This window comes from Camellia sinensis, chromosome 1 (genome assembly GCF_055761805.1).
Source record: "Camellia sinensis isolate YWXY chromosome 1, ASM5576180v1, whole genome shotgun sequence".
In the NCBI taxonomy this organism is placed as follows: domain Eukaryota; kingdom Viridiplantae; phylum Streptophyta; class Magnoliopsida; order Ericales; family Theaceae; genus Camellia; species Camellia sinensis.
Window position 1 is genome coordinate 13,622,401 of NC_138961.1, and position 118,318 is coordinate 13,740,718.

At 36.4% G+C, this 118,318-nt stretch overlaps 3 protein-coding genes, 2 long non-coding RNA genes and 1 pseudogene across 6 annotated transcripts; 4 read left to right on the forward strand and 2 right to left on the reverse strand.

Annotated features, from left to right (window-relative positions):
• The first annotated feature begins 9,627 nt into the window (after positions 1-9,627).
• Positions 9,628-39,303, forward strand: LOC114288875 (uncharacterized). Of its 2 annotated transcripts, XM_082871975.1 has the most exons (4): positions 9,628-10,681; positions 10,789-12,067; positions 15,872-15,962; positions 37,983-39,303. In XM_082871975.1, exons 2-4 carry the CDS (start codon positions 12,029-12,031, stop codon positions 39,107-39,109), a joined length of 1,257 nt encoding a protein of 418 aa, XP_082728101.1. In that variant the 5' UTR covers positions 9,628-10,681; positions 10,789-12,028; the 3' UTR covers positions 39,110-39,303. The 2 variants fall into 2 exon arrangements, with proteins under 2 accessions (XP_082728101.1, XP_028088297.2); XM_028232496.2 differs by having other exon boundaries at positions 9,628-12,067.
• Positions 39,304-58,625: 19,322 nt separating this feature from the next.
• On the forward strand, positions 58,626-60,917 carry LOC114288874 (transcription factor SRM1). The gene is made up of 2 exons (XM_028232495.2): positions 58,626-59,149; positions 60,402-60,917. The coding sequence occupies exons 1-2, from the start codon at positions 58,764-58,766 to the stop codon at positions 60,664-60,666; spliced, it is 651 nt and encodes a 216-aa protein (XP_028088296.1). The 5' UTR covers positions 58,626-58,763; the 3' UTR covers positions 60,667-60,917.
• A 4,272-nt stretch (positions 60,918-65,189) lies between these two features.
• LOC114288896 (germin-like protein 9-3) lies at positions 65,190-66,358 on the forward strand. The gene has a single exon (XM_028232518.2). The coding sequence runs from the start codon at positions 65,412-65,414 to the stop codon at positions 66,033-66,035; it is 624 nt and encodes a 207-aa protein (XP_028088319.1). The 5' UTR covers positions 65,190-65,411; the 3' UTR covers positions 66,036-66,358.
• A 1,941-nt stretch (positions 66,359-68,299) lies between these two features.
• LOC114288903 (germin-like protein 9-3) lies at positions 68,300-69,318 on the forward strand (annotated as a pseudogene).
• A 5,617-nt stretch (positions 69,319-74,935) lies between these two features.
• LOC145791575 (uncharacterized) lies at positions 74,936-76,938 on the reverse strand. Its single transcript, XR_014331164.1, has 2 exons — positions 76,666-76,938; positions 74,936-75,419 (listed from the first exon to the last, which is right to left on the reverse strand). It is a non-coding gene; the product is annotated as an uncharacterized LOC145791575 (long non-coding RNA).
• Positions 76,939-107,605: 30,667 nt separating this feature from the next.
• LOC145789549 (uncharacterized) lies at positions 107,606-108,458 on the reverse strand. Its single transcript, XR_014327602.1, has 2 exons — positions 108,346-108,458; positions 107,606-107,746 (listed from the first exon to the last, which is right to left on the reverse strand). It is a non-coding gene; the product is annotated as an uncharacterized LOC145789549 (long non-coding RNA).
• Between the last annotated feature and the right edge of the window lie 9,860 nt (positions 108,459-118,318).

The following is a 118,318-nucleotide window of genomic DNA, read 5'->3' on the forward strand; positions in this document are numbered from 1 at the left end:
AACTATTTTAGCCTGTGTTTGACAAGTGGGTTTGCAGGTTTTTTTGATTATTTTAGTCACAAAAAACAAAATAGGCTATTTTAGCCATAACAAACAAAACATCACATCCAACCCATAATCATTACATTCTTATCTGACAAAAAAACTCAAAAAAGTCAAAAAACCAAAAAGTCTTTCCCAAACCAAGCTTTTAAGCCCAGACTAAAATAGAAAAAAAAGTCAAAAAGTCAAAAAGCCAACCCACTTCCCAAACGGAGGCTTAGAAAGATAGTTAAAAGTCATCTTTCAATTTTTAACTCATTTTAAATTATATCATCTTTTTATTTTTTTAATTTAAAAAAAATAAAAAAATTAACTTTTAATCATCTTTTTAAAATAATCCTTTTTAGTGTTTCTAATGGTGTTTAACGTGTTCATTAGAGTTTGACTATGGTTTTTTTTTTTAATCAAAAAAGTCTGTCTTTTTGTCTCCCAATTATTATTATTATTATGATACTCTTATGGGCGATTTTGAGAAGTGGGTTAAAAGTTACTTTTTAACTTTTAACCCACTTCCCTCTTTCATAAATAATTAAAAAAAATTAAAAAATAACTTTTAACCATTTTTCAAAACACCTCAATTTTACGTCACAATAGGACAAATATTGTTGAATCTTGTGTTTGATTTTAAAGTCTGATTTATTCAATTTTAAAGTTTTATGATTTTTTACAAAAATTGATCGTTAGTGTGATAGAGAGCTTTAAAAGTGAAGTTTTAAATTGAGCTCTATTTACGTAATAATAAAAAAAAAAATTATAACATCATATCAATTAGGGGATCTCACCTAATAAAACTTTTTTAGAACACTTGGTTTAAAACTCCATACATTGTTAAAAAAAATAATTATTGGTCTGCACTACATGTACCTTTTTGTTTAGCAAAATTTTAATTTTAATTTTAATTTATTTTTTAATTTTTTATAGATCAATGTAAGTCTTTAAAAATTAATTGTAAATTTTAAAAGTATTAATAATTAAAATAATATTTTTTCATAAATAATAATAATTTTATAAAATTATCACTGAATGGTAATTTATTCTTTTTAGATCAATGACAGTCTTTACAAATTAATTACAAATAAATAGTAAATTTTAAAAATATTAATAATTAAAATTAATTTATTTTTATAAATATGTAATAATTTTATGAAATTATCATTGAATAGTAATTTTTTCTTTATTTTTCTTTCATTTTGATTTTTTTTTTCAATTTTGAATCAAATTTTTGTATTTACTGTTTTTTATCTGTCTTGATTAGATAATTTTAAAAATCACTAAAAGATAAAGATAAGTCAAATTAAAAAAATCCAAAAAAATGTATGGATACTGTTCAAGGATCTGCTCAGTTGGCTATCTTATCCTTGGTTCTCTTTTAACTACTTTTGCTTCCTTTTACCTTTTTATTTTATTTTATTATCTTTTATTATTTTTAATTTGGGAAGGAATGGATAGAAATGTCAGCAAAAGCTCTTTGGTGGTAGTAGTAAGACAGTTGCTCCCAAATTGTGGTCAGACCTGCTGTGATGGAGAGTCTGCAGCTACACCTGGGCTGTGGTATGGGCACAATCTTATCAGTCCATAACCCAATCAAAAAAAAATTAAAATTGAAGAAATTGCATTTTAGTATCCTTGAAAAAAATAATTACATTTTCATATGTTAGAATAAGTCTGATGCGTGTATACGTTCTGTTTGGTAAAACTTATTTTTAATTTATTTTAATTTTTCGCTTAATTTAAACTATTTTGATGTGATTAATTCAGTTTAACAATATAGCTTATAGTTTTTTAAAAGTCAAAAATCAACTTATTTTTTGAGTGGGGGAGGAAAAACTTAATTTATAAGTCAAAAATCAGCTTGGGTATGTTTGGTTTGTATTTGGGAGATGAGTTTTAGAAAAAAAAAATTAAAAAATTGTTTGGTTTGAGTTTTCTCAAAAAATTTTCAAAATCACTTTCTCTCTCTTACACATCAATCAATCACTTTTTCTCTCTCCTCTCTCATTCTCAATCACTTTTTATCTCACACACATCTATTCAAAATTTTCCAAAATATCAAATCATTTCAAACTCCCAAAAAAACAACTCTCCCAAAATATATAATCAAAAAAATCAAAAAAATTTCTAAACTCTCTCTTTAAATTTTTTTTCAAAAATAACTCTCTCAAAAACAAACCAAACAAGCCCCTTATGTTTATAGCTATAAGCTATAAGCTGTTAGGTTATAAATTATAATCACTTTCCCACAGCTCTACCAAACGGGGCCATGGTAGGTGATGTTTGGGAAGTTTGTGTGGTGGTTTTTTTTTTTTTTACTAAAAGATAATTTTTTTACAAAATAAAAAAAAATAAATCCAAACAAAATATCACATATAACCATAAAAAAACTCAACTATCTTTTCAAACACTAAGGGTATGTTTGGTTTGTGTTTGAGAGATGTGTTTTAAAAATAAAAAGTACGAAAAGTTGTTTGGTTTGGTTTTTTTCAAAAGATGTTTTGGAAAATTATTTTGAGAGAGAGTTTTGGAAAAAGTGATTGATTTGATGTGTGTGAGAGAGAGATTTGTTTGGAAAACTTGTTTGATTTACAAGTTTTGAGAAATTTTTTTAGAAAAATTTGTTTGGTTTGATTACTTTTAAAAACTTATTTATAGAAAAAATTTCTCAAAATTTTTTCAGAAATACAAACCAAACGAACCCTAAAATTTTTTTCTCCAATAAAATCCTACAACTAAAAAAACTTATATAAAAACTCATTTCCTAAACACCCACTATATGTTAGTGCTTAATGTAAACTTGTTTTTGTGTAAAAGTTATATCAAATAACATTTTTATTTATAATGTAATTATTTTGTGATTATTATAATTTACCCATCAAAATACTAATTATTTCCCATATTAAGAGGGTGTTTGGCACTTAGTTAACATAATAAAAAATCATTATAAATTATACCATCACTCCCTAATTTTTTTAAAAGTTAAAAACTAATTAAGATGTTTACTTTCCAAATGAACTCTTTCAAAAATTTCATTATCATAATGTATCAAAAAAGACTTGATAATTACATGGTCGTCAAAATAAAAGGTTGATAAAAATGACAAAACTCTTTTGATGAGTACATGTATAGGGATTGTGTGAGTGTATTTTTTTAATTAAAATTGTCGAAAAAATAAATTAAATTATCACATTATTCTTTTTAATTTTTTTTTATATATTCTTTTGTAAAAAATTAAAAAAATTACCTAAAATAATTAATTTCTAATCAAGTTCATAGTAACGTGAATTTTTTGACTCGTGTGATAATTTTTATTTATTTTGATCATTTGCTGTCTCTAATAAAGGTTATTTTGGAAAGTTAGTTAAAAATTGATTTTTAAATTTTTTATGAAAATATATATATAAAAAAATAATATAATTTAAAATAAATTAGACTTTTCACTTCTAGCCAAATTTTTAAATTGAGCCTAAATAAACAAAAATGTTTCAGATCCCCACGGGGTGACCCCCAAGACCCTAGTGGGGTCTGATTGGCGGTGATTTTTTTTTTTTTTTTTCCTTTCAATAACCAACCTTGACGCATGTGTGGGGGTGGTGGGGTGGGAAAAAGTGGTGGTCTCAATTACGTTTGCTAAATAAATATAAAAAACCAAGTATGGGTCCCTCATTTTGAGAACCCTAATGCTGCGTATGCTAGTTGTGAGCAAGGATCCTCTCCTTATCTTCTCTACTTCACTTCTTCCTTGCAATGGTCAAAATTCATTTTAAGAGAATTCAATGGTGTAGATCATTCCAAAAAAATTAAATATTTAAATTTTTATTTTTTTTTAATAAATTGATCTGATCCGTTAGATTTTTTTAAGATGAATCTTGACTATTACAAAGAGAGAGTGAAGTAGAGAAGGTAAGGAGAGAATCCTTGCTCGCTAGTTGCCTCTTCTTTTCTGGAACTTTTGCATGGTGATTTTTTATTTTGATTTGATTTGGCTCTTAGGTCTGTTTTAGATAAAAAAAAATACATATATATTTTTTAATTTATTAACTTATTTAAGTTATATTAAATTTTCATTTTTTTATAATTTATTTCGTAATAAGTAAAAAGTTAAAAAATAAGTCGTATCTAAAATAAGTTGGTGGTTAGATTTAAACTTTTTTTTGGTGATTTTTTTTTTAATTTAAAATTTTTCATGTATTTGAATTCTATTCAATTAATTGAATTAAAAAAGTAAAATTAAAAAAGAGGGGATTTTTTTTAAGGTCTTTAGTATCAAGATTTTATAGCATAAAGACAATTAACATTTTCATAATGTTTAAGGTTTATCAACATTGACCGAGAGAAAATTCGATTTAGAGAATTTTTTTAGACAAATCACAGAGAAAATTTCAAATTTCTCTAGACACATCATAGAGAAAATTTTCTCTGTGATGCCAAATTTTTCTGGACAAATCACAGAGAAAATTCCAAATTTCTCTGGACACACCACATAGAAATTTTACACACCACCCACACCAAATTTCTCTGGACAAAAATTATCTCATTAGCATTTCATCAAATACCTTCTTTGCTAAATTCATGTCCCCAGAATTAATTGTCCTTTATATAATATGCTATTCATTCTGATGCACTAATTGATCAGAGAGTTTTTATGAGTAACAATCACCTGTTTTAATTTTTAATTTGATAGAGAGTCGTTCCAGGAACTTCGCAATGCTTTCTCTTTTAATTTGATAGAGAGGTGATGTGATAGAAAAAAAGATAAAAAGATAGATTATTTTTGGGTTGCCAAACTTGGCCTTATTCTCATTGTTCTCATCAAATGAAAGAAGCAATGAGAAGGCTAAACAGTCATCAAGAGAGAGAGAGAGAGTTTAGAGTGTGCGAGAGAGAGAGAAATGAGATTTGATTTGCGACACTAGATTTCTCTGTGATACATGAGTGTGGAGTTGAGGAACCTTAGACATCATAAAATAATATTGTGGATCTCTTTTATTATTAAAAATAGGAGAGAGACTTTAGACTAATTTTTTCAAAAAAAATTAAATTATTTTGAAAATGTTCAAAATGACATTTTAAAAAAATTATCATAATTTTATTAAAAAATTACTATAAAAAAAAAAACATTTTTCCTTGTATGCTAAATAATGTCGGTCACCGCAATCTCTACTTAGAGAGATTATTTAATAATACTCCATATCATAAGTATGGATTTGAGATGAAAAAATAAAAATAAAAAAAAGAAAAAAATTAAGCAATTTAAATTTATAATTCAAAAATAAATTTACCATAGTGCTTATATAACATATTAGAGTATTTCCAACATTTTTTTTTATCAAATTTAAATTTGATGAAAAAAAATTAGTTTTAGTGCTCCAACCATAACATCAAACAATATCAAATTAACGATGTTTTAAAATTTTCATCAAATTGAGGATGTGAGCATTTTATTAAATTTGTAAGTAATTATTGGGTCGGATGTCCTTCTGGACGTTCTCTCAGACAGCCTCGTTCTTAAAAAATTATCTTGCAGGTTGTAGTCAAATTACACCAACTAGTTGATCGGCTAGACATCTGTCCGGACGTCTTTCCGGTCGACTAATATTTTGATAAAAATTTAATTTTTTTTACTAAAGCACGCGATATTAAATAAAATTTTTGTTTAAATTTTTACTTAAATTTAATAAATAATAATAAAAAAAACGTTAGAGATGCTTTTCGCAAGAACATCTTTACTTTGACAAGCCATGCCTTTGGCTGAAAGTAGATCATTCTCTGGATAATTGTACCTTGGCTTGACAACAATCAATATTGCTTTGGTGATATAGATTCCATTTCGAACTCCCTAGTCAAGAGGGGATGGATTCCAAGCAAACCTCACTTAAAAAAATTATGTAAGATTATATATATATATATATATATTAAATTTAAATTTAACAAAAAAATTTTAATTTTTGTACTCCAATTATAACATCAAATTAATATTTGAGGATGTCTTAAGCTTTTTATCAAATTGAAAATGCCTAGAGCATTTTATTAAATTTATAAGTGACCGTTAAAACGGACGTTTTCCTGAATAATTTCTTCCTTACAAAATTGTCCTTCAAATTGTAGTCATTTTACTTTTACATCAAACCGTATGACCGGCTGAACATCCGTTCGGTTGTCTTTTTGATCGACTAGTGCTTTGATGAAAATTTAATTTTTTTTTGGTTAAAATGTGCAATATTAGATAATTTTTTTACTCAAATTTAATAAATAAAAAAGAATAAAACGTTGAAGATGTTCTAAAAAATTTAAAAAAATGCGAGGATTTCATAATTTTAAATTATTATTTTTTTATGTACATTTGGCAAATGCGTGGTATTATTACAACATTCAATTTTTCAAAATACTATATTATATATCAGCAATGGTAGAGGGCCCAAATTTTGTGGCTCAAATGTGGCTCAAATGGCCAAAACGACGTCGTTTTGAGTACAAAACAACATCAAAATGGCCAAAACGACGTCGTTTTGGCCATTTGAGCCACATTTGAGCCACAGAATTAGGGCCCCCAAACATTTTTCATTATATATATATATAAAATTATTGAAAGTGATTTGAGTTATAGAGAGAATTGAACACTCTTGACTATAAGACAAGTTTATGCCATGGTGTGGATACAAAAATGTCGCTCTCTCTGTCTTACCCCCAAATCTAATAAAATAAAATATAATAATAATGTCTATTCTACCTAGTTATGGTGAACTCACTTCGTAATAAGCAAATTAAATGAGCTAAATAGTTGATTGTTTAAGTGTGATTTGTTAATTTTAAGGAGTTTCAAAATTTGTTTAAATTTAATTTGTTAAATTTTTGATCCGATCTCAAACAAATTTTTATTGAGCCGAATTTGTGTAGTTTGATATTTTATATAATTTTAGATCTATTAAACCGAGGTGAATGACCAATTGATTATTGAAATTTAATTAAAAAATCTTAACAAGTTCTAAAATGTGTTTAAGTTTGACTCATTTATTTAACAAATCAAACTCAAACAATCTTTTAACAAACCAAACACGAATTGAACTCGACCAATTTGGTTCTTTTATCACTCCTACATGCTGAGGAATCAAAACCAAAACGAGTTATTGTTTGTTTCGTATTGCTTTAGAATAAGAAAGTTTGTTTTCCTATTTTTCTTAAATCACCTCTTAAATTTGGTAAACTAACATAAATTATTGAGATTGTGACCCCTTTTATTTTTGAATTATGTTTGATTTCAATTTTTTGAATTTAATTTTTTTAAAATTTAATTTTTAATTTTTTGTTTTTTTTTTAATTTTTTGTTTTTTTTGTAATATTTTAAGTAATATTTTAACTTTTTAGATACATTTAATATAAATACAATTAAAAATTATAATATTTATGATTTTTTTAAAATTCAATATATATAAAATTCAGTATATTTTTGTATTCTTGTGTATTTATCAATTTTTTAAAAATATTTTTTTCAAATTTATTGCCTATTAGGTATTTTTAGGTTACGTGTGTCTAAAAAGTAAAAAAAATGCTTGAAATATTTAAAAATTTACTAAATAAAAAAAAAAATCCAATTAAATTCAAAAAATTAAAATCAAAACTATGTGTCATAAAAGTGGAAATGAAAGCAACCAAATCATAGTTAGGTATAGGTTTGGCAGTGGAAATAGAATAATGAGACGCAACAAAGTTTTAATAGGTATTTGATAAAACATTAACTAAAAAGTTGGTAACACAAAGTTGGTAACACTAATAGTATAGCACCTAGATTTGGAAAATCATTTTGAATAATATTAGGAATCATGAAAAAAAATATCATGAAATGTTTCATGAAGATTTTTCATCTCTTAATTAGTGTGTGGTGTTTTCTTACATGTATAATCTAACGGTGAAAAATTTTTCATAATAATTTTCATGATATTTTCAGTATTGGTTGGCTTGCGCATGGTAAGTCCCACTCACCCGTCAATGCTAAACACAAATTAATGCATGACTTGAATTTTTGCAGTGAGTAGCATTTCTACATAAATATTAACAAAAATAATATACATTGTGTTCATAATAAATTTCAAGGTCTAACTTAATTTAAATACACGTAAAAATATTAATAACCATATAAATTTGAGAAAACACATAACATACCTAACAATGAATATGTTAAACTATCATTTTTAATCTTTCTTAAATTAAAGAGCTACCAACTTACCTAACAAAACATGACTGATCAACACTTGTACACTCAATACAGTTTTAGTTTGTTATACGTCTTTCTATTATTGCACGTGACACGGTGTCCATAAACCAAAATTGATTTTATTAAACATTGGTGAGATGTTTAAAGGCCTTTTAACCTAAACAAAAATTCTCAAAGCTTTAGCAAGTGATTTGATCATTCTTTAACTTCTTAATAGACAAAGCGAACAATCTAATCATACTTTATAGATTTGTTTATCATTTCAATTAACAAAATATCTAATGGTTTAGAACACGAGTCTACTTGCTAGGTTTCCGAGGGCAATTTTATTATGCTTCTAATTACATTTGGTCACCCATTCAAACTACACAAGAAAGTGGGGTTGTGTGGAAATTATATTAAACAAACAAGCATGTTTATATTATCGTAATTGATAATGTTGGGGGACTTAGGATGTTAGGTATGAAAGTATTATTGATAAGTCTTTCTTTATTGACTATTGGTCTTAATGAATTGGTTTCATATCCCATCCAACTCAAAAAGCCCATGCCCTTTTTTAGAAGCTATTTGTCTTTGGCACACATTTGAGGACACTTTCTCTCCTTTTTCTTTTTCTCTTTATATATTTTTATTTTTTTATATATGATATATAAGAAAAAAGCAACATAGCGTTACTTTATTTTTGTTTTATTTTTATTTTTGCAAATAAGCATAAAAAGGAGAAAATAACTGCAAAATATAAGCGTGCAAGTAATCTCATGTTTTGGTGCAAAAAGAAAACTGTGACTTCACTTGAACCAAAATATAAACTCCACTTGTAATTTTGCCAATGAAAATTTTATGGGTCAATGATGGGCCAGACCCATAGGTTTTGATTAGTCAATCGGTCGGGCTTGGGCCAGGCCACCTATTGGGCTCAGGCCTATTATACATTTTTAAAGTTGAAGACCTACCCATGGACTGAAAAACATGGGTTTGTGTACTTTGGGATAGGCTTGACCCATATTGGGGTAATTGGGCTTTTAATTAAAGCTCCTTCTGTTAAATTAAAAAATCATTTACAAAATAATACAAAATTAGTGCATCACAACCATTAAAATTGTATGTTAAATCATAAAAAATAACAAAAATTAACTTTATTTATTAAAATATAAAATTACATCTATTAAAATTATGTTATTAAATTATATGTATTTTTAGTTTTGTGAAAATGTATGGGCCTTAGGATAGGCATATGAGTTGGCGTTTGGATTAGACTTTTAATCCAAAACCCAATAGGCCAGGCCAGTTGTAAAGGTTTAACCTGGGCCTGAAAAAAGTCCAAAAGGAGAGCCCATGGGCTTTGTTCTTACAAAGGGCTTAGGTACGTAAGGCAGAATGAAATTCTAGTCGTTGATATCTCGGACAAGATCATCGGATCCTCCGAGATGACTTTTCCGGCGAATACGAACTTCCGGCGTCGCCACCGCCACCGCAAGTTACCCAAAACTCTTCCATTCGACTCTTTGTCAATTTCTCGTATCAATTTGACCACAATCGAGTTTAGGGCTTTGTTCTAAACAGTAATATTGTTTCTGGGTTTTGTTGAACTTTGAAACCATCTTTGTTTAATCACCCAATTGAGTCTCATAGATTAAATTTTATTTTATTTTAAATTTTTTTATTGATTACTGCTTTTGAATCAAATTGTTCAATCTTATTTGGGTATGTGTGAAATTTTTTAGTTTTGAAATTCTGTTCTTGTTTGTATGTGACTCTGTTTGTCTCTATAAGCTGTTGTGTTTGTTGGGTATTTAAAATTTGTTGAGAGATTTATTTGGATGGTGCCTTCACATACCTGTAATAGTTCAAGATTATTTATTTATAATTTTGTTACTATCAAATTCTATGAGGATATATAATCATAATCCCCTGGAGGGGGTTCTTTTGGATTTCATTCTGCAGTTTCCAATGTCATTTGTGGTGGTTTTCTTTGGATACGCGGGTGCATCACAAAGTTTCCTATTGAAGAAAAGCATTTTATAACCAACTTTTAAATTTTGAAATGGAATGGTACTTTTGAATAATTCATAATTTGCAATTTCTCTTTATAGCAGCATCATAGCATTTTATAACCAACTTTTTATTCCTATAGTTTCTTTCGATTACCATAACCAATCAGTTGTTTTGAATTGAATTATGTAGATGAGTTAGTAGTCTTTGTAGGGTAGTGCTGGAACATGTTATCTGGTGTAGGAGTTTTGAGGTGGATTGGGTCTGAGGAGAGGCAATTCTAGTGATTGAGAGAGTGGTAGTTGAGAGAAGAAGTATGTCGTGTTGGGATTTTCCATGCTTTGAAGATCGCAGTACTGTGCTTATTGTGATTACTATTTATATTACTTCTCACATGCCAGAGAGTGCCGATGACAACTTCTATGGAAGTGTCATGGTCAGGTAAAAAATTTGAAAAAGATAGCTGCCTTGATAAAGAAAATACATAAATTACCATTTTCGGTAGTAAGTTTCAGCTGTGATAGAGATTATGTCAAGAATCTGTCCAGGTTACTAAAACGGGCTGAAATGACTTAAATGGCATCAACTAAGAGGAAGATGACACGGGGTGAGACCAGTTCTAGACCAGACCACTGGTCCCAAAACTTAAGCTGTTAGGAAGGTGCCACTTTGCTCTAAGCGACAGCTCTTTGTGGAGGTAAAGTAATTATATCATGTTCCATGTGATCCTTTTCATGATATATTATCTTCATATGAAAAATAAAGTTAGGTTAAAGTGCATTCAGCTAGCATGGTATACGCACAAACCGCTTTAGGGTTTTTGTCATCAATTGATTGTTGGAGATACAGAAGCCACAGCTAGTATTAAAGATAATTCTGAAATGTTTGCTTAGTTAAATATAGTTTAATGTGAATTAATTTTTCCATTCCTGATAAATTTAGCATACTCATCAATATAGTAGTAGCTTGTTATAGTATATCAAAATAAAGCACTATATCTCAATGTAATTGTCTCACTTAAGAATTAATTTTGCATTGATGTAATGAAAACTAGAATTATTTTTTCAGCCGTTGCAAAAGAACCAAACTGTTACTATGCTCTTGAGCTTAGCTTGCCAACATGATCATTCAAGAATCTATCATCAAAGAAAGGAACTGAGATTACTTTTTTGACATTGTTTTATATACTTTAATGTTGGCCAGAGTTGTGAATATTAAGGGATGGCAATAGATCAGGGATTTTGGGGTTTTACGCGTGAATTCTTGATTTTAAAGTCAACTCCTTTAGTGATACAATTTCGTACTTTACCCTACCCCTGACAATTTTGACCTATCTACCCTATACTATCTTACTTTATCAATGTTCTTCCAAACCTATTTTATTAGAATTGGATTTGATCGAATACAATCGGGTTGGGAAATTTTGCCCCGCTTTAGAGATGATTAGGAAGATGGGACCTTTGTCTAGGCCATACACTTGTGTACGTGGGAATGGTTCAATTCATATTGAAATAAAGACGGAGATTATCAGAATCCAATTCAAATTAATAGCTAGTCAGTTTCTCGTAATATCGATACAGAGGATAACGGCCGTTACTTTCTGTGGGAGGCTTTTTTTCGGACTACCTTTTCTTTTTCTACTTCTTTATATGTTTTCCTTTTCAGTTCTGACCTGGGCTACCCTTCTGCCTTCCCATCTTTTGCTTAGATTGGTAAAAGCTGCAATTTTTCTTCAAGAGTCTTGTACTTTCTAATTTTTTTTCTTTTACTGTTGTTTCCCTTCTTGCGATGGAAATGTTGGCTGATTTCTTCAAGCGTGCATGGAAGGTAAAAACCTAAAGCCCTAATTTTTCATAATTTAAGTCAGAGTCTAAAGGTATGTACTTTATGTTTTTTCTTTGTCCTATCTTCGATCAAGTGATGAGGGTCTCTTTCTCTTCGACTGTAGACAGCGGTAAAATTGAGTTCCTATTTGTGAAAGAATACTTACATTTAATTGTATAATCTATCTTTCTATCTATCTATCTATAGACATAAAACGGGTGAGAATTGGCTTGATTTTCAAAGGGAGAGGTTGCCAGATTTTTAGCGCATGTTGTTAGAATTCTCTGAACAATGGCTATTTTTAGGGGTTTTATTGTGGAATTAAAGCCCAAATTCTAGGGAAATGGGTGCTGGGGTTGATTAGGAGTCAACAAGTTAGGGTTTTGGGTGCTGGGTTGATTAGGAGTCAACAAGTTAGGGTTTTGGGCTGAAAGAATACTGGGCTATGAAGCACATAGAGGAATTCTATAATAGACCCATAAATTAACCATCAATTCTATTAATTTCACAATGTTAATCCATGTTAATCAAGCTATTTTCATATTATAAAGAAGGAATTAAGTTAAAAAGGATGCAGAATTGGAGATAAATGCATAAGATTTTCGCTCATCACACTTTCTTTTCTCTTTTGCATGTGATCTCTTTAGGGCTTTGATCTTCGATTCTATGCTTTGATTGCTTTTGTTTTTCTTCTACTCTGGCTTTCTACCCTTTGTAGGTCCAGCCTCCAAGTCGTATATCCACCAATAATGCTTAGCTGAGTCCCTAGTCGCCGTTCTAGTGTTGCCATAAAAACACTGATACCTTAACAATTTACGTTTTGGAACGCACATTCCGATTACATGCTGCACTTTCATTCCAAAATGATAAATTTAGCAATTCATGGCGATCCCAAAATTTTTTTTTTTCCAATATATTTTCTTTTATCAAATTTAATGAACTAAAATCTGAGACGAGTGAAGTTTTGATATGACAAAACGTCAAAAATGGACCATAATGTTGCTACATGATCAATTAGGGGGAAAAAAACCTATATTTTACTAGATGTCTACCCCTATTGTACCACAATTTAAAGGATGTAGCGTATTGCATTCCCATTCCCGTTCCATGAACTGGAATGATCCACGTTCCAAGTAACATAGCCTGCTCCCATCCTAGGTTACCATGATGTTACCAAGACTTGGAGTGCCACTTGGCAGAGGCTGCGTGGGCGAGCCATGACTGCAACAAGCAGCCTGTTAGTATTGCCTTGGCTCCACCAGGGGATGGTCTAAAAAGTTATTTGGTTTCTTGCAGCTTTACCACCACATTTCCCTTAAAGTCCCTATTAGTCATCACCAACACTTGCAACATTTATGATGCTGATCAGCATAAGCATCAGCATCTGTATTGAATTTGAAATAATGTGCTTAGGAGTTGGATAAAGCTCTGCTTTCTTCTAGCCACTTTCCTTGTGTCACAAGGATTGTCAAAAGGAATTGAGATATTTGAAATGTTTGGTGGAAGCTGTATTTGTGGTTCTCTGTGATTCCATTCCACTCCTCTAATTTAAAGCACTAGACATTGCTAGCTCACTAGAAGAACTAGCTTGTTGATGCAGCAATTCCATCAACGACAGCTAAATTAGCACTGGCTAGAATCATTTTTCCAAATACCCTTTCACTTGCAGCCATCAATTCAAGAATGAGGAGTGCCTAAGTTGCTCACTCTTTTTCCGTACTTGTTATGCTACCAAACATCAGAAAATAATGCATGCAATAGTTTCAATCACCACGACTAATATGCGTCTTCCGAGAAATCATGTTTCCTTCAACTGCCAATATGTTCGAATGGTACTGCCTCCAAAGGAATTATTTGATTTCCTCAACTCTGCACCCTTCCTCTTTTGTAGATTTTGAGCCCTCTCTGCTAGTTCCAGTCTTTTTCTGTACACTTATTCTTCTTTTGTCTAGGATCCTTTTGCAAGCTGATCTTCTGATCCTTTTGCAACCTCTCTTAGAGTCCTCCAGTGTTACTAACGTGAACATATTTTACTTTATCCACTTCATATGGCAGAAAACATCTGATGTTGAGAGCAAATTTTGGTGCAAGTGAAAAATTTGCTAGTCTGGATCTTTACTTGCGGGGCAGTTTCAAAAACAAAACATGCTTCATGTTCACCATTATCCCATGAAGTCTTGCCCAACACAGCTGCCTTCCTCATTTTTGCACCTTTTCTCCTAGCTGATATTAGTGGTTCCTCAATTTAATATTGACTTAGAGAGCTGCAACATTTTTAGAGCATTTTTGAGTCACATATCAATTCCTGTTGTCTTCCCTCCCCCTTTACAAGTAGAGACCTGAAACAGAGAATGAAATATCTCCACTTCCCCTCAGCAAAGTCTAACTGCCATACTAGTTTAAGTATATTCATCTGACAGTGCCAGGAAAACGATATTTACGCTTTGCTGATCAAAAACTAATTTCTGTTGTCATTGTTTTGGAGCTGTAATTATCCATCTTTTTTCCTGATAGGTAAGTTGATAATGCAGCTGCTATTTTAACTGATGGCTATTTAGTTTTTTGTTGAGGAAGCATATTTTTGTCTGTCTTGCATCTTGATACTATCATCATCATGTGGGTGTTCTATTTTAGTTATTTCTAATGTACACCTCACAGTAAGTTCTTTCTGAGTGTTGTCCCATTAGTAGTTTGTTGTATTACTGGTTGGGAAATTATATTCTGCCTAGTGTCACCTTCTTCAATTTCAGTATTATAATGCTAATGGTGTGTTTTTTCATGATTAGTAGGTGTCCTAAGTAATGTTTCCTTGGTTTGCTGCTGAGGTTGGGATGAAGTATGGCTGTCTTTGCATAGGAAGGGAAGCTTATTAGGATAGGGCCTGTTTTGTTTTGTCATTGTTGTTGGGTTTGGCTGAGTCTCACTTTTGTTTTTTTTTTTTTTCTTTTTCCTTTGGCCTTTGTTTTTTGTGGGTTGGCTTCTCACCAACTTGGTATAGTGCTAGAAAATGATTGGGCTTGCATTTCGGTGCCAACATAGTTGGGATGGTTATGCTTTGCTTTGATACTCTTTGCACTTTGCCTCCCCTTATTGATGTTGGTTGTAGTATTTGTATGCTTTTGCTTCATCAATATAGTTTTTTTCTTTTGCTGATAAAAATAAAATAAAATAAAATCTTTGTTGCGCTGACTTCACTGGCTGCAACAACATTTTGGGGTTTTCAATTTTGGTTTGGTCCAGATAAATTGTTGTGCACGTTTGTTCTACATGATGCTAAAGAAAGACACTAAATAAGGGAAGTGGTTATAGTGTAACATTTGAAACATCTAAAAATAAAGGGTGATATCTAAATTAATAAAAATAATCAGACACATGTTAGAGCCCATTTGGATTTCATGTTGAACAAAATTTGACATACCCATGTTAGATTCAATAAGGGGGAGAGAGATACTTTGAGAAATAATAGTAGTAAAGAGGACTTTCATAGATATGCAAACTTTTTTTAAAATTAGTTTTTGGAGCTTCTATATGGAAACAACGTTCAGGGTTTCTATCCAGGTCAGTGCCTCAATAAATTTATCTCAGATGTTATATGTGGTTGGCATGTTGACAATTTTCATTTGCTTGACTTAGCAAATTTAGGATGGTTCCTTAACTTGATTTGCACATTCAGGTGCAATTTCAGAGGCTATCATCTATCTTTTAGTTACATTCGTGTCCTTGATTTTCTTTGCAAAATTCATTTATTCTTGTTTCAGTTTGATTGATATGTTTCCTATAGTTGATGTGTTCATTTTATTGACTCAGGTGGTTGCGGCGATAGCCAAGGTCTTTTGTGAATTTCTCTGCAGAAGATGCAATCCATCTGCTTACATTAGCCACCATCATTATGTCCCAGGTAAACACCAAAATTCTCATTATATTAATTGTGCCTGGCAATGGAACCTGTCTCTTGTGCTCACATTCTTCTTTCTCCTTTCTCATCTTCTCTTGGGAGTGCCAATCCTTGCCCTAGTGTCTTTGCTTTCTGATACCATTCTGATATTACAAGTGAAACCAATCCCTCCAATGATCATTCTGTGAGAATATATTGTGTATATATGGCATTGTGTGTATATATGGCATTGTGTATATTAGGAATAGGCACGTATAATGCAAGATTGTTGTGTTGTGTATATATGGCATTGTGTATATTAGGAATTAGGCACGTATTAGGCAAGATTGTTGTATTTCTTTTTTTCAGTCATGGATTTAGGGCTATACAATGTAAACAAACAAATTGAATATACAGACTTTATTCAAAAATCTTACATGGTATTAGAGCCGTGTTCGAAAACCTAAGGTTGCGATCAGTCTTTGCGAACCCTAGCACCGTCGCCTCTTTCAGCCGTCGTCGCCGCTTTTCAGCCGCCGTCATTGTCGCTTCAGCAGTCGTCGTCACCTCTCACGTCATCACCTCTCTCAGTCTGCTTCAGCATCACGATTGATTCGCGATCTATCTCCCTCTCTGGTTCTCTTTGGTTCCGCTATAGTTCATTGGTTTGTCTTGCTGCGCTGTGTGTGTGTGTGTGTGTCTCTCTCTTTGTGTGTGAGATCGTGTCTGTGAGATCATGAAATATCCTTTCACATGGATTGTAGAGATCCAACGAAGAAATGAACTCTGTCCTTGTATATTTGCAATGATGAGCATGATCGGTGCCACCCAACCGGGGTTGCCTACCGATGACACTCCGATAGTAAAGTTAGTCATTTGATTAAAAGAATGAATTTATTAAAATGAAGAGTCTTTGTGTGCTGTGTGGAGCAGAGTGAGATGAGGCCTACCCCCTCTTCTGGGATGCCCCCTTTATATAGATGGGGAGGTGTGATATTTGTTTGGGCTAGACCCATTGTAGGCCTTGTTTGAGTTAACCCTAATCAGCTAATATATATTTTTTTCTGGCTACCATAATTGCCCCAAAATTTTTATTGTCTACGGTAGAAGGAATGAGAGTTTTTATCGCCGAGTTATGTTGTTCAAATAGATGTTAGATCTCGTGACAAATAATACATTTGAAAATGAGTAACATGAATGAATGACTGGATGAATGCATGTATGTATGGATGAATGTACAAATATATGTATAACTATATGTATATAAGGGAGAGGGGTGAGTTCCAAACAAACTATATCATAAGTGAGTCTACATCAGATATCTCTGTAACGATGGGCCACGGTATTATAACCCCCGGGCGAGGGTGTAGGCCGCGGTATTATAACCTCCGGATAAGTGTTACGACCCAAACTCGCCCCTAAAAGTTTGGTCCATGACCGGCCTGTACATAGGCCTCAAAACAAAATTTCACGAATATTTACTCAACTACGGGGCCTTAAGCGGAAGCAAATACTAACATAAGGATAACGCCCATTGAACTTGTGCATACATGAAGACTTAGATTAATTTAAACATTTAAATACACTTTCATATTTACATATATAATCACAGAATTTATATAGATCTCACACACTTACATAAGACTAATGAATTACATAACTCTCCAATACAAAATTAAAGCCTTGACGCGGAGGCGTAACCCGGGTGGCTTGACAGAGAGGTGGACCTCAATACAACTCTAATGTCGATCACCAATGGCTCACCTACATAAATATATATAAAAATGGAGTGAGCAAGGCTCAGTGAATAATAGTAATGTAAGGAGGTTAGTTAAATGAGTATAGTCTTGGAGAATATAAATATACATATATCAAACCATACACAGGTCTTATCCATGACCATATTTCAAAATAGCCTCAGGCCCACATGTAATACAGAACGGCCTCGGGCCCATGTATGATACGAAACGGCCTTAGGCCCAACACAACGACAACTGTCCAGAGCAATATAGGCAAGATGGAACATCGGCATGTCTCCATCTCCCTTGGCATTAGAGCCATTAGTCATGTATGATTCATATCATTATAGGGTAGATGGAACATCGGCATGTCTCCATCTCCCTCGGCCTTAGGGCCGTGAGTCATAAACAATTCACATCATAACGGCCTCGGGCCCACTTTTATTAATAGGAACAAAACGACCTTAAGTCCTTATCAATGCCATCGTTCAATCATATCCATTAATTCAATCAAAGCACGATGACAGTAGTATATGCCATTCACAAACTACGATATATAAATCATGATCACAAGAAGTAAGTAAAACATATCGTTACACTAATATTACTCACAGTGATGGGCTTCCGGTAGCAATGGGACGATGTCCTCGTCTTGACCTACAAACACAATACACAAAGCATAATATGAGAATATAACCGATCCCTTACTTGTTCTCTTTGATCAATTAGTTATGTTGGTTCTAAACTCATTGGTCTTCAATGAATCCTAATTCAGGTCAAGGAAGATAGGAAGAAATGAAAGGAGATTGGGTTAGATGAGAAAATGGCATGAAATGGTTGGATAGAAAGTGAACAACATTCACTAATTTGAGCATATCTATTTGTGTACTTAGAATTTGGGAGTGAGACCACTACCATTGGAAACTAGACTTCCGAGGCTTGAATTTAGGCTCAAGAATCACTTAAAACGGAGTCCGGATGCAAGAGATATGCTTATTTGAAGTTGGCTGAAACAGAGCTGTCTCGCACCTGCGGGAAACAGGGCCGCACATGCGAGGATTGAGCCGCACGTGCGGGACAAGGTGCTTTTATTTCAGAATCATTTTTGGGTGCTGGAATGGACTGCCCCACGTGCGGGAAGCCCCGCCGCACCTGCGGCTCTGGGCAAATTCTGCTATCCGAAAATGTTTGTTGGCTCTAATACTTGTTCTTTCCATTTCTAAGCTTGGTTTCAACTCTAATCACCCAAAAACATGTAAAATTACCCCACAACATGATAAACTAACATCATTCAAGTGTAATTCCATTTCAAACAGATCAATCTTTGCCTCAAATTCAAGATCAATGCTTTATCTTTCATAATCTTTAAAGTTCTCCAAACACAACCCACAAACACACTTGATTCTTGCATAATCTTGTTCTATGGACAATCTAGATTTCATTTCATATGGTATTCATAAGGTTAAGCTCCAATCATAAACAAATTCATAGGACCCAAGTTCTAATTTCTTAAATTGAGCTCAATTCAATACATACATAAAACCCTAAGCCAAATGGGTTTCAAATCTTCCAATATCATTATGATTTCATGAAATTGATGCATTAATCCTAAAGATTCAAGATAGATTTCTATACCTTAGCTCAATCTTTGCCTTTCTCTTAGCTCTCTTCAATTTCCCAAGCTTCCATGGTTGATCTTCTTCCTCTCTCTTCAATTTATCTTCAAACCTCCATGAATATTGAGCTCTCTCTCTCTTAGAGAAGCTTTGTCTCTCCTTCTCTCTCTCTCACGGTTCTCTTCCTCTCTGTTAGAATTTACCATCACCTACCACCACTACCACCTCACCTACTCCACTAAACCTAACCCACTACACCACTATCACCATCCACTACACACCATCCACTACACCTACATCTATATAAGGAACCATTTGTAATAGACAGAATATGAATCAACATACATCAATCAATAATACTTCAATTTTAACATGGTATCAGAGCTGGTTTAGCACCTAGTATTTTTCGTTTCACCGGCGGGCGGCAACCTCACCTTAGCCGTCCGCCGGACCTCAACCTCGTCCGCTAAGATTTTTTTTTACACATACCTCGCCAAAGCAAAGCCTCCGTGCCCTCCGCAAGAAGAACACTCACATCGTCATCTACCTCCTCGGCTTCTTCGGCATCGACTTCGTTATTCTCCAAGCCGACCGCCGACCTCGTTATTCTCCAAGCCGACCGCCGCCCGACTTTCAGATCCGCAAGTTCACCTGTTTGACGCGGTCGCTAAGCACAACCAAACCAAAGATTGCTGGCTCCTTATAGCTGGCAAGGTGTATGCTGTCCCTCCATTCATGGATGCTCATCCCGGAGGTGATGAAGTTTTGCTATCTGCAACTGGCAAAGCAATTCAAAAGCTCCAATGCCTCACTGGAAGACCAATCAGTGAACTCATGTCTTATCCGTACAAATACAGGTGGCAGAACCCATTGTTTCGCATGCTGCAAGGTTCCTAACAAGTGGTCTAACTTTTTCTTTTTTTATTATTATTATTATTCTTATTATATCCAATAATCTCTCCTCCGTTTGATTTCAAACTCCATTATTTTTATTTATTTATTTTCTCCAAACCACTTTCCTTATTTCCCTCATCTTTCATTTTTGATTTCAAATATATTTGTATTATTTCTTTCTTTATTTTTCTTTCACCTTATTTTTAATCTTTTTCCAATTCCATTCATACCATCTAGCTTTGCACACCAAACCATATTTTATTCATCTCAGGGATCAACCCCGATCACAATTTTACACAAAAAAAAAAAAAACAAAACAAAAAAAAAAACAAAACAAAATACAAACAAACAACTACATTCACAGGCGGGATTTTTTCTTCTCTACTCTGCTGCCAGTCTTTTCTTCTTGCCTCCGTCCTGGGCGGCCCTTGACGGTGTTGCCTCCGTGTTTCCCGTTCCACTGGGCACGATCACTCCACCCTGCTCCTCCACTACAGCATATGGCGGCCCTCCAAATCGGAACATCACGGTGGCCTTCCGCTTCAACTCCTTGTTTTCCGCCTTTAGCACACTTATCTCTGCTCGCACATCCTTATACATGCGTTGGAGCAGAGCCAGCTGGGAGTTTAACTGTTGCACCTCATTTGTCCTGCTCTGCAGCCGGTGCGACAAGTTTGTGACCGCAGTCATGGTTTCCACACATGACTTCAGAGTGTACTGATTGGCCTCAATATCAGTTTGCACCGCCATTTTTTGCTCCACCGACCGCATCGGAAAGTTCAACAGAGTAAACACAGAGGTGTTTGGTTGAGGTTCACTGGCCACCGCACCAGTTATTTCTCTTGTGGACTCGTTAAGGTCTGGAAAGAGAGTGAGCAGACCACGGGAAGATGAAGCCATTTTCTGGGCAACAGAGTGTTACAGAATATCTCTCGCAACAGAGTGTTACAGACTCTCTCAGGAATCTCTCTCAGAAAACGAAGAGTTTTTCAGAGTGTTACAGAATATCTCTCGCAACAGAGTGTCTCTCTCAGGAATCTCTCTCAGAAAACGAAGCGTTTTTCAGAGTTTTTCTAGCAGGTTTTTTTGTCTCTGCTTCCAAGCCTCAGCCTCAGTTTATAAAGACCCTGACGAAGAGGCAGACACGCGCATCATGCGCCTCTCGGTGCTCGCCGACAACTTGGGCGCGCCTTTTGATGGCACGTTTTTTGATGGCACGCCTTTTTATGAATTGGGCACACCTTTTGAGGGTGCGACTTTTTAAGGGTCCGACAAGACTCTGTAAACTGTCCCGACATAGATTCCGGTTAGTTTCTACAAGGGTCCGACAAGACTCTGTAAACTGTCCCGACATTGATTCCGGTTAGTTTCTACAAGGGTCCGACAAGACTCTGTAAACTGTCCCGACATTGATTCCGGTTAGTTTCTACAAGGGTCCAGCAAGACTCCGTAAACTGTCACAACAACTGTCACAACATTGTCTGCTACAACGGTCCGACATGACCCCATAAACTGTCTTCTACATCGGTCTGACACTGCCATCCAGTGTTCTCTACACCGTTATGACACCACCATACAGTGTCCTCTACAACGTTATGACACCCCCATACAGTGTCCTCTACAACGTTATGACACCACCATACAGTGTCTTCACCAACGGTCTGACACGACCATACAGTGTCTCCTATCCTTTTTTTTTATGTATTTTCTTGTTTTGTTCCTCTCTTCAAACTCAAGTTGGTTAGTTTCTATCCTCCTTGAGTTTGCGGGGGGCTGTTAGAATTTACCATCACCTACCACCACTACCACCTCACCTACTCCACTAAACCTAACCCACTACACCACTACCACCTCACCTACTCCACTAAACCTAACCCACTACACCACTATCACCATCCACTACACACCATCCACTACACCTACATCTATATAAGGAACCATTTGTAATAGACAGAATATGAATCAACATACATCAATCAATAATACTTCAATTTTAACACTCTCCCTTAGATATTTTTGGACTCCAATTGATGAGTTCAACAACTCATATCATATGTATATATATATATAAAAGCTTATCACAAATAAGGAGAGCCAAACGCGCCCTTACGAATAGTACGAAATCAAATTTCAATTAAACTTCTCATATGACTCTAAAAATTATGTGATCATAGCTATGTACTCCGTTCTGGTTTCTGAAGCCTCTAAGGCCTTCAATTTGCAGTGCAAAGTTAACCACCTAACGAATCAGACGAAATAAATTTCCAATTAACTTTCCCAAATAGCTCTAAAAATTCCCATTAACATATTCAAGTACTCAATTTTTATTTTTGAACCCATGAAGTCGGTAATTTCAGTTTCAAGGGCGTAACTCAACAGATAATTCCTCAATTCATATAGATATAATCACATTAAAGCACATTAACCCATAGGTAAACAAAGATAATGCCTTATATGCATTTTGGGGTCGTTACAGTAAGGGTGTAGGCCGCGGTATTATAACCCCTGGGCAAGGGTGTAGGCCGCCGTATTGTAACCCTCGGGCGAGGGTGGAGTGTATTGCCAAGTGTGAAAATCGCTTCAAAATATGGACTTCTGTGTCGAGCTAGAGATATTTCTATGTGCCGAGTACGGAGAGCTCCAAAATATGGAGGCGTTTGTTGGTGTTTGGCGGCTATCAATTGTAGACATTGCAAGGATAATAATCCGTGTCAATGATTGCCTGTACCAAATAATACAGATATATCAGCCACAAAAAAGTGGAAAGCTGTAAAAGCCGCAAAAATATGAGAAGAATTACCGAGCGTGTAGCTGAATGTGTAGTATGAGTTTATTGCCCCAAAACTGTTGCTTGCTTGGAGCTGTGTGAAAAGGAGCGGGAATTTGTAACTCAAGTAATTGTCTTTGTAATGCTTGTACCAAGTGGGCCCAGTATGCATGCATAGTAGAGGTGCCGAGATGATAAACGGTTGATATGCCCTAAGTGGAAAGCGGAAAATGGATTAAGATGTCTCAGTTGGCAATAAATGACCAAGGTAACGAAATAAATGATCGGGAAGGACGGAGGATTTTTTTCTAGCCCCATGATCATGCTGCTGAAATTGTATGCCAATCAGATATGATGTGATTGTGGAGCAATCTTGTAACGCCCGAACGTTCCAGGTCGTTGATCCTAGTAATAGGTGCGAAAGGTGCGAAATTGGTAGAATTGGACTCCAATGTGACTCCGGAATTGATGTTGATACTCGGCCAACTAGATTATTGGGGGAATGGATGACATAAAGTTCGACCGAGACAATGGGTTGCTGAGAACAGTAGTGACCCAGTTGTAGGTGTATGAATGATGCATAAGTTTTTGCGCAGTAGGTTTTGATGCGGCTGAACAGAGATTGAATTGCCAAGTTGTCGAATTGAAAGGGCTGAGTGAGTGGAGTTCGGCGATGAGCGTTAGCCAATTAAATTGTACCATCACCACATTGAACTGTCATGGAATTTAGTTGGAAAATTGCTTCCATTGTCGTGAACATGTAACATTGGATCGCCATTGCCCCATTGCTTGCGAATGACGTTAGTTATTTGGAAGAAATTCAGATTGGACGTTGGCCAACATTGCCGAGAAGTAAGCTGAGAACAAAGTATAGTTGCCCCATTCCTTTCGAATGACAACGGTTATTCGGAAGGAATTTGATATAGACTTGAGCCAAAATTGCCGGATGATGCGGGTTGTTGTAGTGGCGGGAAGACGCCAAAGTTGTTGAATTCGGCATTAATCAAATGACAGGCTTGGTGGCAAAAGTGTTGTTTGAGCTGCGATATATGGCACTGCATATAAAATCTACAAATTTTGGGTATGAAATTTGCAGACTCAGACCATACAGATGTGTTCAGAATGCTCCATATAGTTGGAAACGACTATAGGATTGCTGTACTCAGACTCATGATGTAGTTATAGCCAAAATGATTCTGAAGGCTCAGATCGGTGGAGACTGGTGGTCTGCGATTCACCGGATAATTGCTTTTCTATTGCAAAAAATAAAAGAAAATTAGTGTTGCTGGCAAGAATTGAACCCGCGCTCTCGTGATAAAGGATTAACATTGAACCACTCTGCCATGACATGCCTTGTGTCCATATTTTGTACATTATATATTTGAACTTAATTGTTCGGTTATTACAGGATGTAACTTAGCTGCAATCCATCGAATAATTTCTTACGTTTTGCCAACTCTTGGGTCGTCTACTTTGGCAAAATATATGATTTTCTGGGCAAATTTCAATTGGCTCGTATGACTTCATTTTAGCTCTGATTTCGATGCGGTTTGCTATGTTGAACTTGTCTCAATGAGTATTTCACACTGGTATGCTCAAAATTAGATTGTTACAACTGCAAAAATTTCATCGTAACATGACGCCTTCAATCACCGTGACAAATATGCCGAGATGTTAGTGTTATGCCGAGACGGTAGCGCCAAGGAAGGTGGATGCACTCTTGGGAATGAGATCATAAGATTTTTGCCGAAAATGTGGTATTTTTGTTTCGAGAAGATGACAAATGTTGTGGAGTATGTTTCCAAGATGACCCTAAAGAGACTTAAATTTTGTTCTTGGCATCGCGGTTGTAGCCGACATGATGATATACACGCATTCTTGATTATCATTGCCTATTAGCTTGATGACAACGTCATGGCGCTGAGAGTCGGAGAACAAATTGCACTGTGCGAATGTGACAATCGGCTGATAATTCCATTTCTAGAGATAAGTCTTGCTAGATGGCGACATTGCCGAATGGATAGGATGCGTGAGTGCCAGTTCTACATGCGCTTGGCGGTGCATGTTCGGTGTTATCTTCTCGGCATTGTTGTTCAGAAGGGCGTCGTACATGGTTTGAGTGCCGAATTAATAAATGGGGACAGGTCATTGGAATGGCCGGTTAATGCGGAATGGTTGTCGAGTAGTGCAAAGGTCCATATGTGGTCATGTTGAGTAGCCTTCTGCAACGTTCGCTGCGACTAGATTGGGGTGCCGACATGCCGAGTTGTGTTGTAACAATGGGTAGCTTGGGGTGTAGTGATGCCGAGAAAGGTGGAAGAGCTGCTGAATAGCTCCATTGTTGGTTTGCCGAACAACCTTTGTTGGAATACTTGTGATTCTAATGTCAACATAGTTGTTGGCAAGACTTCTTTACGCATGCAACTTCTTCAGTTTTGCCAAGATTTTGGTCGGCATCAAGATGAGCCGTTCATGACAAATGCATTCCTATGTATACACATATATAGAGAGAAAGAGAGAGATTGCCTCAAATTAGCACAAATTAGGAAGTAAAAATCTTAATTTTTTTTTTATAATAACTCATGGCACTGTTTATGTCAGTTTCGTCTAGAGAGAGAAACAGGGAAGACTAACTTTTGTTTTTAACATAGGTACACATCTACGTTAGCAATCAACTGCAAGGTAAGTGTTGAGAAACAAAGAATAAATAAATAAATGGTAGACCATATGAATTTGGCCAAGCAATCTCGTTTGTAATGTCGAAAAGATGCTGTTACCGAGAAAAGTGTGAAACTCATTTTTAGAGCGAGAACATGAAAATGCTATAGTAAATTTAACTAATATGTGCCGGCTACTCTTTCAGAGAGAATGCCAAGATAGATATTAAACAAGAGTTTGGACCAAATCTATGAGCATAAATATATACATATATATCTGTATATATACGTATATGCATATAGACAGCAAGATTGAACTTCAAAGATAACTTTAAACAAAGAGGAAAAAGGCAGGATTAACCGTGGGTCTTGTTTCTAGTAACCGGGTAAGGATGATTTGAGTATCTTGAGTGTGGTGTTTATTATCTCCTTTGTTGAATTCTTGCAGACGATTCCCACAGACGGCGCCAATTGTGAGACCATGAAATATCTTCTCATATGGATTGTAGAGATCCAATGAAGAGATGAACTTTGTTCCTGTATATCTGCAATGATGAGCATGATCGGCGCCACCCAACCGGGGTTGCCTGCCGGAGACACTTCGATAGTGAAGTTAGTCATTTGATTGAAAGAATGAATGTATAAAAATGAAGAGTGTTTGTGTGCTGTGTGGAGTAGAGAGAGATGAGGCCTACCCCCTCTTCTAGATGCCCCCCTTTATATAGATGGGGGGTGTGATATTTGTTTGGGCTGGATTCATTGTAGGCCTTATTTGAGTTAACCCCAATAAGCTGATATATATTTTTTTCTGGCTCCCATAGTGTCTTTAAGCACTGTTTTTTGGTGTTAAAACTTAGTTATAGTTTGGCCCCTTTGGTTTATTACAATGACGGACACCAAAATTCAAGCAATCAGATGCAAACTCACTGGTGCCAATTATGTTTATTGGGCCAGTGTTATGATAATTTCCTTCTTGGTCAAAAAAATAGGGCTATGTTTCTAGTTCTATTCCTCGTCCATCGAATCCGAAACAAGAAGGATATCTAACTTCTTGTGATACTTGGGAGTGTGATAATGTCCAAATTTTGACCTGGTTTCATAATTCTGTGGATGACCGTATTGGAATGATGTTTTCTAAATACAGTACCGCCAAGGAGGTGTGGGACTATTTATTGGGTGTGTATTAGTAGTCCAACTTTGCCAAGCGGTATGAGTTGGAAACAACCGTTTAGAGTGCTCGTCAGTGGGATCAATCTATTCAGGAGATGACAGGTTTCTAAGATTAGTTGGCTCTCATGGACTAGACGCTTATGTTGAGTTTCGGGGGCAAGGTCGTTTAGTGCAGTTCTTAACAGCTCACTCCCCTCAGTATGAAGCTATTCGTGGTGGCATCCTTCATCGGTTTCCTCTCCCCTCTGTGGATGCTATTGCTCGTGAGCTTCTCTCCGAGGAAACCCGCCTTAAAACGGTCAGTCAGACTTTGCCTCCATCTCTCTTCTTGGCTCCTACTCAGCCTTCTCTGTTGTCAGCCTCACCATCTTATCAGCTTCAGGGCCATGCGAAGTCCAAGAAGTGGCTACTAGCTTCTGATGAGTGTGCTTTTTGCCATCAGAAGGGCCATTGGAAGAATAATTGTCCCAAGAAGGGCCGTCAGTCTGCACAGTCGTCTCAGTCACATTTCCGAGGTCCTACTCCAAGTACTTTTCGCCCTCCTGCTGCTTATACTGCATCTTCTCCGGCTTCTGATTCTGACTTGGCTTCCATAAGTGCCCAGATTGCCCAACTTCAGCATCTCTGGTCTATCTCTCAGTCATCTTCCTTTGCCTCTGCTCTCACCTCTCTACATTCAGGTTTGATTGGGTCTTCTTCAGATATTCCTTTGTCTGGCTTTTTGATTCTGGTGCCTCTCATCATATGACTCCTCACATTTCCTTACTCCAAAACTGTATCCCCCCTCCTGTTCCTATTATTATTAATACTGCTAATGGGTCTGGTATGTCTGTCCTATCTATTGGGTTTGTTTTACCCTCTGCCTTGTCTGCTGTTAGTATTTCCTCTGTTCTTTATGTTTCTCAACTGTCTGTTAGCTTGCTTTCTATTGGTCAGCTTGATGTTTCTAGTTTTGATGTTATTTTTTTTCTTCTGTCTGTTATGTGCAAGATCGGGTGTCCAAGAAGCAGATTGGGGCCAGCCGTAAAGTTGGAGATCTCTATGTGGTGGAAAGCCTACATCTTCCTCTGTCTACCTCCCCTGTTGCACTTTCATCTTTTCAATTAGATTCTCAGTCGAGTCAGTTTTATTTATGGCATTCTCGCTTAGGTCATTTGTCTGTTGACAGCTCGCGGTCTTTAGCTCAGTCAAGATTGTTAGGTAAAGTTTCTCCTAGTCAAATTAATGAGTGTCGAGGATATAAACTTGCTAAAATGACAGCTTTATCTTTTAATAATAGTACTTCTATTTCTGTTTTCCCTTTTTCTCTTGTCCATACTGATGTCTGGGGACATTCTCTTGCTCTTACTAAAGGGGGTTCTGCGTACTGTGTCATTTGTTGATGATTGTACCCGCTATACCTGGGTTTATCTTATGGCTCATAAATCTGGTTTCTACCAGATCTATCGTACCTTTCAGTCTATGATCACTACACAGTTTGGGGCAACAATTAAAATACTTCGGTCTGACTTGGGTAGGGAATACTTTAAAACTAAATTCTGTGAGTATTTGGCTAAATTGGGCACTGTTCACCAAACCTCCTGTACTGATACCCCTGCCCAAAATGGTCGTGCTAAGCGTAAACACCGTCATCTCCTTGAGACAGCTCGATCTCTTCTTCTCTCTGCCTCTGTTCCAGCACCATTCTGGGGCGAGGCAGTTCTTACCACTTCTTTCCTCCTTAATCGCGTGCCGACTCCCCTACTCTCCGGTCACTTCCCTAATAAGACTCTGTATTTCCAACCTCCCAATTATTCCCTCCTACGTGCCTTTGGGTCTGCTTGTTTTGTCCTTCTTCCCCGTAAAGATCGGACCAAACTCAGTGCCCGGTCTGTCTTGTGTGTCTTTTCGGGCTACAGTCTTACTTAGAAAGGCTACCACTGTTACGACTCTGTCTCTCGTCGCCTCTATGTCTCCCGTCATGTTGCATTTCTTGAATGTCTGTCTTACTTTTAGTTTCCCCCTCTCATTGCTCTCATTTCCACAGAGGATTTGGTTCACATTGACCAATATCCTTCTGCGGTCCCATCAGATGAGTATATCGCCACTGTTCCTCCTGAGGCCATTCCTACTTCTCCGTCTACGTCACCTATGGCTCTTTCTCTTTCGGCTGTTTCTTCCCTTCCATTGTTGGTTTATTCTCGTTGCAAGGCTCCCCCACCACCAGTTGTCTCTACTCCTATTGTTGTTCCTTCTGCTTTTGACAACTCTGATCCTGCTGCACACTGCTATCCTCGTGAGTGTCGTCCTCCAAACAAGTTGGGTTGGTCTAATACATGTTTTTCTGCTTCTTGTCGTACTTTTTTGTTTGTTATTCACTCTTTTTCAGAACCTTAGTCTTACAAGGAGGCTTGTCAGGATCCTCATTGGGTTCAAGTTATGGAGATCCTGACCAGTTCGACCGGTTTCGAATGCTAAAGAAAATGAGATTCAAGCTCGTTGGTGACAAGGACAAAGAGTACGTTCATCATGGGATAGAAGTTGTGGACCGGTTCTTCCCAGTTGATGTTTGGACAGACTACAAAGATACGCTGTTGGGAAATGTTGGAAGTATTCAGAAGGGTGCCATATATTTAGTGGCTGCCACTGTTAGTGGAAAAGAATGCAAAATTACTTTAAGGAGTCAAATGTACTTTAAGACGGTTTAGAATTATAATTTATGCTTTTTTATTTGTAATGTTCGGGTTTTGAATGGAGGTGGACGATATAAAAAAGTGTTGTTGAAGGTGTTTCGGCAAATGATTTTAGAGGCCCATCCGCCCAATCTTCCTCTACCTCGAAGGACCCTCAAGAACAGGCAAAACCGCCTGGGCCAGAAGAAGCCTCGGACGACACAATTACTTCTCCGGCAGAATAAGCTTCAAGGAGTACGATCAAGACGCCGTTTATAACGTCATAGACGACATCAAATACTCGGCAGTCCCTACTGAATTAATGAAGAATTTAGTAGGTTGCCAGAGAGACTTCCATGTATTTGTTAAATTCCAACTAGATCTCACTATTAGAGGAGGAATTTCATGTATTATATTAACTAATGAGGACAGTAGTTGGTTAGATGTAATGTCTCAAAAAATGAAAGAGTGGTTTGATGCTAATGTAACCACTGTCATGATTAATGAAAAATTTTATTAGTTTTATTTGTGAAACCACTTAAAGTTTTATTTACTTACTATATTTCCCTTATCATCAACTATTACATTTTGAGTCACATCACTATTTTTTACACTGATGATTATATTTCGTAAAATATTAAAAAATTCAGCGGGGTCCATAACGACTGATCCTCTACAATCAACTTCATCTTTGCTAACACCAACCTTCGAAATCGACGGACCAGGATCAACATCACTAGTATCATCACCACCTCTGCGTTCATGAATAACTGAACCACTTTCTCCAAAACCTCATAACAACAAATCTCTTCGCCTCTCCGGTAAACCCATAGACTTAGTCTGTGTCAGAATCGGAATGGGCTTCATTGGAGGACAATGCCAAACGTCAACATTATCATTAGTATATTATTTAGATAACACAACAATAGAGGGGGCCCTCATTTGCGAATCTTCTGGCATGTCACTCGTAGAATACTTCAGATACCCCTTCATTTTACAATATGTAATCTCCCTTTTAATAGTCGAATTTTCAAGTCGATACTTCACCATCCATGGCACCTATTTGTCGTTAATTGAACAATAACCATTCCCATAATAGACTAACTCGCATTGACAATCCACCGGGAAAATAAACTACGCCTGCAAACTGTCATTACCATCTAACCTCCGATCATAAATATTTATTCTAACCAACCCACTGGCATTAGGTGTGCAAAGAGGTGAATATTTTATCAATATTTTATTAACCTTAATACTTTTTTGTTTGTATCTTAACCTCAATTGAGAAAATAAATTAGGCAACGCAAGTTCAATACTACTGAAATCACTTGTTGAAACACCTTCAATAACACCAGTTTTTATATCGTCCACCTCCATTCAAAACCTGAACATTATAAATAAAAAAACGTAAATTATAATTCTAAACAGTCTTAAAGTACATTTGACTCCTTAAAGTAATTTTGCATTCTTTTCCACTAACAGTGGCGGCCACTAAATATATGGCACCTTTTTGAATACTTCTAACATTTTCCAACAGTGTATCTTTGTAGTCCGTCCAAATATCAACTGGGAAGAACCGGTCCACAACTTCTATCCCGTGACGAACGTACTCTTTGTCCTTGCCACCAACGAGCTTGAATCTCATTTTCTTTAGTGTCCAAAACCGGTCGGACTGGTCAGGATCAACAATCCAGGTCTCAGGATTACCCTCGCCAACTCCAATAAATATCTTGTCAGGTGTGGGGACGAAATCTGGCGGACTATTATCACTTATGAAGAAAGACAAAACGTGGTGGACCACAGTTTCGTCTTTAGCATCTTGTCCCAATTGAACATTCCCAATTAGGTAAATTACATTGACACCTCCTAAGGTTTATGTTTATTATAGTTCCCTTCCTCATCTTTTAGAAATTACATCCCTCTCCCTGAGGTTTAAAGTTTCATTACAGATTGCCCCCTGAGGTTTGAAGTTTCATAACAGTTCCCCCTCTCACCATAATGATCATCATACATAAAATTAAATTAACAGGGGAGTCAGTGTAATTTCCCAAATGTGAGGGGGGGAACTGTAATAAACATAAATCTCAAGGGGTGTCAGTGTGATTTATCCTTCCCAATTAATTTTATACCTTTAACTACAATCTTGTCTGATTGGCGGTCACATCTCTTATTACCCAGCTTAATATCATTAAGCAATCTCGCCACACCTTTATTATCAAATTTGACGTCCCTTAATTGTTCATCGTACAACTGCAACTTCCTTACTCCCCTTCTAGTCTTCTTAATATATTGGGAAATATTCTGAACGTACCATCGGCGAACATACGCCGCCTTAAAAGGTGCACGACCACGGTAACTCCGCTTATATCCGCTGGCCGCCGGTGTCCTTGACCTCCGACACGCAGGGGGGGTCCGATACTGGCTGCTTCCTATTCCTTCCATTTTTTATAAAACACTCCAAATCTTTTATCCTAAAAATTTTGCAGATTCTCTTACCTCTGCTAACCCTTTTGTTTAGACACCTTAGCTTTGATATATTTGCCCTCTGCTCCTCATACACCGGAACAAACTTCACCGGAGCTGACCGCCGGCTCTCTTCCCACAGTCCTATTTGTCATGTCAAAAAGCGATCTACACACATTTGAGTGAACTGCCTGTAATTCTTGGGATACTCTTCTAAGAAGTACAACATTGTATACCAAATAAATCAAAAAAAAAGACAAAGAAAAGGAGGGACGAAACAAGGTACCAGAAAACAACTTCACCACAATAGCTATCCTACTGCAAAAGCATATTCCTCTCTGCCATAAAATATTTTCTGGTACCAAATATATAGCAAAAATGGCCCACATGTAAGGATGAAGTTTCTCCATTCAAAATAATTCAAACACATTTATTTTCCCGCCTTTGCTTTATGTTTATCATTCTGTAAAAATATTTGCTTTACAGCCACGCAAACCACCAGAAAAGCGACACGTGTATAGCACTATCTGGCAAAGGAATCAAAAGTACTCACACCAAGGCCTGAGTGTGACTTCCTTTTAACCACATCCATACACGTGTCCATAAGTACATCAATGGACAGCTCAAATCAGCGGGAGGGGGGGCGCTAGTAATATTAATACAACGCCCTCCCAGTCACACCGCTCACACCATTCAACCAGGTTTTTTAACTAATAGGGAGGCCTTATATGGCTAGTGTGAGTTCACTATTTACTACAACAAAATGCCTCGCCAAGCCTCTTTCTGTTTTTATGCCACGAATGTTTTCCTCACCTACCCACAATGCCCATGCCCAAAAGACAACTCTTAGAACTCCTCTAATCCCTTCTCCAACTAGTCTGTTCGCAAGAGAGCTCCACGAAGATAGAAACCGTCACTTCCATGCCATGGTTCAATGCACGAAGAAGATCCAAACCTCCAACTCGAGATTTTTCGATCTCATTGGAACCAACGGCAAAATCTATCATCCAAATATAGAAAAACTCCACTAGCCAACAGCAAGTCGACAATATATATAGAAAGGGGGCAAGTTCGTTGAATGGGGAGAATTTTCATCTAAGGGGAAAGTCCTTCGAAAAATAGAGACGAACTCTGGAGAGGAATACTTGCAGAAGTAGAAACGGAGGAACAATTCTTTGCACTCTGTAAAGAAAGATGTCCCACCGATTACGTAACAAAATACCCCCAATTAAAAACATTTTCGAGAGATCATTACAAAAGACAGAGGCTCCCATATACTAGCCCCTTTAATTCATTTCCTTTCTTAAATGAAGAAGTAAAAAAATGGGCAGAAAATAATATTTTGTTTGTAAGTCGAAATTTCGTTCAATACGAGTTATGTCAAAATTGTTGTCTCTCCGTTTGGAGGGAAGACGATTTCCTTAGATTAGGGATACACAAAAATAATATCAACCATTTATATACTGACGAAGAACTCTCCTCCTCATCTGATAACAGGAACCAGAACAGAAGCCCATCCGCCCAGTCTCCCTCTACCTCGAAGGACCCTCAAGAACAGGCAAAACCGCCTGGGCCAGAAGCCTCGGACGACACAATTACTTTTCCGGCAGAATAAGCTTCAAGGACTACGATTAAGACGCCGTCCATAACGTCATAGACGACATCAAATACTCGACAGTCCCGACCGAATTAATGAAGAATTTAGTAGGTTGCCAGAGAGACTTTCATGTATTTGTTAAATTCCAACCAGATCTCACTATTAGATGAGGAATTCCATGTATTATATTAACTAATGGGGACAGTAATTGGTTAGATACAATGTCCCCAAAAATAAGAGAATGGTTTGATGTTAATGTAACCACTGCCATGATTAATGAAAAATTTTATTAGTTTTATTTATGAAACCACTTAAAGTTTTATTTACTTACTACATTTCCCTTATCATCAACTATTACATCTTGAGTCACATCACTATTTTTTATACTGATGATTACATTTCGTAAAGCATTAAAAAATTCAGCGGGGTCCATAACGACTGATCCTTTACGATCAACTTTCTCTTTACTAACACCAACCTCCGAAATCGACGGACCAGGATCAACATCACTAGTATCATCACCACCTCTGCGTACATCAATCTCGGACAAACTCAGACGACCTCTGCGCTCATGAATAACTGAACCACTTTCCCCAAAACCTCCTAATAACAAATATCTTTGCCTCTCCAGTAAACCCATAGACTTAGTCCGTGTCAGAATCGGAATGGGTTTCGTTGGAGGACAATGCCAAACATCAACATTATTATTAGTATATTTTTTAGATAACACAACAATAGAGGGGGCCCTCATTTGAGAATCTTTTGGCATATCAAAAATAATATCAAAATTGTTGTCTCTCCGTTTGGAGGGAAGACGACTTCCTTAGATTAGGGATACACAAAAATAATATCAACCATTTATATATTGACAAAGAACTCTCCTCCTTATCTGATAACAGGAACCAGGACAGAGGCCCATCCGTCCAGTCTCCCTCTACCTCGAAGGACCCTCAAGAACAGGCAAAACCGCCTGGGCCAGAAGCTTCGGACGACACAATTACTTCTCCGGCAGAATAAGCTTCAAGGACTACGATCAAGACGCTGACTATAACGTCATAGACGACATCAAATACTCGACAGTCCCTACCAAATTAATGAAGAATTTAGTAGGTTGCCAGAGAGACTTCTATGTATTTGTTAAATTCCAACCAGATCTCACTATTAGAGGAGGAATTCCATGTATTATATTAACTAATGGGGATAGTAGTTGGTTAGATGCAATGTCCCAAAAAATGAGAGAGTGGTTTGATGTTAATGTAACTACTGTCATGATTAATGAAAATTTTTATTAGTTTTATTTATGAAACCACTTAAAGTTTTATTTACTTACTACATTTCCCTTATCATCAACTATTACATCTTGAGTCACATCACTATTTTTTACATTGATGATTACATTTCGTAAAAAATTAGAAAATTCAGCGGAGTCCATAACGACTGATCCTCTACGATCAACTTCATCTTTGCTAACACCAACCTTCGAAATCGACCGACCAGGATCAACATCACTAGTATCATCACCATCTTTGCGTACATCAATCTTGAACAAACTCAGACGATCTCTGCGTTCATGAATAACTGAACCATTTTTCCTAAAACCTCATCTGCTTTACATAACACTAGTACTTGGGAGTTGGTTCCTTTGCCTGTTGGTAAGAATCTGGTTGGTTGCAAATGGGTCTACAAAGTCAAGACTCATTCTGATGGTTCTCTTGAGCGCTACAAAGCTCGTCTAGTTGCCAAAGGTTTCTCACAGGAGTGTGGTATTGATTATGAGGAGACCTTCGCTCTTGTTGCCAAGATGACTACTGTCCGTACTTTGATCTCTGCTGTTGTTGTTCATTCTTGGCCTCTTTATTAGATGGATGTTAAGAATGCTTTTCTCAATGGCCATCTCACTGAGAAGGTTTACATGCATCCTCCCCCTGCCCTTCACCATTCCTTTGGACAAGTTTGTCGCCTTCGGCGTGCTCTGTATGGTTTAAAGCAATTTCCTCGTGCTTGGTATGATCGTTTTCAGACTGCTGTTACTGAGCTTGGGTTTCATTCTTGTACCGAGGACTCTGCTTTATTTCTTCTCCGCACCTCTGCTGGATTTGTTGCGTTGTTACTGTTTGTGGATGATATGATCATCACTGGTTCTGACTTTTCTGTTATATCTGAGATTAAGCAGTATCTTTTCCACACCTTTGAAATGAAGGATTTGGGCCTATTGCGGTATTTCCTTGGTATTGAGGTTGCTTCTTCTCCCAAGGGCTACTTTCTCTCTCAGGCCAAGTATGCCAATGAGGTTATTCATCGTGCTAATTTTATTGACACTAAGATTTTTGATATCGCAATTGAGTTTAATGTAAAGTTTAACACTACTGATGGTGTTCTTCTGGACGATCCTACTCTATATCGAGAGCTCGTGGGTTGCTTATTAATGGTTACTCGTCCTGATCTTGCCTATGCTGTTCATGTGGTTAGCCAGTTTGTCTCTGCTCCTCGCTCCACACATTCCACCTTGGTTCAGATTCTTCACTATCTCCAAGGTACTATATTTCAAGGTTTACTGTTATTCTCTATTTCCTCTCTGGATTTAGTGGCCTATACTGATTCTGATTGGGCCGTGATGTTACTGATCGCAAATCCATGTCTGGTTTTTGTATGTTTCTTGGCGATTCCTTGATCTCTTGGAAAAGTAAGAAACAAACTGTTGTTGCTCGCTTTACTACCGAAGTTGAGTATCATGCTATGGCTCATGCTACTGCTGAAGTTATCTGGCTTCGTTGTCTTCTCTCTGACTTGGGCGTTCCTCAATCTTCTCCGACCTCTCTCTATTGTGACAATCGCAGTACTATTCAGATTGCTCACAATACTGTCTTCCATTAACGGACCAAACACATTGAGATTGATTGTCACTTTGTTCGACAACATCTGCAGTCTGGCTCTATCTCGCTTCCTTTTGTCTCCTCGGCTTTGCAACTTGCGGACTTCTTTACCAAGACTCACACTACCGCTCGGTTTCAGTTTCTTCTTAGCAAGCTTTTAGTGTTTTCTGCTAAAACACCTTGAGTTTGAGTGGGGGTGTGAGAATATATTGTGTATATTAGGAATTAGGCACGTATTAGGCAAGATTGTTGTATTGTGTATATATGGCATTGTGTGTATATATGGCATTGTGTATATTAGGAATTAGGCATGTATTAGGCAAGAGTATTGTATTTCCTTTTTTTAGTCATAGATTTGGGGCTATATAATGTAAACAAACAAATTGAAAATACAGACTTTATTCACAAATCTTACACATTCGACCATGGCACATGAAAAAATCCAAAACCATCTGAAGTTACTATTATGAGTACTTTAGTTTTAGAACACCAAAACTTTGGTTCTTTATGCATTATTGTGGCCTCAAAACCATATGCATTTCTTATATCCATGGAAACCATAAAACTCTACAATAAGACAAATCATAATCAGTCCTAAATGAGGAGCTTTTTGCACTGCCTACATCAGTTATTGGTAACAGAGCTCATATGAGGGTTCTTCACATTTCCGACAAGACTCTGTAAACTGTCCCGACATTGATTCCGGTTAGTTTCTACAAGGGTCCAGCAAGACTCCGTAAACTGTCACAACATTGTCTTCTATAACGGTCCGACATGACCCCATAAACTGTCTTCTACAACGGTCCGACATGACCCCATAAACTGTCTTCTACAACGGTCCGACATGACCCCATAAACTGTCTTTTACAAACGGTCCGACATGACCCCATAAACTGTTTTTCTACAACGGTCCGACATGACCCCATATACTGTCTTCTACAGCGGTCTGACACCGCCATCCAGTGTCCTCTACACCATTATGACACCACCATACAGTGTCCTCTACAACGTTATGACACCACCATTCAGTGTCTTCACCAACGGTCTGACACGACCATACAGTGTCTCCTATCCTTTTTTATTTTTATGTATTTTCTTGTTTTGTTACTCTCTCCAAACTCAAGTTGGTTAGTTTCTCTCCTCCTTGAGTTTGCGGGGGGCTGTTAGAATTTCCCATCTTTACCTTCACCTACTCCACTACACACTCCACTTCACCTACCTCCACTTCACCACACACTCCACTTCACCTAACCCACTATCACCTCCACTACACCTACTACCACATTTTCTTCTATATATAGATTGTATAGGAATTGTAATTTATCAATCTTGTAATCAATAAATCAATAATATACATCAATTTATTTTACAGTCCCACTTCCATTTCGTTCTAAATTTGGCCTACTTATTATCATTTTAGCATGTTTAACTTTATAAATTTACTTCATGCCACTGGTGCATTAATCAAGCTGCATTGTGTGTGGCCAAACAATCTTCATTGACTTGCCTTGTTTTATCTTCAGTATCTGTAGATGCCATATTTATATTTTGAGTAATACTTTTTGTGACATTGCTATGACAAGATTGGCTTCATGGTTTTTCTTTGTGCTAATCCAGAGAAAGAAATTTATCTTTCCGAAGAATTAGAGATATTGGTGGACAATCAAATTGAAGAGCGACGCAACACCATAACAAGTCTTCCTGAAGAACTGATCATTAACATCCTTTCAAGGCTTCCTGCTCAATTGCTTCACGAATCTGTGAGGTCTGTCTGCATGCGTTGGGAATATTTAGTTAATGATCCTTTTTTCATTGAGGCACACCTCCGACAAGCAAAGACGGGTATTTTCATTGAAGTTATCAGTTCTCCCGCGAATTTCTATTTCTTTGAGACAAAAGGTGGCGAGTTCAGTTTCAGTTTGACTTATTACAAACATGAATTTCCTGGAAGAATGATAGCCAGTTATGATGGTATTGCTTTGTTTATTGACCTAATCGATATTACAATTTTGTATGTCATGAATCCTGTTACCATGGAAAAAACAAGGCTTCCTTCTCTTGACGAGCCTCCGAATCCTCTGTACTATTCTAGCTGTATTGCACGTGGTCGTTCTACCAGGCAATACAAAGTAGTTCATTCCTATGAAGATCTCAGTAGAGAATACCATTGGGTTGTGTTGACAATTGGTATTGATAATTCGTGGAGAAGAATCAGTAGTGAGCAGACATTTATGCGTGGAGATATGGAGTTGGACAATTTTCCGGTTTCTGTTAGTGGGGTGATTTATTGGACCGACTATGATTTTGAAGAAGAGGATGGAATCGTTTACTTTCCTGCGATGGACGTGGATGATGAAACTATTCGCAAAGTCCCTATTCCACCAAGTGGATCGATAGAGCCTTGTGCTTATACGAAGATGGGAAATTATCTATCTGGTTTTGTAACAGCTCCACTCAGTTTGCAATTTGAAATATATGTTTTGAAAGACTGGCTCAGGGGAGAATGGGATAAAGTCTATGAGATCAACATCGATGCTCCTCGGGGCCTGTATTTCTACTTTCCTATTGGATGGCTGAACGATGATGAAATGCTTGTTTTAGAGGGCTTGACAATGGAGGGTGATATTTATATGGCTTATGATGTCAAGAAAAACGAGACCCGTGTTTTGGACTTAAGCATCTGTGGTCCTCGCTTCTACTCTCATGTTCACACCAACACCCTAGTTTCATATAGGATGCCGTGATGGTTCCTTGAGGTAAGTCCTTTCTTTTTTAGTGTGTGACAGTTATCGGATTGTGTTTGTGTTTCTTGTTATGACAAAAACTTCATTTGCCCCTTTGTTTTCCGTTATCGTTTGTCGTGCAAACTTGTTCTGAGATGTTGGGATTTTGATAGTTATATGACAATATGCTTATATTTGAGACTGGATTTTATAAAGCTTGGCTAGCTTTATTTGCATTGTCAATTTTTGGGCAACAATTGGTTGCATGAGTTGGCCTAAGCTATTATCTATATGATCTGTTGTGTTGTTCGCATCACCGTTCCTCTTTAAGAGGTGAAAAGGTTATTTTTGAAATTTTATTTTAAAAATGTGTTCTCAGCTGAATGAGATCATGGTAAACTTCATCAATTTGTAGGGATTGAAGCTCAATGTTTCATGGAGATCGCGTCACATTTTTTTATTTATTGCAACTATATTTTGATGTTGAATTTGGTATCTGATGGCAAATTTGCATTCAGAGTTGTGGATCCTGTTCACGTGTGAAGTTTAATGTGTCCATCATTAGGCCGAAAAGCTCGTGGCCCAGCCGATGCCCACCTGACTTGCTAGGCTTTTACCTGATTCGGGTCCTTATCTCGAGCGAGCTGGGTCAACTTAAATAAGGCTTGGGTTGGGCTGGGCATGTGCACAAGGGTTGAAGTCAGGCCCAGTCTATTGGCCCGTTAGAGGTAGTCTCCGGCTTAGCTTGTGAGCCTAGCAAAAAATAAGAGAAAATAAGAACGGAAAGAAAGCCCAAAAGGGACCCGAATCATGGACAGTGTCATATATAAATGGACATACAGCCTTTTTTTTTTTTTTTGGGAAAAACTTATTTAAAGCTTAAAAAGCAAATAATCTGAAAAACTGGTTTTTTATTTTTATTTTTATTTTTTATATCAAGTACTTTAACTTCTTAAAATATTATTGCTTAAACTAAATAAATTGCAAATTAATTTTGTCAAATAAAAATTTCAATGAAAAATTGGCACTCACAAGAAGAATGAAAATAGAGCAATTTTATCCATTGCTGTCAACGATAGTGATATGATTATGTCATGTGAATGTCATGAATTCACAGTTATTGATTTGTATGGAGTCCACGTAAATCCTATACAGATTTGTGATTAAAATGAGTTTGGAACATTGTTTCAATGAACACAATATTCAATCCTGTGTCACCATTTGGAAATGAGGTTATTATGCATAACTCTACTGGCTGTTTTGGTAAGATGGCTTTTAGCCACTTTTTTAGGTTAGTAGCAGAAGTTAAAAATTAGTTTTTTTGGTCTTTTTTTTGCATTTGAGAAGTTGGGTTTTAACCAACGGTGAAATTATAATTCTATCTCTTATGAATTAAAATGTGTTACATGAGTAAAATTATAAATATTTTAAATAAATGGGGATAGTTTAGTTATTTTATTATGATTTGATATATAAATAAATATTAATAAAAAAGGTCAAATGTAATTTTTTATCAACTTCTTAAATCATTTATCTAAAACAGTCAAAAGCTTAATTAAAAATTAAAAAATTATTTTTTACCATCTTTTCAAAATAAGCCACTATATTTCCATGTAATTATGCTTAAAGGTAATCACTATTGCATAGAAAAACCCAAAAGTCATTTAACATGTTTTTTATTATATGCTTTTCAAAAACATGTGGTTTTACTTCTATTGTAATTTTTTAATCAAAGGTGATCATATAATACACAAACAAACTCAAATCCAATTGGCTGAAACACTGAAAAGCCAAGCAAGAGCAAGAGATATCAAAGGCCTCAACCCTTTACCAGGCTCCGCTATGCGTGACCGCATCAGATTTCTGCTCTGGAAACGTGACGAGTCAAAATAACCTTATCCAAAACTTTGTTGGCGGCTCTATTTTCCTAATTGGGGTACACGCGTCGGTCAAAATATTGGCCACGTGGGTAGAAAACTTAAAGTAGGAAACTTCCCATGCTGGTTCGATACATTTTCTAGAAAAAGAAAATATTTGTTGGGGGCGGCTTTTCCATAATAGAGATATTTTTGAGTGATTTTTTTTGAATGATTGAAATTCAATTTTATAAAAGTTGTATTTTAAAAAATGAGTTAAAAATTACTTCATAACTTTTAATTTATTTTTTTTTCTCATAAAAAATTAAAAAAAAAAGTTAAAAAGTAATTTTTAACCATCTTTCTAAAATATCTCATAATAATGTGGGTGTTTAGGAAGTGAGTTTTTTTGTAAGTTTTTTTAGTTGTAGGATAATATTGGAGAAATTTTTTTTTGTGTTTGGGAAGATAGTTGAGTTTTTTTGTGGTTAGATGTGATATTTGTGAGAGAAAAAGTAAAATAATTATGGGGTTTGATGTGATATTTTGTTTGGATTTTTTATTTTTTTTATTTTTGTAAAACATTTGTCTTGTAGTGAAAAAAAAATAAAAAAAAAAACCCCTAAAAACTAGGTTCCCAAACACCCCCATTGGGTGGAGAGTATAATAGTATTAATAATAATTTTAAGAACAACAATGATACATCCCACTAATTTGGAAGCACTAATGGACCACTAATGAGGTGGAAATTCAAAAAAAAAAAAAGAAAAAAAAAAACTTAAGGCCAAAATATCACATCAGTCAGTGGGACCCACTCTCTGGAACTCCTTTAGTGCTCCCAATTTAGAACTCCCAAACATTTTTCTTTTAAGAAATATCTCAATCAAGGATGGATTTGGGCATCATTTGACACATTATTTTAGTAATTTTTTGACTTTATACGAAAAGATATATAGAAAAGTAAACAGAGTGATATGACAATTTATATTGACCTTTTGACTAAAACAAAAGGTTGTCAAATGAAACCTTAGAGGGGGAACAGAGAGAGCCATCAGGCCCTTACAATGTGAGTGTTTGGGAAGTTGTTATTTTAATAGGTTTTTTAAGTTTTTGATTATTTTAAGAGGTTAAAATTTTTGTGTGGGGATATATTTTCTGAGCACCAACACGTGGCCAAGGTGACGCCGAGGTGCCAGCCGAGGTGCCATGTGTCGTGGTCTTAACGCCGAGATGATCTCGGCTAAGCCGAGGTTATCTCCGAAGATATCGGAATCTGGGATAAGTAGATAAGGGACAAGAGTCCTAGATTAAGGAAGGACTTCAGTCTGAATAAGGATAAAGTTCTTAAGGAGTTTATCTTTATCTATTGAAGAGTCCATGATAAGCACTGAGCAGAAGTCCATTGAAGCTAGGCTTCTATTGGGACTAAGATTGAGTTAACTATAAAAGAGAGGCACCCCTATGAGTTTAAAGTATGTAATTTATATTCTGAATAGTGAGTTAAGCACTTGATTTATCTTTGAGAGATAACTGACTTGATCGTCGGAGTGGCCCCGAGTGGACGAACCACCACCGGAATCTCTTCTTTCTGTTACAGGTCAATCAGGCGCCATTTATTCTGCTAGTACTCTCCAGCTGAATACTGAGTTGACAGTGTGGTCAGAAATTCACTCATACAATTTGGCGCCGTCTGTGGGAAAGAAAGGAGAATAGATGGCCAGCGACGGACAGAAGGATAAGGTTGGGGGCGAAATCCCTACTGGGAACGATAAACACGTTGACCCAAACGTGGAGGAAGATGGTTGCAATGAAGAGACTCAGAACCAAAATCACGGTAAGGAAGACGTCGACCAGGAGGGTAACGTACCACAGAAGTCGGACCGAAGCAGGTATTACAATGAGAACGACCTCCAGGTATGGAATGATAGATGCCTGCGAAGGGACGAAGAGGTAAAAGAGATGGCAAACAAATTGGCTGACTTGCAATCGGTCGTCAATTTTATGATGCAAAACAACGTCATGCAGCCATCATTCCCGCTGCAGGACACGTCGGTTCCAGCGGCCAATGCCCAGAAGGGAGAGCAGAAAACAATATCTATAGCCCCCCAGCACACCAGGAGCAAAAGACACTCTCATTGGCCTTCAAGGGAGGTCGGGCGAGGAGAGTTGAGGAGGGAAGAATTTCGAAGGACACATCGCACCAAGGAGGCAGACCCTAAAGAACATCGGCATGTTCAAAGGCAGGCACTGTACTTCGACACAACTCATGAAGAAAGGTCGAAGAGGGCTCACAATGAAGCTGAAAGTAGTGCACCAAAAAGATTGAAATCAGGAGATAGCCGAGCTCCTGGGCGGACAAAGGAAGACTTGAGAGATTACCTCAAGAAGAAGCAACAAGATGCCGAGGTAACCTCTCCTGTTAAGCCGAAAACACCATTTTCGGCAGAGTTTGACAAATTTGAGGCCCTAAAAAGATTCAGCATGCCGAGGTTCCATATATACGACGGAAAGTCAGACCCCAACTTTCACGTCGGATTATACCTGAACTCGATGGCACTATACACTGGGAACGAGCCGTTACTCTGCAAGATGTTCCCCTCATCATTCGAGGAGATTGCATCAGATTGGTTTCACAAATTGCCAAAGGGAAGTGTGAAGACCTGGGAAGGCCTGGCTGAGATGTTTGTGGCCAGGTTCGTGACCAAAAAACTACAGCCATTAAGGGTAGATGCTTTGATGGCTTTGAGAATCAGCAAGGATGAAGGCCTTAGGGCCTACGCAAAAAGGTACCGTGAGGTGTTCAACCGAATACCCGAGTGCAACCAAGAGGTGACGGTCGTATCTTTCAAGAACGGCCTAAAAGATAATTGTCCACTACGAAAGTCTTTGGCAAAGACATTGCCAAAAAGCATAGAAGAGCTCATGGCCAGAATTGAGAAGTATGCTAGAGCCGAGGAAGACACATCGGGAACTAAAGAGACAAAGCAAGAGAAAGGAAACGGCTCGCCAAAGCGAGGCCGAGGTAACAATGGATCCAACAAGCAATAGATAGGACTGAGGGCTGCACAGGCAGTCATAACTGTGTTCCGAATCCCAATTCACAAAGTCTTGAATAAAATCCGATCCCAGCCCTATTTCAGAACGCCAGCTAGGATGCCAGGAGAATTCATGGGAAGAAGCCTTGGTAAGCATTGTGCTTACCATAATGAGGATGGGCACCTGACTCAGGGTTGCAGAGCCCTGAAGACACACCTAGAAGACCTGGTGAGGCAAGGCTACTTGAGGGACCTTATAGATGAGGCCAGGACAAGGGAAGAGCAGGCAAGATTGCCTCAAGCACTAGCAGCTCCACCCCTCCAGCACAACAACCGCAGGCTGGAGGACCTCAGGTAATTAATGCAATTCACTCGAAGGTCAACGAAAACGAAATACGGGGGGAGACCTAGAAGGTAAAGCACTTGCAGCACGTGCACCAGGTCGGGGAGAAACGACATCGGGCTGATGAGTACTAGGGACCAGTAGTGTTCTTTACTGAAGCTGACCTTGAGATGGTACAACATCCACATAACGATACCTTGGTAGTATCCCTCCAAGTTGGGGAGTGCCAAGTGAAGCGCATCCTGATTGACCAAGGCAGCTCTTGCGACATCATGTATGTCAGATGTTACAAGGAGCTTGGCCTTCACCTAGACGATATGGAGCAATCCAATGGCTCAATGGTCGGGTTCAATGGAACGCTGACATGGCCACTGGGAGCAACAAGCTTGGAGGTACAGGCTGGCACCAGGAAGATAAAGACAGAGTTCACCATAATCGACACACCCTCCCCTTACAATGCTATCTTGGGAAGGCCATGGTTGCATGCAATGAGGGATGTTCCCTCAACATTGCATCAACTATTGCGGTTCCCAACAGAGCATGGGATAGAGGAGGTCAGAAGAGATCAGCTACAAACAAAAAACTGCTCCATGGCAGCAATGAAATCTACTTGCAGCATACGAGAGCCAGAAATGACAGAGATCGAAGACGATGACGTGAAGGTCCTAGATGACGTCGGCAAGGAGCTAGCAGAGAAGAGTGAAGAAGCATTGAAGAAAATCCTCGTCTAGTAGGGAGATGACGAACACTTCTTCCTTCTCGGCTCGAGCTTAGCCGAAGAAGAGGAAAAAGAGTTGGGGACCTTCTTGAGAGAAAACATTGAGGTGTTTGCCTGGACGCCTTACGAAATGCATGGCATTGACCCCGAGGTCACTTGCCATAAACTGAACGTAGACAGGTTAGCCAAACCTGTAATCCAACGAGCAAGAAGATCTACATTGATGCACGTTGAAGCAGTGGAAGAGGAAGTAGACTGGCTTCTGGAAGCTAAAGCCATTCGAGAGGTAGATTACCCGACATGGCTATCAAATACAGTGGTGGTAAAGAAAAAGAACGGTAAATGGAGTGTTTGCGTGGACTTTACCAGCCTAAACAAGGCCTGTCCCAAAGACAGTTTTTCTTTACCCAAGATCGACCAACTGGTGGATGCCACTTCAGGGCATGGAAGGATGAGCTTCCTGGATGCCTATAGGGGATACCATCAGATAGCCATGTACCCTCCAGATGAAGAGAAGACTGCGTTTATCACCCCAAAAGGGCTGTATTGCTACCGAGTGATGCCTTTTGGGTTGAAAAACGCAGGAGCAACTTACCAAAGATTGGTAACCAAGATGTTCAGGCACCTGATTGGCCGAACAGTGGAAGTTTATATCGATGATATGGTCGTGAAGACCAAGGAACCTGAAGGTCATTTAGCCGACCTAAAAGAAGTCTTTAACATCCTTAAAACATATCGGCTCCGACTTAATGCGTCAAAGTGTGCATTTGAAGTCTGATCTGGTAAGTTCTTGGGATACCTGGTTACCAGAAAGGGCATTGAGGCCAGCCCAGATCAGATCAAGGCCATCCTAGAGTTGAAGAGCTTGAAGTAAACAAAACAGGTGCAGATGCTGACTGAAAGGGCTGCAGCCCTGAATAGGTTCATAAGCAAAAGCTCAGACAAGTGCAAACCTTTTTTCAACTTAGTGAAGAAAGCCACAGACTTCTTATGGACCGAGGAGTGTGAAGCCGCTTTAGCCGACTTAAAAAAGTATTTGACCACAGCTCGAGTTCTTTCAAATCCAGAACCTGGAGAGGAACTGTTCCTGTACTTGGTAGTTTCGGAACATGGGGTAAGCGCAGTGGTAATCCGAGAAGAAAAAGGGGAACAAAGGGTTGTTTACTACATGAGCAAAACCCTGGCTGACGCAGAAACCAGGTACTTAACCTTAGAGAAGTTGGCGCTGGCTTTAGTAATGGCTTCAAAGAAGCTGAACCATTACTTTCAAGCCCATAAAATTATGGTGCTAACTGAACACTCTTTGAAGTCCTTGTTGCAGCAAGAAGATCTGACAGGCAGAATAGCCAGATGAGCAGTGGCCTTGGGCCAGTATGACCTGGAATTCAGACCTAGAACAGCAATCAAAGGCCAAGTTTTGGCCGACTTCGTGGCCGAGTTCACACCAGAATCCATCGTACATCGGGCTCCGTTGAGCCGAGGTGAACGATGTCCAAACAAGCAAGGAGGAGTCCAGCCGAGGGCAACGGAACAAAGGATGGAGGAAAAACTAAGACCCTGCAGCATTTACATCGGCGACTCCTTTCGACTGTTTGTCGACGGGAGTTTAAACCGACAAGGAGCGGGGGCAAAAGTAGTATTGGTATCTTCAGATGGACAGATATTAGAACAGTCCATTCGTTTGGGGTTCAAGGCCTCAAACAATGAAGCAGAGTATGAAGCACTGATTGCAGGGCTGAAACTGGCAGTAACAGTAGAAGCAGATGAGGTAATAGTCTTCTGTAACTCTCAGCTTATAGTCAACCAGACAACAAGCGAGTTCACAACCCGAGATGAACGTATGTCGGTATATGCAAAGGAAGTAGGCAGGTTGGTGGCCTTGTTTCAGAATTGCTTATTACAGCAGGTTAACCGAGATGACAACAGTCACGGTGATGCCCTGGCCAACCTGGCTAGTGCAATACAACCTGGAAAGGCAAGGACAATAATGGTCGACTACTTGTCGGGCCCAAGCATCGAACCACTAACCACAGAGCGTGAAGCATTGTGTGTGAACATGGGACCAAGCTGGATGGACGCAATAATAACATTTCTGAAAGAAGAAAAACTGCCAAGTGATCACAAAGAGGCACACAAGATCAGATCGAAGTCGGCAAGATTCAGTCTGACAGCAGAGGGTCATCTTTACAAAAGATCCTTCATTGGACCCCTTTTGAGGTGTGTACATCCTCTACAAGTTGAAGATTTTCTGTACGAAATACATGAAGGAATATGCGGAAGCCACGCAGGGGGCAGATCACTCACCCATAGGGCCATTACCCAAGGGTATTGGTGGCCCTACATGCAGAAAGATGCAGAAGCCTATGTCAAGAAGTGTGAAAAGTGCCAAAGGTTTGCACCACTGATACACCAACCAACAGCAGAACTGAACCCAGTATCCAGTCCTTAGCCGTTTGCCCAATGGGGCATGGATCTTGTTGGAAAATTGCCCCAAGCAACTGGGCAAAGGAAGTACCTGCTGGTAGCAACAGATTACTTCACCAAATGGATAGAATCTGAACCCCTTGCCAAGATCTGAGATATGGACGTGAAGAACTTCATATAGAAAAACATCATCACCAGATTTGGGATTCCAAGAGCAATAGTTGCCGACAATGGAACACAATTTGACAGTAAGCTAATCAAGAGCTTATGTGCAAAATTCAAGATCAAGAATTATTTTTCAACCCCAAGCTTTCCTCAAAGCAATGGACAAGCAGAAGCATCCAACAAAGTTATCTTGGATGGGATAAAGAAGAGGCTGTAGGCAGCAAAAGGAAAGTGTGTAGACGAACTGCCAAGTGTATTCTGGGCATATCGGACTACACCGAGAAGATCAACTGGGGAATCCCCATTTGCCATGGCTTATGGCACAGAAGCAGTCATTCCTCTAGAAGTTAGCATCCCAGGAATCAGAACCCAAGGAGTAGAGAATGGGACCAATGAGGTATTATTAGCCTGAGATCTGGATCTGATAGAAAAAAGAAAGGAGAAAGCTGCAATTCAGCTAGCGGCCTACCAGTAGCAGCTTGCCAGGGCTTACAATAAGAAGGTCAACCCAAGGGAGTTTCAAATCGGCGACCTCATCTTGAGAAAGGTTGTTGGCAACAAGAAGGATCCCAGAGAGGGCATGCTTGGCCCAAATTGAGAGGGACCCTATAGAATCATCTCGGTACTTGGCAATGGGGCATATTGGCTTGAAGATAATGAGGGTAAAGAGTTGCCAAGGCCTTGGAATACTTGCAATCTGAAATTTTTCTATCATTAGATTATGATGTTCTTTGTTATTAGTCGAAGTAACAAATAAAATTCTAGCTTGATTTTTCACACTTGTGACTGATAAGATAGTTGATAATGTTTCTAGAATACATGCATAATGAGAACTCAAGTGGAACTTAAGTTCACATTAGGGGGCAGAAAATTAGAAAATGGTTCTTGGCAAGATAGAATATACAAGCTAAAATTAGTTTAACACTTGTTGAAATTTGTAAAAATTTACAAGTTGAAATTAAACTAAGGTTATGTCTAACACTTGTTGAAATTTGTGAAAAATTTACAAGTTGAAGTTAGGCCGAGGTCATGTTTAACACTTGTTGAAATTTGTAAAAAATTTACAAGTTGAAGTTAGGCCGAGATCATGTTTAACAATTGTTGAAATTTGTGAGAAATTTACAAGTTGAAGTTAAACTAAGGTTATGTCTAACACTTGTTGAAATTTGTGAAAAATTTACAAGTTGAAGTTAGATCGAGATCATGTTTAACACTTGTTGAAATTTGTGAGAAATTTACAATTTGAAGTTAAACTAAGGTTATATCTAACATTTGTTGAAATTTGTGAAAAATTTACATGTTGAAGTTAGACCAAGATCATATTTAACATTTGTTGAAATTTGTGAGAAATTTACAAGTTGAAGTTAAACTAAGGTTATGTCTAACACTTGTTGAAATTTGTGAAAAATTTATAAGTTGAAGTTAAACCGAGATCATGACAAACACTTGTTGAAATTTATGAAAAATTTACGAGTAAAAACCAAGGTTGTATTAAAGTGAGCACTTATTTACTTGCCGATGTAAACCGTCAGTATGTATAACCGAGGTATCTAACCCTGAGAATATTACACAGTTCAGGTGTACATTAAAGATATGTAGAAATATTCTAAGTATAGGAGCATACAAGCATTGGAAAGAGAGAGTTATATTTATATTCAAAAGAAGGCACATCGGCCACATGAAGTACTTGTATTGTTCCAAAAAAAGAAAAAGTACAAAGTACAGAACAAAGAAAAAGAAACATCAAATCAAGATTCTTCAGCACCACTAGCAGGTTGGGTCTGAAGCTCGGGAGACTGCTGAGAAGACATGTCGGCCACCTTTTCAACTGCTAGCTCGGCGTCTATTTCCTGGAGGGTTTGGTCGAGGCTCTTATCGGCAACAGGCGCGTCCAACGTTGCCTTCTCAAGAGTAGCTTCTTTGGGAACCTCCTCACCCTCCTCATCTTGAGTCAAGTCTAGGACTTGCTCATTTTGAGCAAGGGACTTGGCCCCAACAGCTTCCTTTGACTTCCTCACCAAAACTTCCTCCTCAGACTTAGAATCGTTGTTGGATTGGCTTGGAGTTGGGGGGAATGGCAGAGGAAGGACGTTGGTGTTCCTAAGGGGGGAGTCATCGGGGATTTCAAGCTTTTTCAGTAAAGTCATCCAACCAAGGGTGAAACCCTTGTTGCATGCTTGCTTTACCTGTTTCTCGTAATCCGCCGTGGCATCGGCCACCCCCTCATTGTATCCCTTCTCATCGGCGGCCTTGAGCTCGGCGTCTTTGGTGGCCAAGGCGTCTTGGAGTTCCTTTTGGGCCTTGGCTGTCTTATCCTCGGCCTCTTTCTTCTGGGCCTCAAGGACCTTGTTTATGGCCTCAGCAGCATCTGCTTTTTCTTTGGCGTCGTCTTTGGCTTTGACAGGGGCCTCGGTCTGATCTGCTAGAGTCTTCATTTTTTACTGCAAGTTTTTGTTGGTCTGCTGCAGACTAGTAGCCTCCCTAGTCTTATCGGCCAACGCCTTCTTTGTCTCAAAAGATTGCATTGAGAAGGAATGGACGTGCTGGATTGCCTGAAGAAAAATGGATAGAGCAGAAGTTATTAGAAAATTTTCTAAGTATCAAAAAGAAAGAAAAGTACCAAGTGTGAAGACTTACTTGGACAAAATGCTGGAGCATTAGAGCAAAATTTTCATACTCGCTCATCTCGGCATTTCGGTCAAGGTCGCCAGGAAGAAGCAGAGCGGTACTAAGAGCGACACCGACATTAACGTCGTCAGCACTATCGCCAACTTTGACCGGCCTATCCTCCAAAGTAATGGATGGAGCCCAGGGGGTATCATATTTCATGGAACCCGAGGTTGTTGCAGATTTGGACCTCGGCCTCTTTGACAGAGTGGGTTCGGATGGTTGGGCCTCGGCGGGCCTCTTCTCGGCAGCAGAAGGGGCTTTCTTGCTCGAAGCCAATTTGGAAATTGGCAAGGTGTCCTCAATATCAACCTGAGTCACCGTTGCCTTTGGCTAAGCCTTCTTTATCCGTTTTTGTTTCGGCTTTGGCTGAGTTAGTGCTGGTTGAGCATCAACTAAGTCAGAAATATTGGCCAAAAGATCCTTAGCAACTGTTTTTTGGCGGCCCATCTTAACAGCAAAAGCAGTTCGGCGTAGTCGATGGCGCTGACACAGAGGGATCAGATATGGAGCCGAGGTTGACGGTTGCTCTACTGGATCAGAGGTCAATCCTTGATCTGACCGAGATGTGGAAGCAGCCTGAGGAGATGTGGCAGAATGTGGAGATTGACTCTTCTTCTTCTTCTTTGGAACGTCGGGAAGAACCGACTTATAGGTAGGAATGAAATTGAGCAGCAGGGCGGCTCTGCGCTTATAGACTGGGAAATCCAAAAGCTTCTTCAAGTCTTTGCTGGGGAAGAAAGACTGGCGAAAGCCCTTTGGTGGCTGAGGGAGAAGTGCAAAAAGAATAGCACGGACATTAGAACAAAGTATTGAAGACTTTAAAAAACAAGTAAGTATAAACACTGGGCTCTTACCATTACCCTCTATAAAAACTGTTCAAGGAAGAGGGTAGAGGTGGAGGTCCTCATCTGGAGCAAACTCCCAATTCCCCGAGGTAATGAAGTAATCATCCCTAGCTCCCTTGTTGGAGTCTGGGAGATCGGCCACGATTTTATACTCTGTTGACCTCGGCTTGAGGTAATAAATGTAATATTTCTCTTTCAGTGAAAAGTCGCACATAGTATAACAGTATTGGATGTCGACTAAGGTAACCCTAGCATTCTCTTGTCGGGCTAAGGCTATTATACCGTTGATGACTCGGTAGGAATTAATGGCGAGCTGCATTGGGTTCAACTTATAGTAATGGAGGACTTCTCGAAAAAGGATGTTGAGTAGGAGCCTAAGTCCACACTCGACAAAAGCTACAACAGGGAAGGATATAGAATCAGTTGTAGGCATGATGGAGTCATCCTCCCTAGCCAACCTCAGATGAATGTCGGCCGGGATGTCAAACTCCCGTCTAATGTATTCTAACTTGGTCGGGGTGTCTACCCTATGCTTCCGCATGCCCATAACGTCGGCTTAGATTGGAGGAGTTAAATTTCAGAAAGAAGGGGTTTTATAAGGGTTGTAAGGGACCTCAGCAAAAACCTAAAATGTGAGTTATGGTAAGAATTTGTGGGATCGTTTCAGTTCTTCTTAGAATTTAAAGGTTCTATAAACAAGTCCCAAACCTAGATCTATGAAAACAAAGATTGGAGGCAAGAATATGGAAAAAAAACACAGCAAACAGAAACAAGAACAATGATTCAGAGTCAAGAATAAGGGTGAATCATCAAGAATACTGTAACAGAGTGTGTGCCAGGGTGCAAGGCCAAGAACAGTGGCAGAATGAACAAGTATGAGGATATTATGTGTGTTAAAGAACAGTTTGGGTAAAAAGCAAAATCATGAGAAAAATATGCTCACAATACATGGTTGGACTCAATAAGACAAATGAGAACAACATGGCGATTACAGTATACAGATAAAACAGTTTAAAGAGGAGTAATAGTCAAAACGAGGGAACAGTGACTTACAATGGAAAATTTAGAGTCGTCGAGATCAGACGGTGGCAGCAACCAGAAAGGTGCAGCAAAAATCCTCGCCGGAGGAGAGTACGAAAGTAGTTGCAGAAAGCTTCGTGGGAGCAACTATGGCAGACTTAGGAAGTAAAGTTAGAGAGAGAGTTGAGAGTTTGAGAATGAGAATGCAAAAGTGAAGAGACAAAGAGAGAGAAATTGATTTTGATCAAAATGTGGAGAATGGCGGCAAAACACCATCAATGAGCCTAGAACGACGTATTGATCAGACGGCACACGTAGGCGCGAGATGACTTACGGGCATGTATCAAGTACGGTCCAGTAGGAGACAAACGCCAGGAAAATCTCGGCTAGATAAACTCGAACAAGCTTGGTTAAAAATTCTGAAACCTTGATGAGATAAGATAGGAAGACCTAGTTTTGTGAAGCCGATGTATTATGACCTCGGTAAAAGGATGATATAGCGAGACGGCCAACGTGCTATATGACATGACGATATAGGTTCCATCACTTCAGGATGCCGAGGTAATAGAACCTAGGGGCAGATGTTGGGATATATTTTTTGAGCACCAACATGTGGCCAAGGTGACGTCGACGTGCCACGTGTCGTGGTCTTAATGCCGAGATGATCTCGGCTAAGTCGAGATTATCTCTGAAGATATCGGAATCCGGAATAAGCGGATAAGGAACAAGAGTCCTAGATTGAGGAAGGACTTCAGTCTGGATAAGGATAAAGCTCTTAGGGAGTTTATCTTTATCTATTGAAGAGTTCAGGATAAGCACTGAGCAGAAGTCCATTGAAGCTAGGCTTCTATTGGGACTAAGATTGAGTTAACTATAAAAGAGAGGCACCCCCATGGGTGTAAGGTATGTAATTTATATTCTGAACAGTGAGTTAAGTACTTAATTTATTTTTGAGAGATAACTGACTTGATCGTCAGAGTGCCCCCGGGTGGACGAATCACTGCCGGAATCTCTTCCTTCTGTTACAGGTCAATCAGGCGCCATTTATTCTGCCAGTACTCTCCAGCTGAATACTAAGTTGGCAGTGTAGTCAGAAATTCACTCACACAAATTTTTATATTTGGAAAGATAGTTTGGTTTTTTTTGTAGTTGGATGTGACATTTGTAAGAGAAAAAGTGAAATGATTATGAATTTGATATGATATTTTATCTAGATTTTTTTTTTTTGATTTTTTAACCAATTTTGTCTTGTAGGGTTTTTTTTTTTTTTTTAAAAAAAAACACTTCCCAAACACCATCAACTTCAAACACTTCTGTTAATATAATAATATTAATTGTAATTATGTATAAATTATAGAAGTTTGCGCCCTTAAATAGTTTTTTTAATAAAATTTAAGTGGTTATTTTCTCTAGATTTGTTTTTTTTTTTAAATTTAAGTAGTTGCTCCATCATATCTATAACTATTGGATCAAAAGAAAAAAATTAAAACAATTAGACAAAATATGCTAAAATTAATAATATTTATAACTGCGATTGATAACAAGTCCTATTTCCAGATAATAAAACAAGGAATTAGGTAGTTATTTGATCATGTTCATTAAGGAAGGCGTTATACAAGATTTTAAAATTGATTCTATTATAGATACTTTTAATGACATGAAAGAGCGTTAAGCACAACTCAAGATACTTCACTATTAAATAGATTGTTTTATAAGTGTTATATTTTTTAATGTGAATAAAAAAAAATGCTTATTTATATATATTTTCACCTTATTTTTACTTTTTATATATATATATATATATATATATATCGGAGAAAATTGATATTGCAATTCATATTTTTTATTTAAAATATTTATTAGTATATATATTTTTGGCCATCTCTATGAAAATTTTAAGTTCATTCCTAATCTTATCTATATTAAGAATTACTCAAAAATCACTCTACGAAAAGAATTTAGACTTTAAGCTGACAGCCTCATATATGTCACCACCAGACCTTTATAAACAAAAATCTCTGTTTCAAATAATTTTTGATTACCACCGAGGGTGGTGGCCGTGGAGGCTAGGTTCAACTCTTGTGGGATGTGAAAAATCTTAAATTTTTCAGAGGCTCGTTTCGGCGATCTCATGTTGTACTCTGATTGAAATTTGTCCGTAACTGGGGCGGTTGATGAGCTCCACCGGTGCTTCAGTGGTGAGTCCCTTCCTATGAATTGGGTTAAATCAGGCTGGCAATCGGCTACCCCGGGGCCTGGGCCTACGGATGTAGTGATGACACCTCAGAACATCCTTTTTTCCAGTTCAAAAAAAAAAAAAAAATTAATTTTTGATTTTTTTGAAAAAATAAAAATAATCAATTTGCTTGTTTTCATTTTTCAAAAAATACTTTTTAGAAAATTCTATTTTCTTATTTTTCGTATTTTTTTTATTTTTACTGATTTTTTTTAATATTTCAAGCAATTTTTTACTTTTTAGACACACCTAACATAAATATACCTAAAAAGTAAAAAAATTGTAAAAAAAAAATTTACTAAATACCAAAAATACAAAAAAATTGAAGAATTCAGTATATTTTTTGTATTTTTTTGTATTTATTAATTTTTAAAAATATTTTTTCTTAAATTTTTTACTTTTTAGATACATCTAATTAAGGTGCATCTTAAAAAGTAAAAAAAATGTTTAAAATTAAAAAAATATTCACTAAAAACAAAAGAATAAGAAAACCAAAAAACTAAATTTTCAAAAAACTTAATTCAGAAAACTCAAACCAAACACATTGAATTTGATTAAAAAAATAGAATAATATTTCATGTAAAAAAATGTAAAATTATACAAAAATAATGAAAATTTTTATTTCTTATTTTTTAAATAAATAAATAATTTTTTTTTTCAAAAAAATTTAGAAAACATATTTAAAAATCAAACCAAATAGAAGGTTTAAACCAAAAAAGGGGGAAAAAAAAATGAAAAACAATTGATTGATGGTTTCTTGATTGAAAAAAAAAAGGCAGTGGCTTGCCTCCAGTCCACCATCTGGACTGGAGGGTCCAATCCGGCCCATTGAGTCGATTTTGGGCTCATTTTTTTATAATTCAAACTGTTCATGTTTCAAGAGTTGTTGGGTTTATTATTTCTGTAAAAAATCATATCAATCGGATAACAAATATTATGCATTCGGATCACTTTCTTATGAACTATTAATTTTTTAACCGTTTATTTTTTTTAGACAAGTGATTCGAATACACAGTATCCGTTATTTGAAAAAAAAATTCAAATGAAAATAATTTTTTGAAAAAAAGTTATAAAAAATACAAACTAAAAAACAGGCAACCAATTTGAAAATGAAAATGCTGCGAGGTTTTATCTAATAGAAATACATTGAAATAATATTTTAGTAATTGAATTTAACACTTAGGGGTTGTTTGGTAATGACTTTTTTAGTTGACTTTTTGATTTTTTTGACTTTTTTAGCTTGAGATTTTTTTATATGTTTGATTTTCTTGTTTGGCCTTTTGGATTTGGAATAGCAAATTTTTTTTGTCCTTTTGTGACTTTTGATTTATTTTTTTTGTCTTTTTGTAATTTTTTTAATCTGAGATGAAAACCAAACCGGGGCTTAAAATTAGGTAGAAATTAGCAAAATGTCTCACCACATGCCTTAATTTTTCATTAGATTATACTTCACTAAATTAAGGGTTTTATTTTGTCTTACAACAGGGAAAAAGTTTGAATTTCATAAAGGGTTAATTACACCGAGACTATATTAATCATTAACGAATATTATTTTATTTCTCTCATCTATGAATTCACATATTTTGATACTCTTAATTATAAAAATATATTACTTTCATCCTCCTTAGTCTGCCTCTAAATAGAATGTATTTGCAGAATTTTTATAGTTGAGAGGAACAATATGTGCAAATTCATAAATGATGAATGAATAATAGTCGAAAGAATTTAAATGTAATTAACCTTCTATAAATTACCCTCCAAATTTGCTGAGAAACAAGTCATTATTTTTCATTTTAAAACTAACTTTTTAAAACAGTAGTAAACAGAAGTGTTCCTATGTTTGGTAAATTAAAAAACATAAACACTTTATTTGAAGATTTGAAAAATAGTAAATTAAATTGACTTTTTAAGAAGGGTCTGGCTTTGGTCCAGTCCGTCATCGGACTGGACTGTGCTGTTGGGCCTATGGGGCCCAACACGGGTCCCGTTTTGAAAATTTGAACCGTTCAATGTGTAGAACTCGTCGAGTACTCTATGCCTGTGAAAAATCACATTGATCGGATATCGATAGCTATGTGATCAAATCAGTTTTGTATAAAAAAATGGACGGTGAATAAATTAACGGTTGATAAAAAACTATGTTGATCACATAGCTATCGATATCCGATCAACGTGATTTTTCATAAACATATAGTACTCGACGAGTTCTACACATTGAACGGTTCAAATTTTCAAAACGAGATCCATAGTGAATCTTTACGGATCTAACAGTACAATCTAATTCGATGATGGACTGGACGAAAGCCAGAACCTTTTAAGAAAGTAGTGAACAAAAGTGTTCCTATGTTGGGTAAATCAAAATAATAAAAAAAGGAAACAGTTTATTTGAAAAATACTAAAAAAAAGAGCCTGGCCCTTCGCGGAGTGCCGTATTTCCAATAAAAGCAAAAACGTGCTCCAATTGACTTATACTAAATAAAGTAAAAAAAATCAAAATAACAAAAACAAACAAAAACAAAATAAAAATGCTTTTTCAAACCAGAAAAAAACAAACAACTCATCACCCCACCTCCTGCCTTCCGCATTGACTTTTTTTAATTGAATTTTTTATGTTGGAATTTTTTTTAGCCTTGTTTAGTTTGATATTTTTGATTTTTTTTAACTGTTAGAAGAAAAAAATTATAATGATTATAATTTGAATATAATATTTTATCTTATTAATTTATATAATTAATTTTTTTAATATTTTTTTAGTCAAAAATCTAAAACTAAACGAAACTTTACGGTGTGTTTGGTAACGTTTACGTTTTCAGTTTATATTTACAAAAATTTTATAAACTGATTTTTGTTTATTTTTAAAAAAACATAAACTACAAACGCGTTTGGTAATTGACAAAATGTTTAAAAAAATTTAAAAATATATAAAAAAAAGTGAGAAATGACAATGGTGGCAAGTGGCAGCGGAAGACGGTGGTGAAAAGTGGTGACGGTGGGTGGTGGGTAGTTGGTGGCGAGTGAGTGGGTGGTGGTAGGTGGGTGGGTGACGGTGGCGGGTGGTGGTTGGTAGCGAGTGGGTGGCGGTGGTGGTGACGGGTGGTGGTGGATGGTAGCGGGTAGGTGACGCGTAGTGGTGGTGCGTGGGTGGGTGACGGTGGCGGGTGGTCAGTGGTAGCGAGTGAGTGGTGGTGGTGGCGGGTGGTGGGTGGTGGTGGCGGGTGATGGTGGGTGGGTGATGGGTGACGGTGGCGGGTGGGTGGATGACGGTAGCGGGTGGTGGGTGGTAGCGAGTGAGTGGCGGTGGTAGTGGTGGCAGCGCGTGGTGGCAGGTGGGTGGCAGATGGCAGATGGTGGCAGGTAGGTAGTGGGTGGTGGTGGTGGTGGGTGGTAGGTGGTAGCGAGTGGGTGGTGGTGGTAGCAGGTACGTGTTGGGTGGGTAGCGGGTGATGGTGGTGGTGGGTGGTTGGTGGTGGCAGGTAGATGGTGAGTGGTGACGGCAAGTAGGTGGCGGGTGGTGGTGGTGGTGGTGGTGGCGACGAAGGGTGGATGGTGGTGGCGAGTGGGTGATAGGTAGGTGGTGGGTGGTGGCGGGTGGTGGCAGGTGAGTGGTGAGTGGTGGTGATAGGTGGTGGTGATGGTGGGAGTGGGTGGTGGGTGGTGGTGGCGGAAGATGGTAGTGGAAAATGGTGACGGGTGGTGATTAGTGTTGGGTGGTAAAAAAAAAAAAAACTGAAAACTCAAAATGAAAACACATTTTCTGTGTTTTCTTTTTTTGACCAAATTTATAAACTGAGACCACTGATTTATAAATCAAAAATTTTACCAAACAAGTTTTTATTTAAGTTTTTAAAATTTTTGTAAATATAAACAGAAAACTGAAAACGTAAGTGTTACCAAACAGCACCTTAGTGTTTTTGAAGCATCATCTATTTATATTGTATTTTTTTATATTCCTTAATCATTAGCACAAAATTATAAATTATATATTTTTTTATCAATTACAACACTTAAAAATATGTGTTTTGAGAAGTTGATAAAAAATTAATTTTTAACTTTTTAATTTTTTTGACAAAAAATTAGATTCTTTTGGATAAAAAAGTCGAGTTTTTTAACAAAAAAAAAATCGACTTTTTTAACTAAAAAAATTAAAAAATTAATTTTTTACCAATATTATCAAAATATTTCATAATTATATTTCAAGAGCACCTAATAATTACTCCACCTCCTTATATATCCAGCTCATCACTCGCTCTCTCTCATACCCAAAACCTCCTCACTAAACTAAACCCAACTTTTTAGAGGGAGAAAATCTAGAGAGAACCCAAAAATAAATAATTAAATAAACAAAGATTCATTCTATTCAACGATGTTTGGCGATCCTAATGATTATCAGTGGTCGATGAATTGCAATTCCTCGGCGATTCCGTCGACGTGGACGAGGCACGAGGACAAGGTCTTCGAAGACGCACTAGTTTTGTTCCCCGAGGAGGTGGCTGATCGGTGGGAGAAAATCGCCGATCAAATTCCTGGGAAGTCGCCGGAGGAGGTGAGGGCCCACTACGAAGCGCTGGTTCACGACGTGAACGAGATTGAGTCGGGCCGAGTCGAGTTGCCGAGTTACTCTGACGAGTCGTCGCTCGGGTGGGAGACCGAGTCGAAGGCGAGTCAGATCTCGTTTGGGTCGGCGGCGAAGACGAAGCACGGCGAGGTCGAGAGGAAGAAAGGAACTCCATGGACAGAAGAAGAACACAGGTACATTTTCTGGGTTATTTAGAATATTTTCTTGGCTACCAAACAGAGTGTTTTCTTGGGGCCCAAACAGAGCTTCTAGTTATGTATACGAGTTTCCTGATTGAATTGGTTTTTTTTTTTTTGTTTTTTTTTTATTTTGTGTTTTATTAAGAACTACCCAAAATTGGATGATGACGAATATGCTGATTGGCTTTGGGTTTAAGAAAAAGTAAGGTTGGTTTGGTTGCTGAGAAAACGAGGGAATTGTAGAAGAAAACGAAATTTAAAGATTCTGTTTTTTTTTTTTTCTTTTTTCTTTTATATGTATATTGTATTATGTAAGTATGTTTTTTTGTTTACATATATTGATTGCATTCAGATGGGCTCTCTTAGAATTTGTGTTGTTTTCAATTTTAGAAGGTTTTTTTTTTTTTTTCCTCTCTCTCTCTCTCTCTGTAACAAAGAAAACAAAAACAGAGCAGATAATTTTCTTGGCAAAAAGTATGTGACATAATTCAGAATTTTCCCGAGAAATTTATGTGCCTTCTGGTTTTAGAACCAGGGTTCAGAAACTGCATACCTACAACCAATACCAAACATGTCATTAATTTATTTTGATCGCGTGCATTTTCTCAGTTCCCAAACAGGGGAAACAGAGTTTCACACCATGATGGATGGCTACTTCGAAAATGCTGTACTCGTATCGGTACTTACTGGCAAATGGTACCTTGTATGGTACTTCTACACATGAAATACGTATCTAAATTTTTTCTTTTTAATTTTTCTCGTAACCCAATGTACCTAATATATACCAAACCTATAATTTAATTATAGGTTGGATCTTAACAAATTAAATCATTTAATTAATTTTTACATTACTCTAAATTAAAAATAAATATTTTTTTACAAGCGTATCAAACCGTACCTGTATCTTACTTTTTTTGAATTTTACGTACCCGTATTGTACCAGTACTCGTACCCGTACCTATACCGTGCTTCATAGGTTTCACATCTTCAGATCAAGGATTTGATGTTTTACGCAATTGGAAACAGAACACTTTCTATACACATTTGGGATTCTAATTAACCAAATGCAGCAAAACTTTAATGCTAAAACATTGTTTATGTTCTTGATACACATCACATATTTTACTACGAATATGATTACATTAAAAAATCTCTATGCGCATCATATACTACTGCTCAAGCAGCAGTGATCTATAGGTTGATTTTCTAGTTTTGGAAAATTGACTTGTTTTCGTGCTTGTCGCAGGCTATTTCTAGTTGGTCTCCAGACTTACGGCAAAGGAGACTGGAGGAGCATTTCAAGAAACATGGTGGTGACTCGAACACCTACGCAAGTGGCTAGCCACGCTCAAAAATTCTTTCTTCGCCAGAACTTGGTGAAGAAGGATAGGAAAAGGTCAAGCATCCACGATATCACCACCGCTCCAGATATCCATCCAATTCCTTTGTCGTCTCATTTCCCCGATCAAGGAGGCTCAATGGGGTATCAAAACTTCAACTATCCCATGTAAATGTCCGCACACAATTGTATATTGAACGATTCCTTGAATTGACTAGCCAAACTGTAAAGTACTGTTCTTTATTAGGAGATTAGCAAGTAAATATTAGAAGAAAAGTTTTGATTTTCGAGTAAGTTAATGATGTATAGAAATTGTGTTGGTGGGGGACACTGTTTGTGTCAAGCATATGGAGATTTAGGTTTAGGCCTTGTTTGTCATGTATTAAAAAAGTTAAAAAGTTAAAAAGTCACTATTTTATTTAAGTCACATCATCTAATTTAAGTCACATCACTTCTCTATCATATCACTTCAAACCAACCCAAATCAAACCCAACTCATATTTCATAAAAAGTCAAAAAGTACACTTATTTAGAACATTTCAAACCAGGCCTTAACACAACATTAATCCAAAAATGCATTTCTTTTAGAGCTTACTAATGATATATAATTGTGTTCTGATTTCTTATATTATCTCATTTACAAGTGTCAGTGATTGTGTCTTCTTGATTTCTATAAATTTGTACTGCTATTTTAGGGAAAAGGTAAGGTGCACTCTTGCTTTCTAGGTTGTTGTGGATAAAGCCAGGGTTTTAGATTTGTTTAAGGTGTTTGATTGTGACGGCTTACCAATTTTCTTAGTGAGAATTTCTAAGATTTTCATGAGAAAATTTCAAGCCACGTGACATCAAAAACAGTTTCGAGTTGGCAAGGTTAAACCAGGTAGTTGTGAATAATGAAAATTTGTGTGTTTGGAAAGGAAAGCAAATCACCAAATTGATTTCTCTTGAGTACCCCATTGATGCTGTTACCCTGTCTCATTCACACCCCTGTTCAGTTGAATCTGTTTTACCCATCTACCAAAGTTTTACTTCTACTGGTTTTGGCGCATAGTAATGAGCATAACGGTCCTATTATTCTGATGGAGAGAACCTATAATTAGCTTTTTGGGACCGATTCATGAAACAATGAACAACAAGCAGCGATCTGGGAGAAATTATTCAATGCTCCTGGAGTAATGCTCTATTCCATTTACAATTTAGACAATTTACACTTTGCCTCCTAAAACTCTAACACAAAAGTGATTGATCCCATGATTTAGACCAATAACTCCTCATTTGGAACACTACCTAGACTTGCTCTAGGAGCATTGAATAATTTCTCACGATCTAGACATCACCGTAGACTTCATAGTTGAACAATAACTATATGCAGTGCACACACCTATCAATTTTGCATGTTCTTTTGCAAAGTAGATTACTAAATGTGTAATTGCATCAACAGAACAGCCCCAGAGAGGTCCCTCTAACAAACAATAATCGAAAACACTGGAATCTATCTATTTCACAATCCATAGGGTTTTCTAGAAATCTGTCAAAGTTCTATGAGTCTGGTGTGAATTGATTTGTTCTGTGTTAGTTCTCATTCAGTCTGATCATTTACAGGTGTAGAAAATTTAGTACTCATAGTAGAATTATACTAGCTTTGTCGCAGTTTTAAGACACCACCTAAAACGATTGTTAGTCGCTTTGATTTTTCAATGAAACAAAGTTCATCTCTTGTTCTCTTCTGCCTCAGCAGCCGGGCTAGATGTGAGATGATCTTGAATCGTTTTCATAACCACCATTCATCACCAATCACATTTCACATCCCACTTCAAACTTTTCGATTCCTTAATAGCCTCTTCTAGAAGGCATTCAAGCTTCAGAGGCAGGTGAGTTGGGGAGTTTGATTGCTGGGATGGGATCGAATCCTACTCGAAGCACTCCACCATAAATAAGAGTCTTCAAGTTGGATAGGCAGCAGAGGTAGGAACAATGGTGAGTAGCCATTGAAGACATTATTTTAGTTCTAGACCAAAGTAGGAATGTGAATTACAAGGTCTTCCCTTGATTGCTGCAATAGAGCATCATCAACCACCTTAGAAACTATGAAAATGCTATGTACGCAGAAAAAATGTCCAGAATTTGAATCTATGGTCTACATTTAAACTTGGTGTTTATGAGCCACATCCAAAATGAATCTGATCCATATATTTCAGGAATCTGATCCATATATTTCAAAGGGTATGGCTTCTGTCCAGTCCGGGATCGGACTGGACCGTGCTGTTGGGCCCGTGGGGGGCCCACCACATGTCCCGTTTTGATAATTTAAACCGTTGAATGTGTAGAACTCGTCGAGTACTATATGCCTGTAAAAAATCACGTTGATCGGATATCGATAGCTATATGATCAAATCAGTTTCGTATTAAAAAAATTGGACGGTGAACAAATTAACGGCTGACAAAAAACTGTTTTGATCACATAGCTATCGATATCCGATCAACTTGATTTTTTATAAGCATATAGTACTCGACGAGTTCTACACATTGAACGGTTTAGATTATCAAAACGGGACCCGTGGTGGGCCCTCACGGGCCCAACAGCACGGTCCAGTCTGATCCCGGATTGGACAGAAGTCATACCCTATTTGAAATTTTGAACATTTTTTAGAGTAACTAAAGAGAGGTAGTCCTGTAACAAACAAATTTTGGATGGGAAACACTAGTACGCCATTTGTTTTAAACAACATATAAAAAGGGGTGTAACGACTGGTCTCATATTGAAAGGTTCCACGGGCAATTTTGGGTATATATGACACTATTAAAGTTGTATTTATGATTGGCTTTTTGAGTGACTTTTTTATTGATTTTTTTTTTTTAATTTTCAAAAAAACTCTACACTTTTAAGTTCTACTCAACTATAAATCATAAAAGAAAAAAAGAAAAGAAAAAAAAAAAAATCAGTAATGGTATCATTTGTGCAGGCATTTTGAGTGGCATCCCTAGGAATTGTATTTAGGAACTGTCTTAACAACAAATCCATTTTACTAGTGACAAAGACAACATTCTTAAAGATGACAATATTGTTGAAGATATTCGAATATAAATTTTCTTGTTCTAATTTGTTAAAGAGAATTGGTTGTTTTAGACACCCTTTTACCAGCTTATATAAAATTGACTTTTTCCCTACTATTATAATAAGTGTATAGGTCACAATTTCATCATGTTTTTATCCAATAATTAATTCTGTTTTTATCCAACATTATTTGTAGCCAGCAGGGATGGAATCAGACTTTTGTCTTCCGGAGGGCCAAAACTTAAATAAAAATATGAGTAATGTTAGAGATTCACAATTTATTCACAATTATATAACAATGAATTGGGCATTATATGGTTGAATTTGTGACCAAAAAAAAAAATTAACATGTAATTTGCAATCAAAAGACAAGTCCAAAAGAAAAAAGAAAAAACAAAACTTAAAATTAAAAGAAGAGAGAAAAATAAAAATATAAGAATAAATAAAATTACAAAGACAAAAGAAAGAGAAGTGCACATGAATTACTTTAAAGTAAGGCCAAGTTTGACAACTCTTAAAAAATTCAAAAATTCAAAAAGTCACTATCCTATTTAAATCACATCATCTTATTTAAATCACATCACCTCTCTAACAAATCACTTCAAATCCAATCCAAACCCAACCCATATTTTATAAAAAGTCAAAAAGTACACTTATTTAATCTTCCTAAACTTGACCTAAAAAAATAGAATAAAGAAGAGTTGGGGGCCAATACACATCGCATAGGAAATAGCAGTAAAAAAAGAAAAAAAGAATACATAAGTAGTCAAGCCAAAAGCGGAGCGGCCACGACCCTTGACAGTCTCCACATAGGTCCGTCCCTGGCAGCCAGACAACACCTTTACCAAGTCAAAATTGTTTATTAATTAATGAATTCATAAGTTATGATGTCCTATGAAGTATGAAGTTTTTATGTTTTAATTACACTTTACTTTTTAAAAAAAAAGCTATTATTCAATATTATTTTATTTTCTTAATTAAAAAATATTACACTTTACCATCTTGAATCTCGATTTGTATTAATATGAACCTTTTGACAATGATCTATTATATAAATAGATAGAAAATTAACATGAACCTTGTACATGATATCTCATATATTATGCAAAGCCTAAGATGGCCTTCTTTTCTTCTATCGATGACAACAACAATAGCAGCCATTGTATAGACGTCAGTAGGTAAAAGGAGGGAATGAGAGAAAGAAAAGAAAGGGAATGAGAATAATAAGGTCATTTTAGGTAATATTGCCTAATATTTGAGATGTTCTGGCAAGTTAATTTTCAAATTTTCATCTATTTATGTAACGGATCTGTAACAGAAAGTTCACATTGATACAAATTGATAGCTCAAGGTGGCGAAATGTAACATTTTTTTAGTTGAGAGAGTAAAGTGATATTGAGTAATACTTTAAGGGATGAAAATGTAATTTGCCAAAGTTTTTGCTACATTTTATAACGGTTTGATTCTCACAATTGGTAGAAGAATAAAAATAACCAAAAAAAGAAAAGAAAAAAAGAATGTGGATATTTGACAAAGTGCAAATAATGAAATCCTCTTTGTGAAGTCCAAAGAAGGTTTTAAAATATTCATTCTCAAACATGTTATATATGCTTGATCTAATTTTAAATTTTCTCAACCATATTTTATGTGCTTGATCAATCATAAACTCTACCATAATTGACAGCTAGCTGTTTACAGCTCCTATATTTTGTACATGGCCTCATCAACTCAGCCAAGATAGAAGAAAACACAATGCAAACATAGTGAATTTCAACACTACCCCACCAAGAAACACCTATAAATGCATGCTTACACCAACCAAACATTACTTACAAAACAATTAATCTTTCACCTTATCAACTATGGCCCAAAACTTCACTAGACTCATTCCATTTCTTCTTCTGGCTTTTGTCTTGACCGCCTTTAAGACAATATCTGCAGGTGACCCTGATATTCTTTCAGACTTCATTGTCCCTCAAAATGTAAGTGATATTGATGGAAAATTCTTCACCTACACTGGAATGAGGGGCGTTTTTGACAAATACCCCACAAACTTCACGGTGATAAAAGCTAGCATGGCAGAGTTCCCTGCTCTAAATGGTCAAAGCGTGTCCTACGCGGTGCTCTTTTACCCTGCAGGTTCCGTTAACCCTCCTCACACTCACCCTCGTGCTGCTGAGCTTCTTTTCCTCGTTGATGGGACTCTTGAGGTGGGCTTTGTCGACACTAAAAATGTTCTTTATAACCAAACGCTCCAAATTGGGGATATGTTTGTGTTCCCAAAAGGGCTTGTTCACTTTCAGTATAATCGAAACCACAATAAGTCAGCCTTGGCGATATCTGCTTTTGGAAGTGCAAGTGCTGGGACAGTTTCAGTGCCAGTGTCTGTGTTTGGTACTGACATTGATGATGAAATACTTGCAAAGGCATTCAAGACTGACATTGATACTGTCAAGAAGATTAAGGCGGGGTTTCCCAAGCCATGAAGATGTTGAAAAGCTATATAACTTAGCTATTTTATGATTCCTTTGTTGATTTCTTGAGATTGGCTTTTGGTTTTTGTGTTTGAAAACAAATAAGTGCACTGAGAGCTTCTATTTACACCAATTAAATTTCTGATTACACCCTTTTTTTTTTTTTTTCTTTTTTTTATGGATTATAACACTTGTACTCTATGAGTATAAAAAGAAATTAACGGGGTGTAATTTGGAGCTCCATAAGTGCACCTTTTTCACGTTTGTGTAGGTCTTTACTTATGTAATCTTCCGATCAATAAGTATCAATCTAAGAATTGTTCTTTTTACTTCAATTTTTTTTTGGGTATAAATATTTCAATTGAAAAGATGGCTTGGCACGGTTTTCTATTAGCATTCTCGAAGCGTAACTTTCAGTCATGAAGACAACCTTTGTAGAAATGAAAATAAGATTGTGTACATATTGTCTTTCTCATAACTTACTTTAGATGTAGGCTCATGCACCAAATTGTCATTTTTACAGAAGCTTCAATTTTCACATCCCACAAGAATAAACAAATAAAAAATTACCAATTGGATTGTTAAGATTAATTACAAATGTTGTAAGAATTACATTATGGTTGTGAGGATCCCAATTTGGATACTATAACTCCAGTTTGGCCAAACAATTTGACGAAATCGCGCTCACATCTAAAATTTTGTAAAACTTGTAATGATCGTAGTTGCAAAATCATTTGGAGCCCCCCTCAAATTTTAGAAATTATACTTTTACCCCTAATAAAAAAAATAATTTAATCCTTTCAATTATATTCTTAAAATTTATATCCTTTACACTTTTTTTTCCAAAAAAATTGTTTAATTTTTCATTTTAAATGTTTAATTATGCTAATTTTTTTAATATAAATTTTATAGTAGAAAAATGTTATGAGTCACCGATTTTTGTGTCTATTTTATATTACTTCTAATATGAATACTTATAATTAGTTTATTTGTTTAGAGATAATTATTACATAATCCATGGCAACTAATAATATATTACCATGGAATTTAATGATTTAAAGTTGCAAAGAAAAACAAGTGATATATAGCAATCTCTCTCTCTCTCTCTTCTATTCCTGTCTACATCTCTTTTTTATGTGTGTAACTTGATATAATTTTGTTTTTTTATATTTAATGAGGCGTGTGATTATTTTTTGAACTATGTGATTGTTCTATATAAAATCAAATTAAAAAAAAAAAATTGATTATGATTGATTAACTCGATCTTATACGAAAATATAACTTTTACATTCTAGTAATTTTTATTCTTACCACAAAACTTGTGTTAAGTTGGATTGTGATTTTTGTTAAGATTTCAACGCAATAGTGCCCCCTTCAAAATCTTGACTTCGCCATTGTTTGAAAGGTCATAAATTAATTGTTCAAGGTAGCAAAATGTAAATTTTTGGATAAATTATGTAAATGGTCCATGTAGTTTCAATTTGGTTCATGTTGTTTTAATTTACTTGATTTTGTCCCTTAATTTAACGGATTGTGTCATATTGGTCCAATAAATAACGGCCGTTAGGTTTGGTGGATAGAAAGTTGTCACATGCTCAAACGATATGTCAATTTAGTCTTCGTAGTTTACATGATGTGTCAATTTGGTTCTTATTGTTTTAATTTGCTCGATTTTGATAAGGACCAAATTGACACATAGTGTAAACTACATGGCCAAATTGACATATCATTTGAGTTTTCATTCACCAAACCTAACAGTGGTCATTTATTGGACTAATATGACACAATTCGTTAAATTAAAAGGCAAAATCGAACAAATTAAAATAACAAGAACTAAATTGACGCGTTGTGTAAACTATAAGGATCATTTGCATAATTTACCCAAAAATTTTTTTGTTAAGTGAAGTGATACTAAGTGATAGTTTAAGTGAGATCGTTTAATTTGCCCAAGTTTTTATTACCTTCCATAATGTCTAATTTTCATGATTGGTTGAAGAATGAAAATAATCAAAAAAGAAAACAAAGTACAGATAACGAAATCCTCTTTGTGAAGTCCAAAAAACGTTTTAAAATATTCATTCTCAAATATGTTGTATATGCTTGATCACATTTTAAATTTTCTCAACCATATTTTATATGCTTGATCAATCGTAAACTCTACCATCATTGACAGCTAGCTGTTTACACCTCCTATATTTTGTACATGGCCTCATCAACTCAGCCAATATAGAAGAAAACACAAAGCAAACATAGTGAATTTCAACACCACCCTCCACGAAACGCCTATAAATGCATGCTTAAACCTTATATCCATTCACAACAATTTTCTCACCAACCGAATATCACTTAAAAATATTATTCTTTCACCATATCAACAATGGCTCAAAACTTCCCTAGACTCATTCCCTTTTTACTTCTGGCTTTTGCCTTAACCGCCCTTAAGACAACATTGGCAGGCGACCCTGACATTCTTTCAGACTTCATTGTCCCTCAAAATGTAAGCCATGTTGATGGTACACTGGAATGAGAGGTGTTTTTGACAAATACCCTGCAAATTTCACGGTGACAAAAGATAGTATGGCAGAGTTCCCTGCTCTAAACGGTCAAAGCGTGTCCTACGCGGTGCTCTTTTACCCTGCAGGGTCTATTAACCCTCCTCATACGCACCCTCGTGCTGCTGAGCTTCTTTTCCTCGTTGATGGGACACTTGAAGTGGGCTTTGTCGACACTAAAAACGTGCTTTATAACCAAACACTCCAAATTGGGGACATGTTTGTGTTCCCAAAAGGGCTTATTCACTTTCAGTATTTCAGTATAATCGAAACCACAATAAGTCAGCCTTGGCGATATCTGCTTTTGGAAGTGCAAGTGCTGGCATAGTTTCAGTACCAGTGTCGGTGTTTGGTACTGACATTGATGATGAAATACTTGCAAAGGCATTCAAGACTGACATTGATACTGTCAAGAAGATCAAGGCAAGGTTTCCGAAGCCATGAAAATGTTGAAAAAGCTATATAACTTAGCTATCTTATGATTCCTTTGTTGATTTCTTGAGATTGGCTTTTGGTTTTTGTGTTTGAAAACAAATAAGTGCACTGAGAGCTTCTATTTACACTAATTAAATTTCTGATTACACCCTTTTTGTATGGACTATAACACTAGTACTCTATGGGTGTAAACAGAAATTAACTTCGTGTAATTAGGAGCTCCCTACGTGCACCTTTATCATATTTGTGCAGGTCTTCATTTCTGTAATTTTTATCAATAAATATTAATCTAAGAATGGTTTTTTTTATTTGATTTTTTTTTTTGTTGGTAAAATTTAGAATTTGACCTTACTACAAATATTTCAATCGAAAAGGTGGCTTGGCATGGTTTACTGTTAGCATCCTCGAGGTGCAAGTTTAAGTCACACACACAGCCTTTCTAGAAATGAAAATAAGATTGTGTATGTATTATCTTCCTCATAACCTCCTGCTTTAGATGTAGCCTGATACACCAAGTTGCCATTTTTACAGAAGCTTCAACTTTCATATTCCACAAGCATACTTAATAATAATAATAAAATCAGTTGGGTTGTTAAAATTAATTACAAATGTTGTAAGAATTACATCATGGTTATCAGGATCTCAATTCAGATCATATGACTCCAATTTGGCCAAACAACCTGATTAAATTGCACTAACATCTAAAATTTTGTAAAACATATAGTGGTTATGGTCGTAGTTGCAAAATCATGTGAAATTGCACTATGATCTTGAATCTACAATTTATTTATTTATTATTGTTTATTTCTCATATTAATTTTGACTAAAACCTCTCTCCAATTATGAACAATTTCATTTAAAAACTAGAAAAAAAATGTGAAAAATTCTCTTTATATATAACATAAGATTTCACTAAATAAAATTGCACACCCAATAATGGTACATAATAATGTAGGATCCAACAATTATAATATATTGATTTCGGGTTCTTTCATGAGATCGTCGTGATTGTCCTCGAGTCTCATAAAGAGTTTGATTGATCGAGCCAAGTCGGATCGTGACACAAAAGAGGGCTATTAGGGGTGAGTATTCGTCAGGTCAAGTCAATACTACATAATAAAGAATTTTGTATTTGTTCAAACTTGGCCGACACTAACATTGGGCCACCATATTTGCTCGAGCCCAGCCTAAAAAATAATTATAATTGCCAAGCTCACTCATCGGGTCATAGGTTAATTTTTTTGAAAAAATATTCTATAATTAAATTCAATCACACATTATATTTCTTAAATAAATATATTGACATCATTATATTTCTTACCACAAAAGTGCGTTTTAATAAAATCAACAAAAATAAAATTTAAATCCCCCAAAAATATATATATATATATTTTAATAGATTATAATTAATTAATTAATTAATTATCGGGTGGAGCTAGATTAGGTTGAAAGTATAAATCCCAAGCCTAGTTCATTGATATATCGGGCTGAAAATATTGGTCCAGTCCAATCCTATAATTTCACAAAAAGCGAAAAGTAAAAAAAATAAAATAATGAAGGTATAAGATTTATTTACATATTCTAATGCATAAATTATTTATACCTTCATTATTTTAAAATTATATTTTTATTCTCCACTTTTTTGATATTCCCCCTCAGAGTTATAAGGAGAACTATTTATAAATTACCATATATCAAAAGAGCATTACTATTCAAATTCAAAAGTTAGACTCACTTTTCAAGTTCATGTGGTAATCAATTAAGATATCTAAGACAACTCTCTCTCTCTCTCTCTCTCTCTCTCTCTCTCTCATATCTTCCGAAATCATCAACTAATCATATCATTTACACATCATTGAATATAGAAACTGGGTTTAGAAATTGAGCTTATATATCATTTTTCATACTAAAATATCTCTCATATAACACTTAGTAGTGGTCATTAGCCCGGCCAATCCGCCTTTTAAACAAAAAAAAAATGATAATTGGATCAATCTTTTCAAAGTCTAAAATATAATTTTATATCTAAAGTGTCCAAATTTATATGCCTTTTTTATTGTCTAGTGAGAGGGAATAAAAATAACTACCAGAATTATGTGGGTCCCGCCACTGCTACGTGGCATAATTATAAATTATTATGTGTATGATAGTTATCAAATTCTTATCAAACACTGCATTAGTGTTTTATGTTGTGCAAAACTCATTAAGATATGAAATCTTATCGATATAAAAGTCCTCATCAATAAGAGATTGTTTGGGATAGGACTTCTGTAACATTCAAACTACTAGCTAAGAAAGTCACTAGATATTATAAATAGGCAACACCTTCATGGGTTGAGGTACACAATTTCTCTCTATGAATTAGTCCATTAAATAATTCGATAATATCGGAGGACTAACTTAGGCGTTGGAGGGCCCCCAGCTACGGTTGGAGGGGTTTTTGTCTTGTAGAACGATCGCGTGCTAGTGCTGATCATCTTCTTCGTTGGATTTCTTTATCAACAAGTACGTGATTTTTCTTTGCTCGTACAATTGGCGCCGTCTGTGGGAACGAAATAATTCAATGAAGAAGATTGAACCATTTACAATGATCATGCAATTCGTTATTCCAATTGATGATCATGCAATTCGTGATTTCATTTACGTGATCTGGCGCTAAGATCATCAAAAACAAAATAGGTGTAATGTTTTTGCATTGGTGTTGGCGTGCATCAAGATTTATTAGGTGGATCCATTTGAATAATGTATTGTAGATAAAGCAATTCTTTTTAGCCGTATGTATAGCGATCCATTGCGGTGTGCCAATCACATCATATTATTGGAGCACGATAGGGTTCTTTCTTCAATAATACCATTAACTAAATGAACAAGCATGGGTGCAACAAGATCGAAAGATTAACAACTTGAAGACCTAGCTTGGTACTCTAATTCAAGACGGAAGTCATCCTCTCTGTGCAGAAAAGACTGGAACGAAGCCCTATGAATTTGGAATTATTAGCTTCACGAAAAATGAACAGATAAGTTGCAACTTAAATTGGTTATGCAACTTTTCTATACTTGCACTTGGAATAAGGTCCTAAGAGGAGTCCATGTGATCAATTTCAAGAAATCAATAGAATATTGAATTCAAATTTACTCAGCGTAAGCCGATATGGACAAAATCTTGCAATGACAAACAGTGCACGGAATTTATATACTATTATTCCGATCATGGAGATATGGAAGATCAATTATATAGGATTTTTACTATGTACGGCGTATGGATTTTATGCATTATCATGTTGGACATGGAGTTTTTATTATCAATTATTATGCTACGCAGCATAGATTTTATACATTATGTCGGATTTTTATTATATGTGGAACATAGATCTTATGCATTATATCGGATTTTTATTATCTACGACATATGGATTTTATGCATTATCATGCTAGACATGGAGGTATTATTATCAATTATTATGCTACGAAGCATAGATTTTATACATTATGTCAGATTTTTATATGTGGAGCATCAACTTTTTGTATTATTATTCCGTGTTGGAAGGAGACCGTTATTTGGTCAAGTATGCTAAGATAGAGTTTGTGCTTTATGGATCATGGGGGCAATGTGAATTACGCTTCCCTTTGGTTACAAATTTTATCTCTTTGCCAAACTGGTTTGGACAAGAGATAAGTTGGCATGTTTGACCAACTTGAAAAATCTTTGTCGAGCAAACTAGATTGGCAGGTTTGACCAACTTGAAAAATCTTTATCGAGTGGGTTTTGCTTGGTGAAGTAGATTGACAGGTTTGACCAATTTGAAAATCTTGGTCGAACAAAGTAGGTTGGCAGGTTTGACCAACTTAAAAAATCTTTGTCGAGCAGGTTTTGCTTGGTGAAGTAGATTGGCAAGTTTGATTAATTTTGAAAATCTTTGTCGAGTAAAGTGGGTTGGTAGGTTTGACCAACTTGAAAAATCTTTATCAAGCGGGTTTTGCTTGGCGAAGTAGGTTGGCAGGTTTAACCAATTTGGAAATCTTTATCGAGTTGGTTTTGCTTGGCAAAGTGGATTAGTAGGTTTGACCAACTTTGAAAATTTTTACAGAGTAGGTTGGTGGTTTGTTCAACAGTGGGATTCCTTGCCGAGCAAGTTTTGCTTGCCAATAAGCAAGTTGGATTTTGGTAGTTCCTAACAAAATTAGGCATTCTTGGAATAAATTCTAACAAGGTTATGCATTTTCAGAATAAATCCTAACGAGGTTAGGTATTCTTGTAATAAGTTCTAACAAGGCATTTTCGGAATAAGTCTTAAACGAGGTTAGGCATTCTTGAAATAAGTCCTAGGAAGGTTAGGCATTTTCGGAATAAGTCCTAACAAGGTTATGCATTTTCGGAATAAATCCTAACAAGGTTAGGTATTCTTGGAATAAATCCTAACAAGACATTTTCGGAATAAGTCCTAACGAGATTAGGCATTCTTGGAATAAGTCCTAGCAAGGCTAGGCATTTTCGGAATAAGTCCTAATAAAGTTATGTATTTTGGAATAAACCCTAGCACCCATGTATGGTTTTAGCTAGGCATTATTACACGGCTATTTTTATCAGAACAACAGAAAGCTTCCACTCCTTCACTGGGTTCAAAAAGAATGAAAGCTTGGGGGCAATTGAGAGAGAATAAAAATAATTACAGGAATTATGTGGGTCCCGCCACTGCCACGTGGCATAATTATAAATTATCATGTGTATACCAGTTATCAAATTCTTATCAAACATTGCATTCGTGTTTTATATTGTGCAAAACTCATCAGGATATGAAATCTTATCGGTATAGAAGTCCTCATAGGACTTCTGAAACATTCAAACTACTTACTAAGTAAGTCACTAGATATAATAAATAGGTAACACCCTCATGGGTTGAGTGTCACGACCTAAACCTTCCCCTATAGGTTTAACATCGTAACCGGCCAGTAATCCCGGGATTACCGAAGGCCTCTGAGACATATTAACATAATATTAGGAGCTAGCGGAAGCAAATAACAAATATATAACATCCATTGAGCTATGCAGACTCATATGAGACAGGAAAATTTGAAACTTTTTATATACATATTCACACATCGTTCTTACGTCATCATATATATACAGATTAGACAAAAAGGGACTTAGCCCTATTTATATAATAAACAAAGACTTGTTTAACCAAACAAGAAAAAAAACTTGGACTTTAAGTACTTAGCCATAACCACTAGACATATCTGGAACCTCCACGGGAGGCACATAGGTTGGCTGACAAAACAGAGTCCAAGCAGAAGTTCTAGGCCTGGTCACGCGACTGATCACCTACATACATAAATAATACAGTGAGCTAGAGCCCAATGAATAATAACAAAGTAAAGAGTTTTAATAAACGATGTCCATCATAGAGTCTTATGCATATTCAGATTTCAGTCAGAAACAGATTCATATTCAAATCACATACAGAAATCAAAGGTCATACTTGTCAGTTCCATAAAGGAACCTCTGGCCGGGTACAGAATACTTGTCAGTTCCATAAAGGAACCGCTGGACTGAGAGCGAATAACTTGTCAGTTCCATAAAGGAACCTCCAGCCGGGTACAGATAACTTGTCAGTTCCGTAAGGAACCTTCGGACTGGGAACAGATAACTTGTCAGTTCCATAAAGGAACCTCCAGCCGGGTATAGATAACTTGTTAGTTCTGTAAGGAACCTCTGATACCGGGAATTTGTAACATACTCGAATCATAGCATAATGTCACTTGTAACATACTTTAATCATAGCATGACGTCGGTTGTAACATTCTTGAATCATAGCGTAACGTCGCTTGTAACATACTTGAATCATAGCATAATGTCATAAATGCTTGTTATTGTTAGACAATCATTCATAGTATAAGACATGGCATTCCATTCAACAGATCTTATTTCATATACCGAAAATAATTTAACTTGAACGTAGCTTTACTAAGTTATTACTCACAGTGTTCTGGTACTTGATTCATCCCTGCATTTGATCCTACATAATTCATAACACATTGGGTCATATTACAATTCATTCCGTTCTTTAACTTGTTTAACATTCTTAGGCTCCTTTCACGTTCTTTAATTCATTTACAATGTTTAATGCATGTCTAAGAGTGCTTTGAAGTGAAAGAGAACGGAAAACGAAGCATAAAACATCTTTTCAAAATTTCTGAACCAGGGCCCTACGCTTGAGTGTAGCTTCGGCCGCTTGAGCGGACCCCTTTGGTTTGCAAAAGTACTGGTTGCTTGCAAATTACGCTTGAAGGAGACTTTTGACGCTCGAGCGAGGAGTCTAGTAAAACAGAATACGCTTCAGCAGGACTCTAAACGCTTGAGCGGACATGTCGAATTCAAGGTTTTTCCAAATTATGTTTGAGCTTCAAACTTGGATCCAACCAATGTAATTAATATCATAAGACTTATATATAACTTTCAACATGAATATAAGGGCCAATTTTACAAGATTTGAATCTCAAATTTACATAAATCCATCTCATAAACTTGAATCATATCAAACTCACTTTATAACTTCAAAGCCTATGCAAATTAATTTTCAACTTAAATATAGGCTTCTATCCACCCAAAAACTTAAATATAGGCTTCATTTTCAACTTAAATAGTACAATTGATGATCAACTTCATGAAATTCAACATTATCATGGTTGCATGTGCCAAATAGCTTTCAATTCATTATGAAATGCATGTTTGTGCTCAAATATGCAAACTCATGACAATCCCTTACATGCATGTACACACAAACTTCAAATTCATCAAATTCAACTCAATTCATGTTCTTCATATCAAGCCCAATTCCAAACTCACAAATTCAAAAACTTGAATTGAGCTTTCAAAATAATTTCAAAACTTGGGTTCATACATGGCTTGTCTAAAACATACAAACTCTTAAATAATTAAGAAAATATGATCAATTTTAAATCATTTACGTCAAAACTTCTTTAATTTATAAATTAAGCTCATTGTTCGTAAACCCATAAATTTCCAAAGCTTAATTCTCATTTCATCAAAACATGAAATCCATTATTAGAAATCTATGATGCATGTACAATTAAAATATTAAAACTTGTAAAACTTGTTCATGCATGTAGAAATTAGACTCAATTCATGCATGATATTCCAAAATCAAATCCAAAATAATTAATTTCCAAATTAATTTTCATAAATTTGAACATAGCTTCAATTTCTCATTTTCTTTTTAATTACATAAAATTGACTTCAAGTTCTTTCTAATTAAGATCAAAACTAAATAATTTTAATTAGAATAGCTCTAATTTGGATTATTGTTAATTTTCTTCATATTAGACCCAAATTCAAATCCATAAACCTTTTAAACATGAATTAAAATCTCAAAACCTTGAATTTCTACAATGCATATTTAATTAGAGTATTAAACTTATAGAATTTGCCCATGCATGTAACAATGAGGCTTAATTTTATGCAAGACTACATCATCAACCCAAAATAATTAATTTGCATAACCATGAACCTACCTTAATTTCTTCATCTTTGTTTTTTTCTAATTTCTTCCAAATTATATGAAACTGAACCCAAACTCATCTTTAATTCAAGTGTAATACAAAGATTCTACAAAATTCAAGCTTGAAATCCTTACCTTTAATCTTCAATTTGGTGAATACTTCTTCAATCCTTCACTTTCTTAGTTTTTCTTTCTTTAGCTCTCTGCCTCATCTTCAATTCTTAGCACAAAAGTGGGTTTCTCTCTCTACATTCTTGAGATCTCCAATTACCATTCTCTTGCTTCCTCTCTTTTCCCTTTTTGCTTTAGCAGGTTATGCATTCACTCACACGCGCACACACACACACCTCACTTCTTGACCTCAACATAGCACACGTGCACCCTCCCTTGATTTCCAACACATCACATACACAGATTTCTCAATACACCCACACCCATTTTCACCCCAATACTAATTTAGTCCATAATTCAATTTATGTCTAGGAATAATTTAATTAAGCATCACTTAATCTTAATAAATTTTAATTAACACAAAATTAATTAATTATAACTAATCTCAAATCCCACATAATTTAATTAGTCTAATTGACTTCCATTAGAACCTAATTAAATATATTTAAATTTATCAATCCAAATTAGATTTTTAATCAAACTTCCAAAAGGCCCTAAACATCAAATTAAACTTATTTCCATCATCAATTTTGGTTCCTCAAATCATTAAGGTCTTCAATTTCGGATTAAATTTCAAAATTTTCGCCAATAAATTACACGCTCAATTGAATACCTCACAAATAAATTTAATTCACCAATTCTCAGAACTTAATTGACTCTAACTCGGACCCAATTAATCAAGTCTCAATTTCACAAATCTGAATCGAATATTTAATTATATTCCCATATTGTTCGATACTCGAAATTAAAATAATTAAATTCACCATTTGTACTTTCTTGAGCCATCTAGGCTTTCAATTTCTAACTCCAAAAATTAATCCTCAATAGAATCATATATGAATTAATCTCCATAATTTTCGTAAATCCCAAACTAAATTAGAATAATTAGCAATTAAAATTTAAATCTCTTTACTTAATTAAGCATTGATCAATATACGTGGTGGGGTCGTCACATTGAGGTACGCAATTTCTCTTTATGAATTAGTTCATTAAATAATTCGATAATATCAGAGGATTGACTTGGGCATCGGAGGGCCCCCGGCTACGGCTGGAGGGGTTTTTGTCTTACAGAACGATTGCGTGGTGGTACTGATTATCTTCTTCGTTGGATTTCTTATCAACAAGTACGTGATTTTTCTTTGTCCGTACACCTAGAAAATGAAAGCTAAGAAACTAGGTAGTCAAATTATTGAGTATTTCTAATTAATGATGTAATAAAAAAATTTATATGCATTTTGTTTGTGGGATTAAATATAGAGAGATTAAGGCTTGGAAAAATATGTGGGTCTAACTTAAATTTTAAGATATATTTGAAATTTGGACAAAATTATTAATGAAATAATATAAACTAGTCAAAATCACAAGATCAATTAACTGTTTTCAAATGCAGAGCTTCTACCGAACACGAAAAGCGGTCATGAATTTTGTTCACCAATTTTTTTTTAAAAAATAAAAACATAATGAGTGGGTGACAAATTTCGTTGCCTGTGTTCGTTGTCTCTAGATTTACTTTATTTTATATTTAAGGTTGTGAAGTACTGATCCCAATCATAAGAGACAAAATAAACAGGGAATTACTTGTGAACAAGATTTTGAAAACCGATTTGATTGGTTGATCCATCTTCTAGTTCAATTTCCGCCGATTCAATTGGCAACTCATTAAACCACCCGTCTTAGCAATCCAGTGGGTTTGAAAGAAGCCATTCTAAAATATTATGACGGATAAAGGATTTGAACCTCCGACAATGCTAGGTAGCTCAAATTTTTGTGGCTCAAATGGCTCAAATCTGTCAAAACGACGTCGTTTTGACAGATTTTGAGTGTAAAACGACGTCGTTTTGACAGATTTGAGCCATTTGAGCCACAAAAATTTGAGCTACCAAACATTTTCCTTTGAACCTCTAACTTTCAGAATCAGTTATTCTTGGTAACTCGAAAGATTGAGCCACAATTTGGCTCAAATCTTAGTTGGACATTCATCTCATCAAAGTAAAGTCACCTTAACAATCCTTGTCATCAATAACTTTTATAAAATTATAAATTGACTAAAAAATTAGAACTTAGAATTAGTAATTATATGCTTTTAATAACAACACTTAGAACTGAAATAAAAGATAGTCTAGATTATATTTCTGAATTAGAGAGTGAGTTAAATAGATTAAATTTTTTTTTAACTATTATCTCTGGACAATCTATAATAAATTATAGCCAAAGAATTGCTAGTATAAAAAATAAAATATTTTTAGAAAAGGAAAGTGTAAATTATCAACAAAAATTATTACAGGAGTTAATATTAAATTAGATCTAACAAAAAAGCAAAAAAGCAAAAAAAAATTTGTAAATTGGTATCAGAGCCCGATTTCTCAGCCTTGCCAATAATTCTTGCATGAGTATTAAATATAGTGAAGAAGTAGAATCTGATAATTTAAATAACAATACTTCTTTACAAATAATAATAGAACAAAACAATACCTTAATTAGGCTATTAAAAGAAATTAACGAAAAACTTAGAGCGAATCAATTATAACAAACGAAATTAGACATTTTGTACAAGATCCGGAAAAACAAGTAGCATTTTTTGAAGAAAAACGAAAAGAATTGGACTTAAATCACCATCCATATAAAGGAAATAATTCGGAAGAGCCCTTTGAATTAATTTTACCTGCAAAACAAAAAGATAATAGAGTTAAGTAACTATAACTTAAAACAGTTAGAAGAAATGGTTGAAAAAGAAAATGATGATGAGATAAAATACAAAATAATATTACAAATAGATGAACTATTAGATATGGCAAATGAAGAAATAAATAATGAAAGAATAGAATTAGAAGAAGACAACTATAAACAATTAGGATTAATCGGCTTGGGAGAAATGGAACATATTTCCCTTGAAGAATTAGAACAAGTAATGGGAAATAATGACACAGAAAAAAAAAAAGAAAATAATGTATTAAAAAATTTCGAAGACATAGAAAAAGATAATGCCTTAGAAGAATAAACTAGTAACATTAATGATATGGATATGACTGTAGTAAAACAAGAAAGAAGTAGCTCGCCTATCCCACCTAATCCAAATTATCTAGATTTTAGAAATTTTAGCAGACAACAGCTAGAAAATGATACCAGAAATTATGAATATAGAAAAAGAACGAGACATTATAGTTATCTAAATAGAGGGTCTTTTGCTAGAGGAATATCAAATTATGCTGATTTTACCCCTAGGAATGAAGTATTCTTATGGGAGGTACCATTAAAGCCAATAATTAATACAGGGTATTTATTAGATATTGATTGTGCTACAAATACAAGTGAGGTAATAAAATAATAGAAGAAAGGTATGCACCATGTCTTAAATATCCATAGCAGCAGTTGAAGGGCACAAAATTTTATAAATTATATTGAATATAGCCTTACAGGTATAGTAGCAAGCTGGTATGACAATCTAAGAGAAAGTAACAAAGAAAAATTAACAACAGAAACTACCCTGGAAGGTATGTTAAACATATTCATAAAATATATTGAAGAAGAATTCGTAGGAAAAGAGTGGGATGAAGATAAAAGAAAAAGAGAATGGGTCAGGAAATTAAGTGTAACGCCCTCAAAATAACAACAATAAACCCATCAGATAAGACATGCATTTACATATAAACTAACCACACTCTTTTATTCATTAGAGCTCCACTACATAAGTATTACATGTTAACATCATAACAAAATGCCCTACAGGCTTACAGCTTTCCAAGTTAACACTTGGTTACAACAAAAGAGTACTAACTCGTTTACACATTAAGCCCTTGGCTTGAAGTTACATGTAATACATCAAAAGTAAAACAACTACACTATGTCCGCCTCAAGCCTCCCAAGCTATGTCCTTGGAGGTGGCATGCTTCCTGTACCTGAAAATGATATTCCCATATAGGGTGAGCCACAGCCCAGTAGAAATACACTAAACCAACCATGGACAATGACTAAAACATTAGCAATTGATAGTTGGTCAACACTGATACAATCACATAAATTACATATTTATGTCAACGACTTACAAGTCCCAATTACTTTTCATTTTCCCTTTTTCAACAGATAAGCATGCTAGCTCTATCATCATTTCCACAGATATGTATAAAAACAATATCTCACATTCAGATAAGCATAAAAGCTATATCCACATTCTCAACAGATATGTATATCAACAATATCCACAGATAAGCATACAAGCTGTATCCACACTCTACAACAGATATGTATATCAACAATATCCACAGATAAGCATACAAGCTGTATCCACACTTCACAAAGATAAGCATATGAGCTCTATCTTCACTTCTCTAGACAAGCATATGAGCTCTGTCTACGGAGTTCATCCCCTATCTCCTCCCAATACCTATCCGGTTTAGAGGTACATCCCCTATCTTCCCCTAAACCGCGGAGTACATCCCCTATCTCCTCCTCTACACACAACGTATATAAACACATTGGTTCTATATACAATCACACAATACATACAATTAATGTATTCTATCACCCATCAAGTTCCATGACACATTTCATTGATTAGTTTCAGTTTACCTAATCATCATGCATTGTCTACAACAATCACGACTATCCTCCACCGATAGCCCAAAGCAGTTATTTCTAAACAGAAAATAAATGCACAATGGATATTCAATCAACATTTCATTTCTTCATTCTTCTCAATTAATTATCCCAATTAATTAAACAATGTAATTAGGTCAATTCCCATAATTAACATTTCAACCCTTAGGTCCCATTTTCATCAATGATTCAACAATCATTCCATTTTTCTTCATGCCAACATGCATCTAGGGTTATTATGAATAAAACCCCAACTTTTGTAAAATTACACAAAAGCCCCAAACTTTCACAGAATTTCCAAACCAAGCCCAACATCTCAAAATACCAAAATTTAAAGACAAAACCCATAGAGAGGAGTAGGATATCCCTACCTCAAATTCGGAGTCCCAAAGGAGAAGACGACAAAACCCAACGTGCTCCAAAACCCGAGATTTTCAGATTAAAATGAAGCCCTCGACGATCAACAACTTTTTTGTAAAGGCCAAAGGTGAGTAAATCACTCCTACTAGATCAAAACCTAGAGAGAAGGTAGAGTCTAGAGTGAGAGGCTCAACAATGGTGATTTTGGAAAAGTAAGAGAGAGAAGAGAAAGTGAAAAAGTGATTTGAAAAGTCACAATTTCGGGACTTTAACCCAGGTCTCCGCTCGAGCGTAAAACACCCCGCTCGAGCGTCCACTCACAGACTTCCGCTCGAGCGGCCAACCTCCCGCTCGAGCGCAGAATGCACTCGCCCAGCACTTTTGCAGAACCAGGCCTCCGCTCGAGCTCCCAACCCTACGCTCGAGCATACAACACTGCACAAAAAATACTGGATAGGTGTATTCCCCGCTCGAGCGCCAACACCTCCGCTCGAGCGTACAGGCCAAAAATCTGGGCAACTAGTTTTGGTTTCTAAACTCAACCAACCTGAAACAAATCCGCCCAACACATCCTATAACTCAAATACGAAGTAAAAGGATGTAAACAAAATAATAAACAACTACCAACATCCACGGACACATGTCCGGATCACGGTATAACAAGGGTAAACCCGGGATCGCTATATTAAGTAACATAGAAATATGTACTATGGAATATATAGAAAATTATATATGTGAATACTCCTATTATTCTTATCAAATGGGTAAAAATAAAATTTATTTAGCCATGTTTTTTCATAAATTACCATATCCTATAAATGTTAATATAGAAGAAAAATATGAAAAATGGTTAAAAAAATTAGGAGATGCCACAAGTGATGTCTTGGGTCATAAAATTAAATATCTAAGAGAATGGGTAGAGTAATAATGCTTGAAAATAAAGCAAAGAAGAAAAATGAAAAAATAATATTTACATTGCTGGCAAACATCTAATTCATGGGGATGTGAGCCTTTAAGAAGAAAAACATATAATAAGAAAAACAAAACATTTTATAAAACAAAAAGTCTTAATAAGCAAAGAGAAGAAAAATATAAAAGAAAATATTATAAAAAAAAACCTTATAATTTCAACAAAAGAACAAGGTTTTTTAGAAAAAAAAAAAAATTATTGTCCAAAAGGAAAAAAGACCTGTAAATGTTGGGCATGTAGAGAAATAGGCCACATTGCTAATCAATGTAGAAATAAAAAGAATAATAAAATAATAGAAGCCTTAGGAAGTCTGGACTATGTGGAATTAGAAGAAGAAAAAGAAGAAGCTTTAGAAATAGCTTTAGAGGATAATAAAGGAATAATAGAATTAATTGAAGAAGAAATAGAAATAGAAGACAAAAGCTATAGCGACACCGAGAAAGAGTCAAATTTTATGATGACAGAAGAAACAAGTATAGAAAATTTGAGAGGAGAACAATTTGTCATAGAAAACTCTCAAGAGAAAAAAATAGAAAAAGATTGGATATTACCAATAATATGAAAGGACAAAATATATCAAAAATTAATATTCAAATTAAAAAGTAAATATATATGTGAAAGGATGGAAGGAAATATTGAAATTAAGGATTGTGAATATGAGGTAGGAGAAATAAATTTAATAAATTATGAAAATATATTAAAAAATAATAAATATAATAAATTTAAATATATGCATATAGGGAGTGTACAAATACAAATAACACCGTTATTTGACAAAGGACGAAATATAGATATTATAGCGATCCCGGTTGTCCCTTTACAATTCTGTTGTGTTCCGGACTTGGTTCCGTGAAGTTGGTAGTTGTATCTATCTTGTGTCGTCCTTTAATTCCACTTAAATGAGTTTTAGGATGTTTTGGGCAGGGTTGTTACAGGTTGGTTAGGCCTTGGTTTCAAATCCTTGTTGCCCAGTTTTTAGGCGGTCCGCTCGAGCGGGTCTTCTTGCGCTCGAGCGGGGATTGCACACCTCCAGTAATTCGTGTTCCTGCAAAACTTCTGCAGATGGGATTTTTACGCTCGAGCGGGTTTGTTGGCGCTCGAGCGGATAGTACTTTCTGGGTATAAGTTCTGGGAGGGGGAAATCTACGCTCGAGCGGACTGGTTTTCGCGCTCGAGCGGAAGTGCTTTATTCTTGTGTCTTGGCGCTCGAGCGGGCCTTATTGCGCTCGAGCGTGTTCAGATTTTCGTTCTTGGCACTCGAGCGTTGTGTTCTCCGCTCGAGCGGGTCATGCGTATATGAGTTATCCGCTGGGTGATTTTAAATCACTTTTTACTTTCCTTTCTCTCTCCTACTTTTTCTAAAAACCATTTTGAGAGCTCCTCTCTCTAAAACTTGGACTTCTCTCTAGGTATTGATCTAGTAGGAGTGATTTCCTCACATTTGGCCTTTACAAAAAGGATGTTGATCGTTGAGGGCGTCGTTTTGATCCGAAAATCTTGGTCTTTGGAGCACTTTGGTTTTGGTCTCTTCTCCATTCGAGCTCTAACTTCGAGGTAGGGATAACCTACTCCTCACTATGGGCTTTGTCTTTAAATTTTAGTATTTTGAGAAGTTGGGGTTGGTTTGGGTAATTTGTGAAAGTTTGGGGCTTTTGTGTAAATTCATAAAAGTTGGGGTTTTAGCTATATAAAACCTAGATGCATGTTTGGCATGGAAAAGTGAAATTAATGTGAAAACATTAATGAAAATGAAACCTAAGGGTTGTAATGTTAATTATGGAAAATGCCCTAATTACACTGGTTAATTAATTTGCACAATTAATTATGGGAGATGAGGGATTGATTTGGAAAGATGTGGGATTAAAGGGTGTAGTTGGATTATTTATCGCTCACCGAGTCGAAATGTTGATTATATATCCATTGTTACATTTATTTTCTGTATAGAAATAACTGCTTTAGGCTATCGGTGGAGGATAGTCTTGATTGTTGTAGACAATGCATGATGATTAGGCTAACTGAAACTAATCACTGAAATGGGTCATTGAGTATGACGGTTGAAAGAATACATTAAATTTATGTATTGTGTGATGATGTGTATAATTATTATTTATATGCATGGTGTTGTATTGGAGGAGATAGGGGATGTACTCCACGGTTTAGGGGAAGATAGGGGATGGACCTCTAAATCGGATGTTGTTAGGAGGAGATAGGGGATGGACTCCATAGATAGAGCTCATATGCTTATCTAGTAATGTGTTGACAGAGCTCATATGTTTGTCATTGGAAGTGTGATAGTGCTCTTATGCATATTTGTGGAAGTGATGATATAGCTTGTATGCTTATCTGTTGGTGTGTGATATAGCTTGTATGCTTATCTGTTGGTGTGTGATATAGCTAGTATGCTTATCTACTATGAAATGGGGAAGTGCTTAATATGAGTTACTGTCTCATATGAGTTGTTTGGCCAGGTTCTGAGCCATGGTTATAAATTGAGAATTGAAAAGAATTGGAAAATGGATTGTAACATGGACTTGTATGTCATGAAACTATAAAGCGTGTTAAGGAAAAGTATCAGTGTTGACCATCTATCAACTGCTAATCTTTTAGTCATTGTCCATATTTGGTTTAGTGTATTTCTACGGGGCTGTGGCTCACCCTATATGGGAATATCATTTTCAGGTACAGGTTGCATGCCACCTCCAAGGACGTAGCTTGGGAGGCTAGAGGCGGGCAAACTTTTTGTTGTTTAGTTTCTTTGATGTATTACATGTATATTCAAGCCAAGGGCTTAATGTGTAAATGAGTTAGCACTCTTTTGTTGTAACTAAGTGTTAGCTTGGAAAGCTGTAAGCCTTTAGGGCATTTGTTTTGTCGTTAACATGTAATACTTTTTAATAATGGAACTCTGATGAATAGAAGAATGTGAAGCTTTTATATATCAATGCATGTCTATATTGGTGGGTTTAATTTTTATTATTTTGAGGGCGTTACAACTTGGTATCAGAGCGTACCGTGTTCGAATACTTTGGGTACGTGGGAAGTGATTAGGATCACAATGGGCTTGTCTCGCTTGATAGAGACTTAGATGTAGTGTCATATGCTATGTGCTTAATTGATAACATGCTTATGTGACTATGTAGGTATGGGATTTAGTTTCTAGGATGTTGATTGGATCCTTGGGTTTCTGTGAGTCTTGTTGGAAAGGCACTTGATCAATGCTGTTTCTAACCAGAACTCTAGTAACGCCTCGGGACTATCATTATCCAGAAATGAAATTCGTAAGTGCTTATGTGTTTATGTGCTTACGTGGAATGAATTACGGTTGTCCATGCATTAGGACGTGAGTGTTTAGTTTTGGCACATTTGTGAATGTGCTAACGTTCTGTATTACCTTTATTAGGATGTCAGGACAAGGAAGAGGTGCTAGGCGTGGTAGGCCTGCGAGGCAGGAAGCACCTTTACCGGATGATATTCCGGCAGTACAGGAGGGAGTTAGTCAGGCCAATGTGGCCGAGCCAGCGGGTCAGCAGGCTATGAGTGCCTTGGCCCGAGAGATAGCTGGAGCTTTGGGTATTCTCAGAGCAGGGAATCAGACAGCAGAGGCAGGGCCTTCTTTCTTGAAGAGGGAGTTCTTCCGGTCTAATCCGGACGAGTTTGTTGGAGATCCGAAGGAACCACTGAAGGCTGACGAGTGGTTAGAACAAATGAGTAAGACGTTCGAGATGCTTGGCATCGAGGACGGAGCATTGAAAGTGACCTTGACATCCTTCCAGCTAAAGGGAGATGCGGGTCAATGGTGGAAATACGAGAAGGCTCGTGTTGGTGGTACATGGGAGGCGTTTGTGAATGCTTTCCAGGAAAGGTTCTTATCTGCAGTTGCTAGGGAGAAGCTGAGGGATCAGTTTAGCTGGCTTAATCAGCAGGGTATGTCCGTGGCAGAGTTTGAGGCCACTTTTACTAGTTTGTCCAGGTTTGCACCTGAGTTGGTGGCATCCGAAGAACGCCGTTGCTATGAGTTTGAGCGGAAGTTGAGGTGGGGCCTCAAGTTGAGGGTTGGTGGGTCTTACATCCAAGAGTATAGACATTTAGTGGATGCTGCAGCTCATATGGAGCTTATGATGCAGGAGGAGGACGAGGAGAAACATAGAGGCTCCAAGAGGGGCCAGGAGGGTCAGGGTGATGGTAGGAGACAGAGGGGTTATAACCCTCAGCAGTCTCAGGGTGGAGTTGCTAGATCGACCTTTCCGGTGCCGAGTGCAGGCTCTGGGAGAGGTAGTCAGGGAGGCTTGACTTGTTTTGCGTGTGGCCAGCTGGGTTAAAAGTCTTCGGTTTGCCCGCAGAAGGGGGGGTCAGCGAGCTGCTTCCTCTTCAGCTAGACCTCAGGGCCAGAGTTAGGGCAGGGGCCAGCCCTTGTCTTGCTATCAGTGTGGTCAGCCTGGGCACCTGAAGAGGTATTGCCCGTAGTTGAGTGCTACTTCAAGAGCGTCTGGTTCTAGGCAGACGCAGAGTTATCACCCAGCTCAGTCTGTGCAGGCCTCGAGAGCCAATCCGGGAGCTTCGTCATCCCAGTCAGTGCAGCAGTCGTATGCTCCGAAGGGTGAGCAGGTGGATCAGGGGCCTACGGGGCGCGTGTATGCTGTTACCGCGTAGGATCTAGTACCGGCTCCATCAGTAGTGAGAGGTACTTTTCTGTTTTGCAACTCGGTTGCTAATGTGTTGATTGACACAGGTGCATCTCATTCTTTTGTATCTGCTGCATTTGCATCTGTTTTGGAATTGGAGTTGGCACAGTTAGCATCTCCTATTTGTGTGGTATCGCCTATTGGTGGTGAGTTGATCTTGAAACAAGGTGTTAGAGGTTGTGATATAGAGGTCGCCGACCATAGGCTTCCTTTTCCTTTTGTTGTCATGCCCATGAAGGGTTTTGATGTTATTTTGGGTATGGACTGGCTATCGTTATAGCGGGCTGTTATCGATTGCTACCGTCAGAGGGTTACGTTATGTACCTTGAGCGGGGAGTGGTTCCATTTCTTGGAAGACCGGGTTGGTAGTGTTTTGCCACCGGGGTATGATTCGCGAGGACGGAGTGAGCTTAGTGGTCTACTTGCTAGCTAGAGTGGTGAGTGTGGTGAGACCCAGCTTGTGTTGCCGAGGGTGGTTTGTGAGTATTCGGATGTCTTTCCCGAAGACCTTGTTAATTTGCCACCGCACCGAGAGATAAAGTTCTCTATTGACCTAGTGCCCGGCACGGCGCCGATTTCCATGGCACCTTATCGTTTTGCTCCAGCAGAATTGGTTGAGTTGAAAGTTCAGCTCTAAGAATTGCTAGATAAGGGCTTTGTTCACCCTAGTATTTCACCGTGGGGAGCACCGGCCCTCTTTGCTAAAAACAAAGATGGTGCCTTGAGATTGTGTATCGACTACCGAAAGTTGAATCGGGCTACGGTCAAGAATAAGTACCCTATGCCCCGTATAGATGATCTGTTTGACCAGTTGAAGGGTTCCCGTTGTTTCTCTAAGATAGACTTGAGATCGGGTTACCACCAGTTGAGGGTCAGGGAGGAGGATATTCCTAAGACGACATTCCGTACGCGGTATAGCCATTATGAGTTTTTGGTGATGCCATTCGGGCTTACCAATGCATCGGCAGTCTTTATGGACTTGGTGAACCGGATCTTCCGGGAATTCTTAGATCGATTTGTAGTCGTTTTTGTGGACGACATTCTTATCTACTCACCTTCAGAGGAGGAGCATGAGGAACACTTGAGAGTGGTGCTTGAGTTGTTTAGAGTCCATAGGCTGTATGCCAAGTTTGGGAAGTGTGAGTTCTGGCTGAGGGAAGTCAAATTCTTAGGTCGTGTGGTATCTGGAAAAGGGGTGTCCGTTGATGCATCCAAGGTTGAGGTAGTGCAGGATTGGGCACAGCCTAAGAATGTGTTTGAGATCCGTAGTTTTCTGGGATTAGCTGGGTATTACCGTCGGTTTGTGAAGGATTTCTCCAGGTTAGCTTCGCCGTTGACTAGACTGACTCGGAAGGGGGTCAAATTTGTGTGGAATGAGACTTGTGAAAAGTCGTTCCAAGAGTTGAAGGTTAGATTGACCACCGCTCCGGTTTTGATTATTCCGGAGAGAGGGTTGGGTTACGCAGTTTATTGTGATGCCTCACGAGAGGGTTTGGGTTGTGTGTTGATGCAAGAGGGGAAAGTGGTAGCGTATGGCTCACGTCAGTTGAAAATTCACGAGAAGAATTACCCTACACACGACCTAGAGTTGGCGGCAGTGATCTTTGCCTTGAAGATTTGGAGGCACTAACTTTATGGTGAGAGGTTCGAGGTATTCTCGGACCACAAGAGTTTGAAGTATCTGTTTACATAGAGAGACTTGAATTTGAGGCAGAGGAGATGGATGGAGTTCATTGAGGACTATGATTTTGAGTTGCACTATCACCCGGGAAGGGCCAATGTTGTGGCCGATGCCCTCAGTAGAAAATCTATTAGTGATGTAGCTTGTATAGCCATTCGAGAATGGGAGATGTTGGGTGCACTTGGCGAGTTTGATTTGCATTTGGGCGAATCTGTAGAGGCTGCGGCCTTGTTTTTTGTTGTTGCACAACCTACACTTGTGACCCGAGTGTTAGAGGCACAGAGAAGTGACTTTGAGGTAGAGTCCCTCCGAGAGAAGATCTCAAATGGAAAAGCTGAGAAGGGTTTAACGGTGTATCCCGACCTGAGTGTGAGATACCGAGACCGTCTGTGTGTGCCAAAGTCTTGCCGAGAGGAAGTACTTCGAGAATTTCATCATTCACGTTTTGCGGTGCATCCCGGAGGTACTAAGATGTATCGGGATTTGGGTGGCCAGTTCTGGTGGCGGGGTATGAAGAGAGATGTGGCTGTTTTCGTATCGAAGTGCCTTACTTGCCAGCAAATGAAGGCCGAGCATCAGAGGCCAGCGGGTTTGTTGCAACCCTTGCCTATTGCCGAGTAGAAGTGGGAGCATGTCACTATGGACTTCGTTGTAGGTCTTCCGAGGACTCAGCGGGGTAGTGATGCTATTTGGGTGGTTGTAGACCGGTTGACTAAGTCGGCACACTTCATTCCCATACGTGTGAGAGATTCGGTAGATCATCTTGCCGACTTGTATATTCGGGACATAGTGAGATTGGGCGGGGTCCCAGTGACGATCGTCTCAGATAGAGATCCTCGTTTTACTGCTAGGTTGTGGCAGAGTTTACAGAGTGCCTTGGGTACTAAGTTGACTTTTAGTACGGCTTATCATCCTCAGACTGACGGGCAGTCCGAGCGTACTATTCAGATCCTTGAGGATATGCTTCGGGGTTGTGTCCTTGACTTTAGTGGGACGTGGGAGAGACACTTACCATTGGTGGAGTTTGCTTACAACAACAGCTTTCAGTCTAGTATCGGTATGGCACCGTTTGAGGCCTTGTATGGCCGACCGTGTAGGTCTCCAGTGTGTTGGGCCGAGGTGGGTGACGCCCCTTTGTTGGGTCCGGAGTTGGTTAGGGAGACGACGGAGAAAGTTGAACTTATCCGTAAGAGGCTTGTTATAGCCCAGAGTCGTCAGAAATCTTATGCTGACCGTAAGAGGAGGCCTTTGGCGTTTGAGATAGGTGATCATGTCTTTCTGAAAATATCACCAAGACGGGGGTTGATGAGGTTTGGGAAGAGTGGGAAGTTATCCCCTCGATTTATTGGGCCTTTTGAGATCCTTGAAAGGATTGGCGAGGTTGCTTATCGTTTGGCGTTGCCGCCACAATTGTCCGGAGTTCATGACGTGTTTCATGTGAGTATGCTTCGGAAGTATGAGCCGGATCCATCGCATGTATTAGACTGGACCGACTTAGAGGTAGATGATGATGCCTCATATGAGGAGAGACCGGTTCGGGTCTTGGATAGGCGGGATCAAGTCCTGCGTGGCAAGACCATCCCTTTGGTAAAGGTTTTGTGGAAACATCACGGAGTGGAGGAAGCCACTTGGGAACGTGAGTTGGAGGTCCGCGAGAAATATCCGGACTTGTTTACTGATGAATAATCTTGTATTTAAATTTTGTAATGTTGTTGGACTTAAGAGCTTTATATATGTCTTAAGTTGTAAAACATTGGTAATGTTTTGGTTTAATGGAAGTATGTTGTAGAACTTACCTTGATATGGGAGTTGACTATGATATTGCATATGTTGGCTATATTGTAGAATTGGAGTTGTATCATGTATATTGATTATGATATGAACTGTGAACCATGTATGTTGGAAATGGTTGGAAATGGAAGAAAATTGCATTTGATAATGCACTTGTAATATATGTTGTGAAATGCCTCTTGAAAAGAGATGGAATTGACTAGTAATGGGTCGAAGTGTTTAATATTATGTCGTAATATTGTTGAGAATGGAGAAAACCTGTTTTTGAAAAACTTGTGTTTAATTTCGGGGACGAAATTCTTTAAGGGGGGGAGGTTATAGCTATCCCGGTTGTCCCTTTACTATTCTGTTGTGTTCCGGACTTGGTTCCTTGAAGTTGGTAGTTGTATCTATCTTGTGTCGTCCTTTAATTCCACTTAAATGAGTTTTAGGATGTTTTGGGCAGGGTTGTTACAGGTTGGTTAGGCCTTGGTTTTAATTCCTTGTTGCCCAGTTTTTAGGCGGTCCGCTCGAGCGGGTCTTCTTGCGCTCGAGCGGGGATTGCACACCTCCAGTAATTCGTGTTCCTGCAAAACTTCTACAGATGGGATTTTTACGCTCGAGCGGGTTTGTTGGCGCTCAAGCGGGTAGTACTTTCTGGGTATAAGTTCTGGGATGGGGAAATCTACGCTCGAGCGGACTGGTTTTCGCGCTCGAGCGGAAGTGCTTTATTCTTGTGTCTTGGCGCTCGAGCGGGCCTTATTGCGCTCGAGGGTGTTCAGATTTTCGTTCTTGGCGCTCGAGCATTGTGTTCTCCGCTCGAGCGGGTCATGCGTATATGAGTTATCCGCTGGGTGATTTTAAATCACTTTTTATTTTCCTTTCTCTATCCTACTTTTTCTAAAAACCATTTTGAGAGCTCCTCTCTCTAAAACTTTGACTTCTCTCTAGGTATTGATCTAGTAGGAGTGATTTCCTCACATTTGGCCTTTACAAAAAAGTTGTTGATCGTCGAGGGCGTCGTTTTGATCCGAAAATCTTGGTCTTTGGAGCACTTTGGTTTTGGTCTCTTCTCCATTTGAGCTTTAACTTCGAGGTAGGGATAACCTACTCCTCACTATGGGCTTTGTCTTTAAATTTTAGTATTTTGAGAAGTTGGGGTTGGTTTGGGTAATTTGTGAAAGTTTGGGGCTTTTGTGTAAATTCATAAAAGTTGGGGTTTTGGCTATATAAAACCTAGATGCATGTTTGGCATGGAAAAGTGAAATTAATGTGAAAACATTAATGAAAATGAAACCTAAGGGTTGTAATGTTAATTATGGAAAATGCCCTAATTACACTGGTTAATTAATTTGCACAATTAATTTTGGGAGATGAGGGATTGATTTGGAAAGATGTGGGATTAAAGGGTGTAGTTGGATTATTTATCGCTCACCGAGTAGAAATGTTGATTATATATCCATTGTTACATTTATTTTTTGTATAGAAATAACTGCTTTGGGCTATCGGTGGAGGATAGTCTTGATTGTTGTAGACAATGCATGATGATTAGGCTAACTGAAACTAATCACTGAAATGGATCATTGAGTATGACGGTTGAAAGAATACATTAAATTTATGTATTGTGTGATGATGTGTATAATTATTATTTATATGCATGGTGTTGTGTTGGAGGAGATAGGGGATGTACTCCACGGTTTGGGGGAAGATAGGGGATGGACCTCTAAATCGGATGTTGTTGGGAGGAGATAGGGGATGGACTCCATAGATAGAGCTCATATGCTTATCTAGTAATGTGTTGACAGAGCTCATATGCTTGTCATTGGAAGTGTGATAGTGCTCTTATGCATATTTGTGGAAGTGATGATATAGCTTGTATGCTTATCTGTTGGTGTGTGATATAGCTAGTATGCTTATCTACTATGAAATGGGGAAGTGCTTAATATGAGTTACTGTCTCATATAAGTTGTTTGGCCAGATTCTGAGCCATGGTTATAAATTGAGAATTGAAAAGAATTGAAAAATGGATTGTAACATGGACTGTTGAAATTGAATGTATAAAGAGAAATAGAGAATTGTATTATTGATGTAATATTGATTGATATTTATTGAATGTTACAATGATTCCTATATATAGAAGAGTAGGTGGTAGTAGGTGGTAGGTGGAGTAGGTGAAGTGGAGGTGGTAGTGGTGTAGTGGGTTAGGTTTAGTGGAGTAGGTGAGGTGGTAGTGGTGTAGTGGGTTAGGTTTAGTGGAGTAGGTTTAAGTGGGTGAAGTAGGTGATAGGTTTTAACAGCCCCCCGCAAACTCAAGGGGGATAGGAACTAGCCAACTTGAGTTTGGAGAGAGTAACAAGAAAATAGACGAATACATAAAAGAAAAGAGGATAGGAGACACTGTATGGTCGTGTCAGACCGATGGTGAAGACACTGTATGGTGGTGTCATAACGTTGTAGAGGACATTGTATGGCGGTGTCAGACCGATGTAGAAGACAGTTTATGGGGTCATGTCGGACCGTTGTAGCAGACAATGTTGTGACAGTTGTTGTGACAGTTTACAGAGTCTTGCTGGACCCTTGTAGAAACTAACCGGAATCAATGTCGGGACAGTTTACAGAGTCTTGTCGGACCCATAAAGGAGCTAACCGGAATCAATGTCGGGACAGTTTACAGAGTCTTGTCGGACCCATAAAGGAGCTAACCGGAATCAATGTCGGGACAGTTTACAGAGTCTTGTCGGACCCTTAAAAAGTCTCACCCTCAAAAGGTGTGCCCAATCTATCAAAAAATGTGCCATCAAAAGGCGGGCCATCAAAAGGCGCGCCCATTCCATAAAAAGGTGTGCCGGACATGATGGCGAGACGCGTGACCACATTGGCTTGCGCGCCCGTTTTTGTCGTCTGGCGTCAAGTGGCGCGCGATGCGCGTGTCTGCCTCTTCATCATGGTCTTTATAAACCGAAGCGGAGGCTGAGGCTTGAAAGCATAACTAACCAGTGGAAACCTCTTCGTTCTCTGAGAGAGATTTCTGAGAGAGATACGCTGTAACACTCTGTTTTCTGAGAGAGATTTCTGAGAGAGACACTCTGTAACACTCTGTTGTCCAGAAAATGGCTTCGTCTTCCCGTGGTCTGCTCACTCTCTTTCCAGACCTTAACGAGTCAACAAGAGATGCGGGGGCCAGTGAACCTCAACCAAGCGCCCCAGGGTTTGCTCCGTTGAACTTTCCTATGCGGTCTGTGGAGCAAAAAATGGCAGTGCAAACTGACATTGAAGCCAATCAATATACATTGAAGTCATGTGTGGAAACCATGACTGCGGTCACAAACCTGTTGCACTGGCTGCAGAGTAGGACAAATGTGGTGCAACATTTAAACGCCCAACTGGCTCTGCTCCAGCGCATGTATAAGGATGCACGAGCAGAGATAAGTGTGCTAAAGGCGAAAAACAAGGAGCTGAAGCGGAAGGCCACCGTGATGTTCCGATTTGGAGGTCCGCCATATGCTGTAGTGGAGGAGCAGGGTGGAGTGATCGTGCCCAGTGGAATGGGAAACATAGAGGCAACACTGTCAAGGGCCGCCCAGGACGGAGGCAAGAAGAAAAGACCGGCGGCAGAGTAGAGGAAGTGGGTGGCCGTCTGCAGAAAAGAAAACAAATCTTTGGGTGTTTTGTTTTGATTGATTGTGTGTGGTTTTTTTTTTTTTTTATCGGGGTTGATCCCTGAGATGAATAAAATATGGTTTGGTGTGCAAAGCTATATTATTATTTTTATTTTTATTTTTATTGTGAAAAATGAAACATAAAAAAGATAAGATAAATAAATAAAAAATTCTATTTTGTGGTGAGGGAGTTGGTGAGGGAGGTGCAAAAGGTGATTAAAAGAAATAAATAAAGAAAGAGTGTGATGATGGATATGGGTATAGATGTAATAAAGGAATGAAAAGAAAGAAATAAATAAAGAAAGAAAAGAAAGAACAACGTGTGACTTTGTTGTTTGAGAGAGAGAGACTGTGGGTTTGGTCTCACCAAAAATCAGAAAGATAGAGAGAGCCCCCCCCTGTTTGGTTTTCTCTTTTCTTCTTTATGCTCCTTAAGAGACACAGCCAACGCACAGATGGAAAGACCTAACAAAGGCCCTGCGGGCATTATTTTGCGAGTAGCTGCCAATCTTATACCAAATACAGACGCAAAGAGGAAGGTGGATCCAAACACAAGGGCATCCCCTATTTCCTTCATCTCTGATGCTTGCATAAGAAAGTAAGCTGCAGCCATTAGAGATCCACCAGTAAGGCCTCCTAGAAGCGATCCTTTGTTTCCTGTTCTTGTATAGGCAAAAAGACCACCAACAAGGAGAAGCACTCCGTAGGCTGCAGAGGTAGCAGGGGCAAGGTCTCCGCCCAGTTGAGAGTTGCATCGATGAAAGGGACCACTAGTAGTACAAGTGGACTCAGAATTTCTGTTGAAGAGGAGGCATTGTCTTTGTCTTCCCCTGAAGCTAAAGCTAGGGCTTGTGGAAGAAATGCCCGAAAATCTCATTCTTCTTCCTGTACTTCCTCTCAGATCGAGAATCGACGACAATGGAAATATCGGAGGCGTATTTGTAGCTGCAGCTGGTATTACTATTAGACACACACAGCGACACTGACAGGACGCCATCGTCCCCCCCAATTGACGGCGGCGCAACCTCCCTCCTCAACCAAGTACCAAACGCTGAACCCAACCAAGTCAGAAAAAGCAAAATACGGTGTGCTGTCTGTGGTTTGTGCACTCAGCAGGTTGAAGAAAGGAAATTTCAAGGTACGTGTAGAAAATTTTAGCAGACTAGGTTGAGGTCCGGCGGACGGCTAAGGTGAGGTTGCCGCCCACCGGTGAAGTGAAAATATTAGGTTCTAAACCTGCTCTGATACCATGTTGAAATTGAATGTATAAAGAGAAATAGAGAATTGTATTATTGATGTAATATTGATTGATATTTATTGAATGTTACAATGATTCCTATATATAGAAGAGTAGGTGGTAGTAGGTGGTAGGTGGAGTAGGTGAAGTGGAGGTGGTAGTGGTGTAGTGGGTTAGGTTTAGTGGAGTAGGTGAGGTGGTAGTGGTGTAGTGGGTTAGGTTTAGTGGAGTAGGTTTAAGTGTAAAGCGTGTTAAGGAAAAGTATCAGTGTTGACCATCTATCAACTGCTAATCTTTTAGTCATTGTCTATATTTAGTTTAGTGTATTTCTACTGGGCTGTGGCTCACCCTATATGGGAATATCATTTTCAGGTACAGGTTGCATGCCACCTCCAAGGACATAGCTTGGGAGGCTAGAGGCGGATAGACTTTTTGTTGTTTAGTTTGTTTGATGTATTACATGTATATTCAAGCCAAGGGCTTAATGTGTAAATGAGTTAGCACTCTTTTGTTGTAACCAAGTGTTAGCTTGGAAAGCTGTAAGCCTTTAGGACATTTGTTTTGTCGTTAACATGTAATACTTTTTAATAATGGAACTCTGATGAATAGAAGAATGTGAAGCTTTTATATATCAATGCATGTCTATATTGATGGGTTTAATGTTATTATTTTGAGGGCGTTACAGATATATATGCATTTTTGTGTGATATTAGACAATGAAATTTTAGAAGATCCATAATTAGTAAAATAAAAGGTAATCTATGTGGAGGACCATTAGGTTTTAATTGCATACCAGGATATTATATTAGCTTAAAAGATGGATTCATAAATAAATTTTTAACTCTAAAAATAAAAACTGTGAGAATCGATATGCATGAAACTACCCATCCATTAAGAATATTTTAGAAAATAATATACAATTTAGATAATACCATAGATCCTACAATGCAGCATAAAATTATAGAAGTAGATAAATTTGAACCTACCAATGGAATATCAATAGATAGAATTACACCTAAAAGAATAACTCCTAATGAGATCAAATTAGATAATCGATGGATAACAAGTTTTAATAATCCTAAAAATATTACAAAAAGAAAAAATATAATTAAAATCGATAATACCGGAAATATTAAAATAGAAACTCCTAGCACAATAGAAAATAATGATGAAATGGATAACGTAAGCATATCGTCAGGAAAATACTCTATAGATAATTCTAGTATACAATATGGAAGGGGTTCAGTTAGCAAAAGAATAATAGCTTATAGAACTACAAGTGTGCTAGTATATGAAGATGAGGATAATCTTATGGCATGGACAAAAAACGATGAAGAAGAGGCATAAAAAGAATACGATACATTTGTAAAACGGTATAACAAAAAGAATGAAGAAAATAAAATGTCATTATCATTCACTAATGTTAATAGTATATATATACCCATAAATACACATAGAAGGATTTAATACCTACGAACTATGTGCTTACTTAGATAGTGGATGCTCAATATGTTTTGGGAAAAAGAAAACTCTTTCCTAATATATGTGGAAAAAACAAAATCCACCATTAATAGTTTGAATAGCTAACAATAGTACGATGATACATACTGATGCCATAGAAAATTTAGTTATCTAAATTAATTCAGTTACCTTTATCATTCCTAAACTTTGGGCAACCGATCAACCATCACATGATATAATTATAGGCTATAATTTTCAAAGATTATATAGCCCTTGCACACAAATGTTATACTTCGTTATATTTACAAATAACAATAAGCCAGTTGAAGTCTTAAAATTAAAAGCGGCTATTACACATCATAATGTTAACTTCGTACGCAGCAAGCGTGGTGAGGAGGTAATCTCTCCAACTGGGTGCGAAACTGCACTAAGTATTAAAGACATTAGTATTCAAGAAGAAATTCAAAAAGAATAACAAGAAAGATGCAAAAATTTATATAGTGAAGATCCGTTACAATTTTGGCATAAAGATAAAAATATAGCTAAAATGGACTTAATCGATCCTAATAAAATAATTAGAGTAAAACAAATGGTATACACTTATAATGATATAGAGGAATTCAGAAAAGAGATAAAACATCTAAAATGAAAAGGATTAATTAGAGATAGTGAAAGGCCACATAGTAGTCCAGCATTTATGGTCATAAATGATACTGAGGTTAAAAGAGGAAATGCTAGAATGGTAATAAATTACAAAAAAATTAAATGATAATACTAAAAGAGATGGTTATTTTATTCCGAATAAGCAAGTTCTTCTTAATAGAATACAGGGTGCCTCCTGGTTTTCCAAAATGGACTGTAAAAGTGGATACTGGCAAATAAAAATGGATAAAGACTACATCCCACTAACAGCTTTTAGTATACCACAAGGACATTATGAATGGCTTGTAATGCCATTCGGGTTTAAAAATGCACCTCAAATATTTCAAAGAAGAATGGATAACATCTTTAAAGAATTGAATAATATTTTTCTTGTATATATAGATGATATTTTAATTTTTTCCAAATCTATAGAACAACATAGTATAGATATTAAAATAATAACACAAAAATGTGAAAAACATGGAATAATATTAGGTGAAAAGAAATGCGTGTATGCACAAAAAGAAATAGAATTTTTAGGATTTGAAATCAAAGGAGGAACAATAAAAATGCAAACTATGTTCTCGAAAAAATTAATAAATTTCCTGATAAAATCATGGATAGAAAATAATTAGAAAGATTTTTAGGATATTTAACATGTGCCTTAGATTTTATAAAAGACTTAGCCAAAATAAGAAAACCTTTACAAAAGAAACTAAAAAAGGATGAGAGTTGGACTTGGAACTCAGTCGACTCCACCTTAGCAAAATTCTTAAAAGAAAAATGTAAAGATTTACCTACCCTAACTCTTCCTAATGAAAATGATGAGCTAGTACTAGAAAATGATGCAAATAACAATCATTGGAGCGCAGTTTTAAAAATAAAAGAAAATAATCAATCATGTAGATATCGTACTGGATGTTTTAATCAAGCTGAATGTAATTATTCTACTATGGAAAGAGAATTATTAGCCATAGTAAGAGGAATAGAAACTTTTTTAATATTTTTGGCACCAAAACCATTTTTAATAAGAACTATTGCAAAGGCCTACTAGGTTTTATAAATAAAAATTTATCTAACATGCAGGCGCAAATGAGGCTTTTACGATGGCAACTTTGGTTAAAACAATTTACTTTTGATATAGAACATATTAATGGTAATAAAAATAGTTTAGCAAATACTCTAACTTGAGAACTTGCAGATGACATCTACATTCACAAGACTTACACCGCCAGAGAAGGAAACACTACTGGCAGAAACTCAAGAAGTGCTGGACTTGGTGACACAAGACAGTGCTGAAATTATCAGAAAAATGTAGGCTGCAAGAAAGAGCCGTTCTATGAACGAGCTTATTAGAACGACCCATTTAGTTGCAAAAACCTTTTTAAGATTAGAAGTATTATAGTCGTTTCTTCAACTCCCCACTGACCTCCAAGAAAAAATTAAAAAATGTACGTTTCTTAAGTTATTTCTAAAATCGTATGGAGAATGTGTCACCTATCTGGGAACTTAGTGGTGCCACTTCAACAGACAAACTGCATTGTACAATTATAGAATGTTAAAAGTTCATTCAATCCAGACAAGGTCACTAGCCCAAAAGATCCTTTGGTTCAAATGTGAAAATTGGAAATAATCAATACATTCGACGTTCCACCTCACCCACAAAGTACTTTGTTCACTTAGCTCACTAAATTCCAACAATTCATGTTTAGAAAAATTTATAAAGTCTTTGAAGAATATCCAAGCATGGCACCCATCACATTTACAACTGCCCAAACAGAGGTAAAGGATGAATGTCTAAATGTAGTTCATTATCTGATAAAAGTCAAAGACAAGAAAGACGTAATTCCCTACAAATGTGATTGGTTCCAAGATTGGGACAAACCTTTTATATTAGATCCAACAGAAGCACGGGCAAGAGGATTTTTCCTAATATCTCACGAAACTACAGAATTAGCAAGGGTTGGATTCAAATTAGTTCATTATGGAAAAACTACGTTTACCATAACACCATCATTGGCAGAAAAATTAATTGTTCTAGGATTGCCTTATGAATCAGTATATAATTATTTGAAACGAGTTGAATCAGGGACATATCTATCTGAAAGAGGATGTAAAATTTTGGAGAAATATCTTATGGAACAAGGTCTAGAAGGATGGGATGAGATGTTTGAAGAGTATGATGAGAACTATGATCTTAGTAATATCATGGGTGATGAAGAGGTGTGAAATCTAGACAATGCAATGGGTTGACAAAACCATGGGTAGTTTGGCAAACCATGGGCTCAAGACTACATTTCCATGTGACTACCCCACCAGGTGTCTCTTATTAATAAATAAATCAGTATGTAGCTATGCCATCTGCTTGTTTGTCTCTTGTTTGTCTTCTACTAATAATAAAATAAAATATATAAAATATTGTATAGAATATGTTGAAATCCAGATTTAGAAGTTCACAAGGTGCCTATATAAAGGCCTTGAGGGAGAGAAAAAGGGGATAGATTACTTAGAGTATACTTGACACTAAGAAAGAAGTCTGGTTCTCAGGCCTTCTTAGAGCAAACAATACTCTAGCAATTCAACAGTCTCTAGACACCCATTTCCTTGTAAATCTTTGTTCAATAAATAAAAAAGTTTTTCAGTTTTAGAAGAGAGTGTGTTATTACTGTATATCAAGTTGTTGATGTTAGGTCTCCTGCATAATCAAAGAAGCAATTTCTGAAGTTACGGTCTGAGATAGAAAACGAAACAGATCTGTGCTGAGCATGATCTAAAGAAAAAAAGGTTAAAGGTAGCTGCCTCTGTAAACTGGAAGCTTGCCAACGCCAGAGTCCTACGCCAACTACGATCAGGTAATGGTCAAAATCTTTAGATACTGTTCTTATTTTAGAAGCATAGTGGGCTTATAATCAAAACAATTAAAACTTTTTTCTTTTTATGAGTTTATATCAACATTTTATATCCAAGACCTGTTGCTAGATCGTAATCAAGTAATAATATTAATAGCAAATTGTCACCAACGTCGTAAATTTTTACGAAATCAACTAAGTACTGGTACTGCTAAAGATATAGAAATTACTAAAAAAAGAGTTGATAAAATATCTGAAGAAATCATATATTATCAAGAACAATTAGGATTAGTATAAAAAAATAAAATAATAATAATAATAAATAAATAAATAAAATAATAAATAATAAATATATATATATATAATTATAATAAGAAAAATATTTGGTGGCCACAAATTCTGTGGCTCAAATGCCCCGAAACTGCTAAAACGAGGCCGTTTTGCGTTGTTTTGCACTCAAAACGACGTCGTTTTGGGTGTTTTGAGCCATTTGAGCTACAGAATTTGTGGCCCCCTAGCATTGCTGTTATAATAATAATAATTTTCCACATCGTTGCCACATCATTAAGCCACATCATTTAAGCCAAAGTTGAGCCACGAAAATTAGGGCTACCTAGCATTACTCTCTTTAGAATGTATTGCAACATGCTATCTACCAAACCATTTATGCACTTGTTGCTATTTATGCAAAAAAACAATTCTATTATATCATTTTTTTAACATTTTCATTTTATATTATTATATATATAGACTTTATTTCCTTCTAACTTAATTTATTTTAAAAGTATATTATAAAATTATTTATGACATTAAGGTTCAATTCCGATTCACCCGCAGTTGAACCAATGACCCGTTCGTTCAATAACTTTTCTAGTTCGCTTATCGGTTTGATTTTCAAAACATTGCTTGCTAGAGAGATTTTCAAAAATTAATTATAAAATTATAAAAAAGTTTATAATTTTACTTTTTAATATTTATAATATTTTTCACTAATTTGAAAATATTTTTTCCCCCAGAATAAATATTGCCTTAAGTTTCAATATCATCTACATGTTTGATTGTGGAATAACACAAGGGTTATAGATGAAAAATACATGCAACTTCGTGTATGTATATATTTTTTTTTCAAGATAGCGGTTAGTATGTTATTAATTAGATTACAATGTAGATTTTGGTACCTAAATGCCCTTTCCATGACCACTTAGGCAATTGGCCAGGGTAATGCATTTTAGTTCAAATTTTATAAAACTTGATATTAAAACTCTAAATAACTTTAATATTAATATTAATAGTATGAAAGTTTAAATGAAAAAAAGAAGAAATTTAAGTAATACATAAGAATTATAATATTAGGAGATTATGGATCTTTATTTTATTATTATTTAAAAAAAAATATATTATTATTTTATTATATATATATTTTTAAAAATTTCATAGTGACTAACATAATTGAAACCTTACATTAAAATTAGTCATTTTAATAGATTTTTTAACATTTTACAAGATGCGTAAAAAATAAAAAGAATAATGTAATAATTTATAGTGACTATTTAATTACAAACTCATGTTGTCAAACGAAAGCCTAAAACTCATCACTTTTAATAATTAAACGTATATATATATATATATATATATATATATATATATATATATATATATATATATTATCTTATAATTTTGTAGTTTTCTTTTAGGCTATACAATTTTTCCTTTAAAAGCGTAAACACACAGAGGGTGACCTGGCTAGATCTTAAGGAGCTAAGATCTAAAAGTGTACTTGTCATGACCCAAACCCGCCCCTATGGATTTAGCACCGTAACCGGCCAGTAATCTGAGATTACCAAAGGACTGCTTAACAGTCAGACAATAATACAGAGTACAAGGGCATGGCAGAAGCCAAAACAGTAAATAAACAGTGTCTAATGAGCTGTGACAGTCTATATGTAAAAAGATTTTTCATACGTATATACATGAACAATACAGAACAGTGTGTACAACATTTACAGTCGATCAGAACAGGGACCTAATCCCTGTTAGACAGTACAGTACAGTGCTATCAGGCTATACAGTTATTACAAAACAGATACAGAGGTAGACGGGGGAAATTAAAACACCCCTAAGCCATAGCTTGGCAAGCTCGGAACCTCGCAGTGAGGCACAGTGGTTGACTTGACAAAAAGGGAGTGTAGCCCACACTCCTAGCTCCGGTCTGGTGCCTGTACATCTACATATATATATAAACAGTGAGCTAAAGCCCAGTGAATAACATAATGCGTAAAGAGGTTAAGAATGAATGTCCTTACAGTATTGAAAACAATCATTTCAATCAGTATATCAGTTATTCAGTCATTACAGTCATATGTGATACATCCATTAGCATAGCAGTACAGTAAACAGTAGGTCTTAAGAGATCGAACAGTCAATGATGGCCATCATAACAGTAAACAGAAGTTCCAAGATAGGAACTGACAGAGATCTCTGTAACAATAGCAGTAACAGTAAATAGTAGTTGCTATGGATGCCATAATACAGTTTAGAATAGAGGACATACATTCGTTCAGTTAACAGTAGCAGTTCAGAAAGCAGTTCAGTTAACAGTCAGAAAATATTCATCTTTGAACATATCTTTACACAGTTATTACTCACAGAGTTCTGGACTACAGTTAAGCTAGAGTGCGTCCTCAGATGCCAACCCTACACAGTTTACAAGATGAACACACACTAAGTTCACATTTAGGAAACAAAGGCTAAGTCCTTACTTAGACTCGGTGTGGTTTTACATCTATATCCTCATTAAGATGCCTTAAACTAGGCCTAAGGATGCCTACGATGAAATGAGGATGCAAAGGTGCACTTTAAAAGCATTTTTAGAAAATAGGGGTCCCACTCGAGCGTAGGTTAATCCGCTCGAGTGGACATGCAGACAAAGATTTCCGCTCGAGCGTACTGCAAAACAGTCAAAAGTGTTGGATAGGTGAAATTCACGCTCGATTGGGCGCTCGACACCCGCGCAAGCGTAAAACACAAGGTCCCGCTCGAGCGCAAATTACCCTTCTCGAGCTGACTTAAAAACAGAACAAAATGCTGGGAGCACGATTTCTACGCTCGAGCGCCAGTCACCCCGCTCGAGCGTGAGTTCAAAATTTGGAATTCCCAGATTTGAACCTCAAGCTCAAATTCAACTACAAATGTATCGAATTCGATTCCTTTGGGGCCCATTTCCTGGAAAACACTTCAAAACTCATAGTTTAACATGATTCAAAGCTCAATTGTAAAAATCAAAACCCAAAGGTAGTTCAAATAAATCCAATTTCAAACCAAAACTCAAGAACATAACTCAAACATGACATGCATGAGTTTAAACCAATTCAAAGCTTTAATTACTTGCTCAAATGAGCCAATTCCTTCAAAACCACGATGAGTTCACGGTCCAATGCAAAAATATGAACATGCATGTGGCAAATTTATGAAGAACAACCTCAAAAATACAAGAGTATGCCATGCATGCAAAAATTAAGCTTCAATTCAACAACATAAGCTAGTTCTAGACTCAATCCCTTCATTTAGACATGAATCATGCAAGAACAAGCTCAAATCATAAACAAGAGGGTAATTATACTACCTTAGGTCTCCAATGCAAAATAAGGGAGCTCAATTTGCAATCTATACTTCAATTCTCCCACAATTCAAGCCAATCTCCTAGTTGATTCTCCAAGCCTCCTATTTCTCTCACTCTAGCTGGTCATGAACCCAAAATGGCTGATGAAAATGTTTTGGCTAAGTGTGATAAGGCTCCAAACAATGTGTAGGTAATGGCCCACTATAATGGCAAAGTTGTAGATAAGGCAACTTATGGGGTTAGGCTTAGTTTAATCTAATTAAATCGTACCAAATCACATTTCGGATAAATACACCATAAAATCACATAAATTCTAATGATCATAAATCATCAATCAATTTCAGATTCGGCTGCCGATAAGGCCTTCAATTTGCAGTTTAACGCATAAAACATGAACAGATAATAAAACAGTCAAACAGATAGAGTTGTAATTTAACTAATATGCTCAATCAATTCGGCTTCAATTTTCAATCAGTCAGTCAATTAACATATTTAGCCTCAGTTTAACAGTAATCAATGGCTTATCAGTAAACAGTGGTGAAGGTTATTACAGTACTGCTATATAACAGAGTTATACATATAAAGGTAAGTCATAAATATAAATATTCTAATTTAAAAAATAAATATGTAGGTAGGTTATTCCAATATATTCGTCAAAAAGTATTACTCCTTAGCACTTATAGTATATCTGCAGGAAATCCCACTGAACTCGACATAAGTCGAAGCTTAGACCCCCCGCGTACTCCAAGCGCTAAAGAATATATTTAACCGCAACAAGGGGCTAGATCTATATCTATATCTATATCTATATCATTATATATGTAAACACATGACTTGGTGTCTAATAGTGTGGTGGCTTTTCCTGCTGCCACGTGGCAAATTTTTCTATCTTAAAATAAAAAAATATCATTGAAAGGCTTGAGTAAGATTTAAACCTTAGACCGTGGATTTCTTTAAGAGTCTTACCATTTAGACAACATATATATTATAATATTAATTTTTTATTATTTATTTTTATATTTACTTATCTGAATTGCACACGCATTACGTGTGCCACCTACTAGTATAAATATAGGTTGTGTTTGGAAGGGTTTTGGAATCATAGTTTTACCCCTACATTCTAATATGATATTGTGACACCCCAAATTTTCTTTTGGAACATCATAAAATATAAATAACAAATAACTTACTAAATAAAGATTTTAACAACTAATTAGGGGAAATTTAGATTTTCGCATAGTCAAAACTTAACAACTAAATTACAAGTCCACATACAATATTACAACAACTTTGTAACATTCGTGATTACTAATATCAAGGATAATAAATTTTATTTCAATAGAGTCTTGACTTTAAGTTAGCCAAGGTTCAATATTAGCAGCAGCTCCAAATTCAGCCTCAGTCCCTTCTTTGACATAATCTGGCATGAAACGCTAAGGCAACAAAATATATACCATGAGTTTTGCAACATAGTAAGAAAACGGAACCAACCTACCATTCTTTTTAAGAGAAAATAATCAAATCATGACAATTAAAATAATAGTAAAATTCAATAGCATGATAAATGTACCAACTATTATAATAATTTCGACAATTTTAATAGTTTGGGTGACACTCAAAATCTCACCAAAGAGATTTTCTTACTAACCACTAAGTATGGAACGGTTAATTTGAAACCTCTCATTGGTCAAATATTCAAGTGTTGCCAATCGTAACTACCAGAGATGCTCACGTCCGGAGTTATATACCCAAGTAGTGGCATCTATGGTCTGCCCCAAGGAAACGGTCTGCCAGGGGTACGTAACCTCCCTGTGTGCCACCTGCACATCCACACTTATTCCAAAACCGAATACCGAAAAAGGGTTCAAATAAGTCTCATGCCATCTTAAGGTTTCGCGACATAATTTACGTGAGAATTCTCAAAACCAGGGCGCACCTTGAACAACCGGTATTAACCGTCAACCCTTAATTTTGTACATTATTTAAAACCAAGACTCACCCTGAACAACTAGTATTTACCGTCAATTGTTAACTTTGTATATGTCGTTAATCATTTCAGTTAGTTTTGATATTAATCACTAATAATTTCAATTTTTAATTACAAATAACGTTATACTAGCTCATTAAAATTTCCAACATAAAATATTATATATGTCACACAATAATAAATAATTGTACAAAATTTAAATAAACAATTTATTTAAACCATCGTATGAAATAATAATTTAGATACCAATAAATCATAATTACATACATGCATGGATTTTTAATCTACAAGAATAGACTAGCACAATATTAAATTTTTTTAGTCCAAATAAACAATTGAAGAGATAATTTTTGATTCTTCCTTAATCTGCCAAACATTTCAGAATGTATATCTCGCAGATAAAATTATAAATAAATTATTTATACAACTCTAAAATTCATACAAATCTACAGAATACTCAATAAACATGTTATGGTTATTTTTCAGAAAGCATTTTCCAAAAATAAGTTATAAATAATTCTTAAAAATTTCAAAAAAGTTTATGACACAGATTTATCACATTTTCTTAAATTAATTCCATTCTTAAATTTATAAATCAATTCCATAATCTAAAAATTTATTATGAAACTAGGCTTCTCAAATTTCATTTTTTTCCTTAGAAATTACCAGATTTAGTTTAATATAAATTTTTTAATAATTTTTCAAACACATGGTAAAATATGCCTATAGATTTGCTTAAAAATCTATATAAATTCGTACAAAACTCCATAATTGTTACAAAAATTCATGCATGAAGTAGACATCATTATAAACAACTTTTTAGAAGAAATCATCTTCAAATTTTGAGTATAAAATTGTCTAAAAATTTGTATAAATTTTCTGATAGATTCAAGGACCAAATGAATTTTTCAATCCTCTTTTTAATGGTATAAACTACCCATGCAAGCCTATTTTCACAATAATACCATGACTTTAAGACTATCAATATTTTCAAATATTTGATATACACATCACAAAATTTACATACATATATAAAAAATTTTATCTATAAATTAGTCATTTTATCATATGAATATAATCTGAAAATTTCAACAATTAAAAAAAAATGAGAGGGTTGAGAGGGTTTTCTTACTTAGTTGTAGGATTGAAATGGAATAGTGAAATGTTAGGAAAATATGCAACCTTAATCTCGTCATCTTTTTCTATTAAGCTTACTCACAGGAATTCCCTCTTTTTTTTTTCTTTTTTTTTTTTTTTTGAGAGAGAGAGAGAGAGAGGATGTGTCACGACCCGCTCCCCGTACCCAAGGGTTAGGCATCGTGATGGCCAGTAACCGAGGTTACCTCCGGCCAAATCTTTAAACAATTTAATAAACGCAAGCGGAAGAAATGTTTAAATAAGGGTACTAAAATAATCATTGGAGTTTCTATTTTTATTACAAAAGGTATTGACCAAAAAGGCCGATTTTTACATTAAAAAAATACATCAATAAAAGTGCTTTGTGCCTACTCCACACGCTGGTCCCGACATGCCACCTGAAAGTGGTAAAAAACTATAAGCTCATGGCAGAGTGAGAAATATTATACTAAGAGTATAAGGCATAAAATTCACCATGGATAATTAGTTAGGCCAAAAAGAACTTGATACATATAATACGAAAATCATTATACAACCATAACCACGGTACATCACTAAGTGCCAAGCACTACACTGGTCAATGGATCCACGACAAACACTGGACCACAAAGTGGTCAATCACTAAGCCCATGGTTATTTCAGTCCCCCAAGGCATAGGACTCACTAAGCCAATGGTTATATCAGTCCCCCAAGGCATGGGACTCACTAAGCCAATGGTTATTTAAGTCCCCCAAGGCATGGGACTCCCGTGGTGGTACTTACAAAATATATTTTCATATAAAGTCCTAGCCAAATATTCTTTAAAAGCAAAACACACACATCCATGGGTTTCCTTTTAAGCGAATAGGGTTCAGAAATAAAACCACGTAACTGAAATCTTTATAAAACATAACTTTTATAAATATATTAATAAAACATAACTTGTATAAAATAGATTTTGGTAAGTCAAAACATTAGTAAAATACTTTTTGGTGACTCAGGGTATAATATAACTCACCTTAACTTTAATACCTTACTCTTTCTTCCCACTATCAAAGACCCTTTTAGCTTCCATTATTTCTTCTTTCTTTTCCTCTCTTTCTTTTCTTTCTTTCCCTTTTCTTTTCTTTCTTTCTTCTTTCTTTTCTTTTCTTTCTTTCTGCGGACGCCTCCTCCTTTTATAGGGGGAGAGAGCAATACGTGGCAGATTTCGATAATAATTACAAACATTCATTCTTATCCTTAATAGATATTTAAGATAATTACCTTTTGACCCAATATTTCAATATAATTATATAAATAATTTAATTTTTAATTAAATTACACTTTATCTTATATTAACAGAAATTAATTATTTATTTTAATACCACAGACATTATTATTATTATTTATATTATCTATATTATTATTATTTATATTTTGACCCCTAAACTTTTAATAATTATATTATTTTACAAAATTACGCATAATAATATATAATAAATTATATATTTTCTGAACTGAGATTAAATAATATTAGTATAAATTCTACAGAAAAATTAAAAATCTGGGTCGTCACAGGATGATATCTGCATGTATGGATATATGTATATATAGAGAGACTCCCCTGAGGCTCACTCACTCTCTTTTAGTCATTCCCTTTACTCCCATCAAATCTTCTAGTTCCAAGGAGTCTATTTGAGTTAATATGCATGCAATCCAAGTGTTGTTCTTTGCCGAAATATTCTTCTTCTTTTTTTTTTTTTTGGTATATTTGTGTATTTGTGTGGGTTTCTTAAAATTGATACACTAAGATTTTTAACTAAAGTATTTGATAAGAATAATTATCATGTTGAATCCTTATTAAAATAATTTATAAATAACAATTATTGAACATTCACAAAATTATTATTTTTAATAATATCTTTGTTTGTGATTGAATTGAGTTAATTTAAAACTAACGTTTACACTGATATATATTTCAGATAAACTCTGGATAAGTTAATTAATTAATTAATTAATTATTATTTTAGAATAATTAAATGCGAATTTTCACAATTTACCCTTCTAAAAAAAAAAAATTCGTCATCGAAATTAATTCGTACCTTTAGACTCAAAATGATGAGGGTGATTAGCACGTATCATATCTTCTCGTTCCCATGTTGACTCTTCCGTCCCACGATACTGCCACAACACTCGCACCAAGTGAATAACTTTGCCTCGCAGGTTCTTTTCTCATCGATCCATAATCTTCATAGGTCTTTCCTCAAAACCAACATCTTCATTGAGATCAATCTCTCTCCAGTTGACAACATGGGAGAGGTGTGGCTCATATTTCCGTAACATTGAGATGTGAAAATATTGTGCCTTGATGAATGCTACCTCTTGATTGTACTTTTGTGATTCCAATATCTCGCTCAAAATTTTAGGCGTAACAATTTAACCACCAAGGTAAGCTTTTTCTTCTTGAACCCCCATTTTCACCCCAAATTCATTGAGTGTTCTAACCATATTCTATTCTCTAAGTGCTAAACTAGCAACAATCCCTCTATTTTTGCGACTTAGCACATCTGCTACCACGTTAGCCTTATCGGAATGATAGAAAAGGGTAAATTGGTAATCTTCACGATACTCCATACAACGTCTCTGACGTATGTTCAGATCCTTTTGGGTGAACAGATACTTCAAGCTTTTGTGATCAGTGAATATCTCAAACTTTTCACCATACAAGTAGTGTCTCCAAATTTTGAGTGCGTGAACTATAACTACTAACTCCAAGTCATGGGTGGGATAATTCTTCTCATGGTTCTTTAATTGCCTTGATCCATATGTCACTACCTTGCCATTTTGCATCAATACGCACCCCAGACCTTCTTTGGAAGCATCACAATACACATTATACCTAACATCACGTTCTGGTACTATGAGAATAGGGGCACTCGTCAATCTTTTCTTGAGTTCTTGGAATGAACTTTCACAAGACTCGCTCTATTCAAACTTTACCCCATTTTGAGTCAAATGTGTCATTGGTTGGCCAATTTTGAGAATTCTTGAATGAATCTTCGATAGTAACCGGCCAATCCTAAGAAACTACGAATCTCAAATGTGTTCTTAGGTTGCTTCCATTTTGTCATTGCTTTTACTTTAGTTGGGTCTATTGATATTCCCTTTTTCAGATACCACGTGACCCAAAAACTTTACTTTCTCCATCCAGAACTTACATTTACTAGCCTTAGCATACAGTTGGTTTTCTCTCAAAGTTTGAAGTACTATTCTCAAATGTTGTTCATGGTCTCCTTCAAACTTGGAATACACCAAAATATCATCTATGAAAACTATTACAAGTTGATCTAAGTAAGGCATGAATATTTTGTTCATTAAGCTCATGAATACACCTAGTGCATTGGTTAGGCCGAATGGCATCACTACGAATTCATAGTGGCCGTAACGGGTTCGAAACGCAGTCTTAAGAATATCTTCCTCCTGAACATGCAAAAAAAAGAAAGGAAAAACTCAAAATGCATGGATGTAGGGATACGGGGTTTCGAACCCTTGTTCTCAGGCTTAGTCTCTTGCTCTTTCAACCACTGAGCCACACCATTCCTGTGACAAAATATTCAAACAAATGTACATATAGGTATACGAGACACATATACAAAAAAAAAAAAAAAAAAAAACCAAAACAAAACAAAACAAAAAAAACACTCGTTGCTATGGGGGCTTGAACCTCTGACCTCAGGCTTAACCTTTCAATCCTCGACACTGAGCCGAACCACTAAACCCAAGTCACTCTTGTGACCAAATATGCAAACAAATATATATATATATATATATATATATATATATAATACATACATATACAATTCATATACATATATGCATACAACTCTCCCGCCTCTTTCTCTTCTTTTGAAAATCGCGTTTGACCTGCGACCTTGCTTTTACGTCAGCTGGCCGACAAAGCGGACTTCTTCGATTACCAATTGCCTCGGCTCTCTCCTTCTTTGTCTTCTTCTCTTTCATCTTCTTCTTAATCAGTATCTTCCGTCTTCTTCTTAATCACTCATTTCTCATTCTTCTTCATCATTCTCTTCCAACTCATTCTTTTTCATCACTTTCTTCCAGCTCATTCTTCTTCATCACTCTCTTCTGTTTCTTCTTCCTCATCGAGAGAAAAAGAGAGACTGAACAGAGGAGGCCAAAACTCAGTCAGTTCTCTGCAACTCAAACCTCTCACCTCTAATCCATGGCCTCCTCATCTCGTCCCCTTACTTTGTTTCCGGACCTGAACGATCCCATAAATTCTGCTAGGTCGAGTGCCCCTGCTCCTACTTTTACTCCTCTTAATTTTCCTATGCTATCTGTCAAGCAAATAATGGCCGCTCAATCTGATAGTGAGGCCAACCATTATACGCTGAAATCATGTGTGGAGACCATGACTGCGGTCACTAACTTGTCTCACCGGCTACAGAATAGAACAAGTGAGGTACAACAGTTGAACTCCCAACTCTCTCTACTCCAGCGCATGTACAAGGATGCGCGAGCAGAGATTTGCACGCTGAAGGTGGAGAACAAAGAGTTGAAACGGAAGGCCACTGTTATGGCCCGATTTGGAGCACCTTCGTACTCTGTTTTTGATGGCCAACAGGGAGTCAACCCTCTCGGTGGTCCTGTAAACACCGAGGCAGGGCCTTCAAGGGTCGACGACAAAAAGAGGAAGAGCTCGGCGGAGGAGCTGAGTAAGTGAAGTCAGCGTGTGGCCGTCATCAGAAAAACAAGAAGATCGTCTCTTTTTTTTTTTTCTTTTTTTTTTTGGGCTTGTGTTTGTTTGTTTGTTTGTTTGTTTTTGTCTCTGTAATCGAGGATATCATCCCCTGAATTTATAAAATCAATTTCCTTTTCTTTTTTTTCTTTTTTCTTACACATCAATAGCGTGACTAGCATATCACTTTGAGCTTGAAAACAATTTTATTTGAATTTGGAAAATGATTGAATTGTGAACTCTGAACTGGACATTGATTCTATACTAACCTAAATAAAAAAATGACTTAACGAAAAAAAAAAAAACGAAACAAAGCAATCCAAACACACTTATATACTCTAACTAGTATTAGCAGAACGTAAAAAAAAAAAAAAAAATGACTCTGAAACACAACCATTGAGCCTAAGCAATTTTGTAGTTTGTTCTGATGGGTTGAAATTGAAATTGATGGGCCAACCAAAAAGTTGGCCGACGAACTCATGATCTAGCCAAAGAGTTGCCAACGAACTCATGACTTAAGCGGTGGAAAAGATAGAATCTCCGAGTCGACTACGCCCCTAATTCATTGCCTTGATTTTTTTTTTTTTTTAAAAATGTTTTGATCAACATAAGAGTTAGATTAGCATACTTATTCCATTTTCTGTTTTGAAATCATGTAAGCTAAGCTGTGAGCACTGAAATTTTTTCATTTTTAAACCCAAAGAATGGTCTGGTTTTGCAAAAGTGGAATAATTTTTGAGAAAACTTTAGTCAGCTTCATTCAAAATAATCAAAACCTATTTTTTTGCAAATGACCACTACCCAACTAACATGGAATCAACCATTGGGATGCATAGCCCCGAACCAGATAATCCCAAATTGGTTCTGTTGTCGCAATGGTGATAACCGAACCGAACCGAACCGATCCAAACCGAACCGAATGAAGCCGAGCGGAACTGGACTGAATCAAACTGAACCGAACGGGGCCACCTGAACTGCGGATAGGACAGCCAAGTCAACTAAAGATACACCAATTAAACATGGACGAGATGAATAGATTGAAAAATTATTAGGGCCGAACTTCAAGATGAAGCTACCTATGTATCCCAAAGATAGGAATCAGGCCATACGTAGTTCTGGATATCTTGGAGTAGAAACGCATCACCCTTGTTTGCGACGTACTGCGGGGTAGGTTCCACACTCGCGTTCCATCCTGAGAGTAACCAGTCACCATCTTTTGATAGCAATTAATAGTGGCTCTATGGGTTGATAACCAGTCTATTCCTAGGATAACGTCAAAGTCTAACATTTCTATGCCTCGTAGGTGGCAAATTAAATGCAAACTAGAGACTCTTAGTTCACATGATTTGCATACGAGTTCTACTTGAGTTTGACCTCCTAACGGTGAAGCTACACTCATAGGTGTTTCTAATCGTTCAAGCTCTAATCCCAAGATTCACACAGTTGTAGTAGAGAAGAAAGAGTATGACGTGGCTACGACAATATCATAATTAACATAAGAATTTAAATGGAATTTGACAGTACAGTCGGATGACATGATGGTTTTTTTTTTTTTTAATAGGGTTAAGATTATGAAGCTAGTGACCAAACCAGATATTTGAATTGAAATTGTGTTTGGCCATACACATTTCAAACCAAATACCTAAGATTCTTTACCTTGTAAAAATTAAAAGGGTGCAACTGGTTTTCAAGAGATCAACATACAAGATACCATAATCATGGCTCAAAAATTGCGAATTGATCATCTTAAGGCAATACTTTTCCGAATTGGAAAGGTTCAATCAAGATACAGAAGTGATGATTGTATATTCGACAAATTTGGACTAGAGTTACAGTTAGGATCAAACAAGGATAGTTACTATGATTAGCATAAAGCTCGCATAAACCATGAGTCACATAATTCTATTTCTTCTAACACATAACACTACTCCTCAATTGAGGTTAAATGTCACGACCCAAACTCGCCTCTATGGGTTTAGCATCGTAACCGGCTAGTAATCCGAGATTACCGAAGGCCTGCTTAACAGTCAAACAATAATACAGAGTATAGGGGCATGGCGGAAGCCAAAACAGTAAATAGACAATGTCCAATGAGCTGTGACAGTCTGTATGCAAAAAGACTTTTCATATAGATTCACATTCTGAAACAAAACAGTATGTACAATATATACAATCATTCAAGACAGGGACTTAATCCCTATTAGAACAATACAGTACAGTAACATTCAGTTTATACAGATTATAAACAAAAAGGGGAAATCTAAAACTCGCCAAGCAGCCTCAGCTTGAACAGAATAGGAACCTCAAAGTGAGGCACAAAGGTTGGCTTGACAAAATTGGAGTTTACCCTGACGCTTCTAGCAACGGTCTGGTGCCTGTACACCTATATATATATATATATATATGAGCAGTGAGCTAAAGCCCAGTGAATAACATAATGCGTAAAGAGGTTAAGAATGAATGCCCTTTCAGTATTGAAAACAGTCAATTGATTCAGTACATCAGTCATTCAGTCATACCAGTCATATGTGGTACATCCAATAGCAGAACAGTACAGTAAACAGTAGGTCTTGAAAGACTGAACAATCAATGATGACCATCAGTAATGGTTCCAAACATGGGAACCGACAGAGATCTCTGTAACAGTAGCAGTAACAGTAACAGTAGTTGCTAGGGATGCCACAATACAGTTCAGAATAGAGGACAAACATTCGTTCAGTTAACAGTAAACAGTTCAGAAAACAGTTCAATTGATCATTTAGAAAATATTCATTTTCGAATATATTTTTACAACATTGTTACTCACAGAGTTCTAGGCTACAGATAAGCTAGATCGCGTCTCCGAAAGCCAATCCTACACAGTTGCAGAATGAACACACACTAAGCTACACAGTTGGAAAAATAATAACTTAATCCCTATCTTGACTTGGTGTGGTTCTACATCAATATCCTCATTAAGATGCCTTAAACTAGGCCTAAGAATGCCTAGAATGGAATGATGATGCAAAGATGCACTTTGAAAACGTTTTCAGAATTTTCAAAAAACAGGGGTCTCGCTTGAGCGTGGGATTCCCCGCTCGAGCGAACATGCAAACAAAAGCCTCCGCTCGAGCGTAAGCTTTCACGCTCGAGCGTACTGAAAAAGTACTAGATGTGTGAAAATCATGCTCGATTGGGCGCTCGACACCCGCTCGAGCATGCGACACAAATCCTCGCTCGAGCGTCCAATACCCCGCTCGAGCGGACTGTAAAATAGTGCAAAGTGCTGGGAGCACAAATTTTACGCTCGAGTGCCAGTCACTTCACTCGAGCGTGAGTCCAAAATCTGGAAATTCCAGATTCGAACCTTAAGCTCAAAACCAAGTTTTAATATACTAAATTCGATCATTTTGGGCCAATTTTCTGGAAAACACTTCAAAACCCACAGTATAACATGTTTCAAAGATCAATTTGAGAAATCAAAGCCCAAAGGTAGTTCAATTAAATCCAATTTCAAACCAATTTTCATGAACAAAGCTCAAACATGACATACATGAGTTTAAACCAATTCAAAGCTTCAATTACAAGCTCTAATGAAACATGGTAAAATCATGAACTATGATCAAAAGATGAACATGCATGAAGTAATCTCATGAACAATAACTTCAAAACTCAAGAATGGCAACATGCATGCATGAATTAAGCTACAATACAACATTATACGGCTCAATCTAGGCTTAGATCACTAAGGACACAAGAACCATGCATGAACCAATTCAAAAACAAGTTCAAGAAGGTGGATGTTCTACCTTAAGTCTTGTATTCAAGGTCTAGGAGCTCAATTTACAATCTATACTTCAATTCTTCAAGTTCTTCAAGCCAATTCACAAAATCAAGTTGAAATCACTCATATTCTCTCACTCTCTCATTCTAGTCGGTTGTGGCCTCTAAAATGGCTGAGGGAGAAATGTTATGTGATCAAGTGCAAGGCTCAAATGTGTTAGGTAGTGGGCCACCAGGATGGCAATATGGTAAATAGGGCAACTTATGTAATTTAGCTCATTTAAATCTAATTTAATCATACCAAATCACAATTCAGATAAGTATGCCATAAAATCACATAAATTATGATTAACACATAACACTGATCAATTTCAGATTCGGTCGCCGATAGGGCATTCAATTTGCAGTTTAAAGCATAAAACATGAACAGATAGTTTAACAGTCAACAGATAGATATGCATTCAAACTAGTACAATCAATCAATCAGTTTAGTGATTTCAGTTAATTCAGTCAATTATCATAATCAGTCTTAGTTTAGCAGTAATCAGTAGGGTTATCAGGAATCAGTAGTGAGGGTTATTACATTAAACCTTTTTCCACCGTCCCTAGGTATTCTGACCTAGAGCTCTGATACCAAATTGTGACGCCCCAAATTTTCTTTTGGAACATCATAAAATTTAAATAACAAATAACTTACTAAATAAAGATTTTAACAACTAATTAGGGGAAATTTAGATTTTCGCATAGTCAAAACTTAACAACTATTGATAAAGTCTTGACTTTAAATTAGCCAAGGTTCAATATTAGCTACAGCAGCTCCAAATTCAGCTTCAGTCCCTTCTTTGACATAATCTGGCATGAAACGCCAGGACAACAAAATATATGCTATGAGTTTGGCAACACAGTAAGAAAACGGGACCAACCTACCATTCTTTTTAAGAGAAAATAATCAAATCATGACAATTAAAATAATAGTAAAATTCAATAGCATGATAAATGTACCAACCATTATAATAATTTCAAAAATTTTAATAGTTTGGGTGACACTCAAAATCTCACCAAAGAGATTTTCTTACAAACCACTAAGCATGGAACGGTTAATTTGAAACCTCCCCTTGGTCAAATATTCAAGTGTTACCAACCGTAACTACCAGGATGCCCACACCCGGAGTTATATACCCAAGTAGTGGCATCCGTGGTCTGCCCCAAGGAAACGGTCTGGCAGGGGTACGTAACCTCCTTGTGTGCTACATGCACATCCACCTTTATTCCAAAATCGAATACCGAAAAATGGTTCAAATAAGTCCCATGCCATCTTAGCGTTTCGTGACACAATTTATGTGAGAATTCTCAAAACCAGGGCTCACCTTGAACAACCGGTATTAACCGTCAACCCTTAATTTCGTACACTATTTAAAACCAAGACTTACCCTGAACAACTGGTATTTACCGTCAATTGTTAACTTTGTATATGTCGTTAATCATTTCAGCTAGGTTTGATATTAATCACTAATAATTTCAATTTTTAATTAAAAATAATATTATACAAACTCATTAAAATTTTCGACATAAAATATTACATATGTCACACAATAATAAATAATTGTACAAAATTTAAATAAACAATTTATTTAAACCATCGTATGAAATAATAATTTAGATACCAATAAATTTATAATTACACACATGCATGGATTTTTAATCTACAAGAATAGACTAGCACAATATTAAATTTTTTTAGTCCAAATAAACAATTGAAGAGATAATTTTTGATTCCTCCTTAATCTGCCAAACATCTTAGAATGTATATCTCGCAGGTAAAATTATAAGTAAATTATTTATACAACTCTAAAATTCATACAAATCTACAGAATATTCAATAAATATGTTATGGTTATTTTTCAGAAAGCATTTTCCAAAAATAAGTTATAAATAATTCTTAAAAATTTCAAAAAAGTTTATGACACAGATTTATCACATTTTCTTAAATTAATTCCATTCTTAAATTTATAAATCAATTCCATAATCTAAAAATTTATTATGAAACTAGACTTCTCAAATTTCATTTTTTTCCTTAGAAATTACTAGATTTGGTTTAATATAAATTTTTTAATGATTTTTCAAACACATGGTAAAATCTGCCTATAAATTTGCTTAAAAATCTGTATAAATTCGTACAAAACTCCGTAATTGTTACAAAAATTCATGGATGAATTAGACATCATTATAAACAACTTTTTAGAAGAAATTATCTTCAAATTTTGAGTATAAAATTATCTAAAAATTAGTATAAATTTTCTGACAAATTCAAGGACCAAATGAATTTTTCAATCCTCTCTTTAATGGTATAAACTACACATGCAAGCCTATTTTCACAATAATACCATGACTTTAAGACTATCAATATTTTCAAATATTTGATATATACATCACAAAATTTACATATATATATAAAAATTTCTATCTATAAATTAGTCATTTTATCATA

What these genes read in the sequence shown, in the direction of transcription:
- LOC114288875 (XM_028232496.2), top strand. Translation starts at nt 12,029, where the DNA reads ATGGAAATGTTGGCTGATTTCTTCAAGCGTGCATGGAAG. An exon ending in TCTTCAAGCGTGCATGGAAG is followed by an intron (nt 12,068 to 15,871) that starts GTAAAAACCTAA and finishes TTATTGACTCAG; the next exon opens with GTGGTTGCGGCGATAGCCAA. An exon ending in CCACCATCATTATGTCCCAG is followed by an intron (nt 15,963 to 37,982) that starts GTAAACACCAAA and finishes GTGCTAATCCAG; the next exon opens with AGAAAGAAATTTATCTTTCC.
- LOC114288874 (XM_028232495.2), top strand. Translation starts at nt 58,764, where the DNA reads ATGTTTGGCGATCCTAATGATTATCAGTGGTCGATGAATTGCAATTCC. An exon ending in TGGACAGAAGAAGAACACAG is followed by an intron (nt 59,150 to 60,401) that starts GTACATTTTCTG and finishes TGCTTGTCGCAG; the next exon opens with GCTATTTCTAGTTGGTCTCC.
- LOC114288896 (XM_028232518.2), top strand. Translation starts at nt 65,412, where the DNA reads ATGGCCCAAAACTTCACTAGACTCATTCCATTTCTTCTTCTGGCTTTT.